Genomic DNA, 139,150 nt, shown 5'->3' with positions numbered 1-139,150 from the left:
CTAAAACCCTCCACTAAGATTGGTTTGAAGGTTGCCAGAACATCGATTCGTTCCTGTTTGCAGCAAATGCTCGAACACTGCAGCAACATCTCTCCCTGTGTTTGTTTTCACAGGTAATGCCCATGCGAGTTTAGAGCATGTATCAATGACCATTAAAATATGCTTGAAACCTTTATTGTCACAGTTGTACAGACCCATATCCACAAGATCCGCTTGCCATATGTCAACCAGTCCTTTAATCATCACATATCCACGAGAGTGTGTTCTGCGTGCTGGTTTGTGCACCTCCTGAACTACTGTTTCCATACTTGCTATTATTGTTCAATGATTCCTCAATCTCTGAGTTCTGAAGTTATTGAGACAACCTCATTCGAATGTGCTGTATTACCCGCTGCAGCTGAAGCTTTCAACAGTCAAAGTCTATCTATTGGTTCATCTGCCTCATCGTAACACATATATACTGGGGGATGGAACTTGCTGTTACTGACACGTGTGCTGATCCTGACAAGCTGGAGGGGGACTCTATGGATACATCTGGTGGAGAGAGAACAATAATCACCAGCGTCATATGTTTCTGCTACAGAAATAATAATAATAATAATAATAATAATAATAATAGAGAAAAGTAGATACTTTTCTGCTGCTTCCCCCACCTGTTCTGCTGGGCTGACTGGCACTTCTTCATCATGGCTGGCTGACTTACTGACTGACGACGATAGATGTTGAGCAGTTGCTGGGCTCTCCTTACATACACCATGCCTACATCATCATGATGCTGTGCTCCTATTGGCTGAACTGCACAATCACATAACCTGTCACAGCGCTGTCTAGTGGTGAACTTGTAGACTAGCTCAGTTCTTTGGTCTGCTGGATCGGAGGCAATTGTCTCTCGTGGAGTGGGAGCTTATAAGTAGGTTTTAGAAATGACAGACAATTCCAGCAGACAGATGTTTCGATGCATTGAGTACTGCATCTTTAATGCATCTCGATGCAAAGCATTTCCTCTTCATATGTTCAAACATTAATGCTTTCTTCCATTCTACATGTAAGAGCTATGGGTGCAGTCCTCGGCTGTATGCTTACAGGCAACATGGCTAATAAACTCCTCCCAGTCAGACACCAATAGCTCTTCGATAGAATACATTCCACACAGCCATGAGGATGGGGATGAGCAGTTGCTCTTCAATGGTATATATCAAGTGTACAAATATGCTTCCACTGAAGTGAATTGACATCAACTGCCTGCCTCTTCCATTCTGGGAGATTGAATGCTTCATGTTGAATATCTCAACAGTTTGTGCATGCGCATGAGCATGTGTTGGTTACATCATGCATCTTGGCTCCATCCCTCTGCATTGTCGCAATTTGCTGAACTGAATTCTTGTGCTTCTTTCTCCTACACTCTGCCATTATCATACTCTTCCATACCTCATGTAGTGAACTGTGGCTACAGTCCTCGTTTGAATGTGTACATGTAATGCAGCTATTGAAAGCTGCTCTATACTTCACATTCATCTTGATGATCGAACATATCACGATGGTTCCATGATGACAGCTCAGCAATGACTGAACATGCGCCACCAATTCTGGTTATGTGAATGGAAAAAAAACCTCCAAATTAGAAATTCCCACCCATTTTCCAAGAGGATGATGCATCATCATGCAAAAAGTCGGAAAGGGGGGACCCATAGAAGCACATAATTCAGTTTCCCTCCAAAAAGCCGGCCTGTGTGGCCGAGTGGTTCTAGGCGCTTCAGTCTGGAACTGCGCGACCGCTACGGTCGCAGGTTCGAATCCTGCCTTGGGCATGGATGTGTGTGATGTCCTTAGGTTAGGTAGGTTTAATTAGTTTCCAAGTTCTAGGGGACTGATGACCTCAGATGTTAAGACCCATAGTGCTCAGAGCCATTTGAACCATTTTTGAACCCACAAAAAATTCAAACTTCCCAACAGGGTGGCGTGGCACTTTCCCGCCAAAAGCCGCCATCTTGGATAATGGTACTCATGTCATCAGCTGACATCACGGCCGCCACCTTGGATAATGGTGCTCGCATCATCAGCTGACATCACGGCCACCATCTTGGATGACATCAGTGGGGTGACACATAGGTTGTCCCACTACTCAGGTCATCCTCCACGATAATGCGCGACCCCATACTGCAGTTCTAACTGTCTCCAAGCTACAGGAAAAGCCTTGGACTATGCTTGATCATCCTCCTTACAGCCCAGAGTTATGGCCCTGTGATTTACATTTATTCAGACCGCTTAAAGAAGCACTAGGAAGGTGACGATTTGAAGACGACAGGAGGGTGGAAGACTTCGTGCGCAACTGGCTGGTGACACAAACCAGTTCTTTTTATGATGAGGGCATCAAGAAGCTGCCCATACATTGAGATAAATGCATTTCCAAAGCAGGAGACTATGTGGAAAAATAAATTATAATTGCCTTGAGTTTTTCAATAAATGAATTTAAATAAAAAATAAAATCCCGTTTATATTTGATTCACCCTCGTATATGGTGACATGTATGTCCAGTAACATCACAAACCTAGCCAGAAACTGAGTTCAAAGCCCTTGGAACTGCAAAAAGCGATCTACCACATAGGTCATCTTTGTTTTATTACTTCAAAACGAATCTTCCGAATTTTTCAAACCTTTTTTACTGGAATTTTGGATACTGAAGTTGGCAGCGCTGGAGGGAAAGGAATGCTTCCCTCTCCACTGCCTCGCCCCTTACACACATTCTAGCTGCCTAGTGCAAATTTGTGGAATTATTTTTCTATGGAAAATATGTAGATTGTAATAGGCTGTTGGAAAGGGTGGCATTTCCGGAAATAAAGGAAAGTAGGGTTTCTCAGGTATTTACTGGCAGTACTGTAGTGCTTCAAGAATTTCTGCGTAAATTCTAGAACCACTGGCCTTCTACCATCTCGAGCATGCGATATTTTAGATGTGAGAGTGAGATGCTAGAAACCTAAATACTGCACGTCACATGTTTGTGTGTGCAGGTGTGAAATTAGTCGCGAGCAGAAGGCAGACAAACGGCACCGATAAGTATTTGTCGGGCGAGCCATGGAAGTTCTAGTGAAAGTATACGGAAGAACTGTGGAACTTCTAGGTTATTGTATGCTAATCGTATCAGTGACCATTGTTATAAATAACAAGAACAATTGAGATTCTGAAGTCTGAAAAAAAATCTCTTATTTCGGACTTGCTGAAGGGAAGACGTATTTTGCGATTTGTTTGTAATAGAGTTATGGCTGTTAAGCCAACTCGTTCCTAAATGTACTTAAATCTGTTTCTAATGTGAGACGATACGAGTGACTTTCAAGAAGTCTAATGTTTATTTGCGAAGTCTGAATTTTGTTCTTTCTGATGCTCAAATATACCGATAGTTGTTGAAAAGTATTCTTTGAGTACCTGATTATTTTGCAAGTAGAGAGAGAGTCTTTAAGGTTCCTGTAACTGGCATCATTCTTCGGAGAAGAAGTTTATAGAGATTCCAGAAGCCAGCTATCCAGAGAAGAAGATCGGCTGTGTACATCAAGTAAGTCGACTGGTGTAAGAGAAGTGGGAAGTTTGCACATACACTTCACACACTCTTAGTCATCAAAATCGTTAGAACGTGGCGACAGGTGTGAAAGGACAGAAGAAACAGGAATTTTGAGACAAAAACTATCTAAGAAGATATCATATGTTACCATAGCAACCGAGCATAATGAGACAAAAGAATTACTCCAAGAAATTGAATTAATCCCAAATTATCAGACGGAGAATATTTGTGAATGTAAGAAAGGAGAAGACATAAGAAAGTCACAACGTTAAAAACCTGAGAGAAGATCTCGATGTATTAATCTAAGAAGAGATCCACCTAGAACGATACGACTAAGACGATCTGGTGCAGGGAGTACAGAGCTCTCACACACATCGCGGGGACGCAGACGTGGAAACCAGCCTACATGTGGCTTCGCCGGCACCAGCTGCTGTTCACCGGTGCTGACCTGCCGTCGCATTCACTCACCTGCTCTGCGAGAATTCTACACCGGGTAACCGCAAAACAATACTTTAGTACCTTAGCAAGAAGTGATACAAAGTATTGTTGTTGTTGTTATGGTCTTCAGTCCTTAGACTGGTTTGATGCAGCTCTCCATGCCACCCTATCCTGTGCAAGGTTCTTCACCTCCCAGTACTTACTGTGACCTACATCCTTCTGAATCTGCTTAGTGTACTCATCTCTTGGTATCCCTCAATGATTTTTACCCTCCACGATACCCTCCAATGCTGAATTTGTGATCCCTTGATGCCTCAGAACATGTCCTACTAACTGGTCCCTTCTTTTTGTCAAGTTGCGCCACAAACTCCTCCCCAATTTTATTCAATACCTCCTCATTAGTTATGTGGTCTACCCATCTAATCTTCAGCATCCTTCTGTAGCACCACATTTCAAAAGCTTCTATTCTCTTCTTGTCCAAACTAGTTATCGTCCATGTTTCACTTCCATACATGGCTACACTCCATACAAATACTTTCAGAAGCGACTTCCTGACACTTAAATAGATGTTAACAAATTTCTCTTCTTGAGAAACGCTTTCCTTGCCATTGCCAGTCTACATTTTATATCTTCTCTGCTTCGACAATCATCAGTTATTTTGCTCCCCAAATAGCAAAACTCCTTTACTACTTTAAGTGTCTCATTTCCTAATCTAATTCCCTCAACATCACCCGACTTAATTCGACTACATTCCATAATCCTAGTTTTGCTTTTGTTGATGACAAAATATTGAGTGAACTTTATTGGTGTGGTTGTACTTGACATTAATTTTTAAATGCTCACCAAGTCTAAAGCTTGTAAAAATATGCATAACGAACAGCAAGTTGGGGAAACTTCAGAACCAGTCATGGCTATGAAAATCGGTAAAGAAGGGCCAGACTGGTCTGAGTTGGTAAAAGTAATCAAAACTCAATTAAATTAAGCCTTAAATGCTCAGAGTCTGCAGTTAAATTCTAAATTAGGTGCACAGAGTACAACCTTAAATGCTAAATTAGATGACGAGAGTAAATTAGATGCTCAGAGTGGAACTTTAAATGTTAAATTGGATGTTCAGAATGAAACTTTAGGACTGTTAAGTGCCAAGGTAGATTCACGAAGTAAAGAATTTAGTAATCTATGTGAAGGCATGGGAGGTTTGAAGACTGAATTCGATGCTTTAAATACTAAAGTAGAGAATTTAAAGATAGATTTAAAGAATGAGTTGACTAGTTTCCCTGTACATTCATGTAAATCAAATGTTCACTGACCTTAGTAGTAAACAGAATAATAATTTCCAGGAATCATCAAAAAAAGTAGAATTTGAGATTGAGGACAGATACAATAATGTAGAATCAGAAACCAATGAAAAATTTGGACCTTTCGAAAATGTGTGTAATGTTAAATTTAATGCTGTAAAGCAGGGACTGAGTGCTTTAAAAGAAACTGTAGATAAGCAGAGCGAGTTATTGCCTATCATTCAATGGCAAATTAAAGATGCAAGTACACGAGTGGATAATGCAGAAAGAAGCTTTAAAGAGAAAATATCAAACTATGATATCATAAATGTATGTAGTTTGGAGGAACCATTTGAACAAATTATAGACCAAGAAGTGACCAAGAGAATAACCTCCGGAAATGTTTTGACTGTTGTTTCTTCCAAACTTAATGAAACCAGCAAAGTTACAGACGAGTTGTGGAAAGAATTCAAACTTGTCCAGGACAGAGTAGAAAATAGAATAACTTCACCCAATGTCGTGTTACCTAGTGAAGTAGTGACTGTTTTGCAGTGGGAGACTTTCAAACTAAATTTGGACTGCACTTAATCAAGTGAAGTAAATATCAGATCCATGGGATCTGGGTGTAGTCATCTAACACCCAGGGACATTAACATTCTGAGTTAACAGGTGGAGTGATGACCGTCCAATCCGGAGTTGTCTTCGGTGTTTCTTCTAAAATAATTTTTCTGCACCGAATTCCTTTAAAATCTTAAACTATTCTGTCAATTATTCCTAAAATCTTAAACTGTCCTGTAATCTTATATCTTAGAAAACCGTATATGACAGTCAAATAAAAAACAATCCTAGAGAATCACAGATAAAAATTGATATTTAGATAAATTGAACTGAATGGAATATTATGTTTGTAGAAAATATAATATTGTGTGACTAGTTGAACAACTAGTATACCGCAGGATATAGATTTTACATTTTGTGTAGGATATTTTATGTCTTTTGTGAGATGTGATATAAATGCGAGTGTTTGTATTAAGTTTGAAAGGGGTGGGTGTTGTAGATAAAAGCATGGTTTACAAGAGCAAATAAATCATGGATAACACGAAACACACATCACACCTCTCAGACAACTCTCTCAAACAAGTGTGCCTGGTTCTTCACGATTTGCCGTTTCCATTTTGCTAAGATTTCCTTTGGGGACCTCAAGGGTGAAGGTGGCGTCTCACTCAAGTACCTGAGAGGTAGGACCCTTGGGAAGGGTGGGGCGAAAGGTATCCTGTCTTTGGGGCTATCTTCTTTCTCTTCTTCGATCTTAGCAACCACATCTAATTTTTTCCTTTCTTACTTCTCATTTGAGGCCCTATCTGTTTTTCCCCTCTTTCCATATTCACAAACTTCTGTTGCTGAAGTCCTTCCTAGTTTCCGTGATGTCTAATAACCTAAATCTTATCTTCAGATAAGAAAGCCAAAGACTACACGAACACACATCCACATACACACAAGAATACCCTTATACACAAACACTGAAAAGAACTTCATATATGTACGTAAGTATATATAACGTAGGACGATTCTACATCGAGTACACATAAGAATGTGGTGAGTGCAAAGAAAAAGAACGCAAACAAGAGTGGAATTAATTGTGATAGTCATTTAAGAAAAGTCAGTATAATAAATACTCTGAAAGTTGATGTACAGTAGGGTAGTAGGACTTGAATTACAGACAAGTTGAGAAGTAGAGGAAGACTCTAGGAACCAAATGGTATATTAAGAAGTGAATGCGAAGTGTAGAGTAGATTTGTAGCTATACCAGAAAATAATTATAGTATACGTAGGAACATATACTGGGGTAATGAACCAAGAGTCCCACTCAGAAAGGATAAGGGGGGCATTCCCGACATTTGCAAGTTTCCTCCAGAAAAAGGAGGACATTGGGATCTCTGTGCAGTATTTCCTCCAAATTTGAGAATTGCAGGTGTTTGTGTCTGACATAGCAGTCAAGTAAGGTGAGCAGTGAAGAAGAAATACTGTCTCTTATTGTATGCATCTGAGATTCTTCACTTTGCATTTGCTCATTTGGTTGACTGAAAATCGATAGCACCAATTCCAAGAACTCTACATACAGCGTATTTTAAGGAGATGAACTCTAAATACAGCTTATTTTAAGGAGATTTCAGTTTCTGAAAAATTGTGTTGCATGTAAGTAACCAAAGAAAGAAAAGAACAAGTGTATCACATTGCTGTAACACTAGAGAAACCACTGTTTGAAGGAACAACCACCTTGTTTGGCTTGGAAGTAACCATTTGTGTGACTTGACTCTCACAAAAACTTGAAACTCCTATAATACAGATCTGTACTTAGTGCTAGTATGAAGTAATTGAATATATCTTAAACCATATCTTCAGGGGCCCTTGGTAGTTTAGTCAAGCATAGTAGAAGCACATATTGAAACAATGGCACGTACATTTCATTATGAACAAACTAGGGAAATCTCTTTTCAAAAGGATAAACTGAGTTTTACTTTCCTATCTTGACACTGGTTCTGTTGGCATTGAAACATTTTAAGTTTTTTTATATGGTCAAAGATGAAGTGTTCAATCAGACTGTTATAAAGAATAACAGCATTGACATCAGTTACTGGAATGAGATCTAAAAATGCATCTCCCATCCTTCAAAGTCCTAGGTCAAATCTAGCAACAACACACAAATGTTGAATTCTAGTGAGATCACTTGTTCATCAACAATTACTGTAAACTTAATTTTGTGAAGCAAGCTACATACCATGTCTTTACTTTCACCACCTGTAATATGTGTCACAATATTAGAGGCCTTCACTGTACTACATGTAATTTTTTTGACTGTTTCTGAATCAGAACATACTAACTCCAGTAATGCAGGCAAATGTTCCATAATGTTGAAACATATTTTGTGCTCAGTCATAATGCACAGAACCTTATTTGCACCTCATTAACTTTGTTGTTCACATTTGAGTCTTGGAATGAAAATGAAGTTGCTTGCACACACTTAACAGTACACAGAATTATCGCTCTTTTAAGATGTAGCCACCATTTAACTAACTTCACTTTCACAATCACTTTTGCAGTTTTGAGTGTACTTTACTTTTTTACGAGCTTCAGGTCTACTAATTTCTGTGTTTAACTTTCATGAGAACAAACTACTGCAATACAAAGCTTTGCACACAAACTGTAGAGTTAGAAATTTGCCACACACAGCTGATAGTGAATTGTGGCATCTTAACCCCTGCAATGAAACGCAAGTCACTAATTGATAGCAGTATGCACCATGATAACTGATTATGTTGTTTATATGTTCAAACCCTTCACTCATACCATTCCGGTAACTCTAGAATGTTGACACAAAGTGCCGCATCTTACAATCTCCATTACTTTATAACGCTTTGACTCTATAGGTATCTGGGAACAGCTTTACTTTTTTGTAATAAATAACGCTGGGGCTACTGCAGATTTATTTTGACACCATAATAGCGAAATAAATCACATATTTTATTTTCAGCTCAGACTATTACGAGAACCTCCTAAGAGTCTAGAGTTAATTTTTCACCCTGCAATGGTCTAATATCAAAACTCCTGACAGATCTGTCCTCACAGATATAAGAGAGTCTGTTTAGCTTCTCACAGTCATATATAGGATGGGTAACATTACCCAGGCACATATTATAAACACAGACTTTAAATAACCTCTGTGTGAGGAATAAACTTAGAGCAACTAGTCAGCACTTAGAGTTAACAAGAGAAAAGTTTCTGAGGTGAGGAATTCTCAGAAGGGATGTCCAAATCTTAATTAGTATATCAAGAAATAAAGAGTTAATCAAGTGGTGTACCAAAATTCTCTAAACTATAAATTACTCTGAAAGAATAGACATGAACATGATAAACAAGAGAGATACTTTTTTGTTTTTTAGCAGTCAGTCCTTTAAAAAGCAGGAAACTGCCTGCAAAAACAGTACATCTGATAACACTGTGGCCGGCTAATGCTCTGTGAAATTTTTCATTGTATATTTCCTTCAGTTGGTGTTGACAAGAATAGGCTCTCCTTCTAACAATACATTAAGTCTTTTGCATATTTGTGATGGGCACAATTTACAGTGCAAGGAAACTGCTAATGGAAATGGTCCTGAAAAAATAAAAATAAAAAAAAGCCTGCCCAGTTGAATAAGTTAGAAAGACACCTGCTGTAAAGTAATGGCTCTGATTTTTTTAATGTAAAAACTCTTAAAACTTTTAAAATAAACCAAACTTTTTAAACATTCTGCATCTTTATACTTCTTATCTACATATTTATTTCTGAACATAGTCATCCGGGTGCTGATCACATTTCTTCCAAGAGACCAGTTTGTTGATACTGTTGCAGTAGAGCTACACTATGGATACAGGAGGACATACCAATAAGTCAGGCAACACAGTTATGAATAGATAACATTTTATTATGAGAGAATACAAAGGTCAAAACCAGACACTGTTTGATCTCTAGTCCCACAGATATCCCACTTTGGAGCTATAGCTCTTTGGTCTCCGACATTGATAGTGTTGTTGTCCCCACAGAGCCCCTCCTTCCCATAGTACACAGCGCTATAAAGAGAGGTGACTGACCCACATTGACTGTGGTGTAGTGCAGATGCATGTACACGTGAGTAGTCGTGCCATTGCTCGCTGCAGGGCAGGGCATGGCTGGATCATTTCTCACTGTCTGTAATGTGGTGGAGGCAGCATGTACTTAAAAGAACCACGTGTGCTGGGGGTCGTAGTGTGCTCCTGAACCATGGCTATGGATCAGTTGGTGGCGGTAGGCATCGCTCAGGCGTTAGAGATGCTGCCGGGGAAAGTGGCATGCTGGTTGCTAGGTGGTGTCAATAGATGCAGTTTAAATACAGGTATGATGATAGGGCCACGCAGTTGTCATGAGAGGGTAACAGCCCCCCCCCACACACACACACACCCCAAAATTGTCACCTGGGGCAGACACCCCACATGCACATGAGCCCACTCACAACTGCTCGAACGAATCTAATGTAAACAGTTGTGATGCCACGCTCAGGGAAGGCAATTTGTTGTTACGAAGCATTGCACAGTCTTCCTAGAACCTTTGATTCATTTTGCTATTTGCAGACGCTTGTATGAGTACTGTGTTTTGTACTTCCTTTGCAATGGAAGTTTTATTTTCGTTTTTTCTCTAGTTCATGTTTTATTGCTGCAGTATTAATCTGCAGTAGTGGGATACAGTAATATCCTTTGTTAGACAACTGGTTCTTGCCAGCCAAAATTACAAAAATTTAACTGAAAACTAAAACAGTGAAAAATTCCCGGAATTCTAAAAACTTCCAGGGTTTTTCCCGTTTTCTCCCGGATGAAAAAATTCTCGGTTAATTGGTAGTGATTGTCTCAGGGCAGCCAAAGTGGGATACCAATGGATTGATGACTGAGAGACACATGGTCGATGACCGCTAATATGTATTTACAGCTTTGTGATTTGGGAAGTGTGACAAACATACCCATACATATGTGCCAGAACAGAGCGACTGAGTGCCATTTGTGCATGACACCCGTTTGAGCTGTATTCACATGACAAACAGGCCTGCACTCATGTACGGCAGTTTCATTTGGTATTAGGGCACATGAATCATTCAGTCATCAGCCATATCATTGGTTGAACACTTGGGTGAGCCAGGTTGTGTATTTGGTTAAATAGTGCATGTAGTATGGTATGAGGGGCCTCACTCTATTTTGTGAGACCTCACACAGTAAGCAAATGTAGATGCGTCATAGCACACTGCTTGATGCATAAGATTAATGTGTTGTCGATGAGTCTGGTGATTAATGAGCTGATCAGTTGGTCATGAACAAGGTAGTGTAGTCTATGCGGAAGAAGATTGTGTTAATGCAAGAGAAGTAATCAGCAACAATATTATCAGCTCTTCGTAAATACCCAACATTGGTAGTATATTGAAAGATTAAGTAAAAGGTGACGGAAGTGACCGGTTGATAACCCCTGATGGGTTGTGTATTGCATCTGCTACTGGTTTATGGCCCATATACATCACTACATCTCTTCCTTCAATGTCCTTGCACAAGAATCATACCGCTTCATACTCCATGTTTTGTTCTTAGTCAAACGCAGACCACTTTGACTATGAGGTTTTAAGTTTCTTTGAGAAAAAATGTATGGGTTGCATCTCGCCATCTATTCCTTCCTGCATAGACTGCACCGATAGCCATTTCAGTTGCATCTATCTTGACCATGAAGGGTGCATCTGGAAGGCATGGGCAAGCACCATTGCTTTTCCGAGGTTGGCTTTTGCTCATTTGAGTGCAGTTTGCTTTTGCAGTGTTCATACCAGTTTCTTCCTGCCATGCATGTTCGGTCTGGTGAGAGCATTGGTGAGTGGGGCTTTAATTTCAGCCACATGTGACTGATGGCAATGGTAAAATTTGAGAAGTCGAAGGAATCATTGTAAATTGTGATATTATTGTGATATTTTTGTGAAGCTGTAGCTGTCAGATGAATTCAGTCCATTGCGGTGTGGGTTTAATGCTCGGCGTTCAGAGTGTGTCTGACAAAAGAACCTCTGATTATTGCAGTTGCATTTTCTTCATTTTTGATGACCCAGTCTCTCAGAGGGTGGTGTGAACTAATTTGAGCTTGCACACATGGTCTTGATTGTTGTAAGAGGAAATCAAGAGATATGCATAAGAATAATCTAATTTAAAGAGAATCCATCAATTAATCTCTACCATGTTTGGGCAGCATTTTTTCAGACTATAAGGCATGAACAGGATTTCGAACAGGGTAATCACCGTTTTATCATCTTTATGCATTTGGTATTTGCAGATATGACATTTTGCAGTCTATCACACTGAAGACTGCACCTGTGTGTGAATACGTGAAGTCCTGTGTGTTGAGAATGGGGGTAACTATCTTATATAGTTCAGAAATTAAGCACTCTGTAGTCACTGCTAAGTCAAAGAAAATTGTTCTTTTTCAGGCCAAGATTAATGGATGACACTCAGGACCTGTCAGAGGGGGAAAACAATCCCTGACTGAAGGAGGTCATTGATTGCTGTCTTGAGTGCTTGCAGGAGCTAATTGGCATGCCTTGTGGTAAGTCCGTGGGCCAGGTTAGTAAGGAAGTGATGCATTGTGCTGTTGCAAATGACGCACTGGTGAGCATTTGTGCACATCATTTAGAGGGTAGAATGTGGAGTCCATGAACTGGAAGGCAAAGCAGAAAGTGATAACTGACCTGTGTTTGCTGTGCAAAGTTGTGTTGCATCACCAGCATGTCTGCTTGGTGGCGATCCAATGAGGTGGGGCCGTCAAGAGGGAGGGCAGCCGCTAGCATCTTATGTTACTCGAGAACGTATGCGAGATCCCATATCATGTTGTGAAGTTGTAGGTTTAGGTTTTCATTTGCGAAGAATCTCTGATTGTTGATGAGTGTTGAGGTATTGGTGCTGTGTCATCATGATTGTGTTGACGACCATAATGCTTTCTTGGATGATAGTCAAGCATTTGTCATTAACATTGTTAATTAACCAGTAGATTCCAAAAAGGAGTGCCCTGCCAGAGGTGAAACCAGGGCAAAAAGCCCAGTGATGAGATGTTGGGTCTCACAGCAGCTGCTTGTTTGAGGTCAGGTGAGAGGCAGAACATTGAAGGAAGTCCACAAATAATATGTCAGCAATGAGAAAAGTCCATTAATAGCACAGATTTCTGCCGAGTTGAAACATGTGATTAATTGATCCACATACTGAGATCATGGAGTTGTCAGCAGCTCATGTCTAGCTCAATATGTGTTAGGTAGCTTATTGTTCATGTGCGGCCCAATGTGTCTACTTCGTTCCACACTTGACATTTTGGAAGTAGATAAGCCAACAGTTGCATGCAGCGAAGCCAACAGTTGCACACAGTTGCACACAGTGCTACCGAATTGCATTTGGTACCAGTACAGTTGTGTAGCACTGGCGGTGGGGTTGAATGTCACTGTGTTGTGAGCTGCAGCATTGATGTAACAAGTAACTGGCAAGATCACAGGTTAACGTAAGTGCGATATAAGCCATTGCCCATGTGAAATACTGATACATTAATAACCAGTGTAACCACCAGAATGTTGAATGCAGACATGGAAATGTGCATTAATTGCATTATACCGGTGCTAGATGTCAGTTTGTGGGATGGAATCCCATGCGTTTTATGCTTGGTAAGTCAGCACAGGGCCCTACAATGGAAAGTTTGTATATACTTTGTAGTTTGAGGGTAAATGTCCCCAGTCCCTCCCCCTTCCCCCAATACTGCAATGCTTTACTATTTCTAATGTTGAAATGTTTGTAGATTCTGGTGGGTGCTAAGGCTTAAAGCCAGTGCTCTTTGCCATCCCCCTCCCCCTCCTGGGCCTGTGCTTTTGTGTGCCTGTTGTGTTTGTGGCATACATGCACCACAACAACAACGAAGTAAACAGCAGAACAAATACCTTAACTTTCCTATCATGCATACAATAATAAGAGTGTGGGAAGGGGATTATGAGAACTAAAAATATGTTTCAGTCTTAAGTTTTGTAATCATAACTATTCTTAAAGGCCACTCAATAACACAGTTAACTGTAGAGTGAAAAGATAATTATTTACGCTCTGATCAGATGGTACCGATGCCAGAACCATCTAGTGGCTCTAGCATGCTATACAAGCGTTACCTTTGCAATACTACCTGACAGTTGTATCTTATACACCATTGAAGGTGGATTTTCAATGTTTACAATATTCCCAGCTTATGTAAACGCGTGAACCATGGACTTTGCCGTTGGTGCGGAAGCTTGAATGCCTCTACGATACAGATAGCCGTACTGTAGGTGCAACCACAACGGAGGGGTATCTGTTGAGAGGCCAGCCAAACGTGTGGTTCCTGAAGAGGGGCAGCAGCCTTTTCAGTAGATGTAGGGACAACAGTCTGGATAATTGATTGATCTGGCCTTGTACCAATAACCAAAATGGCCTTGCTATGCTGGTATTGTGAACGGCTGAAAGCAAGGGGAAATTACAGCCATAATTTTTCCCAAGGACATGCAGTTTTACTGTATGATTAAATGATGATGGCATCCTCTTGGGTAAAATATTCCGGAGGTAAAATAGTCCCCCATTCGGATCTCCGGGCGGGGACTACTCAAGAGGATGTCGTTATCAGGAGAATGAAAACTGTCAATCTACGGATCGGAGAGTGGAATGTCAGATCCCTTAATTGGGCAGGTAGGTTAGAAAATTTAAAAAGGGAAATGGATAGGTTAAAGTTAGATATAATGGGAATTAGTGAAGTTCGGTGGCATGAGGAACAAGATTTCTGGTCAGGTGACTACAGGATTATAAACACAAAATCAAATAGGGGTAATGTAGGAGTAGGTTTAATAATGAATAGGAAAACAGGAATGTGAGTAAGCTACTACAAACAGCATAGTGAACGCATTATTGTGGCCAAGATAGATATGAAGCCCACGACTACTACAGTAGTACAAGTTTATATGCCAACTAGCTCTGCAGATGATGAAGACATTGAATAAATGAATGATCAAATAAAAGAAATAATTCAGGTAGTGAAGGGTGACGAAAATTTAATAGTCATGGGTGACTGGAATTCGGTAGTAGGAAAAGGGAGAGAAGGAAACAGTAGATGAATATGGACTGGAGCAAACAAATGAAAGAGGATGCCGCCTGGTAGAATTTTGCACAGAGCACAACTTAATCATAGCTAACACTTGGTTCAAGAATCATAAAAGAAGGCTGTATACATGGGAGACGCCTGGAGATACTAAAGGGTATCAGATAGATTATATAATGGTAAGACAGAGATTTAGGAACCAGGTTTTAAATCATAAGACATTTCCAGGGGCAGATGTGGACTCTGACCACAATCTATTGGTTATGACCTGTAGATTAAAACTGAAGAAACTGCAAAAAGGTGGGAATTTAAGAAGATGGGGCATGGATAAACTAAAAGAACCAGAGGTGCTACATAGTTTCAGGGAGAGCATAAGGGAGCAATTGACAGGAATGGTGGAAAGAAATACAATAGAAGAAGAATGGGTAGCTTTCAGGGATGAAGTAATGAAGGCAGCAGAGGATCAAGTAGGTAACAGGACGAGGGCTAGTAGAAATCCTTGGGTAACAGAAGAAATATTGAATGTAATTGATGAAAGGAGAAAATATAAAAAAGCAGTAAATGAAGCAGACAAAAAGGAATACAGATGTCTAAAAAATGAGATCGACAGGAAGTGCAAAATGGCTAAGCAGGCATGACTAGAGGACAAATGTAAGGATGTAGAGGCTTATCTCACGAGGGGTAAGACAGATACTGCCTACAGGAAAATTACAGAGACCTTTGGAGATAGAGAACCACTTGTATGAACATCAAGAGCTCAGATGGAAACTCAGTTCTAAGCAAAGAAGGGAAAGCAGAAAGGTGGAAGGAGTATATAGAGGGTCTATAAAAGGGCGATGTACTTGAGGACAATATTATGGAAATGGAAGAGGATGTAGATGAAGATGAAATGGGAGATACAATACTGCGTGAAGAGTTTGACAGAGCACTGAAAGACCTGAGTCAAAACAAGGCCCCGGGAGTAGACAACATTCAATTAGAACTACTGACGGCCTTGGGAGAGCCAGTCCTGAGAAAACTCTACCATCTGGTGAGCAAGATGTATGAGACAGGCGAAATACCCTCAGACTTCAAGAAGAATATAATAATTCCAATCCCAAAGAAAGCAAGTGTTGACAGATGTGAAAATTACCGAACTATCAGTTTAATAAGTCACAGCTGCAAAATACTAACGCGAATTCTTTACAGACGAATGGAAAAACTAGTAGAAGCCGACCTCGGGGAACATCAGTTTGGATTCCGTAGAAATGTTGGAACACGCGAGGCAAAACTGACCCTACGACTTATCTTAGAAGCTAGATTAAGGAAAGACAAACTTACGTTTCTAGCATTTGTAGACTTAGAGAAAGCTTTTGACAATGTTGACTGGAATACTCTCTTTCAAATTCTGAAGGTGGCAGGGGTAAAATACAGGAAGCGAAAGGCTATTTACAATTTGTACAGAAACCAGATGGCAGTTGTAAGAGTCGAGGGGCATGAAAGAGAAGCAGTGGTTGGGAAGGGAGTGAGACAGGGTTGTAGTCTCTCCCCGATGTTATTCAATCTGTATATTGAGCAACCAGTAAAGGAAACCAAGAAAAATTTGGAGTAGGTATTAAAATCCATGGAGAAGAAATAAAAACATTGAGGTTCGCCGATGACATCGTAATTCTGTCAGAGACAGCAAAGGACTTGGAAGAGCAATTGAATGGAATGAATAGTGTCTTGAAAGGAGGATATAAGATGAACATCAACAAAAGCTAAACGAGGATAATGGAATGTAGTCGAATTAAGTCGGGTGATGCTGAGGGAATTAGATTAGGAAACGAGACACTTAAAGTAGTAAAGAAGTTTTGCTATTTGGGGAGCAAAATAACTGATGATGATCAAAGTAGAGAGGATATAAAATGTAGACTGCCAATGGCAAGGAAAGCGTTTCTGAAGAAGAGAAATTTGTTTACATCGAGTATTGATTTAAGTGTCAGGAAGTCATTTCTGAAAGTATCTGTATGCAGTGTAGCCATGTATGGAAATGAAACATGGACAATAAATAGTTTGGACAAGAAGAGAATAGAAGCTTTCGAAATGTGGTGCTACAGAAGAATGCTGAAGATTAGATGGGTAGATCACATAACTAATGAGGAGGTATTGAATAGGATTGGGGAGAAGAGAAGTTTGTGGCACAACTTGACTAGAAGAAGGGATCGGCTGGTAGGACATGTCCTGAGGCATCAAGGGATCACCAATTTACTATTGGAGGGCAGTGTGGAGAGTAAAAATCGTAGAGGGAGGCCAAGAGATGACTACACTAAGCAGATTCAGAAGGATGTAGGTTGCAGTAGGTACTGGGAGATGAAGAAGCTTGCAGAGGATAGATTAGCATGGAGAGCTGCATCAAACCACTCTTAGGACTGAAGACCACAACAACAACATGTAAACAGATGTGCTACTGTGTTTTTGTTATGTAACAATCATCTGATTGGACATGGCTACTTGCCCAAGGTACTTTGTTTTTAAATATTTTAGTTAAGGCAAACCTTTTGTAATGTGCTATTTTTTACCACATGACTACTTGGTGTGACGTCCAACATAAAATGAACACACTTCATAACATAAAGATATTTTGAAGTATGTAAATGAACAGTTTCACTTCCATTTTTGTAATGCCAACCTTATTCCAAATATCACGTCTTATGTTATGAGACATATTCCATGTACAAGCACTTTTTTTTTTTTTTTACAGACCTGAAGATGACAGCAAAGTGTCTTGAAACTGGCTGTTTTAAATAAAGAAATATTCATGCGATCTTGGCTTTAGTTTGTGTTTAGCAGGTAAAACAGATCGCCCCTTCTGTCTTCTCAAAATGAGAAAATTCAAGGCATTGTTTATTTTTTTTTCTCGCAGTTTTCTTACGTAATTTTAGCAACCTCCCATTCTCTATCCCCACGTTCAGTGTCCCTTGACTGGATTTACTGATAAATTTTCTCTGTAATACCTGATAAAATTTATCTTTTTCTTTACCAAAATAAGGTATAAATATTTCCAAAGGATCATGCAGTTACATTTGTAGTTTTGTGTGTGTGTGTGTCTTCAGCTTTGAAATATGAAAATACCACATTTATGTTCAGGCAATTTAACATGTACATGCACGCACATATACATAAAAAAACTGCTAAATTGCTCTGAACTAATAGTGAATTACTGAGACTTTGTTAATATTTACGGATAAACATTGATGTAAAGGAGTAAATGACAAGACAATAAGAAAGTTGATTGAATATATGAAAAAAGCTTATGTTCTGAAGTAAGCACCACAATTTATTTTCCATCTGAATAACAAACTCCACAAAACGTGTTATATTTAAATCTGATTGAAATTCCAACTACAGAACAATGGAATGTTTAGAAAGCTCTAAGGTCTATCTTACAATAGGTATATAGGAATGTAAATACCACATTTGTCAATGCCAACAAGTGTCTCAGCTGCAGAGACAGAAATTATCACACTTCAATTATTGCTTTTTGAAGTGTAACACCACAATACCTTAGTTATGAGTAGAACATATTTGCATGTTCCAGGCTCCTTCCATGCTTTAGGAAATGAGTATAAAACTAATAGCCTTACTTCAACTGATACAGTTTTTAGGGCTGCACTGGTCCATACTCGGTAAACAATCGTATGACTCCATTCTCCTCCTCCTCCTCCTCCTCCTCCTGCATTTGTTTCCAATGTTGTTCTTTATTCCCTTTGGTCCAAGCCTTCCCTGTCTTCAACTTCAGCTATTCCTATAAATCTTTGTACATTCATAATTTTTTCTCAAGCAGATTGTGCTCCTGGATATCTTTAGGAGAAATTTCCAGTTCTCTTGCATCTTTTTCAACTTTTGTGAACCTTGTTCCACTAATTCTGTTATTAATTTTTACATACAGCAGATCATAACATTTTAGTAACATACCATCATCATGATTAGCACCATAATATACTATGTACAGCAGTTAAATCTTGGCGTTGATTTCAGTAATTATCAAAAATTACTTACAGAAAAGAAGGCACTGTGTAACAATAGCCCATTTACAATAAAATGGTTAGAATAGCTGTCTTAAATACTAACAATATGGAAATGATAGATTGCTACTCACCATATACAGGACTCATTGAGTCACAGACAGGCACAATGAAAAGACTGCTATAGTTTTAGCTTTCAGACAGAAAATTCCTCCATCAGAAGCGAGGCACACACGCACGCACGCACACACACACACACACACACACACACACACACACACACACACACACACACACACACACTAAACTACTGTCTAAGGTGGCAAAAGCTTAAGGTCTAAGGTGGCAAAAGCTTAAGTTTAACAGTCTTTCCATTGAGTCTTTCCGTGGCTCAACACCTCCTCTATGTGGTGACTAGCAGTCTACCCTTTTCGTATTATTATTATTATTATTATTATTATTATTATTATTATTATTATTATTATTCCATCCTGGACTTCCCATCATTTTATCTTACAATACTTCAGTGTGTGTAAATTACTGCACATATGTTCTATCATAAATGTGTAGTATTACGAACATAGAACAATATGTTCATCATATACACAAAATTTCACTTGGTACCGTCCTTCAATTGTCTACTTCTTGCATAAATAATGGTGTACCATGTCTCCTTTACTTTCCTGCTGCAATTCTCTTCATATGATTAAGGGCACTCCCTGCCTTGAACCATTCTATGTGCTGCTCGTTCAGTGTGTGATTCAATTGTATCTGTTCTTTCCTGCCATCTGCATGTTTCAGTTCTGCAGTTACAGGCTGAAACAAACAGCAAAAATTACAATACTGCAGCATTAAAATATTGTTAAAAATGTGTTAATACAGAGTGATCAAAATGCCAAATAAATAAGGCTTTCAAATTCTACATTTACAGTCAGCAAACCACCAAAATGTATGTCAAAGGGTACTTCCCACTGAACCACATATTAAAGTTTCCTCAACATATGATCTTTATGAATTCCTTGAATACTTCTATGCACATTGTAATTTAATCTTGTCTTTTCAGTATCTAGGGGATCAGTATGTAGAGAATTCTAGTATATTCTTAGATTCTTCACTTAGTATCGATACTTAAAGCTTCATAAATAGAATTTGATGGTGTAGTTTGTGTGTCTATACCTCCTCTATATACATTCAACATCCACTGTTAGTCCTATTTGGTGAGGTTAAATACACTTAAACAATATTCTAGGATGTGCTGCTTGAAAGCTTTATAAGCAATTTCCTTTCTAGACTTCTTTCACTTCCCCAATATCCTACTGATAAACCAAAGTTAGCCACCTGCTTTACCCATAACTGAGTCGATTCAAGCGTTCCATTTCAAAAAGCGACAAACTATTATACTCGGGTTTTTAGTTAGATAACCGACTATGACTCACTGATGTTGTAGTTCTAGGATACTTAGTTTCTGTGTTTTGTGAAGTGCACAATTTTACATTCCTGGACATTCAAACACATTTCCAATTGCACAACTTTGAAATCTTCATGCGCTGATAAAATATTTCTGCATTTTTTCAGACACTTCACTATAGGTAACTGCATAACATGAAAAAGTCCGATGTTAATCTTAATGTTGTCTTCCAGGCCAAGAAGTATTGCATTAACCTGACAGCCTTGACTAGGATGTCATGTGGGGAAAGTGCAAGTTTGGATTTACATGGCCACGTTTTCAGAATCCATGCCGGTTGGCATGGCAAAGGTCATTCTTCTCAAGATAGCTCCTTCTGCTTGGCCTAGTAATACATTCTAAGATTCTTCAACAGAAAGGTACTGAATGGTAGTTGAGTGGATCACTTCTGCAACACTTCTTGTAAACAGGTGTGATCTATGCTTTCTTGAAACTGCCAGTCACAAATTTTTGTTTGATGGTTCTATAGTATATTCCAGTTAGCCGGGGGCTATTGCAGTCACTGACTGTGTATAGAATCACACAGGTACTGCACTTAAGGTGTTTCTCAACTGTCACAAATATTACTGTTACTCGTCTTTGCAGTGGTGCCAGAATTGTAATGTAGCTGCACTCCTGGAAATTCCTTTAAAAAGGAACATTTGAAAAACGGAATTCAGCATTTCTATTTTTGCTTTTGCTATCCGGTGTAAGCCATGAGTGTATGGGCAATAACCTTGGTATAGCTCACAGGCTTTACATACAACCAGAATTATGGGCTCTGGGAGACATCTTTTCATAAAACTTTCCTCCAGCAGTTAATTATGGCTTTGTACATTGCTGTTTAGACAGTCATGTTTGCCTTACCATTTCTGCACCCACACACTTGTGCTTTGTTTCACAACTTGTATACAGCAATTATTGTTTATATACAAGAGAATGTATATACTGAGACTCCTTCACACCAAGAACTATTCTACCAAGTACACCTGTACCCAATACTTGGTCAACCTCCTAGCCTTTCTACCTGTTGATGGCCAGAGCTAAATATCTGAAGTTACTCTAACAGATATGAACTGACAGTCTCTTTGCACTTTGGTAATCACTGCTGGTAAAACCACCTTATGGTCACCAATACTAGCTTCAGTGTGTAGCTCCTTAGAGGGTCAGGTCTATTTGTTACCATGAAATTTAATGCATTTCCATCACACGCACGGTTCCAACTGTCTGTTCTAGATTGTTTTCAGAGGAGGTGTTCAGTACCATTTCGCAGGATGTCGCATCACATCCCCTTACAATACCACTATCAATTTTTGATGATTGATGAGTCTTTCATGATGACAGTATGATTGTGGAAACTATGTATTAGCAAGCTGAGGTCCTCTCTACAGTTCTCTGTTATATATTAAGATATAATTACCCCAAAAGTTTCACTGTTGCCAACTTCTGCAGCTAGTCATTAGAATTTTAGTAGACTCTATTTTGGATCTTACATAAACATTTCAGTGTGTCCTACATACATCAATATCTGAGCTTGATGGATTGCCACCTCATCCAAAATATCCTTTCATGGAACCCACACAGTGTATGTGGTGTGGGTAGCCACTTCTGATGTGTAGTACACCCCTGGTCCATATAGGGGACCCCCAAAGCTGAGCCACAGCCCAGTTTGCCATACAACATTCAAAGCCCATGGTTCATAAATTCCACTCAAATCAAAACCAGGGGGGCCACAAACAGTTTTGGAAACAATTCTGCATATTTCCGGTCACTAGACTGACCTAAGTTTGGCTTCTGAGCCCACACAACAGCCATCATTTGTTCCAATGTGTACCACAATATGCAGTTGGTTGTACTCTGTTCCACCTGCCAGAAAAGCCTCTTCAATGTGTTTAATGAAGTATCCACACAAACACAGTGCACCGTCTTCCTCCCCACACATTGCTGCCATTTTTATATGAAGAATCATTATTCACTGCACATTCAAACTATCACATTACAGCACTAGCTCCTCACTGATGTGTCACAGCAAGCTTTCCAACAGGCAGAGTGTGTCTCACTGCCCCAGTTGAAAATTTTATTGAGAGACAGCACCAGAAACTTGGGGATGACTGTAATATTCTGATTTTGTTCTGGTCTCTGGTTTCCTTGAACAGTTATCTCTAATGAGCATGCCATCACTGATACATTAAAACCTAATTACTGCTCTGCAAAAACATTTCAAAAGAAAGTGCAACATTATATTCCCCTTTATAAATGAACATAATTCAACAATATCTCAAGTAGCAATATAACTTCAGAGTTCAAGCCATTAAAACAGTCATATTCTTTTTCTCACTGAAATGTATAGACATCAAATGAGAAATGCAGCTGTTCTTTACATGAATATAAGAACAACTCATTCATCAAATTTCATTATTATGTAGGAATCCAAATTAGAGAACTATAGAGTGACAAAACCAACTATCTTAAATCACACTACCTCAATGAAATACTGATGAAAAATAAACTTATGTTGACAACTTACAAAACAATGTTGAAGGAAAGGTAGAATTTATACATGTATGAAATAGCATTCTACCAACAATATTGTGCAGGATAGCAGGAGCAAGTGTGACATGGGCATCTGGATCAGAAACATCAATTGAAATAATAAAGCAATAAATTCCAAAAAAGAATCCAGGAATGTTTATTCATGAAACGAGAAGTACATCTGAGGCATCTGGGGAAGCAATTAACTGCTTGGGAAGGTAGCCACTATGACCAAGTCTAAAGGATGGCATGAGAGGGCAGAAGAGGGACATGTTTGCAGGTCAGGTGTAGGCAGGCAAGAGAGCGAGTCCTGGTCTCACACTCCCATTGGCCAGGGACTGTGAATGAAGTCCGTTCACGGCATCTCACAATCAGCAATCCTTACCATGAGAACAGCAACAGGTCAGCAGTGCCTGCTGAAGCCTTGGGTAGGCTGTGAGCAGTCTATACAGTATCTCAGCTCGGAGCAAAGGAATGGAAATCATCAGTAAGCATTTTTAAAATTTACTGTCCCTCCCCCTCCCAGCATGTGGTTCCTGTACAATCTACAGGCGAAAAGAGGCTAATTTATATTAACAGGCTAGCAATGAGGTCATGAGGCAGAGTGAGTGTTTTAACTATGAGTACCTAGCTATCTTCAATTTTTATCTCATGAAAGATATTCAAGATACCACCTTAACTACGGAGAAGTTGTTGAAAGATAAATAAATTATCAATTCTTACCTTTCCAGGGGCAAGATTTTGAAGTCCAAGAAGTGAGATCTTATCTGAAGCCTGTATTTTGTCATAGTCTGCAGGATTAGCGAAAGTTAGTGGCAGTAGACCCTGCTTCTTCAGGTTGGTCTCGGCAATACGAGCAAATGACTTCACAATGATGGCTCGACCACCCAAATAACGAGGTTCCAGTGCAGCAAGCTCCCTGCTGCTTCCTTCTCCTGAGAAACATTTAGTGTTGAGTCACATAAGGAATCAGAGTCTTTTCTTTCTTTTGTCTTTTTAAAACAGAACACACTCCAGACACTCTCATTAACTCCTTAACTTTTTTCAAATTATGTCCTAAAAAATAATATATTTTTTATTACTGAAAAACATCTTATAATGAATGACATTACATAAAAACATATAAAGATGGCTTTAAAAGCTCAAAACAATGAGTTACAAAATTCTGAAGTCCACCAATAATAAAATCCTGAGTATACTCATACACTGTACTTTGACTAAAATATCCTGAAACTTGAAGTCATTTTTGTTAGTTTCCGTATAGTTATGGAGTCTAACCGTGTATTTTACAGTGGCTTCCCATCAACCTGAATCTTGGAGGAGCTGGCTGGAGCACAGCGGATGTATTTATCTCGTACAACTGGTGAGTGCTTGTCACTCAATTGATGTACTGTCATCACTTTCAGTCTCTAATCAGGGTGTATACGCAGATGTTAAAAATACATTTTCTCATGGGTGAAAATACACTTTTTCCGTGTTAATTATACTTTCCCTCGGAACTGTAAAACTTATCCCTTGAGTGGATACGGTTTTATACAGCAGTGGAGAACTTTCTGGCACTTTAGAAAATGAATCTCATGGGGCAAAAAACACATTTTGTAAAGATCCTGCATCTGTAGTAACATGTACGCTGCATATTTTCGTATTATCATAATTGTTGTTATAACCTTAACCGAGTGGTGCGACTGATAGTGACTGAATCACTACCGGTCACACCACTCAGCTAAGGTTATAACAACAGGGTGTATACGACCCGGGACAACCGAGAGAACTGGGAAAAACCTGGGAATTTTTTGATCCAGGAGAAAACTGGGAAAAACTCAGGAATTGTTTAGAATTCCAGTAATTTTCCAGTGTTTTGGTTTTCAGCAAAATTTTTGTGATTTTGACTGGTAAGAACCAATACTCTAACAAAGGATATTACTGAATCCCACTACTGCAGAATAATACTGCAGCAACAAAACATGAACGAGAGGAAACAAAACGAAAATAAAACGTACGTTGCAAAGGAAATGCACCATATACAACAAAACACAGTGCTCATACAAGCATCTGCCAACAGCATAGTGTGTCGAAGGCTTAGCAAGACTATGCAATGCTTCATAACAACAAATTGCCTCCAATGAGCGTGATGTGACAACTGTTTAAATTAGAGTCGTTTGAGTAGTTGCGGGCGGGCACTTGCACATGCGCAGTTTAGTCACGTAAGAGTACTACGTTGTCCCACTTCTGGTTACAGAAGTGTGGCTGGGCACCATTACCTAATATTGCCCCAGTTCAGAAATATAGTAAATCTGGGGCTGATGCACAGAGTAGTTACAGTTGTGGTGGGGAGCTGGATCGTCTCCACGTGACCCTTGGTTATGTTCAGGGATTTTGTTTCTTGTCTTCCTTTATTGCTCTCACATTAAATGATGATGAAACGGATTTTTGTGGCCAGGAGCTATCAGATGAATTAAAATACGTTCGCTTAGTAACGGAAGGCTAAAATATGTTATTAGTTTCAGAATTTTTTCCAGTTTTCTGACAGTCAACCATTAATCGCCTTGCAGAACAATGAAGTTATTTTTGTCGGTTTGCTAAAGAGATTTGGCTTTTATTAATCTTTTCTGCTGAGGCAGTCAATTTATTTGAAACAAAGTGTTTAATTTAATGATGATGTAAATAAAATAGAAAGAAACTTCCACATGGGAAAAATATATTAAAAACAAAGATTCCAAGACATACCAAGCAGGAAAGCGCTGGTAGATAGGCACAATGAATAAAACACACAAACACACACACAGAATTTCGAGCTTTCGCAACCAGCGGATGCTTCGTCAGGAAAGATGTAAGGAAAATATGTCTGCTTGTGTGTGTGTGTGTGTGTGTGTGTGTGTGTGTGTGTGTGTGTGCGCGCGCGGGAAATTCTACGTCGGTATATAAAACCATTAACATTCAAAGGATTGATGAGTTTTAGAGTGACAAGGAAGAGTATACTGTCACTTAACACGGAAAAAGTGTATTTTCACCTGGGAGAACGTGTATTGTGAACGGGGAAATCCAGGAATTTCGTTTCTTTGTCCACGTATACACCCTGAACAATTACAATATTCTCACAACAAGATTGGTTGAAAGTTATGAACAGGTTGAGTGGTAGAACAGACACATTAATCACTGGAAAAAAGCAAAATCGAAATGACAAAAGAAAATTCTGATCTTCGTTTAAGCTTCCGTTTTTCTTCCCTGGGGAATAAATGGTTTTCCCACCCCCTCTTCTCTGTAGAAAGGCAAAGAATCACTTGTTACAAGTCAATGTGAACGTTTCTGTAGGTCTGTTGTGATAAAGAAAAAAGAAATTATGTTAAGGTAAAATAACTGGAGTAGCTGATACAGTTCTTACTGCAACAACACATATTGCATTGCTGCTTTAACACCAATCCACCACACAGCGTAAACAACAACAACAAATACATAAGGGACAACCAAAAAGTTTCCATTCAAAGACTGTACAGTTCAGAATCCACCCAGGAAAAACTGGCATAAGCACTGAGGCAATCATCCCACTGATGCATCAGTTTGAAGATATCTATTTGGTAAAACAAAATGTCCTCCTGTGTGGAGAAATCCATAACTACTTGCTGCACATTCTCACCCCAAACATACTGTTGACCCTCCAAGGGTTTTTTTTTTTTTTTTTTTAAGGAACTGAAGGTGCAGTAAGAACAGCAAGAGAGAATACGGCAAGTGGGAGGGGTGCCCTAGTGTTTCCCACTTGAATTGGTGTTACTTCTGCATTGCTACATTTGCGATATTATAATGTTTGTTATCATGAAGCAACAATACCCCTAGTCGCAGTTTTCGTGCATGTTTTGCCTTAACTGCAAGCTGTAATTTCTCCAGGGTTGTGCAGCACCATTCCGCAGTGATGGAGACACTGGGTACCTTGAAATCAAAAAGCAATGGGTCCTGGTAATCAAAGAACAGAGTGATGATCACCTTTCCCACAGATGGATGGCTCTTTAACTTCTTGGAATGAGGGGATGGTGGATCACACCTTTAAATCTTCGACACTACCAACTCTGGTTCCCAGTGGTAGCACTATCTTTGGTCAGCTGCAACAGTGCACTCAAGGAATGTGTTCCCTTCAACACTGAAATTCACCATCAGGTGCTTCAAGCAAACAGCCACCCAGATTGTTTTTTTTATTTCGCATCTAATGCCTGGGGTATGGATTAATTAGCTGCAGAACTTGCAGTAGCCTGACTCCTGCCAGATAATGTGTTGCATGCTACAAAAGGTGATGTCGAGACCCTGTGCTAGTGCACAAATAGTTATGTGCTGGCCTGCCCTAATCACATCATCAACCACCCAATTGTTGTTCATAATTGATGAGGCTAGCCTCCCAGACAGTCTGGTGTCTTGTGTTAAATTGTGGCAAGCACAGAATCTGGACACTATTCTAAAATGATGATTTTTGACATACATGCTGCCCCACCCACCTTCTTAATGGATGTCATCTGGTGCTTGCCCTTCAGCAGCCAAGAAAAGAATAACAGCATGTCGGTAAGAACATTGCACAGTTCATGTTTCCACATTTACCGCACACATGTTGGAAAGACACAAATGCCACAATTATCCCTTGCCTACGTGTTGGTGCTAGTGCACTTTCATCAGAGTTGCATTGTGTTGCATACACGCTGCAGCAACATCCTCAAATGGAAACTGTTTATCACTCCTTAGGCCTACAATCACTAGCAACAATGTGGTTGCAACTGACGTGGAAGCAGGTAAGTTTTGTTTATCTCCAGAAATCTGACACACCACCAATTTGTGTTTCAGCATGGAAATGGCTGTCAATTTTCATTGTGCCCACTTACTAATAAACAAGTCTTAGTAATGTGTGAGACACCAGTGAAGCAAACTACTCACCATAATTCTCATCTCCAACAGCTACCCAACGAATACCCTTAGCTTTGTAAGCTCTTGCGACATCTGGGACTGGTCCCCATTCACCAGTAAGTTGATTTTTCACTTTGTTCATTTCACCATTATCAGCATTCACAGCTCTGAAATTCAAGAAATAATCAATCAACCAAACATTCATTCACTTGCTTTGCTACAGTAATGCCAGAAAATTAATGTACCTCAGGTTTCCAAATATGAACCAATCCCTGGGTCTTACAGTGTACACAATGGGAAAAAATTATATATGTATATTAATCCAATACTTCTACTGTTATGATACCACCAGATGAGGAGACATGACAACCATAATTAAATTCAGCTTGCTCAGAAACTGACATCTATGTTACAGGGTGATCCATTACTCATTAACTGACAAGTTTCTACTGTGCCCAAGATTAATACTGACCTTAACATTTTATGTATAAAAATGAAAAATTAATGTCAATTAGCTGCTCCCATCTACTATGGTCCCATTCCCTCCATACACAGTATCATAGATCATGTTACAACATAGCTATCATCGTTTAGTACAACCAGCACTGTTGTCATGCTAAAGGGCACCCACAACAGGTGCTGGAGGGGGGAGTCAGGGGAGGGGGAAAGGAGGAGGAACCCCCCCGCCCCCAACCACCACCTCCAGCTCTCAGGGAAAGAAAAAATAGCGCAGCCAGGTGTTTTCTTTCAAGAAGATTTGAAGGTCAGTATTATGCAAGTTTTTAACAGGGTTGGAACTGGAACTTTTCTACGGATCCTAAAAAGTCCTACTCAACTTCTAAAATTCTAAAAATACTCCATACCCCTAGGTCTAGGCCCACCCCTACAAACTATTGTACGGGCACAGTTTGCCATGCATACTCTGAACTGCAGCACAAGTTACCGCACACACTCACTGTAGTTACTTTTCCCTCTTCATTTTAAGACATTTGATGCATGAGAAGATGTAGTGATTAGCACATATTGCTATTTGATTCATCTTGAAATACTGTTTAGCCAATAACAAAAATGATACACCATTACCAGTTTCAGTATTGCATGACTGTGTCTGTGTGTAGTGTCCAAGGCAACTAACATGAACTGACAATCACTGTTGGTGACAACAAAAATCAGTAATGTTGTAAAGCTACTAGGCAGTCTTCTTGATGAATAAACTAATTTTTTAGGGCAGAACCATCATTTTTCTAATAACCTTTTACCCTATGATTAAGCTAGCATCTTTTCTGAAAGTTTGCTTTAATGTAATATGCTGTGTGATTCTATTTTCCCTCCAGTTCACAAAAGAAAGCGAACTTAATGATTAAAGACTACCTTACCCTATGAACAGGTTGTTCGAAATGTTATCCAGATGGCCTCGATATTTCAGCCACGGTCCTGCTGCAGAGATGTGATCAGTTGTGCACTTGCCCTCTACCTACAGCAATGAAAATTATATTTAATTTTCAATCAATACCTATAGCTGTAATGATATTCAATTCTGTGCTTCGTTACAAAAGCTGAAACCAATGAAGAAAAAATATAGTGTAGCCAGGTGTTTTCTTTCAAGAAGCAATTTCTTTCAAGCACCAATTTATAAATTTGTACTAAAATATTTTCTCAAAAATGCTACACGAACTACCTGACAGAAATTATTCTGGTGAAAAAAAATTACATTTATAATCAAATGCATGAAAGAAGCAGTTTTTAACATTAAACAATACGCTATCAGCAACTAATACTGTCAATAACCAGTCATTTTTTTTAGTAATCATACTGTATGTTCCCATATAATTCATATGGGGATGCAGCATCCTTTGAGTGGAAGTAATGTTTGTACTGAGAGGCCTAATTTGCTCTGTCACAGATATTAAAGTAGAGAAAAAATTCAATATGGAATGTGCAGGGGTGCAAAATACACACAAGAAGTAAAGCTTACATGGGTATACAAAGGGCCAAATTTTCATAAACTACACAGAAAAAGCTCCTGCAGGAATGGGACCAACGACAAGTGAAGAGAATTGTTCAACATGACAGAAGTGCAACCTTTCCACAAGTTGCTGCAGAGTTCAATGCTGGGTCATCAAAATGAAACATCATCAATATGGGGTCACAGAGCCCACTAGTGTACCGTTGATGACTGCACGACACAAAGCATAGGAACATTGGACTGTTGATGACTGGAAACACACCTGGTCGGACAAGCCTCATTTCAAATTGTATGAAGCGGATGGACGTGTATGGGTATGGAGACAACCTCATGAACCCATGGAACCTGCATGTAAGCAGGGAACGGTTCAAGCTGGTGGAGGCTCCGTAACGATGTGGGGAATGTGCAGTTGGAGTGATATGGAATCACTGATACGTCTAGATATGACACTGACAAGTGCCACATAAGCATCCTGTCTGATCACCTGCATCCACTCGTGTCCATTGTGCATTGCGATGGACTTACACAATTCCAGCTCAACAATGCAACACCCCGCACATCCAGAATTGCTACAGAGTGGCTCCAGCAACACTCTTCTGAGTTTAAATGCTTCCTCTGGCCACCAAACTCCCCAGACACGAACGTTATTGAGCATATCTGGGACACCTTGCAACATGCTGCTCAGAAGATATTTCCACCTCCTCGTGCACTTACAGATTTATGGACAGCCCTGCACGATTCATGGTGTCAATTCCCTTCAGCACTATCTCAGACATTAGTCAAGTCCATGACATGCCATGTCGCGTTGCGGCACTTCTGCATGCTCGCTGGGGCCCTCCACGACATAAGGCAGGTCTACCAGTTTCTTTGGCTCTTCAGTGTATTTGCTGATAAGAGTGTAAAACATTCATGATGAAGACACAAAACCCTAATTATGTTGGCTTTATTTTACCCCATTATTCACCCACAGACTAATGAAAAATTTAATTATTCACTCACAGACTAATGAAAAATTTAGAAAAGTCTTGAAGTTATGTGTAAAGTTTGCTGGAAGTTGCTAAGTGCTCTCATTCTCAAATACTGGATGAATATAATCTGTGTAATTTGCATACCATATGTTGCCCTGCCTCAAGACATACACAGTTTCTAACTAGAATAATCGGTTTATTGTGATAAACCTTTATTGCAAGATTATACTGCTTAATGAGTAGATTACATTGGCATTTCAAATTTTTAGAGATGGTCAATAATTATACGACATCCTGAAAATCAATTTTTTCGTTGATCTTGGAAACCATTAAACAGGCAACCAGCAACTTCATCCATGCACAGTTTTAGCTGGTTAGTAATATGAACGACAGCTTATTGCCTTCAGAACTAAAATATACCACCTAATCCTCTATACCATTTTACTTTTTATTATTAGTATTTGCTAAATGTCACTGTAAGAAAATACTGCCTCCAGTGACTACAAAACTACCATTGTTCTTTAAACTCACAATCCCTGTATTTCTACTAGGAATACTGTCATTAACCTCATTTTTGTTAGTTCACTAAACTCTTTGAAGAAACCCCTTTTAGGGAGCAAGTATCAGATGCAGCTTTCAAATTTCTGTGGCAGAAGGTACGAAAAATCAGTTGATAGAAGTGCTAGACAGTCTAGACATGATCAAAAGTAATCAAATGGGATGGAGTCTCATACATCACCTGAGTAATGGTACAACACAAAGGAAAACCCATGTTTACATTTCCCCCAAATCAAAAGCTTCATAAAAATGGTAAAACAGACAAATGGGGCAAAGGACCTAAGAATGCAAGAACATCTAGTAACAAATGAGCTCTAAACTCAATTCTGCAAAAAATCTATACAACAATTTTAGAACTAGGTAGCTGGTTTGGATGACAGACAAATGGAGCCGATAAAGAAATTCAGACCAACTACACTTAAATGGCTTCTGGAATTCTGCAATAACTGCTTAAAAGAGAACAATATTCCACAACCATGGAGGAAAACAAAAGTAATTGCTCTCATGTATGTGGGAAAAGAATGTTATGATCCTCAGAGCTATGAACCATCTCATTATTATGCCATTTCTGTAAGATATGTGAAGACATGCTTTTAACTGTCACCAAAGATTGATAGCTTACATGTACATGAAAATGCCAGTTTCAGACTCTAAGGAAACTGCACAGCACAAATAACTCATCTAGGACAGCACACAGGGGACAGGTTTGACAGGGAGAAGATAAGTGGAATGGCATTTATCATCCTTTCATCAGCTCACTATACAGTTGCATTGCATAATGCTTCACAAAACCTACACTCGGATTGAAGACTATGGTTTTATTAGAATAATTGCCACCTTACTGCACAATCGAAGATTATATGTTGAATTCCAAGGAAGACACAGCTGTTGGAGGAACTGGAGAAATCTTCTACTCGTAAGAGAATGTACTGGCACCTGTGCTCTACAACATTTATACAAATTATCAGTCAAAACCTAATCTGCACAAAAGTTACATATATGCTGACGTCTTTGCTTTGACTGTGCAGACAGATAATTCTTCAGAAACAGAAAAGTTGCTGACCAGAGCTCTGGGGATGTTTTCTGATTACTACAACAAGGACCACCTGAAGCTGCACACAGAATTAGGTTTGCATTTTACACCTGTGAAATAAACAGGCAGGAAGAAAACAAAGTGATTTGGGGAGGCGTTAAGCTAGGACACTGTTTGACGCCACTATACTTTGATTCTAACACTCACTGATGGCACTATCTTAATATCAAATTTAAGGTGTCCGCCCAAAACATCACATGGAAACTTGGTAGCAATTCGGGTCGTTAGCCCCAGCTTGTCCATACATCCACTATGGCACTCTGTTTCTTGGCTACTGGACATTCCTGTCAGGAAGTAGCTGCAAAAGAAGAGTGTCAAAGAAAACTGATTTACACCCACTACATGGACATTCTCCACCAAGACCTACGCTGAAGTATATAAAGAGCTTTTTAGTCAATATCTGCACTAAATATACCAGCCAAGAAAGCTGAATAAGAACTGTGAGCAGCTGAAATAAGCCATGTCCAAGCAGGGATAAAGCCAAAAGAATACTCACCAGTCAGACAAAACTTTGACTGGACACAAGGAGATCACTGAACAGGTTACAAATGGGGGTTCGTTAATCGGACAGCCAAATGTGATGGGGATACTTACAAGTGCTAACTCTGGCGATGTGGAGAAGTACAGACAGTGATACATCTGTGTAATTATTTACGTTGTCCTTGGAATGAGGAAGATTTGTTCAAGATACAAGAAAATGCTGTAACTGTGTTTCCGGGCAAAGACTCATTTCAATCCTACTTGACATTTTTGGAAATTTGGGTGTACCGCTATAGCTTGTTCACGTTTTAACGAACATTGAGATGGGAGAGGGGGAGTGTGGATAGTTGAGAGATGACTGCCGCAGGGATGCTATGGGAGGAAATATTTTGCCAACTTTCTCAGTGTAGAGAACACACACACAGTTTTTGTGTTGTGTCAATCAATTACTAATACTTTGTGAGAGCATCTTTTTTCAATTTTTTTTTGGAGAGGTGTTGATGTTAGCATTTGGTACTGATTCGCAGCAAATAGTATGAAATTAAATTAAGCCTGTTTGGATACAAACGTTCAGTGAGTGAGAGAGAGAGAGAGAGAGAGAGAGAGAGAGAGAGAGAGAGGAATGATATTTAAAATATTTATTTAACTTCTACATCACAAAATAATATAATCCTGTTGGGCAAGAGAGTATAGTAAATTGTTGTTGTTGTGGTCTTCAGTTCTGCGACTGGTTTGATGCAGCTCTCCATGTTAATCTATCCTGTGCAAGCTCCTTCATCTCTCAGTACCTACTGCAACCTACATACTTCTAAGTCTGCTTAGTGTATTCATCTCTTGGTCTCCCTCTATGATCTTTACACTCCACGCTGCCCTCCAATGCTAAATTTGTGATCCCTTGATGCCTCAGGACATGTCCTACCAGCCGATCCCTTCTTCTAGTCAAGTTGTGCTACAAACTTCTCTTCGCCCCAATCCTATTCAATACCTCCTCATTAGTTATGTGATCTACCCACCTAATCTTCAACATTCTTCTGTAGCACCACATTTCGAAAGCTTCTATTCTCTTCTTGTCCAAACTATTTATTGTCCATGTTTCACTTCCATACATGGCTACACTCCATACAAATACTTTCAGAAATGACTTCCTGACACTTAAATCAATACTCGATGTTAACAACTTCCTCTTCTTCAGAAACGCTTTCCTTGCCATTGCCAGTCTACATTTTATATCCTCTTTACTTCGACCATCATCAGTTATTTTACTCCCCAAATAGCAAAACTCCTGTACTATTTTAAGTGTCTCATTTCCTAATCTAATTCCCTCAGCATCACCCGACGTAATTCGACTACATTCCATTATCCTTGTTTTGCTTTTGTTGATGTTCATCTCATATCCTCCTTTCAAGACACTGTCCATTCCATTCAACTGCTCTTCCAAGTCCTTTGCTGTCTCTGACAGAATTACAATGTCGAACCTCAAACTTTTTATTTCTTCTCCATGGATTTTAATACCTACTCTGAATTTTTCTTTTGTTTCCTTAACTGGTTGCTCAATATACAGATCCAATGACATCGGGGAGAGACTACAACCCTGTCTCACTCCCTTCCCAACCACTGTTTCCCTTTCATGCCCCTCGACTCTTACAACTGCCATCTGGTTTCTGTACAAATTGTGAATAGTCTTTCGTCCCCTGTATTTTACACCTGCCACCTTTAGAATTTGAAAGAGTATACCAGTCAACATTGTCAAAAGCTTCTCTAAGTCTACAAATGCTAGAAACGTAGGTTTGTATTTCCTTAATCTAGCTTCTAAGATAAGACGTAGGGTCAGTATTGCCTCACGTGTTCCAACATTTCTACGGAATGTTCCCCGAGGTCGGATTCTACTAGTTTTTCCATTCGTCTGTAAAGAATTCGCGTTAGTATTTTGCAGCTGTGACTTATTAAACTGATAGTTCGGTAATTTTCACATCTGTCAACACCTGCCTTCTTTGGGATTGGAATTATTATATTCTTCTTGAAGTCTGCGGGCATTTTGCCTGTCTCATACATCTTGCTCAGCAGATGGTAGAGTTTTCTCAGGACTGGCTCTGCCAAGGCCATCAGTAGTTTTAATGGAATGTTGTCTACTCCCGGGGCCTTGTTTTGACTCCGGTCTTTCAGTACTCTGTCGAACTCTTCACGCGGCATTGTAGGCTGTATCTGTCTTACCACTAGTGAGATAAGCCTCTACATCCTTACATTTGTCCTGTAGCCATGCCTGCTTAGCCATTTTGCAATTCCTGTCAATCTCATTTTTGAGATGTTTGTATACCTTTTTGCCTGCTTCATTTACTGCATTTTTATATTTTCCCCCTTTCATCAATTAAATTCAATATTTCTTCTGTTACCCAAGGATTTCTACTCACCCTAGTCTTCTTACCTACTTGATCCTCTGCTGCCTTCACTACTTCATCCCTCAAAGCTACTCATTCGTCTTCTACTGTATTTCTTTCCCCCATTCCTGTCAATTGTTCCCTTATGGTCTCCCTGAAACTCTGTACAACCTCTGGTTTAGTCAGTTTATCCAGGTCCCATCTCCTTAAATTCCCACCTTTTTGCAATTTCTTCAGTTTTAATCTACAATTCATAACCAATAGCTTGTGGTCAGAGTCAACATCTGCCCCTGGAAATGTCCTACAATTTAAAACCTGGTTCCTAAGTCTCTGTCTTACCATTATATAATCTATCTCATACCTTTTAGTAGCTCCGGGATTCTTCCATGTATACAACCTCCTTTTATGATTCTTTAACCAAGTGTTAGCTATGATTAAGTTATGCTCTGTGCAAAATTCTAACAGATGGCTTCCTCTTTCATTTCTTAGCCCCAATCCATATTCACCTACTGTTTCCTTCTCTTTCTTTTCCTACTGTCGAATTCCAGTCACCCATGACTATTAATTTTTCCATCTCCCTTCACTACCTGAATAATTTCTTTTATCTCATCATACATTTCTTAGTCATCTGCAGAGCTAGTTGGCATATAAACTTGTACTACTGAAGTAGGCATGGGCTTCAGTCTATCTTGGTCACTTTAATACGTTCACTATGCTGTTTGTAGTAGCTTACCTGCACTCCTATTTTTTTATTCATTATTAAACCTACTCCTGCATTACCCCTATTTGATTTTGTATTTATAACCCTGTATTCACCTGACCAGAAATCTTGTTCCTTCTGCCACCAATTCCCACTATATCTAACTTTAACCTATCCATTTTCCTTTTTAAAGTTTCTAACCTACCTGGCCGATTAAGGGATCTGACATTCCACGCTCCGATCTGTAGAATGCCAGTTTTCTTTCTCCTGATAACGACGTCCTCTTGAGTAGTCCCCGCCCGGAGATCCGAATGGGGGACTATTTTACCTCCGGAATATTTTACCCAAGAGGACGGCATCATTATTTAAACATACAGTAAAGCTGCATGCCCTCGGGAAAAATTACGGCTCTAGTTTCCCCTTGCTTTCAGCTGTTCGCAGTACCAGCACAGCAATGCCGTTTTGGTTATTGTTACAAGGCCAGATCAGTCAATCATCCAGACTGTTGCCCCTGCAACTACTGAAAAGGCTGCTGCCCCTCTTCAGGAACCACACATTTGTCTGGCCTCTCAACAGATACCCCTCCGTTGTGGTTGCACCTACAGTACGGCTATCTGTATCGTTGAGGCACGCAAGCCTCCCCACCAACGGCAAGGTCCATGGTTCATGGGGGGAGGTATAGTAAATTAGAGTCAAAAAAAGCAAAAAAATTCAGGATCAAATCAAACTGTGCCAGGCATCAAAATCACTAATTAGGTTTCAAACTTAGATTTTGATTAAAGAACATCTACATATTTTAGTTGGAAGCATGTTGCAGTTTATCTTTAGGCAGAGCTTCAAAATCTGCCTCGACTGCGCTCAACTTAGTTCTCAAGTTGTCATCAACACTAAGACTGTCACTGTACTTATTTTTAATATAAGAAACACTTTTACTCCTGTAAGTATCAACAAATGACACCAAAAATCAGATTGCTTCTTTTAAAAGACCCTGCTTTTGTTCCTATCAAAAAATAAAGCAGTGTTTTCTTTTAGAAAAGATCTTCTATTGAACTGTTTCTAGCCATGTCGATTGAAGTTTCTTTCATGATTACTTCTTATTGAATCATGTTTTGTGTAATGTTCAAAAAACTGCTTTCCAAAACTTTTTTGAAGGACCTCTACATGTGTAATAATGTCTCTGATGATTAATAATGTCTCTACCTAAACCTCCCATGGGAGATGTAAGAGTAGGGAATGTTAGAAATTTATTCTTCAGTACTTGTGAACCAAAAAGACTCAACTTCCTTTTGAAAGACAATATCCTGTTATCTGCTGTTGTGGAGGGAAAAAAAAAGTTTTGTCACTGACACCCAAACTCCTGATGTCAGAAACTTAGATCAGTACCAAACGTAGTATGTCGATAGAGAACCAACCAAAACTCTGATTTAATTCGTGCTATGTGTTATCGTCTGGCAGAACGGGTGCAAGCACTAATTAAAAGTAACACCAGAACTATGGAGAACATCAGAAGCACAGTTATGAATAACTGACTGACTTTGCTTCCGTGGGGAAGTTAGTAGAGTGTTAGATCCTCATGCTAAGGGTCCTCGGTTCAAAGCCTAATGACAACAATTTTTTTTATTGTATTATGTGTGACAGTATTATATGGGACAACGTGTTTATGACATGTAAAATACCTGTTTCGAGTTTACAGCAATCTTCTCTTGGCAACCTGCTTTCTGTTTGTTTCTTTGAAAGTAGTGAACCTATAGAGAGCATTTGTAGTTTCACAGAATATACAATCAACACAGAAAAATAAAGAAACAACTGTGTCACACGTGCATAACTAAACAGCAACAGTAATAGTAATAATTATAATTAATAATAAACAAAATAATAAGATCAATAATAAGTACATAACATTCAACTAATGAAGCGAAAGCACCGGCCGTGGTGGCCAAGCGATTCTGGGCACTTCAGTCTGGAACCGCGCAACTGCTATAGTCACAGGTTCGACTCTTGCCTCGGGCAAGAATGTGTGTGATGTCCTTAGGTTAGTTAAGTTTAAGTAGTTCTAAGTTCTACGGGACTGATGACCTCAGTGCTCATAGCCATTTGAAACGAAAGCAGACTGCCAAAAGAACATTGCTGCAGACTCTGAAAAGTCCTTTTACATGTCAGGAAAATGCTCTCCCATATAACAGTTTCGCACAAAAATAGTTAAAAAAAGTTGTCATCAGTGGGATTTGAATGTGGAACCTTTGGTACAATGACCAAACACTTTACCTTCTCACCCATGTGAGATCTACAATACAAATGTCTGCTTGTGTCTGTGTATGCACGGATGGATATGTGTGTGTGCGCGAGTGTACACCTGTCCTTTTTTTCCCCCCCCTAAGGTAAGTCTTTCCGCTCCCGGGACTGGAATGACTCCTTACCCTCTCCCTTAAAACCCACATCCTTTCGTCTTTCCCTCTCCTTCCCTCTTTCCTGAAGAAGCAACCGTTGGTTGCGAAAGCTAGAATTTTGTGTGTATGCTTGTGTTTGTTTGTGTGTCTATCGACCTGCCAGCGCTTTTGTTTGGTAAGTCACATCATCTTTGTTTTTAGCTACAATACAATCATTTACATACACATTTTTCCTGTGCTCCGTAGCCCTGGTGATACTTTTAATTACCATTTACACACAGTCTACTGGACGATAACACAGAGCATGAACTAAATTAGTGTTTTGGCACATAATCTATCAACACGAAAACATTTTATACCAATCTGAGTGTCTGAAATCTGGATGTTTGGTTGTGAGAAACATAAAAACCTTAGGCCTAAGTTCAAATACTCAGTTTAAAATCTTGCTTCAGTATGAAGAAGCAAACTTTTTACCATCAGTTCTGAAGTTGTAAACAGTCGTAATTGCATTTGTTAAGAACCAAAGATTAAAGTACCAATAGAAAGCAGTGAAGCCTGAATCATTACAGGTACTGAAAGCTGACTATAGCCCGAGATAAGTTCAGCTGAAATTTTTACAGAGGACCTAACGGTGTTCTGAAAGGATGGTTTAAATACAGTGGTGGCATGTTTGTTGCTGTTAGTAGTAGTTTATCTTTTAGTGAAAATGAAGTAGATTGAAGAAACTGAAGTATGGGTAGCAGCTTACCTGACAACCAGAATCCATTAATAACTGGTTACTTTTACTAACACTTCCCCCAATTCCCAACTCAAATGATGCATTTGCAGAATGGTTCATAGAAAACAAGTGAGTCATTTCAAATGGGTACCCCACTCATACAATTACAGTTGGTGGTGACTTAAATCTATGATGGTCAAAATACCTTTTCAAAGTCAGTGACGGGCACAAAGCACTATCCAAAATCATACTAGATGTTTTTTCTAAACATTATTTTGATCAATTAGTTTAGGAGCCAACCAGGTGCAAATGGTTGTGAAAACACACTTGATTTCTTCGCAAGAAATAAGCCTGAGCAAATTGGGAGCATCACAATGGATATAGGGGCTCATGGCCACCAAGTCATTGTAGGGAGACTGAATAGAGTAACAACCAAATCCACCAAAAATAAATGAAAACTATATCTAAAACAGCAAATAGAAATGCACTTGTTGTCTTTGTAAGAGACAATCTCAGTCCCTTCCAAAGTTACTATGGAAGTGCAGACCAGGTGAGGCCTACATTCAAAGAAATACACACATCAAAAAAGTTTGCATCACCCCGGTTCCCAGAAATCTTGAAGACAGACATTGACTGTGGATATTGTATCACAGACACAGTCCCTTTGACTGTTCAGAGATGTCGCTAAACCCCCCCCCCCCCCCCCCCCCCCCACAGATGTAAACAACCATGCATGCGCAGTGACTATTAGATGGAGTGGGTCCGACAGCCAATCAGTTCCAGTCATTCCACCAGGAAGGAGGCACACAGCTTGTGTTGTCTGTAATTCACCCATGCCTAGATGGTTCAATCGCTTTGTACCAGGAAGGGCTCTCAACAAGGAAAGTGTCCAGGCGTCTTGGAGTGAATCAAAGTGATGTTGTTCAGTTATGGAGGAGATACAGAGAGACAGGAACCGTCGATGACATACCTCGCTCAGGCTGCCTAAGGGCTACTATGAATTATGGCTTGGAAGAACCCTGACAGCAACATCAGCATGTTGAATAATGCTTTTCATGCAACCACAGAACGTCGTATTATGACTCAAACTATGAGCAATAGACTGCATTAAGCGCAACTTTCCTCCCGATATCCATGGCGAGGTCCATCTTTGCAACCACAACACCATGCAACGTGGTACAGATGGGACCAACAACATGCTGAATGGACCACTCAGGATTGGCATCACATTCTCTTCCCTGATGTGTATCGCATATGCCTTCAACCACGCCTTAGACACACCGTCCAGTAAGTGCAGCATGGTGGAGGTTCCCTGCTGTTTTGGGGTGGCATTATGTTGGGTTGACGTACGGTCACGGAAGATGCCATAAGGACTGTATGAAACGTGAATGCCATCCTCCGACTGATAATGCAACAATATCGGCAGCATATTGGTGAGGCATTCATCTTCATGGATGACAATTCGCGCCCCCATCACGCACATCTTGTGAATGACTTCTTTCAGGAAAATGACATCGCTTGACTAGAGTGGACAGCATGTTTTCCAGACATGAATCCTATCGAACATGGCTGGGATAGACTGAAAATGGCTGTTTACGGATGACTTGACCCACCAACCACTCTGAGGGGTCTACGCCGAATCGCCGTTGAGGTGTGAGACAATCTGGTTTTCTAAAATCCCTTCACCAAAGAAGACAAAGTACATGTTCCAGAACTCAAATCAAGAACACCTGCTAAGATGAGTAGCTTACAAGCACATATACTATTTGTAGCAAAGCAGCTTGAATCACTTAATAACGGCAACTCTTCCAGCCCAGAACATACACCACTTAGATTCCTTTCAGATTATGCTGATACAATTGCTCCATGCTTAGCAACTATGTGCAACAACTAACTCAACAAAGGATCCATATCTACAAACTGGAAAGTTGCACAAGTCACACCAACTGAATTACTAACTCTTGTCACTGACATCAATTTTCAGTTGGATTTTAGAACACACACTGTGTTCAGACTTCATGATTTACCTTGAAGAAAACTATCTGTTGAGACAGAGCCAGCACGGATTTGGGAGAAAAAAAATATATTCTTGTGGAACACAACTCGCTCTTTATTATCATGAAGTAATGAAAGCTGTTAATGGGGATCTAAAACTTAATTCCTTTATATATCTAGATTTCCAGAAGGCTTTTGACGCCATTACTCATAAGCAGCTTTTAACCAAATGGCTTGCTTATGGAATAAAGTCAGAGATTCATAACATCCTGTCAGAAAGGTCACAGTTCGTACTAACTGATGGAAAGCCACCAAGTAAAACAGAAGTGATAGCTGGTGATCCTCAAGACAGAGCTGTAAGCTGTCTGTTGTTTCGTAATCTATATAAATGATTTACGAGACAATATGAGCAGCCTTCTTAGATTTTTCGCAGGTAATGCTGTCATTTACCATTTAGTAAAGCCATCAGAAGATGAAAACAATTTGTAAAATCATTTAGACACAATATCTGTATGGTGTGAAAAGTGGTAACTGACTCTCAATAACAAAGTGTGAATTCGTCCATTGTTGTTGTTGTTGTTGTTGTTGTTGTTGTTGTTGTTGTGGTCTTCGGTCCAGAGACTGCTTTGATAAGTACTAAAAGTAATCAGTTAAATTTTGATTACATAATAAATCACACAAATCTAAAAGCTATCACTTTAACTAGGGATCACAGTTACAGATTACTGAAACTGAAGGAAGAACCAAAGAGTGTGTTTTATTAGTGGAAGCCTTAGCATAATAATAGGCCTACTAAAGAGACTGCTTACTTGTACACTTATCTGCCTCTTTGCAATACTGCTGTGCAGTATGGGGTCTGCACCAGATAGGATTGACAGGAAACATGGAAAAAAGTTTGAAGAAGGCAATTCATTTCATATTATCTTGAAATAGGGGAGACAGTGTCACGGATATGGGACATTGGTTGTGGTGGCAATCATTAAAACAACGGCATTTTTCACTGAGACAAGATTTTTTCACAAAGTGTCAGTAACCTACTTTCTCCTCCAAACCCAAAAATATTTTGTTGGCACCAATGTACATACAAAGAAATGATCACTGTAATAAAATAAAAGAAATCAGAGTTCATGTGGAATAATTTAAGTGTTTCGTTTCCCTGCATGCTGTTCGAGAGTGGAACAGTAAAAAAAATAATATGAATGTGCTTTAATGAAACCTTTGAATTTAAGTATGAATTGCAGAGTAGTTGTGCATATGTAGGTACCATTGTGCACATACTTGAGTTACAGTCGATGTACTTGTCTACATCACACAATTTTAGAAACAGAATGTCAGCCTTAGTATTACAGGCACAGCACTATGACCTGGAGTCACAAGGTGTTGTCGTATTAGTTCAGTGCTCCACTTGATTATGCTGTGTAATTATTGTTTTCGTGAACACGTGGTGTTATGCCTATAATTCCATAGCCCAGCCAATACAGCTCAGTTAAAATTGTGTGACTTAGGCAAGTACACCGATTGTAATCCAAGTATAAACATGTCAGATGTCATACGCTACACCTGTGAATGGTTACACAGCCGAAACTAATTAGTAGTGAACAATATGAACAGAAACAATGATTTAACCATAACAATAACAGCCAGTGCAGAAAACTGATATCATTCAAGAAAGGCATGTTCTATTTCTTGCCTATTCTAAAGCCTTACTACTGAGGAATTATACCATGTGTCAATGCTGTGCTGCAATCCTTTAAACAAAAGCTATTCAAATATTTTATCTATAATATTTAGAAGATTAAATGGTCTGTAATATTTGGATACAATGGTATTCTTGTTCTGCCCTTTACTGATAGTCACTAGTCTTCAAAGGCTTGTGTGCCCTTCCTTTTTGAAGGTGCATAACGGGCTGCAGTAGACGATATCTGCATTAGTTCAGCAAGGGCCCCATTTGCTCTCTATGAAATGCCTCTATATTTCCATATTTGGTCTGCAACTATGTTGAAACATTTATCCATGTAGCATTTGAATTCTTTTTTTTCTTTATCACTGCTACAGCTCAACCCCCACCACCCCCCCACCCCCCCCAACCCACCCCAAGCCCCTTGTTTGAATTTATAATTTCTGCACTGCCTCAAATCAAATAAAGGGTGTCTTGTGGTTTTACTATTCTGTTGCTTTGTACATGACCTCTTTCAGTTCTCAAACTTTCTAATTTATTGTTGACCAGCACTGGACATCCCAGTTAGCTTCCTTGATTATCTTGCCAGTAATGGAATGCTTTCAATGCTGTTTCATTTCCTTTCCAGTTATGGTGTAATGTATGATTTTACAAGTCAACTGGTCAATGTTATACCAGTCAATATTCCAGACATTTACATGGCTTACAACTGCGATATTTGCTAGAGTTGTTGACTTCTACTTAGCCTAGTAATTCTGCTACAACATGGACTTTGCATTTGTATTGATGGCAACCACAACAGAGACCTTCCTGTCAAATAATAAAGAAGTGGAAAAGGCCACTGATCAAATTCAAAAAGTACAGCAATATTAAATTCTGAAGCATTTGTTGCGTAATGTCCAGACTAACATTTGCCTGAAAGTGACTGACATCTGATTTCACTGAATCATAGAAAGACTTCAGATACAGATTGTTAGAGTCACATAATGCTGAGACTATAAATGTAGTTTGTACACTAGCTCAAGAAAGGATTAGAAAGTTTTCAGTCTTGTTTGTGAGCCTGTCACCAGCTGAATGCCTCTACTATCCAGTGACTTGTTACATTTACTACTAAATTAATTTTACTAATGTGAGACTTTCTAGGAAAAGCAGCAATGAAACAAAGCCATCACCACCAAAATTTACAGTGTGAGCCTCTTACATAACATGAAATGAGAGGCACGATGATGTTGCCAGCTTCACGATTTATTTTTTGTGCATGGAAAGGGAGGGAGGAAGGTGGAAAGAGCAAGGTCTTTACCACGTTAGTCTGCCCATCAGTAGCTTAAATAATGAAAGAAGTAAAGGTGTTTGCTCAAGGTACAATTACAATTTTATAAACTACATATCTGAAAGCAAACAAGGACAAGAAGTGAGCATCAACAACAAGATGTATATTGTTTGAAGTCTCCTTATGCCATTCCTTGTTGGTTTTGGAATTCCAAAATATATGATTTGGATTGCAAATCAAAACAAGCAGGTTAGTGCATATTACATGGTCAGAGACAAACATTACCCATTTTCAATTTTAGATTACCTAAGTAGTAACAACTAATTGTGTGTGATGTTTTGAGTGTCTACTTCAACAACATTCACTGAAATTATCAATGAGAAAAAGGCAAATTGTATCAAGATTGCATGAGAATACTTTCATACCTTAATGAGTATTGCCATGTCAGTGAGGTCCTTTCCATCCCAAGCATCAAATGGTTCTAGAAGTTGCAGACGTTGGCTCTTAGGATCAACATTAACTTTCAATTTGCCACCATCTGCTGGAGGAGCCTGGTATGTGTCCTCACCTGGATCAAAGCCTTTTGGTGGCAGTTCATCAGCGAAGGGGTCATCCAACTTAAATTCCTTGCCTGAGAAAAGAAATGATCCAAATGGCTCTAAGCACTATGGGACTTAACATCTGAGGTCATCAGTCCCCTAGAACTTAGAACTACTCAAACCTAATCAACCTAAGGACATCATACAAATCCATGCCTGAGGCAGGATTCAAACCTGCGACCGTAGCAGCAGTGCGGTTCCGGACTGAAGCGCCTAGAACCACTCGGCCACAGCGGACAGCTCCTGAGAAAAGTTTTTTCCTTGAGCAATAGCACACTTTTTTAAAAAAAAAATCACATACAAAAACCATTAACAAACAATCATTCACACCAGTGATTTAAATCCAGTATTTAAGAAGTGCTCACAAAGGGGACCAAGACCATCTTCATATAAATAAGATTCCCTCCCACACTGCCCTGCATTCTAGCAATATTATGACTGAATATGTTTTGGCAAACAATGACAAAGAGGAGGTTGTTGTCAGAAGTAACATTTGAGGTGGTGTACAAGAAAACTGGACTTAAAAAGTTGCTGTGGAAGCATTAAAATTCTGATTGGCTCTATTCGGTGAAACACTTATACCCAAGGTACACTGGACAGTTCAGCAAGCTGTATGGAGTTCTGTATGGGGTTTAATAGGGGCAGTTAACTGCTAATAGGCAGGGTCTAGGAAAGAAAGGGGAAAGGAAGAGTACACTATGAATTGTAGTGACATAGGTACACAAAGTCTAGGAGAAGTAATGCAAAATATAACGAGCATAAACATGAAGAGCACACAAGAAGAGATGGGATAGAGAGAGCAGTAGCGCATTATAACATATTTCTAATAAATTATTTAACAAATTCGGTTCAATTTCATGTTTAAGACCACATTTTTCCTCCTTGAAACAGTAACTGAAAAAATAGTCCTGACATTCCCACTGAAAATACAGGCAGAGGAAGAATGCACTTAGATTAACACTACTTGAAGTAGATCAGATGATAATGCTATACATTTCTTTACAAGATCTAGAAAATTAAACTTCCATATGGCAAAAAGTGATTAAAAAAATTACCTCTGAAAAATGCTTATGTATACTCCACAAAACTGACATATTGCAATTTTTTCCACTTTCTGAAGGTAGTAGCAACAGAATTCGCCTTTTCAGTGTGATGAAGCAGTGACAACAATTCTGTATTTGAGCGATCCTCCTTTTTGCCCTCATTTTTTTTTTTTTTAATTAAGACACAAATTATATGGAAGTCTGTCCACCAACATGGTTTGTTAATAACCCAGTAAGAGTTGTCTTTGTGAGCCATCATATACGAGGAGCTGTAACAGTTTATATTTGTTATGACATTAACAGCACTACTAAATCTAAGAAACATACCATCTGCTCCCTTCAGGGTATCCCTCCTGGGGTCAAAGTCAAGGGTGCCTGCAATGGACAGAGCAGTAACGAGCTCAGGTGATGTCACAAAGGCATGTGTTGCAGGATTTGCATCATTTCGTCCAGTGAAGTTACGGTTGTATGAAGAAACAATTGTGTTTTTCTCTCCTTTCTTAATATCTTTTCGATCCCATTGTCCAATACAAGGTCCACAGGCGTTAGCCAAGACTGTGCCTCCGAACTGTCTTAGTGTTTCTGCCTGAAATATTAATTACAGCACTAAAAATGTTGCAGTTCTCAATAGAGGACTATTATTATTATTATTATTATTATTATTATTATTATTATTATTATTATTAATAGTAGTAGTAGTAGTAGTAGTAGTAGTAGTAGTAGCAGTAGCAGCAGTAGCAGAAGTTCCCATTAGAGAAGCGAACAACACATAGCGAATAATTTCTTTCCCTCTTGAACTGATGATTCAGTCCCCATAATGGTCTCGTAAAAAACTATTATCCTAACATACAAATGGGAATTAAAATAACAATGTAAGGCCTTCTTCTTCTCCTCCTCCTCCTCCTCCTCCTCCTCCTCTTCCTCCTCCTCCTCATTACTCGCTCGTGGAAAATCTTGAGTAAAACTGGGACTAAATGAAGAATCAGCCATAACGTCATTTTAGGTCAGTAGTAGTAACTGTGAAAAGTTCAATCTCTTCTTCAAAATACAACTTAAAAGTCTTGTCTGTTATGTGTGGTTCAGTTTTACAAGGTGGCTACTCAAACTTGTAAAAAATTCAGAAGATTCCAGGTATGAGGAGGCGTATGGTGTCAAGATTCTCCTGATAAATTAACAGTGAGAGGGGGGAGCCAGCATATCACAGTAACGATTTTTGTTTCCTCTCAGCTGGACCATATACCAGCCATAAGCACTAGTTTCACCACAGTTCTCAAAAGCAGTAATTTATATAGAATGATATTCAAATAATTAACACATTTTGAAATATTATTTTAAAATTTGTGCTTTATAAAACTCAATAAAATTTAATTTCAATGCTACATTAAAAATTAAGAACTCCTTGAGATTTATGAAATTCCTGGAATTCCCAGAGAAGAATTGCCACCCTCATTTTAGTTCATTAACTGGACCATATTGTAATTATGAAAATAATCTACATTATGAGACAGAATGTAAATTATGAAAGTGAGTACACCTCATAACCGTTCTGTTTTTATGGCCCTACAGAGTTATTCTAAATGATGCACCCATTTTCAAAAATTCATATTTATTCAAGTACAAATCCAAAATAAACAAGCTTTATACCAATGAAAAGATGAAGATTCAAAGTTTTTGGCAGGCAGCAGCGGGCAGGTGGCGATGGTTTCAAAAGTGACCAGTCGAGTTCGCACGGCAATAAGGCCATCGTTCTGTTTCACTGTCAGTTGTGAGCGAGTCGCAAACTGCAGTGCAGCAGGCATTTCATACCAAATTTGGTATTCAACCACCGACTCACAAAAGCATTAGCCATCGGTTTAAGCAATTTAAACAGACTGGGAGTGTGTGCAAAGGAAAAAGCACAAGCTGAGTGTGTGTGTCAGAGGATGATGTCTGATGGATGTACGCAAGTTTTGTGTGCAGTCCCAATAAGTCTACCAACAGAGCCAGTCAAGAACTTGGAAAACACCAGCCATCTGTATGGAAAGTGCTGAGATGGTGTTTGCTGTACAAGCCCTACCAACTACAACTTATGCAGCCTCTCAACCCCAATGACAAAGAGAAGCGTCTCGCATTTTGTGGTTATGTGCTAGCAAAGGAGGAGGATGACGCATTTCTACAGCGTGTAATTTTTAGTGATGAAGCGACATTCCACCTTAGTGAAAAAGTCAGACACAATGTTCGCATATGGGGTTTGGAAAATCCACATTCAACATTGCAACACGAAAGAGACTCACCAAAGATCAATGTGTTCTATGCTGTATCACGTACAAAGGTTTATGGACCATTTCTCTTTGCAGAAAAAATTGTAACAGGAATTATATACCTGGACATGTTGGAATAATGGATGTTCCCTAAAGTTATGGAAGATTCCCACTTCATTTTCCAACAGGATGGAGCACCACGACATTGGCACCATGATGAATGAGGCTTTTTGAATGACTCCTTCCTCAACGTTGGATCGGTCACAGGGGACTTGAGGGCCTGGCTCTGCACTTCTGGCCACCGAGATCTCCTGATCTCACACCATGCGACTATTTATTATGGGGTTATATGAAGGAAGCTGTTTATGTCCTGCCTCTACCAACCACTCTGAATGATCAGCGCAACCGGATCACTGTCGCCAAGCACTCAGTAACAACAGATACAAATTCGCGTGTATGGGACGAGTTTGGCTACCATGTCGATGTTTGCCATGGAGCCAATGGTGGCCACATTGAACATTTATGATTGAAACTTCCTCTCTTCATTGCTATCAAGCTTGTTAACTTTGGATTTGTACTTGAATGGGTCCATCATTTAGAATAACCCTGTGTTTATGGATTTCAATCTGCATATGAATGATTTAATTTGAACATTGTCACAAAACAAGTCTTTATAATTTAACACTCAGCTGCACTCACAATTCCATCCCTCTCAATTGTTGCTCGCACTTGTTCAGATCCTGGTGTTACATTGAATGGAATCTTCGATTTGAGTCCATGTTTTAGGGCTTGTTTGACAATGCTTGCACATCGGCCCATGTCCTCATAACTAGAATTTGTGCAACTACCAATGAGACCTAGAAAAAAGAATAGTGATGCTTCAATAACAAAACGGCACATGAATGAATGTAGTTCACCATACAACATTTTACAAGTGAAAGTTCAATACTGTCTACTTTTTAATATTTGTTACAGTTTGTCTATGACAACCATAAGTAAATAATTTTAATCATCATGCAAATCATTATGGTAGGAGAATGTATGGAATGGAATTGCTGAGCAGCCAAACATAATCACAAGCTGGGGATTTATTTTGTGCTAATTTGATGTATTGTGATGACATGCAGTATCCATAAGCACTGAGGAAAAAGTAGTACCTGGCCTGAACTGTGTGTGCAGTGACAGCAGCACAATAATACTCTGGCAGCCATGGAGCATCAGGACGCCATTGTTGCTAAACAAGAAATACGAAATTAAATTATGTACTGTCAGTCACTGGAATGTATTCATGATTCACTGACGACATGCCTTACATTGAGCCTGCCAGGATTTTGTTCTGTTTAATATCGAATTAGAGTTTAACTGAAATATTTAAAAAAATTTCAGGGAATGTATGAAGCATTGCAAGTGACATTTGTTGGAAGAATGCATGTGAAATCCTTTGTAATCTTTATCCTCTCTATGATCTGCAGCTTGAACTTAGTTGTGCGACAATAAAGAACTGTAATTTCCGAATTGAAGTCCAACAAATTAAACAGTTTTATTTCACTGTGGAAAAAATTTACTCTCTGGAATTTCTTAAAGAACTGAAACTTTTAAGCCAGGGTCGCACTCACAACTAAAGTGACGCAACAGCTAGCAGCATACTGCTGTGGCACAACAGTTTTTAGTAGTGTTTCTCAAGAGATGAAACTTCTGTCATGCCAAAAAAGTTCAACTAAGTTGTGCTTTGTGACACCAATATCCTTCCCCCACCATTGAGCAGCATCATCCAACTGGTCCATAGTAGCTGTATTTCAAAACACCAACAGTCTGTTGTAGTTACTGTGAAATAATAGCTGCTGTGCTCCATTTGCTTCCAATGTGTTTTCATATAAATGGTGGTCTGCTGTGTGCGCGCACGCGCGCGCATGCATGCGCAAAGTATTTGCAAATGAATGACGTATCTCGATGAATAACTACGCACCATAACTAAAAAAGTAAAGTGCTTAAAACCCTTAATTTGAGAGAGCAAGTACTGTATAAATTGTGGATTGTATGTAGGAAAGAGCCCCCAAGTGTTATGTGGCTGCAGCAAAACTAAACATTAGAGGTACCATATTCAAAATAGCCACATTAACAAATACAATAAAATTCCAAAATCTTATTTAGAAACCAGCTGTTGGTTGGTTTGTTAGACTGCATTTTCACCTTCTAGTATCATTTCTTTTATAAATGTGTTTCTTGCCCCTTCTCTGTTTGCATGAAATATATTTTTGGATCCGACACTTGCATTTCCCCCCTTGTATTTAAATCTAGTCAAAACTCGTAATGACCTGACCTGCACTACAACAATAATATCTGCCCATATTATTTCATTTGATACCATACTGAAAAGTGTGCACGTACATTGAATTTGTTGCATCCTGTACAATTGGTAGCTCATGGAATGCTGTGAGCTGTGGTATCACTTAAGCTGTGTGTGTGTGAATCTCAATTCACATTTTGTCCAAAGGGAGAACTTTAACTGCAACACAGTCATATCATTTTATTTCAAGCTGTCGATATAATAAACCATAGTACATGGCTATGGAGATGTAATATTTGGCCCCTCCTGCAGGATATCTCAATTGGACAGAAATTAAAATTTTCTGAACAACCAGCATTGGGAGTGCAGAAGCAGATAGACAGTCTCAAAAAGCATTCTTAATCACTTCATGATAGAACACAACTCTGGCAACTACACACAACTCACAACAGGTACAGTGCCACACACTTTTAGACCACTTCATCTGAAAGGTACAAAAAGTAGTTAAATTTTGCAGGACAGTCTATTCTGAGAAAACACTGTCAAGCTAAATAGTACTCCAGCCAAATGATGTATAATCCTATGTCTACCTAGCCAATAAATGACTGACATAATTGTAGTCCTGTATAATGATTTAGTAATTAAGAATATGAGGCTTTTTGGAGGTTTTGTTGTCTGGTTTTGCGTGTAATGAGTGTATGGACGGCTGTCATTTGTCTTCAGAGTGGGGCAGCGATCACAGTATTATCATAAGTATCAACTATGTGGGCTTTATATATGTTCCTTGAGTCATCCTACATTGGAGTAACATGGTGGACCACTGCGTAAATGCACAAAACCTAAAAATATAGCGTTATGTCTATATGAGACACAAGAAGAATGTTGAGATGTAACTAATGTCATTCTAATGTCTGAGCTCATGATATATACTCCAGTGGTATTCCCTGTCTCGACAAGTTTGAAATACAAGAAGTTATTGTATTTTGTGTGATAATGTACTAGCTTCATTTCAGAAGAAATGCTTTGTATGAATCTATAGAATTTCTGTGTTTGTTGAAACTCTTCAATTACAGCATAAGAGAGACTGCAGCAATGAAGAAGTCCAGCACAATTGCACTAGTATGGTCCAAAGAAAATTTAATTTTATTTGTAGATGCTGATGTCTCCAAATATTAACAAGCTCAAATTTGAAAACTCATGTGTAAACAGGGGAACCTTACAACATATACATACCAAATGAAGCCTATGAACATACATCCAGATAGAAGCATAGTATGGACACAAAAGCTGACATAGGGTTTTAACAGTAGTAGGTAAATCACTACTGACAGGTCACACTGAACTTACTTTTTTAATTTTATTTAATATTTGTTTTAGTGTAGCCACTGTGCACCCCTGACAATTGATAGGTGCAGGAAAAATTCTTTTAAATGATAAAGTAATTAATGACACAAAATCTTGAGTTTTTAGTGACTAAACTCCGATTAAATGACATAACACAAAACTGGCAGTACAAAATGAAAAATGTGAAATCTAAAGAAGTCAGTGGCAACTGGTAGCCATTTAATGTTGAAATTACATACTGACTTTTTCATCCTGGTTGATTATGGCACACTGCCAATGTTAGCAAGTCAACAAAGTAGTGTACAATAGTAATATGGTTGTCATAGCCGAATATGGTGTTTCACTACCACTAATGTGTATTTTTGTAGCAAAAGTACCATTATTGAGCATGTAAATATACTACACGATTTAAAGTTCGATTAGACATCAAATTTCAACATTCCATGTATGGGTAAAAGCATGAGATCCTCTGGGTCTATCACACGGCAAAATCAGCTTATAATACATATTAACTTATAAAAATATTATTTAATATTGCCGTAATTGTTTGGGTATCAATTTCAAGGTCATTTGGAGCATTTCTGCATTCAGAGAAGAAATGTGTATAACTATTTATTGAGTTGCAATTCATCTCATTGGTCTTTTTTTCTTACATAGCAGTTTTACATGAATTTTCAAAGTTTGCGGCAACGCAGCACTATCCATATTTTCTCCAAAATTCTCATTAAATCTTAAGTGAGAATACATTTGTCTCTATTCACTGTATCAAACTCTGTGAAGGATACATGCTAAAGTAATTCACAAATGAAAATGTCATAGGCTGCAGTGTGTGCTGATGCCAGGGCATGGGAATTATCACTGCTGAACAGTGCTACCATATGTCTATACTTTATGTTGTGTTTTTGGGTGCAACTACTGAGCTTGTTTTGCAAAAAATTGAATGGATCAGGCAACAAACTGTGGGTTTAGTGTTTTGCATCAGGTGGAGGAAGGCCTGTGTAATGTTTGAAGTAAGGAGTATAAGAATACAAGATTCACTGCAGAAAATTGCTGCTATTCCCAGCACCATCACCAACTGCACAGAGAAAAAAAATTCAATCACTTATGGTGCAATACCAACTGGTTATGTAGAACTGGTGAACAACCAAAGATTGGGCAGTGGTTTATACAAACCTACATGGCATGTCTAATGATCAGATGGATGTAGAATCTGAGCCCCTAACTTTAATGAAGAACGTAATCCAAAGACTGAAATTATGTAAACTTTTCATATTTATAGTAAACTGTTGTTACTTTCAAAGTCTGATTTAGTATTAGGCTGCAAATGTAATTAATATCAAATACAACAACTTTAGGTATCAAAATAATTATTACTTTCTGTAAAACCACATTGTAGAACATACCAGAAAATAAATTAACTTAAAAATACTTATGAAATTTTGATGGTACTAATTTGTTAAACTTTACCAAAGACTCAAGGATACTGTTAGTATCAACCACTATGACAAAATTAAAACATAAATCACCATTATTTTGTACTAATTGTTTACAAAATCTACTTTTCAGCCTAAAAATATAGTGCTATCTCATTCTGCTTGTATAAAATTTGTAATCATATTTTGTAGTAAGTAATCCTCTATGTAGATTATCAAAGATGTACAACTTCCAAATGTAATTCCAACTATGCTCTCATTTAAACAATGCTATGCAAAACGCTGTGATTGTTGTATATTAATAAAGGGTGGGTCCACTGTCACATTTATGGCTCTGGTAGCCATAATATTCTATCCCAAGCTTCACTTCATGGTTGAAAAGGTATGCATTAGTTGATTTATGACATACGCAGGGGAGCAAAGTTGAGAGAACAGATGGTTCAACATTATCTTTTAAAATATAATTCAGATTTAATCAACAGTCATAGTAGCTACCCTCTCGATACTAGCTGTCATACATTCCACTGTGATTTTATTTTACAGTCATTAGAATTACACTACACAGATGAATGACTTCATGCCAGAAACGCACACCGAGCAAAGTGTTCTGGGCTGACCAATTCAGTTCAACAGGAAGGGCCATATAAGACGCTTCTAAGCAAGAGGCAACACAATTGAGGTTTAAGTTGCATGCCCTAGATATAACGAGTTTAAGAAATCACAACTATGCGAGCAATGAAGAACACGAATGTACGATTGTAACTTAGCTGTAATTTCTACGATGTACTTAATGCACCTGGTTTATAGCTCTTACACACTTGAACAGTTTTACATGTAATGTTGTAGGCAAACATTTGTTAAATTCCTTTTTAGCGGTTTATGAATCCCTGCTGTGTGTTGTGTCATTAATAAAAGGAAAATCACTGGCATTCCAGGTGACCTTGAACCTTCATTTAATAGCTTAGTAAGCCATAGCCAACTCGCTAGAGACTTTCTTACAGCTGCCCATGATGAATATAAAGCCTGTGCGCTACTTCTATGCAGGGCAAGGAGACCCTTAAAAGATGCCAGGTGGGTGGACAATTTCAGAATCTGTCTTTCACCTGGATGTGGCAGATAAAAATTAGGCCCCTCACATGTACCTTATTCCCAGTACAAATGGGAAGCCATGTGCAATCTGCAGTAAACAAATGAGAGAACATGCAGAGCACATTTGGTTTGGAGATTGCATCTCCATATGTATTTGTCACGAACATTTTTATACTTGTTAGGCGAATGGAAAAAATGATAGAAGCCGACCTCGGGGAAGATCAGTTTGGATTCCGTAGAAATGTTGGAACACGTGAGGCAATACTGACCTTACGACTTACCTTAGAAGAAAGATTAAGGAAAGGCAAACCTACATTTCTAGCATTTGTAGACTTAGAGAAAGCTTTTGACAATGTTGACTGGAATACTCTCTTTCAAATTCTAAAGATGGCAGGGGTAAAATACAGGGAGCGAAAGCTATTTACAATTTGTACAGAAACCAGATGGCAGTTGTAAGAGTCGAGGGACATGAAAGGGAAGCAGTGGTTGGGATGGGAGTGAGACAGGGTTGTAGCCTATTTCCGATGTTATTCAATCTGTATATTGAGCAATAAGTAAAGGAAAAAAAAGAAAATTCGGAGTAGGTATTAAAATCCATGGAGAAGAAATAAAAACATTGAGGTTCGCCGATGACATTGTAATTCTGTCAGAGACAGCAAAGGACTTGGAAGAGCAGAACGGAATGGACAGTGTCTTGAAAGGAGGGTATAAGATGAACGTCAACAAAAGCAAAACGAGGATAATGGAATGTAGTCGATTTTAGTCGTGTGATGCTGAGGGAATTAGATTAGGAAATGAGAGACTTAAAGTAGTAAAGGAGTTTTGCTATTTGGGGAGCAAAATAACTGATGATGGTCGAAGTAGAGAGGATATAAAATGTAGACTGGCAATGGCAAGGAAAGCGTTTCTCAAGAAGAGAAATTTGTTAATATCGAGTATTGATTTAAGTGTCAGGAAGTTGTTTCTGAAAGTATTTGTATGGAGTGTAGCCATGTATGGAAGTGAAACATGGACAATAAATAGTCTGGACAAGAAGAGAATAGAAGCTTTCGAAATGTGGTGCTACAGAAGATTGTTGAAGATTAGGTGAGTAGATCACATAACTAATGAGGGGGTATTGAATAGGATTGGTGAGAAGAGAAGTTTGTGGCACAACTTGACTGGAAGAAGGGATCGGCTGGTAGGACATGTGTTGAGGCCTCAAGGGATCACAAATTTAGCATTGGAGGGCACTGTGGAGGGTAAAAATCGTAGAGGGAGACCGAGAGATGAATACACTAAGCAGATTCAGAAGGATGTAGGTTGCAGTAAGTACTGGGAAATGAAGAAGCTTGCACAGGATAGATTAGCATGGAGAGCTGCATCAAACCAGTCTCTGGACTGAAGACCACAACAACATGATTTAATGAATTGAGAGACTTTAATAAAAGTAAGTCCATATAATGTAGTAACTAGTGATAAAGGAAATCAATGACCATGGAATATAAGATTGTTAATTCTACAAAATGTTACTAATGAGAAAACCAATAACAATATAGACTTGATATAATGTGCGACAAAACAGTATATTTATATCTGTGAGTCCTACAATTTAGTATATACATAAAAGTTCCACTGTAATAGTCTCTCTCTCTCTCTCTCTCTCTCTCTCTCTCTCTCTCTCTCTCTCTCTCTATCTATCTCTCTCTGACCCTGTCATTGTTATAGGATCACTCTGTGTCTTCCATGTCTGCAAGACTATATAATGTGTTATTAATGATGAAATAATGTATGGACAGTTATGGTTGAAAATCATGAATTATTTAGGAATGAAGGAGACGACTCACCACAAGGCAGAAGCGCTGCATCGTAGATAGGCACAAAAACAAAAGGCAAGAAGCTTGACTAGCTTTTGGAATGCACTTCCTTTTTCTAGCTGTAGGAAAAACATGCACAGAAACGCACACATATTCACTCACTCACGTGCACACACCTTTTGCCCTACACTGTGCTCAGCCAACTGCCAGTTCTTTAATGACCCACAGTGAGTGACCTAGGATGAGGAAGGGGGTTTGGGATTGGGTGGGGTGAGGGATGGAGGGAGGTGAGAGACAGGGAGGGGGTGGGGGGAGCGTCTAACAGTTTGTGAGAGAGTTGTGACCAGCTGTGGGCTAGCTGGGGTGCTTTGTGTGTGTGTGTGTGTGTGTGTGTGTGTGTGTGTGTGTGTGTGTGTGTGTGTGTGTGTCCGTCCTACAGCTGGAAAGAGGAAGTGCATTCCAAAAGCTAGCCAAGCTCCATACCTTTCATTTGTGTGCCTATCAACGGTGCAGCACTTCTGCCTTTCGGTGAGGTATCTTCTTTATTCCTAAATAATTCATAATTGTGAAGTAGTACTTTAGCTTGAACTGTTATTTAATCCTTAATTTCACGCATAGCTGGCTGAGCAGTCAAGACAACGTAGAATCGCAGGAGCTACATTACATGGCAAATTTGATTTTAATACTTTTCTTTACACTCACGCAACTGCTCGTGCAGCTGGTATAACATTTCTATTTCACAGGAGCCTGCAGACTTTGAGGAGATTTTATTTACACTGAAACAATTAGGTGCACAACAAAGGATTTTTCAGCTGGCTTGTCTGCAAACCAATAAAAGCATAGTTTCATCATGTTACAAAGGAAAGGTGTGGGACCATGCACTGTTTAACCATTAGAGTGAGAATATTTGCAATTATAGTCCTTTACAGTGGCATAGTTGATTATGTGGTGTGTAAATAGGTATTTTACATAGACATAGTTACAAACTCTTATCATCATGAGATTTCTTTTTCCTTGGTCATTGCTTATAACACCACTTACACCACATAATCACGATAATTAGATGCAAGGCTCACAATTCATGATTATTGAAGTACATGTGGCTAAGAATTGTCCTGTAATTTATGTTGCAAATGAAAGTGCTGGGCTCAGAACCCATGCAATATTTTATGATCTAATTTCCAAACAATATCTGCCATTTATTTAAATAATAATAATAATAATTTTCAAACACTAGACTCCACACTGACACAGACTGGCGTCACATTCACTTGCAAGTTAACAAGTGTTTCAGTAGCATTTTTATCATTGTATCACGCCTATACTGAGTACTCACTGTTATAATTGCAGTTAAGGAAGGTAGTCTGTGTTAGCTGTTGCTAGATCATTTTTACAAAAAAAACTGAGTGAACATCTGTTTAATTTTGTCCAAATAAATTGGATACAATAAATGAAGAAATTTGGAACAGCTGTCTCATTATTAACATAGTTACAAAAAAATCCAGGCAAATGACTTAATTCCAGTTCCCACAGCTAAGTATATTTTTAATACTTTTCTAAGTTATATGTGTATCATTTGAAATTGCAACTCACAGTGATGTACATTGGCAATTGTACCAATAAAAATTGTCTGTATATTTTAAAGTGTATTTTTTGGTACCGGTAATGATAGTTATATTTTTTTATTTCACAAATTTCCGAATGGTGAATGTCACATTTGGTTATCCACTCTTGCAGTTTCTCAATAATGTTCATGTGCCAAACGAACCTACAGACAGAGGTACAAACAATTATGCTTGCTTGCTTTATTTGTATTTTTAAACTGTACAGTAACATACACTCACAGTTACTTTCCGTGGGACACTTCCTTGTGGGCTAAGAAAATATTTTGCACACTCATCAGTAATGTATTCATTTCAGTTAGAAGCTTTATGTAGTATGAGTTGGAGTGCAGTAAAATTCAATGTAATGTCATCTTGTCTCCATGTGCCTGGGATCATCTCACCTATTGGTAAACCATACAAAATTAAGCTTCCTTGTAGGGTATACTGGTTCCTTGCCTCAGCAAGTCCCTTAAAAAAAATTATGTAGACACAAATCTGTACGCATGACAATTTCTGCTTTCTCATCTTGCAACAACACAGGTTTTTGAAAGATATGAAAAACTAAAGCCATAGTACCAACTATGTTCTCTACAACCTTTCTAGCCCTAGACAATCAGTAATTAAAAATTTGTTCATTTGAACCTTGGATATACACTGCTGGGTATAGTTCCATGTTTTTGTTTAATGGGAAAGTAGTGTCTGCTATGAAAATGTATCTTAGGGTCAGTTAGCTTGTGTCAAGTTCAGCAGTTTTCTGAGAACTTGTTCATTTACGATTATGTTCTTCAATACACCTCCATTTCTCTCATGGCAACCAATATCTGGATCATAGCAGACATCAATGACTGCAAGCACCACAATGCTATAGGACCCTTTTTAATTGTAAAATTTGCTCCCACTAGTAGCAGGGCACTGTATGACTATGTACTTCCCATAAACTGTTCCCATACAATGGGAGAAGTGTTGTAGCTGAGAACAGGCATGTTGTTCCACACCAGTCTTTTTCAGTCAGAAATAAATAAATCTTATTTCAGGTTTCAGGAGATTTTATACTGGAAAGAGGTAATGAACAAGTTCCTGGCTCTTCTACATCATCATCATCATCATCATCATCATCATCTCTTACACACAAGAAATTAAAATGAATGGGTGGCAAGATATGTACAATGTCTCTTCCCAACTACTTCTAGAAGTACTGTTGAATCAGGAAAAATGAGGATACTGGTGAACTCTGCATCTGTGACCTATAAATGGCACAGTCACTAAGAAAATTGCCATAAGTATAGAGGGCAGTCACAAAACAAAACCTGAATGGCATCTTGCTTCAGCCAGAGTTAAGCCTTCTACACAAGTATGGAGTCAGTGTGTATGGGTGTGTCGTGTGCATCAACATGCAGTGTTAATTTCCCAGTTATATTTGCAAACAACACAACTGAGGAAGTATTGGTTTTTGATTGTGGGTGTCCAGTTGTTGAAAAGAAAAAAAAAAAAGAGACTAAAAAATGGACAAAATACATACTTAACAAGCTTATACGTTTAGTTACCTTTGTATAACCCTTCGAGACTTCCAACAGTGGTCTACAACTTCAGGTATATTTAAGATAATGCTTGCTTTGAAGTGTGAAATAAAAACGAAAGGCTTTGAATGAATCTCCTGTTGTCAAAAAAACATGGAGAGTAGCCAGAAAGCCTTTCATTGACTGGAAGCGCTCCCTGATATCTAGGTCCTTTTTTGAAACACCCGATGCTATAAAACCTACCAGAATTTACATATCTGTTAATGACATCGAAGAGATGTTACAGAAATCAGAGCTGTCTTCCATATTCAGCTTCTGTAGCAAGCTATTCTCACATGTTGTTCTGCAGCAGTCCTTCATCCACTAATGATGTGTGTTCTTTCATTTGCATGTACCTTTAAGTATTAATAGTGCTGCAAGTGTGTACAGCAACCTGAACACTAAGCAGTTTCAAACTTGTTGTGGAGCACTGTTGGAAACACAACTGCAACAAAAAAATATATCCAGCAGCAGTGCGTACATGGCTTTCAGCCAACGAGTGTAGTCACAGATGAGGCCATTGTGTTTCTGCTGTGCTGTTGAGGCCTGCTGAAGTGTGAAACCAGCAGAAACTTTGGTTGCAAGTATACAGGTTCTCTAGACAGCAAACTCAAAGTAATAAACTTGGGCAATTTTGGGGGTCTTGAGAAATACTATACATAGAAAGATAACACAGAAGCAGTAGCGAGTGACACTTCTAGACACATTAAGAAATGTGTTGCCTCCTCGATAATAATAATAGGTAATAACTTACCACGTACAGTGCAGGGCACATAAACTGCATCTGACTGTAAACATTTTTTCAAAGGAACTTAGTAAGTTGTACACTATTAGCAGCAATTCAAAGCATGCTTTCTTGAACACCAAGAAAAGGAAACAATTGTATTTGCAGTTTCTGAAGGAAAATAATGGAGACAAAAAGTTTTTTGCTCTTCCAGTTTTAACATGCCAGGACTCACTCCTCTTCACAGCAATTTTGAAGAAATGATTGAATTCTTTTGCAGTGATAAGTTCAGGTGCCTTCCAACGTGGGCAGAGTGCTGACTGCACACTTTTACTAGAGCCCTCTGTGATCAGCGAAAGTCAGCTGACTTTGTGCCACTCTGGAGTGTTTACGCTCGTTGCCAACCACAGCTACCTAACAATATTGTAGTTTGTAACAATAAATAGCCATTGTGAATAGAGTGTTGATCTGTGTGTACTGTTGTGCATAATGATTGTTTATATTATTTACAAAAATGAGCGAAGAGGCTGTACCTGGTCCTTCTAGTGATTCACCATAAACTTTCATATCATTTCTGCAACACAATAATCATTGCATGTTCATTTCTTTTGTAAGCTATAAGGTGGGTGACATGGGAAAAGAAGGAAGGGCTTGTATCCGCAGCCAATTGCTATGAGCCAATCACAGGCTTCTGCTCCCAGCATCCTCCACTCAGGGGTCAAGTAAAAGTGTGCAATCAGAATGTAAATTTGCTGTCAGATGATGAAGTGAATTGGACTCTTGCAGATGCCAATTTCATGAAACATGCCAGTGACTTAATATAAATATTTCCTTTGGGACTTCGAAATATCTGTCATCACATGAGCTCTACTTAAAGAATGTTTCAGTATTTTGTGCAACAAACAAATAACATTTAAAAAAAGGTAAAGTGCAAGTGCTTCATGCAGAAGTATAGGAGGGATTGAAGCATACTGGGTTGCACTTTTATATTAGGATAACTCTCAAGGCCACAGATCCAAACAAATCAGTCTTCAAGGCTTTAGATTTAGGTTTCAACCCAAGGGCAACAAGCTGGGACATTCTTTTGTGTAGACATGGCAAAGATCCTGCAGTCTTAGCTGGAATGACTGGTCTCAGTAGTACGGACACTGTGGAATGGTGCAGGAAAGAAAATGTCCATGCGATCAGCATATACCGACATAGTCAATGTTTAAAGGCAACAGCAGTTGACAATCAGCAGTCTGGAGTTGTGGGACTGAAGGTTATTTGGATTTCCTCTTCCAATACTGACAGTGAGAGATGGTTTTCTAACTACAGTGGAGTCTGTCTGATGGTAATCTAGACATAATGACAAGGTATTTGAAAAACTGTCTGCAGTGTTTGTCTGAAAGCGTATATTTTTTCTTTAATTATCAAGCATAACAAATTACTTTTTCCTTTCAAGTCAGTGTAATGTAAATAATGGTGATATGTGTAGTGTAATACATTAATTTAAATGATCAGTATAACTTTGTTTTCAGCACAACATCTAGTTTGAGATCTATCACTATAAGGGTTGTATCATCAGTAAATATTAACAGACTTGTTGGACGATGAAGATCACATATATTTAAAAAAAGTTAAAGTGCTAGAGCAAAATGTTGTGGGACTCCTGTAGCAATTGGAAGGGCATTCAACCTTCAATTACTTACTATGACAACTTGTTTCCCATCTAATATATACAATTTGATTAATTATAGTACACTGTCATATACATAATGTTGTTCACATGTAGGTACTACAGTATCATGTGATACAGTCAACTGCTTTGTCTAAATTAAGGAGCATAACACGGGAAAGAAATTGCTTTCAAAACATTGGAAAACATCTGAGAACATCACAGTGTTAACGGTAGACAGACTAAGCCTAAAACCATACAATTAAGACGAGGTTATGAACATGATTGATACTGTTCAATAGCGGTCAAGACATTTTATCTTCCTTATAACTTGAAACAATTAAGGATTTCAAAACATCAGGGAAGTTTCCGGCATAGCACTTGCATTTTACAAGGTAAGTCAAGAGGAGTTGTTATAATATGAACGATATGGTTTAGTGTGTAATTTCAAGACACTATGGATATATTTATTATGTTAGTTACTTCATTTACATGCAATTTGGTAAACAGTCTGGCAACTAACATGTGTCTACTCCATACAATCTTTTACCATTTGCTTTTTGATTAAGATGAGTAACACAGAATGTGAGTCTTCATGCAGCTTAGCTTCATTTTTCAACATTTTCAAAGTAAAAATACTTACCCACTCTAATGTCCACAGGCCATCCTTTCTCCTTAGCTGTTTGACCAACTTTTGAAACAGGGTGACATAAATCTGGAGTGAAAGGTCCATTGATGTGTGGTTCTAATGTGTCCAAGTTCAGCTCTATTATCTATATAAAAAAAGAAGAGAACCGAAATTAATTGTGTATCAGATGTCATTTGTTATACAGATAAATAAATGGCAAACTCAACTTGAACAACACACAATGGAATTATAATGGCAATTTTTATGCCTGTGGTGTTGACTGACTGAAAAATTAAATACACATCAAAACTGGAACAGAAGGTAAGAAACTGGACAGACAATAAATGACACACTGCACAGTAGTTGTTAAACAATTCTTTCACTTTCTTTATTTAAAATGCCAAGAAAAATGCTTTCATTTCAGAATTTCATTTTACATCATATCACATTACAATAACAGTGACATTTCTACATTGTTTAAACTGAAACATCCATGTAACTGATTAGTTTTAAACAATATAAAGTAATCAGACTGATAAAAATCTACTCGGCAGCAGGAGAACACACATACAGGGTGGCGCATGATAAGTCACCTGATTTGTTTCATGAACAACACATTTGTTGTTGACAACGTTTGTAAGAAGTAAAGAATACAGCTTGGAAATACAACTCAATGAATCACGTTCAATATGACTGCTGTCCCCCCCATGAACCATGGACCTTGCCGTTGGTGGGGAGGCTTGCATGCCTCAGCGATACAGATGGCCGTACCGTAGGTGCAACCACACACGGAGGGGTATCTGTTGAGAGGCCAGACAAACGTGTGGTTCCTGAAGAGGGGCAGCAGCCTTTTCAGTAGTTGCAGGGGCAACAGTCTGGATGATTGATTGATCTGGCCTTGCAACATTAACCAAAACGGCCTTGCTGTGCTGGTACTGCGAACAGCTGAAAGCAAGGGGAAACTACAGCCGTAATTTTTCCCGAGGACATGCAGCTTTACTGTATGTTTAAATAATGATGCCGTCCTCTTGGGTAAAATATTCCGGAGGTAAAATAGTCCCCCATTCGGATCTCCGGGTGGGGACTACTCAGGAGGATGTCGTTATCAGGAGAAAGAAAACTGGCATTCTACAGATCGGAGCGTGGAATGTCAGATCCCTTAATCGGCCAGGTAGGTTAGAAAATTTAAAAAGGGAAATGGATAGGTTAAAGTTAGATATAGTGGGAATTAGTGAAGTTCGGTGGCAGGAGGAACAAGACTTCTGGTCAGGTGACTACAGGGTTATAAACACAAAATCAAATAGGGGTAATGCAGGAGTAGGTTTTAATAATGAATAGAAAATAGGAATGCGGGTAAGCTACTACAAACAGCATAGTGAACGCATTATTGTGGCCAAGATAGATACGAAGCCCACACCTACTACAGTAGTACAAGTTTATATGCCAACTAGCTCTGCAAATGACGAAGAAATTGAAGAAATGTACGATGAAATAAAAGAAATTATTCAGATAGTGAAGGGAGACGAAAATTTAATAGTAATGGGTGACTGGAATTCGAGTGTAGGAAAAGGGAGAGAAGGAAACATAGTAGGTGAATATGGATTGGGGCTAAGAAATGAAAGAGGAAGCCGCCTAGTAGATTTTTGTACAGAGCACAACTTAATCATAGGTAACACTTGGTTTAAGAAGCATGAAAGGAAGTTGTATACATGGAAGAACCCTGGATATACTAAAAGGTATCAGATAGATTATATAATGGTAAGACAGAGATTTAGGAACCAGGTTTTAATTTGTAAGACATTTCCAGGGGCAGATGTGGACTCTGACCACAATCTATTGGTTATGACCTGTAGATTAAAACTGAAGAAACTGCAAAAATGTGGGAAATTAAGGAGATGGGACATGGATAAACTGAAAGAACCAGAGGTTGTACAGAGTTTCAGGGAGAGCATAAGGGAACAATTGACAGGAATAGAGGAAAGAAATACAGTAGAAGAAGAATGGGTAGCTCTGAGGGATGAAGTAGTGAAGGCAGCAGAGGATAAAGTAGGTAAAAAGACGAGGGCTGCTAGAAATCCTTGGGTAACAGAAGAAATATTGAATTTAATTGATGAAAGGAGAAAATATAAAAATGCAGTAAATGAAGCAGGCAAAAAGAAATACAAACGTCTCAAAAATGAGATCGACAGGAAGTGCAAAATGGCTGAACAGGGATGGCTAGAGGACAAATGTAAGGATGTAGAAGCTTATCTCACTAGGGGTAAGATAGATACTGCCTACAGGAAAATTAAAGAGACCTTTGGAGAGAAGAGAACCACGTGTATGAATATCAAGAGCTCAGATGGCAGCGAGGTTCTAAGCAAAGAAGGGAAGGCAGAAAGGTGGAAGGAGTATATAGAAGGTTTATACAAGGGTGATGTACTTGAGGACAATATTATGGAAATGGAAGAGGATGTAGATGAAGACGAAATGGGAGATACAATACTGCGTGAAGAGTTTGACAGAGCACTGAAAGACCTGAGTCGAAACAAGGCCCCCGGAGTAGACAACATTCCATTAGAACTACTGACGGCCTTGGGAGAGCAAGTCCTGAGAAAACTCTACCATCTGGTGAGCAAGATGTATGAGACAGGCGAAATACCCTCAGACTTCAAGAAGAATATAATAATTCCAATCCCAAAGAAAGCAAGTGTTGACAGATGTGAAAATTACCAAACTATCAGTTTAATAAGTCACAGCTGCAAAATACTAACGCGAATTCTTTACAGACGAATGGAAAAACTAGTAGAAGCCGATCTCGGGGAACATCAGTTTGGATTCTGTAGAAATGTTGGAACACGCGAGGCAATACTGACCCTACGACTTATCTTAGAAGCTAGATTAAGGAAAGACAAACTTACGTTTCTAGCATTTGTAGACTTAGAGAAAGCTTTTGACAATGTTGACTGGAATACTCTCTTTCAAATTCTGAAGGTGGCAGGGGTAAAATACAGGGAGCGAAAGGCTATTTACAATTTGTACAGAAACCAGATGGCAGTCATAAGAGTCGAGGGGCATGAAAGGGAAGCAGTGGTTGGGAAAGGAGTGAGACAGGGTTGTAGCCTCTCCCCGATGTTATTCAATCTGTATATTGAGCAAGCAGTCAAGGAAACAAAAGAAAAATTTGGAGTAGGTATTAAAATTCATGGAGACAAAGTAAAAACTTTGAGGTTCGCCGATGACATTGTAATTCTGTCAGAGACGGCAAAGGACTTAGAAGAGCAGTTGAACGGAATGGACAGTGTCTTGAAAGGAGGATATAAGATGAACATCAACAAAAGCAAAACGAGGATAATGGAATGTAGTCCAATTAAATCGGGTGATGCTGAGGGAATTAGATTAGGAAGTGAGACAATTAAAGTAGTAAAGGAGTTTTGCTATTTAGGAAGTAAAATAACTGATGATGGTCGAAGTAGAGAGGATATAAAATGTAGACTGGCAATGGCAAGGAAAGCGTTTCTGAAGAAGAGAAATTTGTTAACATCGAATATAGATTTAAGTGTCAGGAAGTCATTTCTGAAAATATTTGTTTGGAGTGTAGCCATGTATGGAAGTGAAACATGGACGATAACTAGTTTGGACAAGAAGAGAATAGAAGCTTTCGAAATGTGGTGCTACAGAAGAATACTGAAGATAAGGTGGATAGATCACGTAACTAATGAGGAGGTATTGAATAGGATTGGTGAGAAGAGAAGTTTGTGGCACAACTTGACTAGAAGAAGGGATCGGTTGGTAAGACATGTTTTGAGGCATCAAGGGATCACAAATTTAGCATTGGAGGGCAGTGTGGAGGGTAAAAATCGTAGAGGGAGACCGAGAGATGAGTACACTAAGCAGATTCAGAAGGATGTAGGTTGCAGTAGGTACTGGGAGATGAAGAAGCTTGCACAGGATAGAGTAGCATGGAGAGCTGCATCAAACCAGTCTCAGGACTGAAGACCACAACAACAACAACAATGACTGCTGTTTTGGTTTACAACATCTTCAAGTTGCACACTTGCATTTGTGATGGCTCTCCAACACAAATCTTCTGGAATGGTGCGGCATACTCCACAATGATGGCCCTAAATTGCACTGCATTTTGGGGTTATCTGTAGTACACATTCTCGTTAAGGAACCCCCAAGGGAAGAAGTCACTTGGGTTAATGTCCAGGCTGTGTGGCAGCCACATTCCTCCTCCTGCATAACATTCTGGAAATCTGTTTGAAAATACACTAAGGCCAAGTCTTTTGTGTAGGAAATTAAGCCCAACGTTGGCAGTAAGCACGCGTGCTCCATCCTGCATGAACCATTGTGTCTGCAATGGAAGACATGAGGCCATGAGCTGAGAAAAGAACTGGTTTCGCAGTATGTATAAATAGCATTCAGCAGTTGCTGTATCATCAAAGAAAAATGGACCGATGATTCCACACGCACACTTTCTACCCATAGGTGTCTTTCGTGTGGATTATTCACAGAGGTTCACATGCCCAGAATAGAACGTTCTGTTTGTTCACAAAACTGTTCACGTAAAAATAAGCTTCATCAGAAAACCATGTGTTGCATAGCATTGCCTCTTGCCACCTTGCAAACTGCAGTCTCTGCTCCTCATCTCTCGCAGTAAGCTTATGCGCCACACTCATCTTGCATGGATACAAGCGAACATCACATTGAATAATTCTTTGTACAGATTGGCGTGAAATTCCAAATTTGGCACTGGCTCTTCTTGTTGATTTACTTGGACTACAAGTCAAAGCCTCTCGAACTGCTTCAATGTTTTGCAGCGAACATCCGGTACGTACACGTGGCTGCTGACACTATGAAACAGTTCCAGTACCTTCAAATTTTTTATGTAATCTGGGTATTGTCTGTGGGCTGGGAGCCCACCATGTGCTGAAGTGAGCACAAAACCTTCTCTGCGTCAATGTAACACAGTTTGTCACCGTGTATAGTAACACAATCTTTGTCTTTTGCTCGACGGTCAACCGTCCTTCGTCCACCATTGTGGAAAACTGAAAATGGTGGTCTCACAATGGAAGCGATGAACTTGTTACGACATCTGGTGTGATTTCCATGAACTGCATGAAGTTGAGCGCACAATTTGAAAGCTATTGCCATAATAGTATACTTGTAGGATCAAAATTCAATAAGGTGACTTATCATACTCCATCCTCTATAAAGAAAGGTTTTAGATATGCAAGCTTTCAGAGCCAATAGCTTCTTCTTCCAGCACAAGGGTTGTAGGGTAAGGAAGAGCAGTGAAGGAAAAGAACTGGAGAGGGTTAGGAAAAGGGGTAGTGTTTGGAAAAGTCTCCCAGAACCCTGGGTCAGGGGACAATTACTGGACAGGATAAGAAGGAAAGACCGATTGTTGAGGACAGCACTGGACGAGATTTGGAAACCCGAGAGCTTAAAGGTAGAAGACAGGGTAATATGACAGACAGATTAGTGCTAAAACATTATGAATGAGTTAATATGAGTGAAAAGCTAAGTGCATTGTAAGTAATACACATACAATGCTCTTAGCTTTGTATGTAATACACATACAATATCAACAAAAGATGTAGTGAAGCAATGTAGCAGATACATATGACTTTAATGTCATCCATCATCCTGATTTGTGCATTAGCATATTAGATTGCCACAGTGACACAGACTCTGGAGGTGCAACAAAACATCTAGTGTCCTTATTACACTTAAAGATGGAGCTATCTCCTAACAGTCAAAGAAAGGCAATGACTGCCAATCTATAACCAAAACAGAGATGGTAAGTGCAACAAAAGTTGATAACAAAATAATTTATCTGTGTAGACTTTTTAGGGGGAATGAGATAACTGACTGACGTTCTAGTTGTCAAGGTTGATAATATGGTAATATTGAGACTCAAAAACTGAAATCCGTTGTTACACAAAATACATAAAGACAAGGCACTTTTTTTACTAAAAAAAGTTATTGAAGGACAGTTAAAACATTCAGCATATTTCAACTGAAGATCATATAGCAGATGAAGCACTTGGGAAAACCAAAACTGTCAGTTTTATGTCATAAAATGGGTATTTTATGCTGAGATGTGTGGTTTCTTATTTTTTGTTGCTCTCTTTCTTAAATATTTGAAAATGTGATGTATTTGTATTTAATTAAGTGTCAAGCAAGGTTGGCAGTACCAACTGCTAAGAAAAGCATTTCCATTTACAGTAAAACCCACTTTTAATGAGTCTCTGGGACCAAATTTTTTCCCCTTAAGTAGGTGTGCAGCTCCATACACCAAAGAAGTGATAGTATGATGCAGGTATATATAAAAAATAGAAAGAAACTTCCACATGGGAAAAATATATTAAAAACAAAGATTCCAAGACTTACCAAGCGGGAAAGCACCGGCAGACAGGCACAATGAACAAAACACACACACAGAATTACTAGCTTTCGCAACCGATGGTTGCTTCTTCAGGAAAGAGGGAAGGAGAGGGAAAGACGAAAGGATGTAGGTATTAAGGGAGAGAGTAAGGAGTCATTCCAATCCCGGAAGCAGAAAGACTTCCCTTAGGGGGAAAAAAGGACAGGTGTACACTCTCTCTCGCGCGCGCGCGCGCGCGCCCGCTCACACACACACACACACACACACACACACACACACACACACACACACACACACACACACACACACACACACACACACACACACACATCCATCCGCACATACACAGACACAAGCAGACATATTTAAAGGAAAAGAGTATGGGCAGAGATGTCAGTCGAGGCGGAAGTACAGAGGCAAAGAAGTTGTTGAAAGACAGGTGCGGTATGAGCGGCGGCAACTTGAAATTAGCGGAGGTTGAGGCCTGGCGGATATCGAGAAGAGAGGATATACTGAAGGGCGAGTTCCCATCTCCGGAGTTCGGATATGTTGGTGTTGGTGGGAAGTATCCAGATAACTCGGACGGTGTAACACTGTGCCAAGATGTGTTGGCCGTGCACCAAGGCATGTTTAGTCACAGGGTGATCCTCATTACCAACAAACACTGTCTGCCTGTGTCCATTCATGCGAATGGACAGTTTGTTGCTGGTCATTCCCACATAGAAACCATCACAGTGCAGGCAGGTCAGTTGGTAAATCACATGGGTGCTTTCACATGTGGCTCTCCCTTTGATCGTGTACACCTTCCGGGTTACAGGACTGGAGAAGGTGGTGGTGGGAGGGTGCATAGGACAGGTTTTACACCGGGGGGCGGTTGCAAGGGTAGGAGCCAGAGGGTAGGGAAGGTGGTTTGGGGATTTCATAGGGATGAACCAAGAGGTTACGAAGGTTAGGTGGACGGCGGAAAGACACTCTTGGTGGAGTGGGGAGGATTTCATGAAGGATGGATCTCATTTCGGGGCATCCTTTCGTCTTTCCCTCTCCTTCCCTCTTTCCTGAAGAAGCAACCATCGGTTGCAAAAGCTAGTAATTCTGTGTGTGTGTTTGTGTGCTTTATTTATTGTGCCTACCTACCGGCGCTTTCCCGCTTGGTAAGTCTTGGAATCTTTGTTTGTAATATATTTTTCCCATGTGGAAGTTTCTTTCCATTTTATTTACATCATCATTAATTTGAACCCAACAATTACGTTTGTTATTGTCTCTGTTGCATTTCGAAATCTTCTCTATCATCTTACTTTCTCTTTTTGTTTGTACAAGTAGTTTCACTTTGCATTCATCTTCCCTTTTTCCGTAATCTACCATACATTTTATCCTGCCTAATTATACTCAATAATATGTAATTTACTTCCAAACCATAACCTAAAAATTTTTACCGCTTTCAACATAACCGCTGCTATAAAATCCACTGTTCCAAGTTTACAAACATTTCGTGTAAACTCGTGAATACTATTTCACAGCTTCAGTTCCTTTCACCCATTAAACAACCATCTCAGTTATTTCCAACAACTTTCGTTTTATTTCCATTCCCATTTTTCCCACATAACCGATCATTTTTAGCAGCTTCCCACAGGCTTACACATTATTATTTCTTCATCAAACAATTGTTAACCTCATTCTCATAACCTGCCAGTACACAACCAGTCCTTTGAATACATTTACATACATATTTTTCGAGATTTTATTCGAAAATTTTTTTCGAATTTTATTTTTTCGGAAATTTTTTTTTCGAAACTTCTTTCGATTTTTTTTTTCTTTTGAAACTTTTTTCGAGAAATTTTTTTCGAAATTTTCTTGTATTTCCCCACCCTTTAACGTGATCTGGAGACAACATAACTACCTAACCTTTGCACCCATTGTTGTTCACCAACCTAAGTTCAGCACAGGATCAACATAGCTCATCTCAAACCAACACTTTTTCGACTTTTTTCACACCTTTATCCCTCCCTATATAAATTTCTATTTACTTTCACTTTAACCTCATATTACCCTTTCCACCTTCTAATACCATGTCAACCTCACACCATCCCTACAACGACCCCATTAAATTTTATTTACATTCCCTCCGCAAACATGCCTTCACCCTAGCCAGATTACGCTCCCATATTTTATTTACTCAGGCTTGTCTGACATTTGGCATTACCCCCAAAGGCCTCACACTTAAAGTTCCCATTTCTGGCTGCAATCCTTCTTTCCATCAGTCCTTATACCAGTACCAAACAGCACAATCCACAGCCCCACCCGCCTAATCCTTCACCTATACATCGACTCGGCCAATGAACACACCCGTCAACTCCTATCCCAAATCAAAGTCCTCAATCTTTCCTCTCCCACATCCACACCAGCTGTACATAGCATCCTCCTACAGGCCAACCGCAAATTAGAACAGCACGCCACCCTCCACCTCAAAAAACTATCCAATCTCCTGGTTTCCCACCTCGGGAAAGGCAACTCACTCACCCTCCACATCCTTTCCAACAAACCTCAACCTCCTCTCATTGCACACAGACCCAGTCTCTCCCATCTACTCAATCTCCCACTTCCAGATCCACTCCCCCCAACACCTCAAAATTCTAGTAACACACTCTAGAACCACAACACCCCAATTCAGTAGTTAACCTTTCCTCCAAACCCCTCTCCCAATCTGAAACCTCTGTCCTATCCAAAGGCCTCACCTTCAGCCCCACTACCAGGTTCAACCAAACTGCCCTTGTCAAAGATTTACTGTCCTACACTCGTAGTCTCTGCTGGAAATATCACTTTGCCACAAAGAAAAATAATACTGATCCCACTCCTAATGATCCAACTCCCCAAGACACTATCCAAATTGAACTCTGCCTGCAACAGTTCCGTCCTCCATCACAGCGGGACCCACCTCCTCTTCCTCAAAATCACCCTCTCCAAACCTTCCAGGAATTTCTCACTTCCAGCCTTGCCTCTCAATCTTTCTTGAAAAACCTTAATCCTACTCCCAACATCACCACAGCCGAAGCCCAGGCTATCCGTGATCTGAAAGCTGACCGATCCACCATCATTCTTCCGGCTGACAAGGGTTCCACGACCGTGGTACTTGATCGTCGGGAGTATGTGGCTGAGGGACTGCGTCAGCTTTCAGACGACTCTACATACAAAGTTTGCCAAGGTAATCCCATTCCTGATGTCCAGGCGGAGCTTCAAGGAATCCTCAGAACCTTAAGCCCCCTACAAAACCTTTCACCTGACTCCATCAAACTCCTGACCCCACCGACACCTCGCACTCCTACCTTCTACCTACTTCCTAAAATTCACAAACCCAAACATCCTGGCCGCCCCATTGTAGCTGGTTACCAAGCCCCCACAGAACGTATCTCTGCCTATGTAGATCAACACTTACAACCCATTACATGCAGTCTCCCATCCTTCATCAAAGACAAAAACCACTTTCTCGAACGTCTGGAATCCGTACCCAGTATGTTACCCTCAGAAACCATCCTTGTAACCATTGATGCCACTTCCTTATACATAAATATCCCGTACGTCCAGGGCCTCGCTGCAATGAAACACTTCCTTTCACGCCGATCACCTGCCACCCTACCTAAAACCTCTTTCCTCGTCACCTTAGCCAGCTTCATCCTGACCCACAACTTCTTCACTTTTGAAGGCCACACATACCAACAATTAAAGGGAACAGCCATGGGTACCAGGATGGCCCCCCTCGTATGCCAACCTATTAATGTGTCGCTTAGAGGAAGCCTTCTTGGTTACCCAAGCCTGCCAACCCAAAATTTGGTACAGGTTTATTGATGACATCTTCATGATCTGGACTCACAGTGAAGAACAACTCCAGAATTTCCTCTCCAACCTCAACTCCTTTGGTTCCATCAGATTCACCTGGTCCTACTCCAAATCCCATGCCACTTTCCTAGACGTTGACCTCCATCTGTCCAATGGCCAGCTTCACACATCCGTCCACATCAAACCCACCAACAAGTAACAGTACCTCCATTATGACAGCTGCCACCCATTCCATATCAAACGGTCCCTTCCCTACAGCCTAAGCCTTCGTGGCAAACGAATATGCTCCAGTCCTGAATCCCTCTACCATTACACCAACAACCTGAAAACAGCTTTCGCATCCCGCAACTACCCTCCCGACCTGGTTTAGAAGCAGATAACCAGAGCCACTTCCTCATCCCCTCAAACCCCGAACCTCTCACAGAAGAACCCCAAAAGTGCCCCACTTGTGACAGGATACTTCCCGGGACTGGATCAGACTGTGAATGTGGCTCTCCAGCAGGGATACGACTTCCTAAAATCCTGCCCCGAAATGAGATCCATCCTTCATGAAATCCTCCCCACTCCACCAAGAGTGTCTTTCCGCCGTCCACCTAACCTTCGTAACCTCTTGGTTCATCCCTATGAAATCCCCAAACCACCTTCCCTACCCTCTGGCTCCTACCCTTGCAACCGCCCCCCGGTGTAAAACCTGTCCTATGCACCCTCCCACCACCACCTTCTCCAGTCCTGTAACCCGGAAGGTGTACACGATCAAAGGGAGAGCCACATGTGAAAGCACCCATGTGATTTACCAACTGACCTGCCTGCACTGTGATGGTTTCTATGTGGGAATGACCAGCAACAAACTGTCCATTCGCATGAATGGACACAGGCAGACAGTGTTTGTTGGTAATGAGGATCACCCTGTGACTAAACATGCCTTGGTGCACGGCCAACACATCTTGGCACAGTGTTACACCGTCCGAGTTATCTGGATACTTCCCACCAACACCAACATATCCGAACTCCGGAGATGGGAACTCGCCCTTCAGTATATCCTCTCTTCTCGATATCCGCCAGGCCTCAACCTCCGCTAATTTCAAGTTGCCGCCGCTCATACCGCACCTGTCTTTCAACAACTTCTTTGCCTCTGTACTTCCGCCTCGACTGACATCTCTGCCCATACTCTTTTCCTTTAAATATGTCTGCTTGTGTCTGTGTATGTGCGGATGGATATGTGTGTGTGTGTGTGTGTGTGTGTGTGTGTGTGTGTGTGTGTGTGTGTGCGCGCGCGCGCGAGTGTACACCTGTCCTGTTTTCCCCCTAAGGGAAGTCTTTGTCTTTCTGCTCCCGGGATTGGAATGACTCCTTACTCTCTCCCTTAAAACCCACATCCTTAATTCTGTGTGTGTGTTTTGTTCATTGTGCCTGTCTGCCGGCGCTTTCCCGCTTGGTAAGTCTTGGAATCTTTGTTTTTTATATATATATATATATATATATATATATATATATATATATATATATATATATATATATATATATTGAAAAGTTGTTTTATTCAACTGATGACAAAGACAATAACAGAGAAAAGAAAAATCCTTAAATATTATCCTTTATTTCTTTATGAGAGAAAAAAAAGAAGAAGAATGTGATCAAAGAGTAGTTTGCTTTTTCCACATAACGGGCTGACATTATTTCTCTAGCTGTCCGCCCCCGGTAGCTGAGTGGTCAGCACGACAGACTGTCAATCCAAAGGGCCCGGGTTCGATTCCCGGCTGGGTCGGAGATATTCTCCGCACAGGGACTGGGTGTTGTGTTGTCCTAATCATCATCATTTCATCCCAATCGATGCGCAAGTCGCCGAAGTGGCGTCAAATCGAAAGCCTTGCACCAGGCGAACGGTCTACCTGATGGGAGGCCCTCGTCACACGACATTTCATTTTCATTTCTCTAGCTACTTGATACACGGCAGAACCACCTCATATACACTGAATGAGGAAATAATAGTTTCCAACACCTGCAGCAAAACTTAATTCAGTTGAACCACACCGCCGCTGCCGCCGCCACCACCATCACCACAGATTATCATATAATTGCCTTTGTGGATAAACACATGAGTAATTTAAATTTATGTAACTGTTGTGTTGGATAGACAGCACTCTATTGCAGTGGTTAGCAGGTTAGTGAAGCGTGCCGTATCACAGGTGTCATCATCTTACACTGACAGTCACTACAATCAAGCAAAATATGGGTGAGAAGTGTGACAAATATATCTGATTACCACCAGATCATGGATGCTCAGTGCATGTAACACAATCTACAAGGTTATGAAGGCACTGAGCTTTTCACATGTTGTCATGTGAAGTGTGTACCATGAGTAATTAGATTACAGGAGAAGCACCACTACCAGATTCCACTCATGGAAACAGATAGACTGCCCACAATTCACTACACCAATCTGAAATTTATGTTCAACAACTAAACAACAACCACAACAAAAACAAATGGCAAGCAGTCAGGAGGCAATGCAGCTTGTTTGCCAACAGGGCACCACTCACTATCAACACACTAAATTAACTGAAACATCAGGTAAAAAATTAGCTGTGCTGCTCAAATAAGAATAAATAATGTATCAAATTTCAAGTGGGCGAGAGTAGCTGCAGGCCACGGTGAAATTCTAAGGAGTATAAAGGCACTGATTATATGAACATCTCGTGTAAAAAGATGCAAATAAAAGAAAAAGCATATCTCCACCACTGAAAATATTAATGTTTCAATATTCATTTCATTTCACATTGGTTGGTTACAATGAGTACACTTTTTTTTATTTGTGTTTTAGATATGTTCTTGTCACAAGCATATCTGTAAATATGTGGAAGTGGAGTATTTGCCTCACATGCGAACTTTCACTACAGTTACATGCAACACAACCCACTTAAGTCACCGACATAGATGGAAGCCGCTGTAGAACAGTGTTGTAACCACAGGAGCAAACTGTTTTGTTACACTCAAGGCATGAAAATAATGTATCTGACCCAGCATTGCAGCACCACCTTCCAAAGCCAACTGCACCACCCTGCAGCCAAGTGAGCCAGCAGGCTGCCTTCCAAATTCCACTGCCAGAGACAGAAATTTGCTAGCTGGCATGGTGACAACTTCTCCTCTGGGACTGTGGCAGTCAGGGTTACCACATGCTAAGAAGCTCTGACACTTGCTCTCTGGGCCCCTTATGTGACTGGAACCGATGCTCTGGCAAAATAAGACCGTGATGAGTGAGTACAAATAGTAGCCACTTCTGCCATACAGTGGCTGTTTAGTACTGTCCACATCCAGAACGCCATCAAGCCAGCCATCAACCCAACGTGCTTTATCCGGCCTAATCTACAAGTAGCCTTGCCTCTGCTAATCACTGATCTACAGAGAGCCATACCTAGTCCTGATGCTTTTGGGTGCTGAACTGGCACCTACTAACTGCTAATCAGTGCACGCTGATACTGAATAACTCCTGGGTACCTCCAAGAGGTCCTCCTGCACCTGATTCCTGGTGAGCTGCTGTCTGGATGCCGCATTCACACCTAATGGCATGGCTGGTCTGTACACACAAGTGTGCTGCCACTGCATGTCTGATGCCTACAGTCCCGACACGGCTGTGTGCCAGCCAGCTGAAGTGTTGACACCACTCCTTTGCTGTGGCCACCTTTCCAGCCTGTCATCCTCACACGCATCTCATATTGTCACGTACTTCTATGGGCAAGTGGCACTGCCCAGTGTTATCACAAGCCACTACAACACTGACTACACTGATTATATGAAGTCTGCTAAATAAGCAAGCTGTTCTTACTATTGCCTTTACGATTCCATAGTGGCCGAGGAACTGGTTCTTCATACTGCTCCCAAGCCAAAAAACCTGCACCATCATCTTGACATGTAACAGGGTCAACAATGCTCGGACAACCCTGACCCCTCACATCTGATGAAAAGTAGCAAGGCAGGGAAGCTCAAAGTAGTGATGAAGGTCTGCTAATTTCTTAGTTTAATACAATTTATAAACACAAACTTCATTGTTGGAAGCCCTCCACAACACCACCGACAGGCAATGCTGTAAGAGAGTGTGTGTGTGTGTGTGTGTGTGTGTGTGTGTGTGTGTTTTGAGAGAGAGAGGAGAAAGAAGGGAAAGGACACGTTAGGAAGGTTAGGAAGAGGTCGTTGTTGTTGTTGTCTTCAGTCCTGAGACTGGTTTGATGCAGCTCTCCATGCTATTCTATCCTGTGCAAGCTGCTTCATCTCCCAGTACCTACTGCAACCTATATCCTTCTCAATTTGCTTAGTGTACTCATCTCTCGGTCTCCCTCTACGATTTTTACCCTCCACGCTGCCCTCTAATTCTAAATTTGTGATCCCTTGATGCCTCAAAACATGTCCTACCAACCGATCCCTTCTTCTAGTCAAGTTGTGCCACAAACTTCTCTTCTCCCCAATCCTATTCAATACCTCCTCATTAGTTACGTGATCTATCCACCTTATCTTCAGTATTCTTCTGTAGCACCACATTTCGAAAGCTTCTATTCTCTTCTTGTCCAAACTAGTTATCGTCCATGTTTCACTTCCATACATGGCTACACTCCAAACAAATACTTTCAGAAACGACTTCCTGATACATAAATCTATATTCCATGTTAACAAATTTCTCTTCTTCAGAAACGCTTTCCTTGCCATTGCCAGTCTACATTTTATATCCTCTCTACTTCAACCATCATCAGTGATTTTACTTCCTAAATAGCAAAACTCCTTTACTACTTTAAGTGTCTCATTTCCTAATCTAATTCCCTCAGCATCACACAATTTAATTTGACTACATTCCATTATCCTCGTTTTGCTTTTGTTAATGTTCATCTTATATCCTCCTTTCAAGACACTGTCCATTCCGTTCAACTGCTCTTCCAAGTCCTTTGTCGTCTCTGACAGGGCGTTATACCTGATCATAAGTTGCTCCTGGATCTGCTGAGAAAAGTGACTCAACATGTTTGTCTGCCTCCTCAGCAATTTCCTCTCTGTTTGTGGCTACCAAATAGTTTCTCATACGCCGATTGTATGGGAAAATTGAAGTGGTTGCACCAATCTCAGCACCCATGTTACAAATAGTGGCCATACCTGAAACAATGTAATACTTGTAATTAGTGTATCAAGATTTACAAGTGAAAAAAATTCTTGAACAGTTAGCCTAGAGAGGAGGTGAGGAAGAAGGGCCGATGGGACACTGGTAACATGCCAAACTGTAACAGAGAAATGAAAATATTTTTCAAACCCAATATTCTTTGAATAGTGCGAAAAATTGCAAAGAGAGATGACATGATGGAAGCTGTAGGTGAATAATGGAGCTGAACTACATATCAATACTCAGTCAATAGCACAGTTTTGAAGTTTAGGATACTAGGGACCAAATTTTTGTATTCATACCATTTAGCCAAAAAAAAAAAATTTCTTGTCCATGCTTTTTAAAAGGAAAAAAAACTTAGTACATATGGGAATAATCAATGATCAATAAGGCAAGGCAAAAAGAAATACCAATGCAGTCAATTAAAAAGAGAATGCTAGATCCAAAACAGCAGAGATCAATGCCAAGAAGAGAACCTGAATTTCTCTATGAGCAGATGTCCAGAATTACCTCTTTCACTCTATCTTTACTTGTTTCTTAGTGCTGCTAGTCACAAGCTTGCCACCACATTTGTGTACATAACTATTTCCACTAATTTCTCATAGTGTGAAGTGACATTAAGCAGTGCAACAGTCAATGCAGGAACTGGAAATCCTTCCCTAAGAGCCATGTAATAGCAGTCACGAGCTATGATTGATATTTAAGAGTAATACCTTATTCTTGGTGGGCAACAACAACAAGAAGATACACTCTTGATTGTAGTAACAAATATAAGTTGGTAACATAAGTAATAATTGTATAGCTTCATATTTATGGCAGCAGTCAAGAGTCCAGAGAAATCTTACTTTGGATTTTTTTTTTTTTTTAAATTCATTTGCTCATGATAAAATTGTCCTCTTATTACCTAAGCTACACATTACGCTATACCCAGAACTGACTGCTACCAAAATTATAGTATTGTATTTAGTACAACACCAGGGAGAGCATAAGGGAGCAATTGACAGGAATAGGGGAAAGAAATACAGTAGAAGAAGAATGGGTAGCTTTGAGGAATGAAATAGTGAAGGCAGCAGAGGATCAAGTAGGTAAAAAGACGAGGGCTAGTAGAAATCCTTGGGTAACAGAAGAGATACTGAATTCAATTGATGAAAGGAGAAAATACAAAAATGCAGCAAGCTGGCAAAAAGGAATACAAACGTCTCAAAAATGAGATCGACAGGTGGTGGTGGTTAGTGTTTAACGTCCCGTCAACAACGAGGTCATTAGAGACTGAGCGCAAGCTCGAGTTAGGGAAGGATTGGGAAGGAAATTGGCCGTGCCCTTTCAAATGAACCATCCCGGCATTTGCATGAAGCAATTTAGGGAAATCACGGAAAACCTAAATAAGGATGGCCGGAGTCAGAATTGAACCGTCGTCCTCCCGAATGCGAGTCCAGTGTGCTAACCACTGCGCTAACTCGCTCGGTAGATCGACCAGAAGAGCAAAATGGCTAAGCAGGGAAGGCTAGAGGACAAATGTAAGGATGTAGAGGCTTATCTCATGAGAGGTAAGATAGATACTGCCTACATGAAAATTAAAGAGACCTATGGAGAAAAGAGAACCACTTGCATGAATATCAAGAGCAAAGATGGAAACCCAGTTCTAAGCAAAGAAGGGAAAGCAGAAAGGTGGAAGGAGTATATAGAGGGTCTATACAAGGGCGATGTACTTGAGGACAATATTATGGAAATGGAAGAGGATGTAGATGAAGATGAAATGGGAGATACGATACTGCGTGAAGAGTTTGACAGAGCACTGAAAGATCTAAGTCGAAACAAGGCCCCCGGAGTAGACAACATTCCATTGGAACTATTGACAGCCTTGGGAGAGCCAGTCCTGACAAAACTCTACCATCAGGGAGCAAGATTTATGAGACAGGCAAAATTCCCTTGGACTTGAAGAAGAATATAATAATTCCAATCCCAAAGAAAGCAGGTGTTGACAGATGTGACAACTACCGAATTATCAGTTTAATAAGTCACAGCTGCAAAATACTAATGCGAATTTTTTACAGGCGAATAGAAAAATATGGTAGGAACCGACCTTGGGGAAGATCAGTTTGGATTCGGTAGAAATGTTGGAACACATGAGGCAATACTGACCCTACGACTTATCTTAGAAGCTAGATTAAGGAAAGACAAACTTACGTTTCTAGCATTTGTAGACTTAGAGAAAGCTTTTGACAATGTTGACTGGAATACTCTCTTTCAAATTCTGAAGGTGGCAGGGGTAAAATACAGGGAGCGAAAGGCTATTTACAATTTGTACAGAAAGCAGATGGCAGTTATAAGAGTCAAGGGGCATGAAAGGGAAGGAGTGGTTGGGAAAGGAGTGAGACAGGGTTGTGGCCTCTCCCCGATGTTATTAAATCTGTATATTGAGCAAGCAGTAAAGAAAACAAAAGAAAAATTCAGAGTAGGTATTAAAATCCATCGAAAAGAAATAAAAACTTTGAGGTTCGCCGATGACATTGTAATTCTGTCAGAGACAGCAAAGGACTTAGAAGAGCAGTTGAATGGAATGGATAGTGCCTTGAAAGGAGAATATAAGATGAACATCAACAAAAGCAAAACGAGGATAATGGAATGTAGTCGAATTAAGTCAGGTGATGCTGCGGGAATTAGATACTTAAAGCAGTAAAGGAGTTTTGCTATTTGGGGAGCAAAATAACTGATGATGGTCGAAGTAGAGAGGATATAAAATGTAGACTGGCAATGGCAAGGAAAGCATTTCTGAAGAAGAGAAATTTGTTAACATCGAGTATTGATTTAAGTGTCAGGAAGTTGTTTCTGAAAGTATTTGTATGGAGTGTAGCCATGTATGGAAGTGAAACATGGACGATAAATAGTTTAGACAAGAAGAGAACAGAACCTTTCGAAATGTGGTGTTACAGAAAAATGCTGAAGATTAGATGGGTAGATCACATAACTAATGAGGAGGTATTGAAAAGAATTGGGGAGTAGAGGAGTTTGTGGCACAACTTGACTAGAAGAAGGGATCGGTTGGTAGGACATGTTCTGTGGCATCAAGGCATCACCAATTTTGTACTGGAGGGCAGCGTTGAAGGTAAAAATCGTAGGGGGAGACCAAGAGATGAATACACTAAGCTGATTCAGAAGGATGTAGGCTGCAGTTGGTACTGGGAGATGAAGAGGCTTGCACAGGATAGAGTAGCATGGAGAGCTGCATCAAACCAATCTCAGAACTGAAGATCACAACAATGCAAAGAAATGCCATACATATTTTAACATTTATAATACACTCTGGTGGCCACATTAATTCTTACTCTAAATTTAACAACTGTGTTGCTGACGAACACAACAAAAATACATTAGTCAACTCAAAGAGAAACTAGATCATCATACCTTAATTGACAACATACTATTGGACATAATGCACCGTTACAGTAAGCAGCAGTTTATGGGGCAGTGTGACACTATGATCTATCTGCCAGTACTGTGACCTCGGAAAACCAGTTGCATTTACCTAATCTGTCAAATTCACCTGACATTATCTCCAGTGCATGTGAATTATGCCTAACTATGTTTTCTGCCACACAGAACATATCACAACTCACCAGCATAGTTAGGAAGAGCCAGATATAATTCATCAGAGATTGTCCAAATCAACAAACTTTGACTAAATTACCAATCACGACCAAAAGGTCATCAGTGATGACAATATCACAACACTTGAGTAGAAAGCAGCTCAATAGTACACCACATCTAACTTATCTTCACACTCTGGAGTAATGCGCCAAACATGACATTCAACTATACTCATAACCACTTGCGTTTAGGCCTCAGCAGGTTGTCACCAGCACAAATATACTTAAAACACTTCATAAAGTTCAATGCTTGTGTTGCCTTACCTAGAAAACATTATTAGCCCAGTATTAGCATTAGCAAAGCTTACTGTGCAATTAAAGCAGAAGACACTTCACGCACATTCGCCCATTTCAACCTCTGAGGCATGTCTCTCTTAACAATGGCATATTGCCCCCATTGCTCAGGATTCTTGGTGGCAGTGACATCAGACACAACAGCCTACCAAATATTAATTGCAACTGCAACTATATCACTCTCTCTGATTGACTTACATGGAGACAAACTCTAAATGTTACTTTAATGAAAGTTGCAGATTCTCTACTGTCCACAACAACAAAATTGAGGGACACTATTTTTCTCTTTGACTGAGTCCACTTATGGGCTTATTCACAGGATTCAAGGTGAAGAGGTGTCCAACCCTGGAAACCACCTATTAACTTTTACTTGGGGTTGCTTTTCAGCATCACTCTGCCTGCTCCTCCACTTTCCAGACCATGCTGGATTGGTCTGCTCTGTTGACTCATAATATTGGACGGAGGAGATTTGGGAGGGGGGGGGGGGGGGTTGCACTCGTCCTATCTACCCCTGAAAGCTATATCTTGCCTCCTTGCATTTCACCCTCCAATGAATAAATTCTGATAGGCTCACTTCATTAAAACACAAGTATGTCAAATATACACAATCTGATACTTAATTTTCATCCTTCTTATTGCAATAAAATACTGCATCAATTAACAATTACTTTTCTTAATTATTATCATTAATTGTATAAAATTATTAAGCTGAGTGGGCAGAATGTTATGACAGCACAATGCCATGTCTTAATCTGCTGAAGAGCTCATTATTGGCTGCCCCATACTTCACACAATGACTCATGTCAAGAAACCAATATCTTGCACAAGTGTAGTGTGTAAATTGTTTTTAGTAAAATGTGTGTCCCTACTTGACATCTACCCATGAATGCTCAACTTTCATGACTGCTCACCAAGAGCAATTTTTGAAAGATCAGTAGTTTCAATCTAACCTATCAATGACACTACTCAAATGCAAACATACTGTGTTCCATCTAATGTTCTCTCGAACTAAGCCACAAATGTGCCATTGGTAGAGGAGTAATAGTGTTCGCAGTTACTATTTGTGGCAAGTAAGGCTCCCATATATAGATACATTTAGATGTGTTATCTGTTGCGGAATACACACTACTCACCAGTGCACGAAATTGAGTCCACTCCAGGACCATGGTACTCCACAATAGCACCAGTGCCTCCTTTCACAGTGAGTATTCCAGCAACTTTCAAAATGATATCTTTGGGTGACGTCCATCCCTTCAACTTGCCGGTCAGCTTTACTCCAATTACCTGCAAATGACATACCAATGTAGAATTCTGCAACATCTGGCAGCATATAAAATGACTCAATACAGAAAATTTTCCAATAGAAAGGCCCAATCCTAGTACAAAGTTAACTCAGAGAACTAACATAAAAGGTTCAATGAGCAAAGGAACTGAAGATACAGTAAATCATAAGTGTCAACCTACTTTCCATTATAAACTGCAAAATCAACTTCTGCAGTTACCGCAGGGCTTATGCTCTTCAAAAGCCTTGGGAAACTACTTTCTGTCCAGAAAGTCTCAGAATGTAAATCATTAAAATAATTTCTGTTCAGTACTCTCGACCAGTCCTTAGAGTAATTTCACATTTTACTTGTCATGATTCACTGAACAGTATGTTCAGTGTCTCACCTCTCTCTGCATAGAACTTATCAGTATGTTGTGCTGAAGAACCTCTGAAAATAAATTCTTCTCCCACAGGTATTACACTTACTTACTAAACTCCGATTGGATTCTTTATTAAATTTCCAAGTGAGATGTCTCCAGTTTTAACCACAATATACTACAAATCCTCTAACAATAAATGTGGCCAGTAGTTAGAAGAAAGCAAAGGTCACTCCCACCTACTCTAAGGGTGCCAGAAGGGTACAACATAACTTTAATCCAATCTTATCATTGATCCACCTACTATGGAATCTTAAAATATCTTGCCTCTAACAGAATTACTTCCTCCATGCCAGTCGGCATAGAACAAGGCAATCTGTAGTACTTCGATTTCTGAAGAGCACTTTTCTTGTACCACAGTAATGCATATTAATGGAAGTATTATCATAAGTGGAATCAATTTGTGTGTCTAGTGTAAGGATTTCTTGGCAAGTAGAATGTAACATGTTATCTTGAATGTGTGTTTTGGGATCACTGCTGTATATATGTTATATTACCATCTTGGTAGTGAATATAACAAAAATGTGAATAAAGGTCGGAGATGGGGATACACTTATAAGGATGGCCTGCACCTGAATAGGATGGGGGTGGGGGGGAGGAGGAAAGATTTGCTGAGCATCTTGCAAAAAGTGTAAGGGGGGCCACAAGCACACATGACAAAATCCCTGGGTTAATGGAGTCAAAGTGGCACATTTAGAGTCAGTTTACGGACATTGAGAAGCATGTGCTTTTGAATCCTTACTGCAGGATATTTCTCCAATGATGGTAAAAGTCTACAAATCCCCTCTAAGAAACTTTCAGCTATTTATCAGAACTATAGATGCATTGCTAAGTTACATTCCAGAAAAGAAGAAAAGGTTTGTTACTTTTGGAGATACTGGTAGGAGAAATGAACTAGAATTATTATTTGGGTATCCCAATCTAATTTCAGTGGTCTATTTTTCAACGCACCAAGATAGTAAGACATAAATTTTTATAGACAGTGCTCAGGCTAAAACAAAGTGTACACAATCATCAATGGAATACCTGATCATGAGGCACAATTAATGGAAAAAAACACTATGGGACCTTACAACCCTCAGACAGGATCATACAAAGCTGTGAGGCATATTCGTGAGAAAAGGATACAAATGTTTCAATGGTAAGTTAAAGGGCGGTATGGAATGAAGTACTATATATGTAAAAGAGATGCCGATATCAAATTCAATTTGTTCCAGAGTAAATTTGTGTCAACAATTGAAAGTTTCTTTTCTAAAAAAAGATCCAGAAAATCAATTAAAAAAGAAAAGGGTAAGATGTCAAGCACTTGGGGAATTAAAATTTCATGTAAGAGGAAGAGAGAAATTTGTATAAATGCCAGAGCAAGTCAAGTCCCGGGCCCCCCTACATTCAAACCAACACGCATATAACACAGGTAAATAATATGACACAGCTCTCCACCAACTCATCGGGAAGGTGGAAAAAGAACTTCACTTTCAAGAAAAAGCCCTCTGCATCTCCTTAGATATTGAGGTGGCCTTCAGTAACACAACCTTCAATTCCATGGTAAGGGCAGCAGAGGTGCATGACCTGGGGACCACTATATGCAGGTGGACCAGGGCCATGCTTAGTGGAAGGAAGATAGAGGCTACCATGATAAATGAAAAGATGGTAATTAACACCACTAGAGACACCCCACAAGGAGGAGTTTTGTCCTCTCTATTGTGGAATCTAGTGGTGAACGAACTCATTGAGGAATTAAATTCCAGACAATGCTTCTGCCAAGGATATGCAGATGACCTTGTCATAGTTAAACTTGGCAAATTTACTGACACAAGGAGGTTTGGACACTGTGCAAAATTGGTGCATTAAACAGGATCTGAGGGTTAATCCTAAGAAGACTATTGTGGTGCCATTTACGAAGAGACATATTCAACACTCAAGTTGGAATCTAAAAGCTCTTTGATGAAACTACTTGTGAAGGGACAGTGAAATATCTAGTGGCAACATTAGATGAGAAGCTAACGTGGACCTCTCGAATTAAGAGTATCTGCTCTCAGCCAAAAAGTACTGTAGTGAGTACTAGAACGGCTTGTGGCAAAAACTGAGGCCTAAGCCCCAGGGGTATGCACTGGATATATACCACAGTGGTCAGACCTAGGATTTCCTACGTGGGCCGTAGTGTGATGGAAGGAGGTTGAACAGTGGGTTGCAGCTAAGGAACTTGCTAAGGTGCAGAGATTGGCCTGCTTAGCCATAGCTGGAATGGAAGCCATGCTGGGCATGCCTCCACTACACCTTTGGGTCAAGGTGGAGGCAGCAGCTGCGGCACACAGACTTAAAACTGGCAAAAACTGGGATTCATTCGGATATCCAGAATCACACACCAAGATAGTGAGTGAGGTAAATATAGGAATGGCTGGAGAAACTACTGCTTTGACAAACCTTACAATATAATAATTGGAAGCAGGGAGCAGTGGGAAAAAACAGTTTAACACTGTACGGGAGACATTGTTGGTTCACTGATGGGTTGAAAATAAACCAAGGCATTGGGGCAGGGGTGTAAGGGGTTCAGCCAAGACTAGGGGGCATAATCTCTCTAAGAAACCTGGCCTTCGTACTCCAAGCTGAAATTACTGCAATCAGGACTTGTGTGGAGGAGAAGATGCATAGGTGCTAAAAGGATCGCAACATCTACGTCTATTCAGACAGCCAGGCAGCCCTGAAATCATTGGCAGCTCCTTCAACAAGATCTAAGATTATTGCAGAATGCCGCACGGCTCTGGTGGAGCTAGGGGGAAGCAATAAGGTAAACCTAGTGTGGGTCCCTGGCCACTCAGGGATTTGTCGCAATGAACAAGCTGACAGACTGGCTAGGATGGGGGCAACAACTCCATTTATTGGACCGGAACTTATCCTGACAATCACCAAAGCTATGATCACAGGAACTACAGAACAGACTTAAAAAAAACATAGGATATAGGACCAAGGTCCATAAACAAAAACATGATAAGGTAATGGTGCCCAAGCCGTGTTTTAAAAGAAGCTCTGTAATCTTGGGATTGAACAGGAAAGAGAGCAAACTCATGACTGGATTGATGACCGGCCATGGGAATTTCAAAAAACACCTACACAAAATGGGTACAATGGGGTGAGGACCCTAAATGTAGGATCTGTGATGAGGGTGAAGAAACTTCATCACACCTAATCTTTGAATGCATGGCGTTGGAGAGTAAAAGATACAGAATCTTCAGGACATTAGACCTGAAGAAATTGTGTCTAACAAAAAACTGGTAGAGGGACTCACTCTTGCACTATTTAAGGGCACTGGCTGGCTTTACTAGATATATAGCAAGGGATACTGCACAATAAACTTAGTTTCGGTGTGGGCAGTGGTGGGTTAGACCAAAGCTGTTTTAGCTTCCCTGTTAAAATCAAATCGAGCCAAGATCCGACATAACATGAATACTACAAAAAAATAAAGTAATATTTTAAAGAAAGGCAAATGTTCAGAAGTATGCAGGTCCCAACAGAAATAAACAATGAGATAATAAGATTAAAACTATATGGGATATTGTCAAATGGGAGACAGGACAGACAGTCAGTGTACAAGATAACATAACAGTTAAACTAAATGGCAATGTTGTGACTGATATTTCACAAGCTGCAGGTACTCTTAACAATCAATTTATAATTGTGGCAGCAAAAACAGGATTAAATGGTTCCATTTAAGAAGCAAGAGCATATATTAAAATGCCATTCCACATAACTGTAAGCAACTATAAGTAGCACCAACAGCCTTTACTAAAATTAACAAAATTATAAAAAGCAAAAGCTCCAGTGCTGTTGATGGAATTTCAGACAGAATTCTAAAAAGTTGTTCTAACTTAATAAGTAATGGCCTTAGTATGCTTCACTGGTGCAGGGAATTTTTCCAGACAGTTTAAAATATTCAACTGTTAAACCTCTTCATAAGGTGACAAGGCAGACTTAAACAACTATCATCCAATTTCCTTACTGACATCTCTTTTACAAAATATTCAAAAAAGTAATGTACTCAAGTGTACCCTCACACTTAAGTGGAAACAATTTACTTAAGATATCAAAGTCTGGATTTGAGAAGGGTTGCTCTACCGAAATTGTTATTTATACTAGATGGTTATACTTAAAGTTTCCCTATTTACTGCATTATAACATGGAAACTGATTACCGTACCAGTACCAAACTCGGTAGCATTAACATCCAGAGTAGGGGGTGCATGATTTACATGCATCACAGCGCCACCATTCACTTCTAACTATGGCCACTAGGTGGCATGATCAGTCATCATCATGCTGCTGCTGCTGCTGCACTTCAAGAATATTGCTGCCTGAAAGGATTATGGAAGGGTCCTCTTTCTCCACCTGCTGTGCATAGCATGATGAAGTTCAAATCAACTGGAGAACTATGTGTCAGTCTGTGAAGAGGCTGATGACCGGTTGCACCACAGGTGGTTGATGAAGTCGCTATTGCTATGGCAGACGATGCTACGCACAATTCACAATCATCAGGCAGTGCACATACTGTGTCACGATTGTTGAATATCCTACAGTCCACTGTACAAAAGGTGCTTCAAGCCATTCTCAAGTAGTATCCTTACAAGAACCTATGATACAGTAGCTTGCACCACAGGACACACAATGACGTGTTGACTTTGCCCTCCACTTTCTGGGAAGGATTGAAGATGATGAGGGCTGGCCCTAGACCATCCTATGGACAGATGAAGCTCATTTTTCTCTGACTGGTGAGGTGAACACACAGAATTGCCAGGTGTAGGGAACTTCACCTCCAGTCACTGTGCATGAAGTTCCTCTGTATGGTGAATGTGTCCCCATATGGTGTGGCTTCAATGCTACATTCATCATTGGCCCATTCTTTTTTTAATAGGTTGGCACTCAAGGCACAAACACGTGCAGTGTGGCTGGAAAGCATTACTGCAGTATGCTTTGCCAGCATGTCAACTCACCCTACAGGACAGATGCATTGAAGTTAACAGTTTTCTTGCAAGATGGCATCCTCTGCACATCACTCATAAATTTTACCTGCTTCTCTGAAACACATTTGGAAATGATTGAATTATCGGCTGGTTGTTTCCAAATGCTTGGCCACCACGATCACCTGATCTCACTACCTGTGATTTCTGGTTGTGGGGCTACCTGAAGGACAGGGTTTGCCAGGAGAACAAACACACACGTGCTAATCTGAAGCGCAGCTTATCAAGAGAGGTAGCCAGCATACCTACTGGCATGTATCATGCCCTTTTTGTAGCAGTAATTGTACTGGTATGTAATGGTATTATGTACCGTAACAGCACATTAAAAGTGTTTCTACTGAATTTATTCTGCATTATTTCATCATGTCATTGACATTAATACTACCAAGTTTGGTCCTCATATAGTAATTAGTTTCCTTGTTATAATGTGTTAAATTGGGATGTTTAATTATAATGTCCGGTACATTAACTCAGAACAGTACAAGCACCGAGCGAAGTGGCGCAGTGGTTAGACACTGGACTCGCATTCCTGAGGACGACGGTTCAATCCCGCGTCCGGCCATCCTGATTTAGGTTTTCCGTGATTTCCCTAAATCACTCCAGGCAAATGCCGGGATGGTTCCTCTGAAAGGGCACGGCCGACTTCCTTCCCCATCCTTCCCTAATCTGATGAGACCGATGACCACGCTGTTTGGTCCCCTTCACCCAACCAACCAACAGTACAAGCTTTAAATAAAAAAAAAAATATCTCCAGCTGGTATTCTTTTTATCTTTCCAGTGCATTTTGTTGTGTAGATCATGTTACTCTCTTAGAAAAACTTGAGTTTTACAGAACTGATGGCTCTACACACAGCTAATTTAAATCATGTTCAGCAAACAGACCACAAAAGCTTGTGCTGTATAGTATGAACTATGCTGAGAAGTTGAAAATTTTAGTGATGAGAAAAAAAAAATCACAAAAGGAGTCTCATAGTGTTCAATTTTGGGGTCATGTTGTCATGTTGCTTCTGGAGTGAAAGGATCAGCCGGTATACAACCGCCCAGGGGACGCCCGAGTATGTGTATTGCATTCACATACTCTTCGTGGAGGCTCCTTTCTTGTCCCCAACTGCCCTGAATGTCCTTCACACTGCACTTTAGAGGATCTGATGTTGGCAACCCCAAATGCTGTCGACGTAGCCCGCTTATGGGCCAAATGCCTGTAACATTTTGTTTCTGTGCACACATATTTGTATATATATTTATATATATTTTCATATGCCTCTAATTATTTTTTTTCTGTGTGCTATCCATTTTTTTATATTCCTGTATCCATGGTGCTTCTGATGCGAATTTAAAAAAATAAAATTTGGGGTCCAACCCTATGCTTTAACATTCAACAAGTAGAATTGGTATCTTTTGCAGACAATCTTAGTGTTATAATAAATCCCATTAGAAAGAAAACATCAGAGGATATGGTAAATGATATTTTTCAAAGAATTAGGAAGTGGTCCTCAGAAAATGGAATCTCCTCAATTTTGAAAGAAAAAAAACCACACACAATATTCAATTATGTACTGCAAGTAGAGTCATACAAACAATTGAGGTACCATATGAACAGGAATCAGTAAATAGAGTAGAACACTTCAGATTTTTGGGTGTACATATGGACAAAAACTTGAAGTGGAAGAAGAATATTACTGAGCTTCTCATGCAATCAAGTTCAGCTGTTTTTGCTCTTCATATAATTGCTTATCTTGGAAACAAACGAATCAACCTCCTGACATATTTTTCATATTTCCACTTAATAATGTCTTTTGAAATTATTTTCTGTGGTAACTCATCAGTTAGGAACAAAGAATTGTTTGCACAAAAATGATCAGTATGAATAATGTGTGATGTTCACCCACAGACTTCATGTAGGTATCTCTTCAAGAAGCCGGGCATTTTAACTGTGCCGTCACAATACATATATTGGCTTAGGAAATTTGTCATAAAGAATCCATCACAATCTTAGAAGAACAGTGATGTCCATACCTAAAACACCAGAAGGAAAAAAGACCTTTATTAGCCATTCTTAAAGCTCTCAGTGGCTCAGTAAAAAAAGAAAAAAAAAGAAAAAGAAAAAAAAAGAAAAAGAAAAGGTAGCCAGAAACAAAAAACTGTTTTAAGTGTAACTGCACAATTAGGACTAAAATAATAATGTATTCATTAAGATTAATGCTAATCATTTATGCATACCCTATAAACTGACTTGTTCCACATCATTTTGATAAAAACTGTTCATGTGATCTATCAAACATGTAACTAACTACCACAACGGAAGTGTTATCACACGAGGAATCAATTTTTGTGACTAGAGTGAGGATTTCTTAGTAGACAGGACATAACATATTATCTTGAATGGAGAATAACTTCAAACGTGCCACAGGAGTGTGTTCTGAGATGACTGCTGTGGATGTTTTATATTAATGACCTGATACTCAATTATAACAGTAATCTCAGGATTTTCACATAATGTGGTTACCTATAATGAAATACACTATGAAACAAAGTGTATAAATATTCAGTTGGTTGTTATGATTTGAAAGTGGTTGACAACTTGCTTTAAATGTTCAGAAATGTAAAATTTTGCACTACACAAATCTCAAAAACAGTGTGCTACGACTACAATATCAGTAAGTCAGAACTGGAATCAACAGTCATACAAATACCAGTGAGGAACAATTTGTATTTACAAAAAATGGAATTACCATCAAGTGCAGTAAACCACTTGGCAGACGTAACTGGGAAAATGAAGTCACCCTATCAAAGGAACTTGCCTACATAACACCAGTGCACCCATCCTAGAATACTTCTGAAGTTTGTGAGACACATGGCAAGTAAGTACAGCAGGGATATTAAATATATGCAAAGAAGGGCTGTATGAATGATCACAGGTTTGTTTGACTCGTGGAACGATGTCATAAAAATGCTGAAAAACCTGAACTGGCAAATATTTGAAGACAAATGTATACTATCCCACAACAGCCTACACACATAGTTTTTTAAAAGAGAAATCTTTCTGAAGAAAGTTCCCTGTATAAATACAATGAGGACTACATGGAAAATAACATATTTCTGAAGCTGTAAACTTACCTTTGGGCATCTGAGTTCCCATGGAATATCTGCCATAACATCAACAGCATCAGCTCCACCAACTCCAATACACAGACCACCAAGCCCTCCACCATTTGGTGTGTGAGAGTCAGTACCAATCATTAACAGTCCTGGGAATGCATAATTCTCGAGGATGATCTAGAACACAAGGTAATTAACTGTCAAAAGACTATTCAATATGTCTCGATAACAACCCATAACCAACATGTTTGCCATGAGCTATAAGTCTTTGACAAGCACATTGTAAATCAGACAAACACACTTCTCTTAATAAAAGCTCTTTGTATGCATTGTCAGTTAATGAAGTACATAGCAACCTGTCAACAAATATAAGGGAAAGGTGCAAACAAATTAACTGTTTAATGTTTTTCCCTATCTGTACTTGTGCAATGTAACACTTCCCAACTTTTTATAATAAAATAAGGAGGAAGAAAATGGACTACTTCCAGCTCACATTTTCTCTAGGAAAGTACGCCAAAATATTTCATAATTAAATATGAAAAATCTACTTAAGCATTATAAGAATGAAGAGCAAAACTATAAAAAATCTCTTGCTTGTGAGAACAGGAAGTAAAATATATGACACTAGCTAATCAGCATATCTGCAATCTTTTCAGCTTATATTGTCAGAGTTTGGCAATCTCAAAGTTCTGTTTCAGTTTTGTGTGAAACTTGTGTGGCCAATATGAGAATATGCTAAACTTAACCCTCGCAATACCAAACCATTTTCAGTAACATTTATTTCCAAGAGGAGGGGGGGGGGGGTTACTTTGTGCCCAACATAAAAAAATTTAAGAAACAAATAAAATTCATTAATTGTTCTTGAATTACATCAATGACATACTTTTGAAAGATCTGTTGATACATGGTCAGGACCCAGAACCTGAATATTTCTTTTAAAACTGTTTTCAAAAATGCATTTTATATCTTTCACTTACTTTGTCATTTAAGTTTACCAAGTCTAATTATCTTGAGGACAATTAGTAGTAAAACTCGTTATAGTGCTACTGAAGTGCACTTTACTATAATTAAAAAATATTACAAAAATTTGAGGTAATATAAATAGCTTAGGTACCTAACATAGTTTTGAGAGAAGACTTATTCATCACTTTCTTCAGAATCTATTTCACACTTGGGACATATAACAGTCTTTTGCTGTGTTTACCACATGTGTATCTCTTACAATTTTTTCAGATTACTGTTATTTTGTTCACTTTGTTGTACTTTTCTCCTTTTTTTGGCTTTCACTAACACACAAATGACATCTACCTTTACCTCCATGAGACTCCTTTTCACCAAAGTTCTGCTTGATTTTCCATACCCGAAACTACAGACTTTGACAGTCTTGCAATATTTGTAGCCCTTTCTTTAATGTATGGTTTCGTGACCTGTAGTCCCAGTTCTTGAAGAAGAAGTTGTCGCTTATTAGGGTTTTTCTTATTCCAATACGGGAAGTTCAACAAAAATAGTGTGTAACTATTTACTGCTGCTATGTTGACAAGAGTATACAAAACAGACAGTGGCCACCTCCCTGTAGCCCTCTCAGTTTAATATTTCCTCACCATTTGATCTATCGTGTCAACGCCACGTTTAGTCTCATTATAATATAAATTTGTAACTGTTTTCTCATCTTATAGTGCATAACGAATTAGTTGTGACTTGACAGCTCAGTATGGGCAAGTGGTGTGTAGCGTAGATGCCAGAGCATGCTGAATGGGAAACCTGTCAACCTCTCTTGACCACGTGAACAGCAAGCCACGCAAGCCGGCCAATCTGCTGTCTTTCTCAAACAATTTTAAAGAAACTGTTTGGTACTAAACTCTGATTCTCGCCCTTCTCATAGCTTCATGGTGAACTGCCTATCATTCCGTTAATGGTCATTATTTTTGTGATACTACGATATTAGGTAAACTACTGCTCAAAATTCTTAAAAGTTTGCAATGAAAAACATGGGACTCTATTAATTTGCATTTGGTATGTATTAGGTTATATGTAGCTGCATGCAATTTAGATGATATATTGAATTATCCTTTAACTTGGAAGGATGTCACTGTCTCCAATGTCATGGATATGGAAAGTATATAAAGGGCTCTGTCAAGAACGCACGCACCAGTTAAAAAGACAGAATGAAATATTCATAAATCCCTCATATCTCATAAAAGGTCTGTGATATGGAAACAAATTTTTAGCAAATGATGGCACACAAAGCGAAGAGTATTTTTCAATATGAGTGATATGCAAAAATACATATCTACTGCGATATTCAAACAATCCACATTTTTAGATGAAATAATGTGACATTTAAGGACCACCAATAGCTGGTGAAATGAGATTTTCTGTGGGTTTTGCAGCAATGTAAGTGAAGTTACACATTTATTTTTAAACTGAGAATAGGCTTTTTCGTAACTATTGACCAGTCTTACCTTCAGTTGCTAGTTCAATAATACGCTGTTTAAGAATTTTGTCACAATTTCAGCTGCATTAAAATGCTAGTGGGATGAATATTTGTAAATTCTTCCTTGTTTAAGAATGGCACAAGAGAAGTTATGCATTACTCAAAACTCATGACAGTCTTTCATGAATACTTGTTTCCTCAGCAACCTTCTTGATATCGCTTTGATACGGCTGCGGTGCAACATTTGCAATGGCTTCTTTTATCAACATTTACCCTGACTGAGAATAATTTTTTTTTAGCCCATATATTCCCAGTAGAATTTAAATGAGCATGATAAGGAGGACGCCTAGTTAAAATATACCCTTTAGTGTTAGCCAGTTCATCGAGCTAGTAGCATGGAGTTTTTGGCTTGTACAAAAGTTCCATTAACTCTGCCTTACACAATCTACGTTCACCTTTAGCCAATGGAACATTTATTTGTACCAGAGCACAATATAAGATTTCCTCCAAGCATTGTGATTTCCCTAAGTCACTTCAGGCAAAGACAGGGACAGTTCCTTTGAAAGGGCATGTCGACTTCCCTACCCATCATTCCCTAATCCGATGGGACTGATGACTCACTGTTTGGTCCCCTCCCCCAAATCAATGAACCTCCATGCATTGTTGGAGCTTTATACATCACAATTGAGTGATATGACACATTGTCCATTACTATTGTCATATTTGGAGGAATATTCTGCAGGCACAACATTATCTTCACAGCCGCTAAACATGTTCGGACGACCACTTTTATTGCAAATCTCGTGCTCAGACGTGCTACACTGTTGTTATTAATGTGAAGCCAACGCAAAACACTTCTTCACAATATGTGATTTCTGCAGAATACTTCAAGATCAGAAAAAAATACCTACAAAGAGAGCTAAGGAACTTAGTTGCATCTAATGCGTGACACTACGTGATGCTGTTTAACCACATAGTGGCAACAGGGGTGCCTTACCACTTGAACTGCCGGCAGCGCGATATGGAGAGATGGCTCGCCATTGATGTTATCAGGGTGATGGCGTCATGTCCCCTCAGGTGAGCTAAACATCAGAAGTCACAACTAATTTTAAAGGCACTATAGTGTCAGTAGGTGAACTCTCTGCAGCGTCATAATATTGAGATGATAGAAACAGCAGATTTCTTTTGGGTTTTTCATGGGGGATATAAGGAACAATTGTGATTGGAGTATTTCCAGTACTAGTATCACTGAAAGCAAGTTTACTAGAATATAATTCCCATCTTGAGGTATCTTTCAGTTCTTCAGGTGTATGTTTCCTATCAGGCTGTATTGTTCCCACAAGAGTTAGCTTGTGATTCCTCCATAGATCTTCAGCTAAATCAGTTGAAGTGTAATACCTGTCTGTAGTGACATTTCGCCCTGAATTATGTATAGGAACCACCAGGCATTTCACCACAGCTGCAGTGGAATTTGATGGTTGTGTACCATCATTTCTTTTCCCAGCAAAAGGTTCCATGCTAACAACATATCTGATTTTAGCGTCTGTGAGCATGTGTACATGTATACCGTATTTAACAGGCTTTTCCTTCATGAAGACCTTGAGGGGACACCTGCCACGGTACAATGACAACATTTCATCAGTAACAGTGTGCACCCCAACAGAATAATATTTTGCAGTCATTCATTCACTTTATCAAAAACTTCTCATAATGCAGCAAACTTATCATGTTTCCTGTGATTGCTTCGTGACTCTCTGTCATCAAATCTCACTATTTTAGTAAACTGTTAGAATCTAGTTCAGCTCATGGTGGCAGTATAAACAAACCTTCCTGAAGTGTAAGACTATAAATCTGTAACAGATAATGTCATTTTCCTTACCCATAATAATAAGTAGCCCTATGTATGCCATGAATTCAAGCCTGCCTGTCTTTGATATTTGCTGCCTCAGTACCCAAGTAGGTTTCAATATTTTCGAAAAACATTGCGAGGGTTAATCTTAGGTTTTCTGCTGCATGAAGACAATGTCCTGGGTGTGTTCATCTCATGTTGCCACTCATAAAATATAAGAAAACTACATTTTAATACTATTAAAATCCCCAATGAAATCCAGTAAAGTGTGTTTGGAATTTAACCCACAGAAACAGGGAATTTTGTAGTTACAAAATGTTGCACATCACCTTCAATAATTAGTAAAATACAATGCATATTGTTCACAAAATTGATCTTTTCCAGATCCACAGAACACTGGCTATGGACCTTAAATTCCATGTAATTTGTGCACTGGATACAGTGAAAAGCTCTAAGATGATTAACGCAAGAAGTAGAATCTTTTCGTCTGAAGAAATATTGAAACTGTGGTGATTTTACTGTTTAACCCTATCAGTGACATTCTCGGAGGCATTGGAACTACGTAACAATCAATTTCAGCACAGCTTCTACTTGTGGAGAATGTGTGTGTAATCTTTTATACCAAATATACTTAGTAGAACTGTAAACTATTTGTCTCACACACAAAAAGGTCTAAATCAAATCAATGATCTTAATTTACATGTTATTCACCTTTGGCAATTTCAAACTATTTGAAGGTTACGTTTTTATCTTCCCTCCAGTCTTGTATCAGAGCATCATAATTTCTTGTTTCCAGCAGATTGAGTCCATCTCTCAATGTACATACTCTTCAGCTATTTCAAAACACTCCCAAATCACTACACAGTTACTCATGACCCTTTTCCCTGTACGGAATGTGCTGGTGTCAGCTATGTGAGAGATAAGTTCAGACAGAAGTAAGAGAAGAATTCCTGCCTCTTCTTCAGTGGTTATTGCTACTTTTTCAAACTATATCAGAGACAAACCACTTTGCAGCTAAAATTTTTTTGTAAGTCACACAACAGACACTTCCCTTGGTGTGAAGAAAATCTGTCATTCTTTACTTTGTAACAAAGAATCAATGTCTTGTGCAAGGTATAGTCATCTTGAAATACCAACTATTTGTTCTTTAATATGTTTCAATTAAGTAAAAATATACCCATGTTTTATTACCATTAAAAGTTATTCATGTGGCAGGATGTACCATACATAATTAAGAAGAGATCTTTCACCACAACAGTGGCATACATAGTTTTTCATAAAGTGCACCATAAACAGTTAATGTTATAATTAGGGCCCGGATCTTAATTACCTAAAAAACAGTGAAATATGCAAGAAATTATGACCTAAAATTTACATAAATATGACCTTAAAAATAAAATATGACTTAACAGAAGTTTATTTAAAGCACTCTTGTTTGTTTATTTAATTTTTTTATTCACCATAAAGTCATACAAAATTAACTCCTCAAAATATTGTAAGTATAGTTCTTTCTTTCTGTAGGGTTTGTGGCTAATTTGCACCTATTTTTGAATGTCTGAATGTTTTATTTTCTAAACACAAAGTACAGTGAAAAGATCATCTATTGAAACAGTAGAACAATGTTTTTATTTCTACATAGTATTTAAAGCATTTCACATTATTTAATACCGTATGTCAATCTTCAGTATTTGCAAAGTTGCACTGGATAACAAGGTGCAATTTCAGGTTTTCCATTGTCAAAGATCCACGGTTGTTGCTGAGGATAGTTTTGTACCGGGAAAAGCTCCTCTCCACTTCACAAGACATCACTGGAGTGTATGTGAAGGCAGCCAGGTCACTGGAGTTCAGCTCTGTTTCAGTATCTTCAAATGTTGCAGCATTCCCTGAAAGACTGTCACTAATTTTGCACAGTGTAGAATATCCAGGATTCCATTGGAGAACACTTTGCAAATTTGGTTTTCACTTTGTCAGCCACATGACCACGAGCTCGACCCACTCACTCTCCACATGTCACACAACACTCAGGGCCTCACATAGCTGAGTGTCAACAGCTTCCAGTCGTTTGATGGCTTTTGATATCACTGAAAAATTGGCGTTGACGTATGCCAAGCTTCGAGACAAAGTATCTATAAAAAACTTCTTTCAAAATTTTGATAGCACTTGATTCATCGCTATCAAACTCACAGAAGATTGTCTTTTTTTGGATGATGTTGGTGCAGTAATACTCAGCAGCATTACGCCAAGAACCCCATTGTGTAAGAACAGGTTTAGGTGGGAGGAGCATTGAAGGTGCTTGTTCCTTGAATTTTTGCACCGCAGCGGAGCCTTCACATAGATTTTCTTGCCACAGGAAATTAATTTCTCCATGACAGGGTAATTTAATCGCACCTCTTTGGCAACTCTGTGCAACACATGTGCAAGGCAAGTGGTGTACACCATATTGGGGTAGAGAATCTGAAGCCCTTTGGCTGCTTTAGCCATACATGAAGCACCATATGTTACAAGCAGCAAAACGTTGTCTCTTTCCACACCATCTGGCCACAGTAGCTTCAGAGAGTTGTCAAACAAAATAGCAATCGGCGAATTGTTTACTCTATCGAGAGCTTCATACGTTAGTAGGAACATATCCCCAGGGCCCTCAATTTTTAGAACACCAACAACATCATTTGCAATATATTGCTCACTAATATCCATAGTTTCATCTATCAACAGCCAGATTTTTTGCTCAGCAATAGTAATACATATTTGGTTGAGCACATCATTGTAGCATATGGATAAATAGTTCTTTCTCAGTGTAGATTTATCTGGAACTGGATGTGTTGTGTACTTCTCCAAGAACCGTCTAAAGCATAGATTCTTGAGCTTTTCCAGTGGGATGTTGTAGGACACCATCATCTCACACAAATCCTTGCAGAATGATTGCACGGTTGACAATTGACCTGACTGTTCAAATAACAGCGTTTGCCTGCTGTTATTTTCAGCACTTTGTTTCACACAGCTGCTGTGTTTAGCGGTATTACAGTGTTGTTGCACATTAAAGAGCTTTTCCACACTAACTTTAACTTCACACAGTTTACAAAATAATATTTTCCCATCAGTACTAAAGAACTTTTCTTCAAATTCTCGAACATATCCTCGCAGCTTCTTGCTGTTGGAGCACTTTGATTTAGGCATGTTGAACAAGGCAAAGGCTGTATTCAAACTGGTTACTGAGAACATCTGTGCAACTGCAATGATGTAGAAGCCGCCTTTATTGTCTCTGAGAGCGTATTGTCGACTATGCGAAACAATGTTTTATGTTCGCAAAACGACTTTTGTGGTACACCAATTTTCTTCTACAATCCTGAGAAATAAAGCTGTGTACTAATTTATCTGTTTACCTTTCATAATAACATGTTAAATATTGTCTCGTGAGCAACATATTCATTTTCTTATTCATGTGTCCCATAAGATACGAGAAAAACGGTATAGGCATTTTTGGCAAAAGTTGACGGAAATATGACCTATTATATTAAAAGTTAGCCACAATATGACCTATTACTAAAATTTGTTGAAATATGACTTCATATGCACAATCAAAATACTTTTGACACTAAAATGTCTAGATTTGTGATTAAATTGTTCTAAAATTCACCATATAGTTCAGAAAAACAATATGACTTGTCATTAAAATCCAGGCCCTAGTTATAATATACTCTAATGTAAAAAATGATGTTATTCAAGTTGTTTTGTGCTAAGGACATATGATTTCATTCATGTGACTGGAGATAAATGCAAAGGTCATGAAGCATTGACCTCTTTACATGTTGGAGCATGGGGAATGTTCTTGTGATTACATAGCATTTAGATTTGTACTAATATTAATTAAAAGTTAGTTATTTCACCCTGCAGATGTAACTTTTTGTATAACTGCTCATCCATGCAGTTCTGTATGTGCGAGTGAGCGTGGAGTATTCAGTGGGTGAACATCTAGAGAATGAAGAACTCCAATTTTAATGAATAATATTGTTCTCTCTTTGTCCTAAACCTCATCACATTGTCAACTCATGCAGGTTCCAGTAACTTCCTTATGAAGCCTGCAATATCTCTTCAACAAAATGGTCAAGCAAACTGTCCAAAGAACAAAGTCACCAAAAAAAGCTATCAGACCACACAACTTCTGCAGATACAGACATGGTCGAGACATCACAGTAGTAGACAAGTATGTTTCTTTAGTAAAGAAATGCCATTTTTTTTTTTGCTGCATGAGACTAATGTGCTGATAAATTTTGTGGCTACAATGTGAAGCAAACATGTTCAGCATCTATTTCGCTGGAAAAGCTAAACTTTACATGGAAGTAATGCCATTTAAGCTAAAATACACAGAAAATACAGTACCAAGGAGGTTTGTTCAAAAAATTCCGGAATGTTCGGAATTTCACACCAATGATGTGTTGGAGCGAAATGCAGTCGACATCCCTAAACACGCCTGTGTTTAATGTCTAACTCCCGGGAGTTTCATTGTTTATGTCTGCCAGTTGTCGTACAGTGCTATATTGAGTAGAATGTTGTGTAGCACACAGTTTGCGAATTTTGAGATGGCAGAGTTAGGGGAGAGCAACACTTCTGCATTAAATTTTTTGTGAATCTCAAGGAAACCTTTACAGAGTCACAACAAGTGATGCAGGAAATCTACGGTGATGGCTGCCTGAGTTGTACTTGGTGTTACAAATGGTTCACACAGTTTAAAAATGGCTGGGCAGAAGTTAAAAATGACTTCATTAAGGGCACACTTCAACGTCTACTGATGACATTCATGTCAGGAATGTCAGCGAAATTGTGTGTGTCAATTGAAGACTGACTTTCAGAGAATTTGCAGAAGAAAGTCACATTTAAGTTCGCTCTTGTCATGAAATCCTGAAACACATTAGTTGCCACCAAGTTTGACCCACGGCTCACAAGTCAAGACCAGTACACCTTCACCTCACAATCTGTGAAGAGCTTTTGGATCACGTAAATGAGGGTGGGACGTTCCTTAAGAAAATCATAACTGCTGATCGATATGGGTCTACAGTTCTGATGTTGAGATCAAGGTTCAATCTTCACAATGGGTCGGGAAAGGTTTTCCCAAGACCAAAAAAGTGCAACAGATCAGGTCATATGTCAAAACCGTGTTTATAGTTTTCCCCGACTTTGATGGATTAGTTCATCATGGATTCCTACGATAGGGACAAACTGTTAATTGATGATACTATTGGAACGTGGGGTTACATTTCCACGAAAATGTGAGAAGAAAATGACCCGAAACGTGGCGAGACAATTCATGGCTCTTACATCACAATAATACAGTCGCACTTTCATTCCTGTGGTTGCATGACTACTGCAGAAAAACCAATATCACTGTGCTGCCTTATCCTCCATATTCCCCAGGACTGGCCCCATTGAAAGGACAAAGATTTGCAATGACACATGTCAAACAAAATTCGCACACAGAGCTTCACACGATCCAGTGAGGGGCATACCAAGACTGCTTTTGGACGTTGAAATGCCACTGAAAGGTGTATCAATCGCAAAGGAGAGTACTTCAAAAAATACCAAGCACAATAAATATAGGGTAAGTGTCAAAAGATTTTGTCGACAAAGTTCCGTGTTATTTTTTGAACAGACCTCATATAAATTAAACAGTGACTAAACAATGACCTTCAAATAATAAGATAACAAAAACATATTCAAGTGCTACACTTTTTTTTCAGAACTTACATTACAAGTCTACTTCAATTTATCACAAAAATTACTACTATATGAACATCATAACATTTCCAGCGTCCACCCTCCTCAACCTGAATGGCAAAATAACCTCTCCTGTGTTCAGTACTTTTGATATTGAATCTCTATTCACTGCATCACTACATGCAAAGATAATTCAATATTAAAAGCTGTGCATTTCTCAGGCATATGTGACAACTTAAATATCATCACAAACCAACACAAAAAGAAAAAACAGTAAGTGCTAAAAGAGCAAACCAACCTGATGAATGATCCCAGAACCAGGTTTCCAGAAACCAATTCCATACTTGGCACAAGCTGAACTCAGGAAGTCATACACTTCTTGGTTGAGATTTTTGGCTCTTGCAAGATCTTTTTCACCACCAACCTAAACATCATACAGTCTTAATTACTCATTCATAATCAATGTGAAAGAGGAACCTTTCTAATGGCTCTCAAATTATAACATGACAAGTTAAAAAATATATTTTCTGAATTTAAAAGTTCCGTTAATGAGGTGACACACAGATCGCACTGTGGAATGGTGGCTGATACCTGAGACACATGTGAAAGCAATGTGGCACCAGTCAGCTCACTCTGACAAGCACAGCGCAAAATGACGTTCAGGAAGAGATTAGGAGTGGAAGGCAAAACACATGAAAAAGGAGACTGGGGGAAAGAGGTTGCGCATAAAATGCTGCGCAGGAATTGCAGCAGAGCTGATATATGATACGACTGCTTTCTTTGGTGGCCCAGTCTCAGATGGATCAAATAAGCATGTGACAGGACTGGAGTATGATGTGTTGGGTGAGTGCATTGTCCATGTCTTGCATATGGGACTTCCACAGAGATATGATCAACTTTGCAAAGGGTTGACATCCTCGTTACTTCTTGAACTCCAGGCAAAGTGATACCTCAAAACCACGCATCATCACATTCAGTGGCCCATATTAAAATCGAATAACTAATGTCCGAGTGGTTTTTAAGATATCCACCCTAAACAATTATGATGCAACTGTTACACTATTTGTCAGCATATTTTCAGTTTATTCTGTACTGTCAAATAGTCTTCACAGAACAGATACATACCTGAGCCTCAATAAGATGATCACAGTGTATTGTTGAAGGGACAGCAACCCTTGGCAGACCTGATGAGATAAACTGCAGCATTGCCATCTGCGCAGTTACATCTTGCATTGCAACACGGTCTGGTCTCAATCTGAGGTAACTTGTGCCACGTTCAATATCCTGCTTCTCTGGTTCATCCAAATGAGAATAAAGAACCTTTTCAGCCAATGTCAGAGGACGAGCCAGTCTATTACGAAACGGAAGTATAATCATATTATTCATTATTTTACCAACTTAAGCACCTAAACAGAATACAACCTCCATGCACTCAACCTTAATGCAACATTTCTAAGCAACTGCAATTTAAACTACAGATGTGTCATGAACATAAATGTATTTCACGTTAAGTGTGTACAACATTGGAAATTTCAAGCAAAAAAGGTAGGCTTTGTATTTTCACCAAACATTAACAAAAGCCAAACAATCCAGGTAGATACCTACCTCTTCTTAACTATACCCAGGTTCTTTTCAAGTTTCTCGTAGGGCAAGTAACTGTCTTTGTCGAACCTGCTCATGGCGACTTTCCGAGCTGCGGCAGCAAGCGGTGAAACATGAAAGCATCGCCGTTGAATTTCTTGTGCAGCAATCAGCCATGGTGTTCCCTAAGTAACCAAAAGTAGCAATTGCTAACAAACACTAACTGTTCATGTTACACAGAAAAAGTTATTTCATAGCACACACACAAATACAAAATATTGTGCAAACAACATCCAAACTCAAGATGGAAACTACTTGCAACTACAATAATTATAGTAATCAGACTTGTTTATCACAAACTTTTCACTAGTAAATAACTAATGGCATCAAGTAACGGGCATTTTGAAATTAAAGCATTAGCAGGAGTGACATAGCTGCAAACTTTGATGTGAAAGACACAAAATGAGCTTGTAGGAAACATTTGAAATGCAATATCACCTTGATCTGTGAACACCAGTAAAAACATTTATGCTCTAGTGTGGCACTGCAAACCCCCCCCCCCCCCCCCCTCCTTTTCCCCTCTTGAATTCCTGGTTGTGGCAACGGATCTGTAGTGTAGCCTAAGGTCTAGGTCAGGTTGAAATGTAATAATTTGGTTGGTTGATTGGTGAAAGTGGGTAAGGGGCTAAATGGAGAGGTCATCAATCCCTCTATCAAGTGGTCATTCATCTGGAGGTAGTGATGTCTACTATGAATATGCCATGAAGAGGAAAGTGCACAGGACCGGTAAAAGCAAGACACTGAAGGCAATACTAAAGCTAGACCTGAACAATGAATTATGCACAAGTAAAAGTATGTGGATTGAATCAATATGTTGGTTAGAGCAGATAAGTGGTCTCCCTCGGCTCAGCTCCCATGTTATCAGTGGGGCCCAACCGAAGGATACATGACAACTACATATTAGATTGGCTATTGTGTCCACTTTGAAGTTTATACAAGGTGTTACAAAAAGGTATGGCCAAACTTTCAGGAAACATTCTTCACACATAAAGAAAGAAAATATGTTATGTGGACATGTGTCCAGAAACGCTTACTTTCCATGTTAGAGCTCATTTTATTACTTCTCTTCAAATCACATTAATCATGGAATGGAAACACACAGCAACAGAACATTTGCATTGAAATGAGGATCGACACACTGTTGGATGAACCATTTGCAGAAGTGTACCCGTGGAGGCCAATCAGCTGCTAATAGTGCCTGCACATGCTGTACATGTTACGGAGACAACTGATTCTCCCGTAGCACTCACCATACAGTGACGTGGTCAACGTTACCTTGTACAGCAACTTCTCTTACGCTGACATTAGGGTTTTCGTCAACTGCACGAGGAATTGCCTCGTCCATTGCAGGTATCCTCGTCGTTCTAGGTCTTCCCCAGTCGCGAGTCATAGACTGGAATGTTCCATGCTCCCTAAGACGCCAATCAATTACTTCGAACATCTTCCTGTCGGGACACCTTCGTTCTGGAAATCTGTCTCGATACAAATGTACCGCACCACAGCTATTGCCCCGTGCTAATCCGTACATCAAATGGGCATCTGCCAACTCCGCATTTGTAAACATTGCACTGACTGCAAAACCACGTTCGTGATGAACACTAACCTGTTGATGCTACGTACTGATGTGCTTCATGCTAGTACTGTAGAGCAATGAGTCGCATGTCAACACAAGCACCGAAGTCAACATTACCTTCCTTCAATTGGGCCAACTGGCGGTGAATCGAGGAAGTACAGTACATACTGACGAAACTAAAATGAACTCTAACATGGAATTTAAGCGTTTCCAGATAAATGTCCACATAACATCTTTTCTTTATTTGTGTGTGAGGAATGTTTCCTGACAGTTTGGCCATACCTTTTTGTAACACCCTGTAGATTTTAAAAATCTCACCCTGACAACTTCTGATTCTTCTCCGTCTGCTCTTGGCAGGTGCCGTGAACACTTCACACAGTAGGTGCTATTTAAGATATTCTTCACAAATCCATCCACACAACGGAAAAAAAAACTGAAAATCGTGAAACCCAGAAGGGGTCCAAAAATTACTTCAGCCAGTTGGTGATGTAAAAAAAAGGCAGAACCTAGTAAATAACCAGGTCGAACAGGAAAGGCTATCTTCACAACAGATAGTCAGAAAAGGAAGGATAGTCAGATATGAGCAATTGCAGGAAGTAGGTTCTGCAATAGTGCACTCGCCACATGCATAAACAGCAAAGTGTCGTGACCCCTGAGGGGGCGATAATTTGGTTGAGTGTTGGTGAAGCAAACAAATGTGAATGTAAAATGAAGGTTGTGGTAACAGATCAACCTGTAGTGTAGTGTAATTTTTATGTTGACACAATATTTAAGTGCACTTTGCCATACTTAACACACTTCTTGTCATAAAAACAAACCACAAGGTAAATTCAAAAAATATATATTAGATAATGTGGATTCTGATGCACATCACATACATAATCCATGAAAAACACAATGGAGGGGTCCACTACGAAACTTTTACCCAGGCTTTACTAGGCACTGTCCTATTAGAGGCTGGATATCACATCATTATCAACTATTGTTGCAACTTTGAGACTCAACAAATACACACTTAACTTTGAACAAATTGTAAGACAAGCAAGGGGCTGAACCTTGAGCATGAAATAAATGTTCAAGATTGATATGCAACATTCTAATTTCTATATGATTACAAGGACAATTTTACTGTTCACAGAATTTGACAGCACTGTGGTTCAAAAAATGGTTCAAATGGCTCTGAGCACTATGGGACTTAACTTATGAGGACATCAGACCCCTAGAACTTAGAACTACTTAAACCTAACTAATCTAAGGGCATCACACACATCCATGCACGAGGCAGGATTCGAACCTGTGACCGTAGCAGTCGCGCGGTTCCAGATTGTAGCGTCTAGAACCGCTCGGCCACCCCAGCCGCCAGCACTGTGGTCTGCACTGTAATATGCCGCTAAAATGTCAATTTTACATCATTGCAGATACAATGTAATCAAAACACAACCCTCCCCCCCCATGGCTGGTCTATGATCTACCTTTTGAAAAGCATAATTAAATAGAAATTTATATTACTTATTGCAAAATATGCTAGCTATTACAGTAGGGCTACAACAAATGCAGTTTTCAGTATGCAACCAAAACATGGCAGCCCCCCCCCCCCCCCCCAAGGGCTAGTTTAAGGTCCAATTGACAAGTGGCAACTTCAAGAGCCAATGCAAGAGGGACACCAAAGATTTACTTTTCAGGTGTTAACAAGAGCCAAAGGAAAGGCAACAAATGATGGGGAAGGGAGGGGGGGGTAAACGATATGACACTTACGTGGACTAATGTGACATGGACCAGAATGTCTCATTGATGAAGGTAATATTGTGTTGTACGGTAGAGTATTTTAATGCTCATATGTACACAGTATGGTATGTTTCAAAGTTTCACACAGTGAACTACAGTATCAGTTCTTGATGTTATATTACTTGTAGGATCACACTTCCTCCAGACGCCACATAGTAAAACATATCTTATGACCACTGAAACGCTAAATTCTCTTTGATTAAAAAAAATGATAATCGTCAATTTAATTCATGGCGTCGGTTTGGCATATTGTGAAGATGAATTGTGAAATACGATAGATGGAACACCGCACAATTCCTACGCATCTACTTAAAAATATTGCAACAGATCTGGCGTGTTACGGTACGCACTCGCCTTGGTAGAAAACACACCGGTAGACGTGTCAGTGAACTGGCCGTGATCCAAAATCGCGGGCTGTCATTTATCATTCCCAATTGTAAGCTAGAGATTAAGTTCAAGTAATATCACTTTTTTATTCCATATCCGAAATACTAAAGCGATTCCAATGCGAGTTGTTACACCAACGATTTTACTCTGATCTGCTATTCAAAGCTGCAAAGTCGGCTTATGCTGTCTTTTAAGTCATAACACCGTTATTACCTTAGCTAGTTGTTTCCAGTACGTAGGATTTACATGCCTCGATGTAGTTTCACAACTGATCACTATACAGTATAGTACTTCACATTTTCTAACAAATCATAATACATCAAAACCAATCAGGTATTTTTACCTGGCTGTGAAGAGCCCGAACGCAGTACATCATAGCAGTAGCAGACGCCGGCAGGAATATCTGCAACTGTATCTGATAGCACTTCACCTCTGCGTTCAGCCTTAAATACCGGGGAACTTAATCTCTGGGGCATGTTACGATAGGACGCCGATTGAACGAAATTTTATCAAGTGCTACATTGCGACACTGCTTCTGTTACGACACTTTATCAACAGTCTAGCAAAATGTCATTCATCCATATTCTTTCGAACTACAAGTAAATCTCTAAGAGGCTTACCGTAGAGCATTTACTTTTGTTTTTTATTGCTACGCGCTGTCATAACTTAATTCACTAGCAAATCGCACAATGAAATCTGCTGACAGCTATTCCGTCTCTACAGAAATCCATATTAACCTTTAAATATTACCCTGGGGTCCATCGGACCCTACCCTTTCCAAGTTATTTCTCTTTGAAAAAAGAAGGTAGGGATATTTCACTACTATGTAAATTCTGTTGGCATCCATGTGCTGATTTTGCACTATCGCCCGCTAGCTGTCAGTCTGCTCCTGGCTGCCTGCAGAGCAGACAACCTGCTGTGGAGTCTACTGGACCCTAGTGTTATATTAACGCGTGCGTTTATTGAGTTGTAAGTTTTTGTTTACATTTGAGTTTCATCAGTTTGTACTAACAAAATGGCAGAAAATTTACGTGATAGGCCAGACTTAATTCTAGATTTGTTAGAAGCAAGTGAGGAAGAAGACAGAAAGCCTATTTGGTGATGATACTGATTCTGATCCTGATGTTCTTGAAGATGAGGATTTAGATGATGAACTGGTTGCTAATCAACCTAATGATGCGCTGAATAGTGGTGAGTCTCGTGAAATAGAAAATGAAGATGGTGAAGAAGATGATAGCAGTGAAAATGAGGAACACCAGCGAAATAGACACCTAATTTGGGGGAGGAACAAAACGACGCCATATATTTGGTCCACCAAAGAGCCAGTACACTGCAGAAGAGCTGCAGATAGAAACCTGGTAACTCATTTACCTGGTCCTAAGGGAGCTGCCAAAGAGGTAGGAACACCTGAAAATGCTTGGAAGCTTCTAATCGATGATGTGATGCTAGAAGAGATAACTGTGCGAATTAATGAAGAAATAGACAGTCAAGCATGCAACATAGTAAGGCAGTCGTATCAGTGGAATACATGTAAAAACGAAATGATTGCGTACATTGGGCTTTTGTACTTGGCTGGTGTGCACAAAGATTCAAAAAGGAATTTAGAAGAACTTTGGTCAACTGAGTTAGGATTTTCTATTTACAGAGCTACTATGTCCATACCTAGATTTCCCTTTATAAGTACTTGCTTGCACTTTGATGACAAAGCCACTAGGCAAGAGAGAATAAGAGATGATCGTTTGGCTGCGATACGATATTTGTGGGACACTTTTGTGGAATATTGTCATGCTTATTACACACCATTACACCACTGCACCACTGATGAACAACTTCTAGGCTTTCGTGGCCAATGTGGATTCAGGGAATACATGAAATCAAAACCAGGCAGGTATGTTTTGAAAATAGTTATGCCAAATGATTGTAAGACCAGTTACATGTTAAATGCAATTCCTTACATTGGAAAAATAAAAACCCTGAACAGTGAACCTATATCCACGTATTATGTGAGGAAGCTATCTGAGCCAATATATATGGGACAAATCATAATATTACGACAAACAACTGGTTCACATCCATCCCATTATTCAACAAAATGCTAGCCGACCACAAACTAACAATGGTTGGAACAATAAGGGCTAACAAAACTGAGATACCTGCAAAGTTTTTGCAATCTAAACCTGCAGGAGAATCGTTATTCGCTGTCGACCATAAGAAAACCTTAGTTTCCTATAGCCTAAAAGAGAAAAATGTTATTTTTCTCTCGACAATGCACCACAGCGCGAATGTAGATGCGGAGACCAAGAAGCCCGAAATAGTTCTTATCTATAACTCAACAAAAGGAGGGACTGATATTTTTGACAAATTGTGCATGGTTACAGTGTCAGCTGGAGAACGAAACATTGGCTGGTAAGATTCTTCTTCGGGATGTTGGATCAATGTGGCATCAACTCTATGGTTTGTACCTTTTGAATGCAAAAAATCCTAAACTCAGCTGAGGAAAGTATTTGCATATCTTGGCAAAGAACTTGATAAAACCATGGCTCTATGACGTCTGGAAATTCCAACGATTCAGAGAGTAATCAAACTTGCTATTCGAGAAATACTGCAGATTCCAGCAGAAGGTCAAGTTGCAAATGACGTCGAGCCACCTAGAAAACAATGCTGCTGCTCCTGCCCTTGAGCAAGAGATTAGAAAACAAAACTCCTCTGTTCATCATGTCGATCTGCTATGTGTGAGAAACATCATGCAATGGTTTGCAGAGATTGTACAGTGTAGAAAAAGGACATAGACAACTTCAAGGCAAATAATAAATTTTTCTTACATTTTACACTTAATGGTTAATTAATTTTGTTAGAATTCAGTTATCTAACATTTATTTAACATTATGCAAAATAAATGTAGTTTATAGTGTGTAAATAAAAGTCCTGGTAACAGATTTAATTAGTTTTCAAATTATACCTATTTTATAAGAGCCTATAAATATGATGTAAGAGGATTTGGGTAATTTTCGTAGTAAAAAGTATCTTTTTGGTGTGGTATTATAAGAAAATCTTTAAATGCTTTCACTTCTCCAAAAGCACTGAATTATTCTACTTTTTGTGTACTTTCTGAAAATATCAGTAGATTCAATCCAGTTTTTAAAATTTCAAATTTTATTTATTTTTTTGAAAATAAATGCGTTTTAGTAAATAAGAATGTAAAATCTTTTGAAAATTGTTACTGAAATTCGATAACACAAGTTTTGCAACCAAAAATTGTTTCAGCATGATTAAATGTACATGAGGAATATGTAAATAAAATATTTACAAAAATTTCAAAAAACTGTTGTAGAAGAAATACATTGGGGTCCATGAGACCCCAAGGCTATATTTGTGTATATTCTAATAAGTGTTATATTTAAAGACTAATTGTTTCTTTGGTTTATATCAGCCAACAATTAGCTACGAGGCAAATAGAATTTCATGTTTGGAATAAAACGAAGAAAACAACCAATAATTTGGTTGATATATCGACTGCAACATACCGATGAAACCCACTAAATAAAATAGGTGTTTGACAAAATAAAAAAACCAACGTCTATTGTCAATATACAGATACCAGACACTCAAAAGATCGACAGATCGCAGTGATCTGTGCCTGTGATTACACGTGTGGACAAATCAAATGAGCAAATCGCAATGATCAGTTGTAGATTGCATGAAAATCCCATGGTATCTGGTGAATCACAAGCGATTCTTGTATGCAGTACGTCTGCATGGGTAGGTAACTGTGATCGGTTTGTTTACACATAAAACAGTTTTATCATCAGACCCATCCAAAATAGTGTTGAAAATGAAAGAGGTTAATAATAACTGACAATTCCTGATAATCCATCATCATGCTAGGAATTTACATAAATTGTTAACTAATTGAGGCCATTTTTGAAACACACTAAAATACTTTTTACGAAAATAGACCAGCAGGAGTAATAGCAGTTGGAGTTTTATTCATCTGCATTCATTCATCCATTCATTAATTCATTATTTATTGATCCACAGAATCATTTTGTGTACAGAGAGTACTGCATGATATGGCACAAGTCATTGAAGGATGTAAAAATTTAAAAATATGTAACACTTAATTAAATACATCTAGACTTACACAACTGTTTGATAATTATAGATTACAAGATAGAGCATTAGTATAAACATAAGTTGTTCAAAATTAAGGTCAAAAAGGCCTAGTTAAAATTAAAAATTGTGGATACATTTAAAATCAAATTAAGTTCAGATAAGCATTACGTAACTCATACAATAGTTAAGATTTACTACATATATACTAAGTACATACAATTAGATCAATTTTTAACAGTCAGTAAAGCCTTATTGAAAATTAAATTTTGAAGATAAATTATATTACAGAAAGATAATTGTGCAAATATATTACATACAAAAATCACATTCAGAATATTCATATAATGTATAAAAGGAGCACTTTAATAATATAGATTTAAGCCTTCTTTTAAAAAGCACTGGATTATTGATGTTTTTATGTTTAGTGGTAGATGATTGTAAAGTTTAATCCCTATGGATTTTACACTATCAGCATATAAGTTGGTGGAATGGGGAAACTGTGTCAACAAGTATTTCCCTCTAGTGTCGTGCTGGTGATAGTCCTGATTCTGCTTCAGGCTGCCAATATTTAGCTTAGTAACACTTATTATCTCAAATATGTACTGGCATGAAGTGGAAGAATACCTATCTTCTGGAATAGTTGTTTACACGTGTCTCTCTGCTTTTTTAATAAGATTATCCTGACAGCTTTCTTTTGGAGTTCAAATATTTTATTGGACTCAGAACTGTGCTCCCACGATATGAGGCCATATGTTAGGACTGAATGAAAAAGAGCATGGCACACTTATGTTAGTATATTTATAGTCGGCACTTCCCTGATTGACAGAAGCATAATACATACTTTACTTAGCCTGGTAGCTAAGCCTTCAATGTGCCTTTTCCAGCTTAGAGTGTCAGAGATAGATATTTCAAGAAACTTAGTTACATTTTCCATTTCAATACTATTTCCACCTATTTGCATAGTTGGGACAGTGGGGTCTCTGTTCTGGACTGTATGAAATGTTAGGCCTTTTTTGCATTAAGAAGTAGCCTATTAGCTGTAAGCCATGTATCTAGCAGAGCTGTACATTGGTTAACTGCAGCTTCAATGCAATCGTCTGAGTCAGACATCAGAATATTGGTGTCATCAGCAAAAAGGAAGGTATTGCAATTCAGTAGGTGAAGAGGACGACATTAATGAACAGGAGGAATAGGATTGGGCCTAAAACTGATCCTTGAGAGATACCATGTTGTACAGTTTGCATATCAGAACATGAAACTATGGATTTTCCTGAAGGTGTGACCTCACATAACTTTATGATGGATACTATTTACGAACAAAAAAATAACGTAATTCGTGCACACAGGCATTTACATAATGATAGATCTAGTCTGAAAAGGAATGCAACAGGTAGTCAACTGTGCCTGAAGTAATTTACTACAGAAAACCGAAATCAGGGTGGCTGGGTGAAGATTAAACCCTCCTGAATAAACAGCCAGCCTGTTTAAAGCAATGCTATGTCGTTCGGTATAGGGAGTGTGTGAATGTAGCATTTGTGGCTCTGAGCGTCTCTAGCAGCATCACTACAGCGGAAAATTTTATGAATGAGAGATCGAGAGGTCAGCTATATTACGGCGCACGTCTTGGGTATAGCATCCGCCACTACAAGCCTAAATTCATGTTGACCTCCAGAATGTACAATGGGACTCGTCGTATTTCAAGTCTTCCTCAATATAGAAAAGCATAGACCTTTAAAACAGTACCGTATCATGGTTTTAGAGCTCATAAAATATTCAGGGAGGTAGTGTCCGGCAAGTGTTTAAGAGAAACTAGTGTCAATCAGAAACGTTATGCACCTGAACTCGCAGTTAGTCACTAACTTTATTGTAATTGTGTGATATGAGAACGTTATAACGTTATTGAGAGGCATGTGCTTTGTGCAGTGCGTCTTTTTTTTTTTTTTCAAAATGATCGAAAATGAATACGAGTGTTAAACAGACACGCCAGAGAGCTATAAACGTATTGCTACATTTTGCTGCTTCATTAATAGTGATCGACATTTTTCTAAAACACTCATATTGAAACATTTGAAAAATTTTAATTGATCTTGCTGCAACTTGTGCTAACAAGAAATAAATGACTGGAAAAATGTTCCACGCCGTGAAACACACACATTCTGTTAAATATACAGCAGTGGATCGGCAATCTCTTAAAAAGAAGAAACATTTGAAAAGGTTAAAGAGGTTGGTGTACCTTTTGTCATATATTATGAGGAAAATGTGAAAGTGAAGCTGAGGTTACGATTGTTAGGGAAGTTTGTTGCGTGCCAAAGGCAAAATAAAACCAAGTCATTTGTCTTGTACTATTATTGTTTCAAAGCGACATTTTCCATTTTTCGAATCTGAAATGTATATGTATGTGTATGTTCGTACTGGACATGTGCCCAGGTTTATTTCGCAACGAAACGTGTTCTCGGAGTAAAGCTCCCATATTCAAGTCCAAGAAACACAAAAATTAAGACACAAACAAACTAAATAGACTTGTAAACATAACAAGAAAATGTTGTCTGGTAGAATATTAAATGGTCGAATTTATCTGCACTGGACAAGGTATACGATAATTTTAAAGATCTGTGGGATGCAATACCATCGTAAAACCAGAATTTGAATCTATTTACTGAAAATTTTTTGCCATAGAATTGCGCAAACAGAGTACAATGGAAGCAACTGCATTTGTCATTTCCAACACCTGAAATAAGATAAGAAAGTAACAGTGATATCAATACGTCAAAATAGGGAGCAAAGGTAAAACCGTCTTATAATAAATGTATAGAATTTTTGCGTTCACGAAGCAAACAGACATTACTCTGATTAAGTAGACATGATCTCTGAATACACGTGCATATTTTGTTTTACTTTACACCATTCTAAAACTCGTCACAACAAGCAAAAGCTCGTGATAAACAAGCAAGTACAGAGAGCACAATATCGGAAAAATGTCCCACACAATATGCCTTTTCTTTGTACGTGACTGATCAGTCGATCCTGAGGCCACTACATTAGATCCCTTGCCTTGTTTTGACCATGGAGCACCGGAGATGACGGGAAATTGGTGTTTTACTGCTCTGCCCGCTCTTGTTAGCACTGTTGGTAGCAGTGGCAGAAGTTGGAGGTTGCTGGGCGCCAGCGAGTCTTTCGCCATGTCATTCAAAGTCCTCGTCATTTGCAATGATAGAGACGGGCTGAACTTAGAGCCAAATGGAGTAGGAGTTGTAGCCTATGGCCTCTGCTCCACTTTATCCTCTTCCACATGGGCTGACTTCAGTCGTTCTATAGAGACTGTTTCTTCTCAATCATCCCACGCTATGTTGAACGTGTTTACTCCATGGTGGATGACTTTACAAGGTCATGTGCAAGGAGGTCTTAAAGGTGGTTGTATCATATCATAGTGCAATCAAACATGTTTTTTTGTAGGTTCTTGTGGACGAAGATATGTTAGGTTCTTGTGGACGAAGTATGTTTAGTACAATGCCTCTTTGGAGAAGTTGTCCTTCGGTTGTGGCTTCTTCCATAGACAGATGTCTTCGTTTGGCAGAGATGATTTTGGCCAGATGTCTAAGATACTCTCCATACACCAGGCGAGCTGTGGTGTAACCTAAATCTTCCCTCAATACCTTCCGTAATCCTAATAGCACTGGAGGTAACGCCTAGTTCACTGATCTTCACAGCAGATAATGATCACCTATGTGCTCTACCATCCAGTTGCTAGTGGGATGGTAACTGGTTATTGCAATATGCGAGCAACTACATAGTCATAGGAGCTGGTGGAACAGTAACGATTCGAACTGCCTTCTTCAGTCTGTTGTTATCATCAAGGGTACACCAAATCCTGCAATCCAGCCATTTACAAAAGTTCTGTTCACCATTTCTGTGGCCATATCAGTGATTGAAAATGCCTTGGGCAAGCACGTATATCTGTCAACCACCATTAATAAGTAACTAAACTGTCCCGTACACGGCAAACGTCTCACCACGTCTACACGAACATGCATGAAGTGCGCCATAGGTGTGATTATGTTGCCAAGGGACGCCAATATGTGTCTGACAATCTTGTACTATTGGCATCTGGAGCATGCTCCAGCCCGTTTTCGGCAGTCGTTCTTAATGCCCAGCCAAACCATCTTTTTCGTTACCCACTTGCCAGTTGATCTAACTCCCAGATGTGCTAAATTGTGGAAGGCCTCAAAAACTGGGCATCAGATTTTCTGGATACAAAAATGTGCAGAAGGTTCTGTGATATGTCACACCACAATGAAGCTTGCAGTGGGGGCACATGTCTCTGTGACACGTTGAGGCTTGACTGCAACTCAAAGTGTGAGATGTAGGTCATTGTCAATCTGTTGATGTTCTGCTGTGCTGTCCGATGCGATGAAATTCACACTTGAACAAAACCTTGATTTAAAAAACCAGCAAACACATTTATACATCTGCTGATGAGTTTTACATCTGTAATGAATTGAGAAATGTATTCAGGCTGTCTACAGTGACTCATTGAGCCGTGTGTAGAGACTTTAGAAAAGAAGTTGGTAAATGGAGCATTGTTGGTCTAGATGATGAAGTGTTTGCCTTCCACTGAGCCAGGGAAATGTTGCATTGCGGCATATACAGCGTACAATTCTCTGTCTATTGTGCTCCAATTTTGCTGTTTTGTCTAATATCATTTGCGAGAAAAATGGTAGTGGCTGCCAGACTCCATGTACAAGTTGCTACAAGGCAGATCGACGGCATGGCTAATGTCCACCATTAATGCCATCAATGCATTCTGCTGTGGGTGTGCAAGGAGCACTACCTGAACTGCATATTCTTTAACTGAGTTAAATGCTATCAGTAGTTCTTGACGTCACTTCACTTTTCTCCAACAGGCCATATATTTTCCTTTCAATCACTCCATGAGAGGTACCTGCAGTTCTGCTGCTTTCGGTACGTGCCCTCTGTAATAATTAAGCTTTCTGAGGGAGCGGCACAGGTCTTTGTATGTCTGTTGTATCGGCACTTTGCGAATGTTTTTAACTCTCTCAGACATAGGAGCTGATACGTTAAAACCGAGAAAGTTTACATTGGTTTTCCCCAAGAAGCACTTGACTTTTTTACGACAGTCCCATATTGGCCTAAGTGTTGGGAAAGATGTCTTAGATGGTTCTCGTGTTGCCCTAGAGACTCTGAAAACATTAGAATATCATCCATGTAACAAAATACAAAATCAATGCCTGGTTTCGCTACCATGTTTATGCCACATTTTGCAAACTGTACGACATGACGTGATAATGCGTTAGTGATGGCTGCCTTTCTTATCATTTGTGGCTGTTGAGAGCACGCTGCTTAGAATGCGTGGCCCAAAGCCAGTGTGTGTAGTTTGAAGCCATCCGCCCTACAGTATTTTGCTTCTGGACTGCCAATGTTGTACTATAAACAACTTGCAATGGCTTGTACCTCATCCGCTAGCACACCAAACGGAACTCTGTGTCTGCTGCCAAAACAATCCAAATGTTTTGAGGAAACCATTTTAGTCACAACCTCTGTAAGAAATTTGTTGTTGTTGTTGTCTTCAGTCCTGAGACTGGTTTGATGCAGCTCTCCATGCTACTCTATCCTGTGCAAGCTGCTTCATCTCCCAGTACCTACTGCAACCTACATCCTTCTGAATCTGCTTAGTGTACTCATCTCTCGGTCTCCCTCTACGATTTTTACCCTCCACGCTGCCCTCCAATGCTAAATTTGTGATCCCTTGATGCCTCAAAACATGTCCTACCAACCGATCCCTTCTTCTAGTCAAGTTGTGCCACAAACTTCTCTTCTCCCCAATCCTATTCAATACCTCCTCATTAGTTATGTGATCTATCCACCTTATCTTCAGTATTCTTCTGTAGCACCACATTTCGAAAGCTTCTATTCTCTTCTTGTCCAAACTAGTAATCGTCCATGTTTCACTTCCATACATGGCTACACTCCAAACAAATACTTTCAGAAACGACTTCCTGATGCATAAATCTATATTCGATGTTAACAAATTTCTCTTCTTCAGAAACGCTTTCCTTGCCATTGCCAGTCTACATTTTATATCCTCTCTACTTCGACCATCATCAGTTATTTTACTTCCTAAATAGCAAAACTCCTTTACTACTTTAAGTGTCTCATTTCCTAATCTAATTCCCTCAGCATCACCCGATTTAATTTGACTACATTCCATTATCCTCGTTTTGCTTTTGTTAATGTTCATCTTATATCCTCCTTTCAAGACACTGTCCATTCCGTTCAACTGCTCTTCTAAGTCCTTTGCCGTCTCTGACAGAATTACAATGTCATCGGCGAACCTCAAAGTTTTTATTTCGTCTCCATGAATTTTAATACCTACTCCAAATTTTTCTTTTGTTTCCTTTACTGCTTGCTCAATATACAGATTGAATAACATCAGGGAGAGGCTACAACCCTGTCTCACTCCTTTCCCAACCACTGCTTCCCTTTCATGCCCCTCGACTCTTATTACTGCCATCTGGTTTCTGTACAAATTATAAATAGCCTTTCGCTCCCTTTATTTTACCCCTGCCACCTTTAGAATTTGAAAAAGAGTATTCCAGTCAACATTGTCAAAAGCTTTCTCTAAGTCTACAAATGCTAGAAACGTAGGTTTGCCTTTTCTTAATCTTTCTTCTAAGATAAGTCGTAAGGTCAGTATTGCCTCACGTGTTCCAACATTTCGACGGAATCCAAACTGATCCTCCCCGAGGTCTGCATCTACCAGTTTTTCCATTCGTCTGTAAAGAATTCGCGTTAGTATTTTGCAGCCGTGGCTTATTAAACTGATAGTTCGGTAATTTTCACATCTGTCAGCACCTGCTTTCTTTGGGATTGGAATTATTATATTCTTCTTGAAGTCTGAGGGTATTTCGCCTGTCTCATACATCTTGCTCACCAGCTGGTAGAGTTTTGTCATGACTGGCTCTCCCAAGGCCGTCAGTAGTTCTAATGGAATGTTGTCTACTCCGGGGGCCTTGTTTCTACTCAGGTCTTTCAGTGCTCTGTCAAACTCTTCACGCAGTATCGTATCTCCCATTTCGTCTTCATCTACATCCTCTTCTATTTCCATAATATTGTCCTCAAGTACATCGCCCTTGTATAACCCTTCTATATACTCCTTCCACCTTTCTGCCTTCCCTTCTTTGCTTAGAACTGGGCTGCCATCTGAGCTCTTGATATTCATACACGTGGTTCTCTTCTCTCCAAAGGTCTCTTTAATTTTCCTGTAGGCAGTATCTATCTTACCCCTAGTGAGATAAGCTTCTACATCCTTACATTTGTCCTCTAGCCATCCCTGTTTAGCCATTTTGCACTTCCTGTCGATCTCATTTTTGAGACGTTTGTATTCCTTTTTGCCTGCTTCATTTACTGCATTTTTATATTTTCTCCTTTCATCAATTAAATTCAATATTTCTTCTGTTACCCAAGGATTTCTAGCAGCCCTTGTCTTTGTACCTACTTTATCCTCTGCTGCCTTCACTACTACATCCCTCAGAGCTACCCATTCTTCTTCTACTGTATTTCTTTCCCCTATTCCTGTCAATTGTTCCCTTATGCTCTCTCTGAAACTCTGTACAACCTCTGGTTCTTTCAGTTTATCCAGGTCCCATCTCCTTAATTTCTCACATTTTTGCAGTTTCTTCAGTTTTAATCTACAGGTCATAACCAATAGATTGTGGTCAGAGTCCACATCTGCCCCTGGAAATGTCTTACAACTTAAAACCTGGTTCCTAAATCTCTGTCTTACCATTATATAATCTATCTGATACCTTTTAGTATCTCCAGGGTTCTTCCACGTATACAACCTTCTTTCATGATTCTTAAACCAAGTGTTAGCTATGATTAAGTTGTGCTCTGTGCAAAATTCTACTAGGCGGCTTCCTCTTTCAGTTCTTAGCCCCAATCCATATTCACCTACTATGTTTCCTTCTCTCCCTTTTCCTACACTCGAATTCCAGTCACCCATTACTATTAAATTTTCGTCTCCCTTCACTATCTGAATAATTTCTTTTATTTCATCGTACATTTCTTCAATTTCTTCATCATCTGCAGAGCTAGTTGGCATATAAACTTGTACTACTGTAGTAGGTGTGGGCTTCGTGTCTATTTTGGCCACAATAATGCGTTCACTATGCTGTTTGTAGTAGCTTACACACATTCCTATTTTCCTACTCATTATTAAACCTACTCCTGCATTACCCCTATTTGATTTTGTGTTTATAACCCTGTAGTCACCTGACCAGAAGTCTTGTTCCTCCTGCCACCGAACTTCACTAATTCCCACTATATCTAACTTTAACCTATCCATTTCCCTTTTTAAATTTTCTAACCTACCTGCCCGATTAATTATATACTGTAATAATCTGTTCTCACTAGCGACCTAAGCTCTTTGTGGCCCCTACTCCTTTTTATATCTTTCCTGAGTGCTAAATTTTAGTTTATTAAATTGGAGAGTGACAACATCTTCGACCTCCAGTCTACTTTTATTTAAATATAGGAGGACGAGTCACACACTTCCATTAAAAGCTCTTGAAAGAATGATAGCAGACGTAAAGCCGGGTTCACACAGGCAACAAAAGTATCGCCACTGTTAATGGCGAACGCAGTTACTTTGTAGCTGCATGTGTGAACTCCTAGTTTTCGGTGGTGCCATTTAAGAAGCGCAACTTTTGTCACGCCACAAAAAGTTGAACTTGGTTCTACTTTGTTGCGCCATTTTGCCTTCTCCACAATCGAATAACGTCATTCCATTGCTACCTCGCGGCTGGATTCAGACCTTGCTAGTGCATATTCGTTCGCAGATAGTGCTTTTGTTTGTGCGTTTGTTATTAATATATCGAAAAAGTGGTCAACAGAGACAATTATGAGATTCTTGGAGGTGTATCAAGAACGAGAATGCCTTTGGAGCCACAAAAGCGAATCATACAACGACAGAACTATGAGAGATGCTGCAGTAATTGAAATAGTAAACAGTATGCGTGAATATGTACCTGGAATTGATGTAGCTACAACAAAATTAAAAATTCGAAGCATTCGAAATGCTTACATGAATGAACATAAAAAAGTACTGAAATCACTTAAGAGTTGTGCGTCTACAGACGGTATCTATAAACCCAGCCTTGCTTGGTTTGAAGCTGCAGACCGGTTCTTAAAACATGTAGTTGAGACAAGAGAGACGAGAAACACTTTGGTAAGTAATATTTAACATTTATTATGTTTCCAAAACATCTTATTTAGTAATATGTACAGCTGTTTAATTAGCTGAGACAGGTGACGCCATTTTGCAAACTACGCAATACACAGAATTTGTGGCGCCCTGTGTGAACGGTAGCTCACAGCGCCACTCCAGAAATACTTGACTTGTGGCGATACTTTTTTGCGTCTGTGAACCCGGCTTAACACAGCTTGACATCGTCGCAAAATATTTATTCACAAGCCCTGTTATTAAGCAAGCTCAGTTAATTTGTATGGAGAGCTGCATCCAACCAGTCTCAAGACTGAAGACCATAACAACAACAACAGTTAATTTGGTGAACAAGCACTATTTGTTTTTAATTAGAATTAGTTTCAAACACATAGAATTGAAAATACACCTTTTATTCGTCGTAATTAAGTTTTCACATCAGATTACACGCTGAAAGTCAGAGAGTTTGCTGCAATGTAGTCGGTGAAATTCTTCAAATTCATGACAGTGAGCCGATCCGTCTGTGCTGCAATCGGAAGTTACCTTTTTCATGAAAATTATTTAACTGCTGTTGAATTGAGACTGATTTCAAAATTATAGTATATATGAGAGGCTGTAATATGTTAGAAGGAGCGGGACAGAACTCACCTTTCAATTCCCCTTTTGTCAGAGTATCACATACCCGCCATATTCTCGTGAATCTTCCAGTCTTCCATATATAACATTTGAGTCCACGTGGTTTTGATGAGTAAGAGATATTCCCCGCCAGTTGACAGACCCCTGCTAATTCTCTCAATATCCCATCACATTTCGTACCATTAGTCAGAAATTTGTCTACTTCCCCATCCGTTACTGACTAGGCAGAGAGCTGTCATAACAAGAAAAATAGCACATAAAACTTTTTTTATGCAGTGACATCGACGTTGCTGCCCTGTTTTTCCTATTTATCTCCTTCCTAAGGTATTTATGTGGCCGTATTACCTTCTTTCCGTTAACACTTCGCGATACTTACGTGGGAGGAAGTAATATGTTTGCTCACTATGATTAGAAGAAGCCATAAAGAGATCACCTCTCAGCCTCCCTTTGCCAGAATATCGCTTACCGCCCCCCCCCCCCCCCCCCATCCCCGTCCACCCCCACCCCCCACATTCGTACGAATCTTCCAGTCTTACATATACAGTGATATTTACCCCCAGCCAAGTCACAGACCCCTGCTAATTCTCTCGAAACCCCATCATATTACGACAGCGCTGACCCATTAGTCAGAAGGCTGTTTAGCCCTCTATCCATCACTGTCTATGTAAAAAGCTGCCACAACGAGAAAAATGGTCAAATGGCTCTGAGCACTATGGGACTTAACTGCTATGGTCATCAGTCCCCTAGAACTTAGAACTACTTGTACCTAACTAACGTAAGGGCATCACACACGTCCATGCCCGAGACAGGATTCGAATCTGAGACAGTAGCGGTCGCGCGGCTCCGGACTGTAGCGCCTAGAACCACTTGGCCACATCGGTCGGTCAACGAGAAAAAATAGCACACTAACGTCCAGAGAAATTCACCACCATGTGGCTGCTTGTGTTCAGATTTTTTTTTACGACTGGACCTGCTTATTGGGATTTGTAGTCGGTGAAGTAATAGAATAGCAGCAGGTCTCTTCAGTAGCTTCAATCAATAATTACATTTATCTACATTCAGCTCCAACGCCCACCAGTCCTCAATCCTTTGCAATTCGATATAGCTTACTGGTGTTGCAACCCAGCTATAAAAAGAAGCCTACATCTAAATACGTATTTGGGAAACCACTGCATGCTGTCGACTATGTAGTAGCAGTATTATAGATTTCTTAGTTCCTCTTCCAGTCACGTTCGTAATGATAGAGTGAAACTGAATGTCTGTGTGCCTTTGTGTATAATTTCAATCTCTTCTATGATCGCTATTCCAGATATAAGCTTTTTAACAGCTAATGTAGCCTTACTGCTGCACCTTTACTATATGAATACCGCATAAAGAAAATCTGATATACCGTATCGACAATTCTTCAGTATGTAATGATTGTCTTTAAAAATGTCCCTGTACATGTCCTAATCTCTCTTACTGTATTTCATTGATCATTACGCTAGGTATGCGACGGCATAATGGTGTCAGAGTCTTCGTTGACAGCATAGTGTTTCAGAATAATACGTCACTAGTTTTCCAATTGGGCTGTACTTCCATACTACAATCCGAACAGTGTCAGAGAGCTTCCAACACGCACGCTCCCCACTGCACCAGCCTCGTACCTCCACACACAATTCAGAACCACTGCAAGAGTGAAGAAAGATTCGGAGTTTAATCATTGCATTGTTCATTTTTCTCCCTGTGTGCTCTTCGGGAGTGAACTGACATGATACCATATTCTGTCTAGAACAGTGAATATCCATTTGATGGTACAAATATGTAAGCTTAATTATTTATTTTGAAAGAAACCTAGTACTTACGCACTTATCCGACAGTCATACATTAAGAACTGATTGACCAATGAGTAGAAACCAGACGAAATTAGTGTCGATGTTTCCTCCAGCAACAGTGCCCCTTGCATCTCAATATGAATTGTAGTGCCATAGTCTCTAGTTGACATGCCAATGGAAATTGCAGCCACTTGCCTCCTACACTGTCACTTCTTAGTGGGTGGATTATGCCCCTTTAATAATCCATGCACATAGATTTGAGCCTGACATATTCTTCTACCTTAGCTCACTGAACTGTCAGCCTTCAGCCTCTGGGTTGCTTCCCTTAAGATTCCAGTCAATAAATCCGACTCAACATGTGTGTTCTTCTTCAGCTCCCTCCAGATGCTTACTGCTGAGCATTTTACTGCAGTTAATGCTTCCAATGATCGTGTAAGGGATTTATAGTTCTATTACTGTGCAATAGATTTTGTTATGATTAGATCGCCTGCCAACTCCACAACAGATCTTACTGTCTACTAGCAGATGACTCCATCACCTACGAACATCCCACATCCAGAACAAATACACAATGAGCCACTGTACAGTGCATGCAGACTTCCCCCTATTAAGGTACTGATGTATGGCATCATGCTTCCATCCAACAAAAACTGCATAGATCAAGAAACCAATGCAATACACTTCCGTGCAGAATGCAGTCGCTACTAGCTTAGTGGGGTATACACGTCACAAAGGCTTTTGTTACTGGGTCATATAGGACTGTGTGGCACAGACCTTATCATTGGGGCCGAAATTCTGTTGGCTTTTTTTCTTTTAACCCCATGGAAGACTGCCTACATTGATAAAACTGTGGTATTCTATGTCAGTTCCATGCTTCGAGACTAAACAAATCACTGTTCTTCAACACAGGTCAGGAGGAGTTAAGATCACAATCTTACAGAGCTTCCATACTGAGCAGACTTAAGTGTGATTGGTGTAGGCAAAAACAATTACTCTTCACAATGAGCGTTAACAAAGTATCCAGAGTATTTCATAAGAAAATGATAGTTCATACAACATCGTTACAGACTGACCTTCTCTCAGAGCTTCCTTTATACACTATGTGATCAAAAGTATCCGGATAATTGGCTGAAAATGACTTACAAGATCGTGGCGCCCTCCATCGGTAATGCTGGAATTCAGTATGGTGTTGGCCCACCCTTACCTTTGATGACAGCTTCCACTCTTGCAGGCACAAATTCAGTCAGGTGCTGGAAGGTTTCTTGGGGAATGACAACCCATTCTTCATGGAGAGCTGCACTGAGGAGAGGTATCGACGGTCGGCGAGGCCTGGTTCCAAGTCAGAGTGCCAAAACATCCCAAAGGTGTTCTGTAGGATTCAGGTCAGGACTCTGTGCAGGCCAGTCGATTACAGGGATGTTATTTTGTATAACCACTCTGCCACAGGCCGTGCATTATGAACAGGTGCTCGATCGCGTTAGAAGATGCAATCGCTATCCCCAAATTGCTCTTCAACAGTGAGAAGCAAGAAGGTTCTTAAAACATCAATGTAGGCCTGTGCTGTGACAGTACCACGCGAAACATCAAGGGGTGCAAGCCCTCTCCATGAGAAACACGACCACAACATAACACCACTGCCTCTGAATTTTACTGTTGGCACTATACACGCTGGCAGAAGACGTTCACTGGGCATTCGGCATACCTACACCCTGCCATCGGATCGCAACATTGTGTACCGTGATTCTTCACTCCGCACAACGTCTTTCCACTGTTCAATCGTCCAATGTTAATACTTCTCACACCAACCGACGCGTCGTTTGGCATTTACTAGTGTGATGTGTGGCATATGAGTAGCAGCTCGACCATGAAATCCAAGTTTTCTCACCTCCCACTGTCATAGTACTTGTAGTGGATCCTGATGCAGTTTGGAATTCCTATGTAATGGTCTGGATAGATGCATGTCTATTACACATTATGACCCTCTTCAATTGTCAGCGGTCTCTGTCAGTCAACAGATAAGGTCGGCCTCTATGCTTTTATGCTAAACATCTCCCTTCACCTTTCCACTTCACATCACATCGGAAACAGCGGACCTTGGGATGTTTAGGAGTGTGGAAATTTCGCGTACAGGCGTCTGAGACATCCAATCATCTGACTACTTTCAAAGTCTGTGAGGTCTGCAGAGGACACTATTCTGGTCTCTCACTATGTCTAATGACTACTGAGGTCGCTGATATGGAGTACCTGGCATCAGGTGGCAGCACAACGCACCTATTATGAAAAACGTATGTTTTTGGGGGTGTCCGGATTCTTTTGATCACATAGGGTATATAGCCTACTCTTAAGGTCCAAGATGCTGATACTTCTGCTCACATGATCATGACGTCACTTCTGGCCACATATTCTAAATTTGTTTGTAAATGAAGTACCATTGCAAACATCTAACACAACTGTGCTATTTTTCTGTGTGTGTGCGTGTGTTTTGGTTTCGCATGGGGCTCACCAGACCCTATTCCAGACTTACTGCTGGTGAATCCACCTTCAAACAATACCCCAGACGTATCGCAGGTGTATTCACATTCGAAATCTACTTTGGACCTACTGAATCCACCTTAGGACTCCGTCCTGGATATATCATGGATAGATTCACCTTCAAATCCTATCCCGTGCATAATGCTTGGTTTATTCACCTCTGGACCTTACCCCAACCAAACGCATGATGGATCCACCTTCAGACCTCATCCTAGATGAAATGCATGGTGGATCCACCTAGAACCTCTATTCTTGTCCTATCCCCAACTGACACTGTACCAGAGCACCCCATGTAAAACCAAGACACATATACATAGAAAAGTATCGCAGTTGTGCTAAGTGTTTACAACTGTGCTACATATACTAGCAAATTTGGAATCGTGGCCAGAAGTGACGTCATGATCACGTGAGCAGATGTGTCAACATATTGGATCTTTAGACTAGGCTATATAGAAAGGGAGCTTTGAAAGCGGAGTGCTCTGTGACATTGTCGATGTCTGAGGGTGTTGGGTAGGTATATCGGCGTGTTGAACTGTTTGTTTTGTATGATACTTGTAACGTGTGCAGAATGGAGATACTCCCTCATTCATCTACTGAGGCAGCATCGTTATGCAGTACAGTGTGTGATGTGCAGTTGATTAGGTTAACTCACCCTAAATATAGAACATACAATGCAAAGGCTGGCGTCTTTTAAAGGTTGTCTTCAGCTATTAAGCAACGTCTTAAGAAAGTAACTGAAGCTGGATTCCTTGATACTGGCAGCCAAGATGAAACCTCGTGTTTCCATTGTTTGCAACTAATGTTAAACCTTAAACCTCCATTAAACCTTCTCAAAGCAGCAACAGAACACCATGTGACTGTGTGAACTTCTGACAATGCACACCTGCGTAGGGAGGGAAGAGAAGGGGAGGGGAGGGAGAAGAAGGAAGTGGAGGGGAGGAGGTGAGATGGGACATGAGGGGAGCGGAGGGGAAGGGATGCTTGTGCTGGTGCTGGTTGCATGCTTGTGCTTGAGGTATGGTTACCCCTGAGTTAGGCAAACTGCACCATGTTGCGCACATTTTCTTTGTCTTACAACTGTCAGTGCTAATAGGCAAACAACATTGCATGACGTAACTGCTGCTGTTGGCTCCATGATGGTGTGGACTGTGTTTACATGCAACGGACTGTGTCCTCTGGTGCAACTGAACAGATCATTGACTGGAAACGGTTATTTTTGGCTACTTGGAGGTCAAAGAATAATGGAACTTTTATTGATGATGATGCGCTATGTCACGGGGGCACAATTGTTTAAAATTGGTTTGAAGAACATTCTGGACAGTTTGAGCAGATGATTTGGCCATCCACATCGCCAAACATGACTCCCTTCGAAAATAATCGAGAGGTCAGTTCGTGAACAAAATCTTGAACTGGCAACACTTTCGCAGTTATAGGCGGCTATAAAGGCAGCATGGTTCCATATATCTACAGGGGACTTCCAACGACTTGTTGAGTCCATGGCACATCCAGTTGCTGCACTAAGCTGGGCAAAAGGAGGTCTGACACGATATTAGGAGGTACCCATGACTTTTGTTACCTCAGTGCACATAGGCACAGATCGCTGGGGAGAAACGGTACCATTACATAGAGGTCACATGCAGCATGGCAGGAGCCTATCCCGCCATCCTGCCACCACTGTTGCCACCACAGTTGGGCAATAATCAGTCAATTAGGCAATGATTGCCATCAGAAAACACTTCCCAGATTGTTTTTGACAGAGATAAATCACCACTACCCAACTACACATATCTTAGAGAGGGAGTTCTTGTAGTCATCATAGGACAGTGGGTATGGTGTTTTATTCATAAACAGACAATAATCCCACCAACTTGCTAAGATTCAGTGACTACATACATTTAAAAAAAATTAGGAAAAATAATGCATTTCTTATTTGTCGGTCCTCACAGTGTAGTTGTAATAGGTGGTAGTTGTATTTAGCAAAGATGATATAAATTAATTTTTTAAAGTTGCATACACTGCTGCTAATATAATATATATTTACAGTGGCTGATAAACCATTCATTCAGTCATGTGGGAACTCTTGAAGGTAAACATTTCGATATGCATCTCAACACTCCCCACTGCAAGACAGCCCTCATATGTGGAGATGTCACCCGATGCGAAATTAACACTATTTAACATTACTTATACGTTTCACAGTAATGCTTACTCTCCATCAGTGATACTCAGTGATCATACAAATGCTGTGTGAGACTTCATAAGAATAGTGAAACTGTACAGTGAGAGAGAGAGAGAGACTTCATCCTTCTACAAGGACACGTGTTTAAGAATCTCATGTATACCAGTTATATGATCCTATATGTTCTAGACCAGTAGCAGTCAGCCTGGTCTCTACCACCCACTAGTCATCGTTCAAGCTTTCATGGTGGGCAGTAACTGGAAAGGTTTTAAAACATTTTCATTGTGTTTTCATAACATTCCCCACCATGGTTTAAATTTCAGTAAACATGTCCAATTGCATAGCAACTCTCTCCACTAAAAAACAGCCCTCTTGTGAGCAGGTGTCACTCAACGTGAAGTTAACACTATTTAACATGACTTACAGCCCCAATATCAGTGGCAGTATAAGCATCAGTGTGGGAATGATGTCAGATCATAGGTTCTGTCTGGTGGTAGTTAAAAAAAATGATATGGTGATACCAAAGTCATATTATGCCTGGATGAATGAATTCATCTGTGTGACACATCAGTGCAAATTGTGGTTGTTTCACAGAACTGATCATTCTCTCTCAGTGATACTTGTTGGTTATAAGATCTCTGCAAGGAACTTCACATTAAGAGTTAAACCATACAATGAGAGAGAGAGGGAATGAAAGAGAGAGAGTACACCCTTCCACAAGAACACGTACTTAAAAATCTCATGTACATCAGTTATATGATCCAACACGCTATAGACCAGTGGTAGTCAACCTAGTCCCTACCACACATTAGTCAGTACTCCAGCTTTCATTGTGGCGGTAGGTGGTAAGGGGTTTGAAAACAATTTTCATTAGGTTTTTACAAAATTCCCCATGGCTAAAAAGTCTATGCTGTTAGTAGTGCCTCCGGTTAAGTTCAGTTCACATTATGTTATGTGAAATTAAATGGTGCTGCGGTGTGACTGCGAGCAAAGGAGACTTGCTCAGAATAGCTCGTGAATTTCCCCACAAACCACCAAGGTGCAATAGATAAGCAGAGATGATACCTGATGCTGCTCCCAACTCAGCCCCAATCCACAATGCACGATAGGCATCTACAGACAATGATATATAGCGCAGGTTCTTTTGTTTGGAGTCAGTGTTAGTGCTGGTATTGAGCAGGCCACGACCTGTTCAAGTAGTAGATGCCACAGGTCGAGAAATTTGGGCTTTGTTTGAGCTTTCGATCGACACACGATCTATCGATTTCTGTTGGTGCTATCTTCAATTGATTTTAGTGGGTTTTAATCATAAAAACAACCGTGAAACACATTCTGCAGTGCTTTATAGAGCACAGGTCGTAGTTAAACACAGCCACTAATAAATAAATAAATGATCACAGTCACAATTCATTCTAATTCTCGAGCTCTGCAAGGGCTCTCAATCGATATTAGCTCGTCCTGCTATACAGTGAGGTCTGTAGATACTATGGGTCTTATCACTGTTATTACTTTGTTCTCGCGATGGCAATTACAGTCAGTTTAATGAGATCCATTTTCGTTTACTGGGTATTCAGTTCTCTATTAATTTCTCTCTTGTTTGATCTGAATGTTAGTAGCTTGCAGAATGAAATTTTCACTCTGCAATGGAGTTTCAGAGGAGAACGTCTTTGAAGTTTGAAAGACAGGAGATGATGTACTGGCTGAAGTGGAACTGTGAGGAGGGGTTATGCATTGTCCTTTGTTAGCTCAGGATGTAGAGCACTCGCTGGCAAAAGACAAAGGACCCAAGTTTATCTGCCAGGAAGTTTCTGTTGAACCCTGTTTTAAACACTCTTAAAAACAGTGACGTTTTTACTCATTATTCTAATATCTTAACAGAATTCTAAATGCTCATTTGCAGTTCACTTGGTAAATTATTATAGTCTCTAATAAATAAATAAAAGATTCATGAAGTCAGAGTTGAATAATATTTTAGAAAGACATTGCCTTCACCTTCGTTATCTATGCATAGAAAATCACCATACTTTTTTCTGTTAACACTGTATGAGAATTGTTATTGGAAATAATTTCAAATTCAACAAGAGTTTGCACGACAGATGGAGTAGCATTTTATACTGTATCGAGCTCTGTGGTGTATCAGGAAATTTCAAGCTTATTTGAATGTTTCTTTAGTCAGTACCGCCATTAGACTGTTGTTTATTTACAGTGTTACATTTACACTTACACACTCATGATTTTGACTTTAAAATGCCATTATCGAGTGTTTTAAGTGTTATAAATTGCCTAAGACGGCACACTGTCGTATTAGGCAATTTATAACACTTAAAACACTTGATAATGGCACTTTGAAGCCGAAATCATGATTGTGTAAGTGTAAATGTAGCACTGTAAATAAAGAACAGTCTAATGGCAGTACTGACTTTAAAGAAATATATTATGACTGTGGCCGTGCATTATAAAAAAAATTATTGCTTGAATGTATCATATGCCCAGCAGTAACTGTATTGTATTGTATTGTATTTTTATTGAGCCAGGCAATCATAGTATTGTACAGCTGTACATATGATATTGGATATGTCAAGAGAGCTATTTATAAGTAATTTTTACAAATTGATTTTTACATTATTTTTTAGCAAGGAAATTATCTATCTTAAACAAAACAGTTAATACAAATCATAGAATTGTAAGGTTGTACATACAATATTGGACAGGTCAAGAGAACATACTTGCAAGTAATTTTTAATAAATTGATTTTACATTATTTTGCAATGAGGAAGTTAGCTATCTTTAACGAAACAGTAAATACAAATGTTGTGTGGTAAAATACAAACAGCCAATACAAATGTAATAGCAAAGTAATCCATTGTGTTTCATAGACATGCACAGTATATAATAATCCAGTATATTTCATAGTCATACACAGTATATAATTTTCAGACCTAATTGAACATTTATCATATTGTTTACATTTTAACCCCTTTCAAAAAATGATTAACTGCATAAAAGCAATGGTCCAAGAGATATTTGTTAACTCATGTGTGAAGGCTCTTGGGTTCTTTGTTGCTTTGATTTCATTGGGTAAATTATTACACATTTGTATCCCAACATTTAAAACACTTTTTTGGTTGCAGGTAGTTCTGGACTGAATCATATGTAGGTCAGATTGCTGCCTTGTTGCATAGTTATGAATATCTCCATTGAATTTTAGTGTGCAGTCATTGTTTAACAGGTATGACTTGACAAATGAGACGATATTATAAATGTAAGCAGAGGGCAGTGTCATAATGCCATTTGTTTAGAAATGTTGTCTGCATGATTCGTTGTGCCTTAGATTACATATTATGCATATTGCTTTTTTTTATTATGAAAATATATCTACCTCCAGGTGAGTTCCGCCAAAATATGATTCCATACTGTAATGTAGAATGGAAGTAAGCATAATATACATCTATGAGAACAGATTTTGTGACTGATTTTTTGAGTATCCTTAAAATGTAAAACAGAGTTAAGAGCTTTTTAGAGATGTAATTTGTGTGAGTCTCCCACTTAAGATTTTCTTCAAGCCATATGCCAAGAAACTTGACAGAGTCCACACATAAGCTCTTGGTTATTTAGAATCACATCAATCATTTCTTGTTTTTGGGATGAGAGTCTGAAGTTGATGTATGTTGTTTTCTGTATGTTTATAATCAGTTTGTTCCCATTGAACCATTTGCCGAGTGACGACATAAGCAGTTTAATTTTTTGGTTCTGGTCCTCTGTATCAGTACCTGTTATTAGTATACTTGTGTCATCGACAAATAGTGTGTTATGTCCTGTAGCAAACTTCGTGCTTATATCATCAATGTATAGCAGAAACAGTATGGGTCCCAGGATTGAGCCTTGTGGCAAACCATATCTAATAGGCATTGTGTCAGAGGAGTGGACAGTAGACTGATGGGTGGTTGTATTCTTTTTTTCAAAATTAATTTCAACTTTTTGAAATCTGTTTGACGGGTAAGATTCTAACCATTTGTTTGCAATTCCTCTTATACCTTTATTTGCTAACTTCTTAAGGAGTATGGTATGGCCAATTATATAAAAGGCTTTGGGTAAATCTAAAAAGATACCAGTAGTGATTTCCTTATTATCCAGTGCTTTTAAGGTTTTGTTGAGATACTCATAAATAGCTGTGGTAGTAGTCTTTTGCTTTCTAAAACCATGCTGGTGTTTTGTTAATAAGGATAGTTTATTAGTAAAGTCTTCCAATCTGATGTAAAATAATTTTTCAAATATTTTTGAGAATGAACTGAGTTGTGCTATGGGCCTGTAATTGGCTACGTCATTTTTAGAGCCCTTTTTGTGAAGTGGGGTAATTTTAGAAGTCTTTAGTAGGTCAGGGAAAACTCCATTAGTAAAGGATGCATTTATTATGTGGGTTAGGGGTTTATAACGCTATCATCTGCTGCAATTTGCTACTGCTGTTGTACCATAACCTTAAAGCAGGTTGTGAAATAAAACAATCTTATTAAAGTAATTATGGTATAACGCAACAGAGCAGTGTTATCCTCTGAGAGGAATTTTGTTGTGTTGACCGTGTTGTACCTAACGGAGGTGGCTTATCGGAAGTGAAAGTCAGAATTATGGAAATATTTGAACAGTAACAAACAAAATTTTGCTTATCTGTACTGTTTAACGGGTAAAGAAAACGGTCGCCAGCCTACCTAGGCACGAGAATGATTAACATTCTCGTTCAAGAAAATAGTTATTAGTAACTTTAATGGATAAACACAACCTATACTTTGTCACACGCAAGTGCAGTGAACTCTTGACACATACGTATGTTTTAAGATTGAAGCTAACAACTGGAGCAGCACAAACTATTTGCAGATTTATAACAGATACCGAAACACACTTTTACTTTAAGGGCTTACACAAACTGGATGGTCTTTATAACATTACTATTACTATTCACTGCAGAATCATTAATTGGATGTAGGTTAAGTCTCTCTCAGTTAAAAACTTTACTATTTAAAATGAAAGTTAATTAGAATCCAATAACAGGCTGCTTCTCACTATCATTTCAATAAAGAAATTATGGTTCTCATAATTAATGGTCTTTCCGTTACTTGTTACTGAGCATTAACACAATAGACAGACTGTGGATCCTGGTATACTATTCATATGCACTTCTAATACACAAGAGAGTCAAACACTTAGCAAACATGAGTATATAACGTTTCGTACTGCAGTTTTCCACTCTTTCTACATTTAGAGACAAAATTAACATATATGTAAGATACTGACTCACCTTCTGTGATTTACAACAGGCAGTAATGAGATCATTTACGAAGCAAAACTTTAGAAGACTCAGTCTTACGATCTCTTAATTTGAAGATGGCAACAATACATTAATAAGCAGTTTTATTAGGAAAATTACTTCCATTAACTATCTTTTTTTATGTTCAAGAGGCATTAATTAGCAAAAACACTGGTCTTTAATGTTCTTTCAGTAGGGACACTCGGAAATCACTTTAGTTCAAACGGAGAGGAACCTGAGAGGTGTTATGATAAGGAGAAAAATCAAGGTAGGTACATAAACTCAGTTATAAATTACCTTATATTTGAGCACACTAACACATCCATTTAGCTGATCTTTCACTGTACATCGTTATAGTGCTCCATTACAGTGATTGCGCAATGTGTTGGCGATTGCATGTCGGTAGGTGGAATTGCAGGTAGAATTGCTGGACTCTGTCATTTCTTCGTGGCGATGATAGATACAAATTCCAGAATGGTTCCAGCTATTTATCCATCCATCCGAGGCATTGGAAAGTAGCAGAAAAAACCTCTCTCGGAACCAGCACAGTACGCAGCATTTACATGGCAGTGCACAATTTGGTAGCTCGTCCACGACTGGTGGCTTGCCCCCGACTGACTCTCAGTTCCACCGTTTCTACCTAGGCCAACCACAATTTGCACGCGCTACACAGTTCCGTCCCTGAGGGGAACCACAACAACTTTTACATACAGAATAACAAAGAATCCTAAGTGAGGACCAGCAGTTTACATAACAGTAAAGAAATACATTAAATAAAACAGAGCATTTGCACATATTGACATTTCTACAAAAAAAATTATTCACACAGAAATTACAATTATATACAGTAAGTTTTGTTCCCTCCAAATTGGACAAAGAATTTAAATGACAGATACACTACATTGCATAGAATCATATCATGACATCGAAGTTCTTACAAAGAAATGAGTATACAATTTTATGTTATCGATTCAAACAAACACATTTACAGAAGCTCAATGATGTAACATTAAATAAAACACAAGCAAACTAAATCAGTACAGCATTACAGCTATGGTGTTACAGGTTCTACAATGGATTCTGCACATTTCCTTACAATTAAATCATGAATGTTGTCACTACCACTGGAGAATTATTCTTTAGTTCTTTTATAGCTGTAAGTACTGCAGTATTGGAGACTTTGTGAAGAAACATTGATGCCTGTACTGGTATGGTATCTATTAGTGTTTGGTGTTGAGTATTTGGTCTGTGGCAGTTGTTCTTTATCAGGTTTTCTGCTATTTTGCTAAAATAGTCATTAAAACCATTTACTATTTTTTGAGGTCTGATGTGACTTAATCATTTAGGTTTAGTTTTAATGTTTTGTTTATAACATGCTGCTTATTGTTTGTTTCATTTTTTACAACTGTCCACAAGCCTTTCATTTTATTGTTAGATTCCTTTATAAATTTATCATTATATATATTTTTTTGCTTGTTGGATAACTTTTCTGTAGATTGCAAAATAGGTCTTACAATATGACCTAAACTGATCATCGACATCATGGTGATTTTTTAAGTCACGCTTTTTTGGCTGGAAATCCTTATCCCTTGTGTTACCCATGAGTTTGTGTGTTTGTTTCCGACTTTCCAGGATTTAAGTGGAAATGCAGTATCGAAGTGGTGGAGAAATGTCAGTATACAGTTAAGTTTATAAGAATGAATACATACCTACAACTTTAAACAAAATATTGTGAGTGCATGTCTCAAAAAAGAGATACTTTAGTACCATTGGTCAGAGAAACTGAAGATGGATTTCGTAGAACCTGTTTTAAATAAACAACTCCCAATGTGTTTATTGTGTTATATAACATTATCAAAAGAGGCAATGAAACCACGTCAATTGTGAGAACATCTTTCCACAAAGCATCCAAATGATAATGGCAACCTCACTGAAGAAACAACCCCATTTAAGAAACGACAGGCAGCAAATGAAGATAGATAAATTGCCACTTATCATATTTAATAATTAGCTGCAAAAAGTGGTAAAAGCTATAATATTCCAGAAACTATAAAAATACCCTCTATAAAAGAATCTATCTCAGCAGCAGTGCATCAGAATATATTCGAAATTTTGAAATCGTTGCCCCTAAGTGACAGCAGAGGAAAGTGATGAATTGTAGAAATGGTAGTTAATGTTGAAAAAACTTGTAAGTATTCTTGAAAACTCTTCATTTTTCATGCTGCTGAATGAGTCCATCATTGCAGATAATAATGCTCTATTGATTGCATATGTATGATATTTTGATGAAAACAAAACATTACCATAAGAAATGCTATTTGCAGTAAATATCATTATGACACAACAGGACTGTCTATGTTTAATACTACGAAATCATATTTTATCCAAGATAATATTCCTCTGAATAATATTGTTGCATATGCTACTGACAGAGCACCACCAACAGTAGGTTGCTATCATGAATTTGTTGCTTAATTGAAGAAACAAGTGCCAAATGTTTTATGTATTCATGGTGTGGTGCACAGACAACGTCTTGTAGGAAGGCATATAGGTACACATCCCCATTCATCAGTAACTATAATAATCTGAGCCATAAACAAGATCAAATCCAACTCGAAAAATAACAGACCATTTCAGTCAGAACAGTAATGAAAATTTTATTAGGTTAAGTTTGCTGTGAAAGCGTACCTCTGTGGTTCGTGTTGTAGCTTTATCTGATAGGGTCACACAGTATTTTGAAAATAATAGTGATACTGATCTGCTTCAACAATTAAAACAATAAAGAATGGTGCCTTTCATTTCGCAGATATTTTCAAGAGATTTAGTTACATCAATTTACAGCTTCAAGGGACTGATAAAACTATTTTATTTTGCCAAAGTAGAGTGTCATTTTATGTGGACCACGTTTAACTACTTCATTATAATCTATTAAATAAATAATTTTATAACCGTCCTGAATTAGCTTCTACAAAAGATGATGTAACTCTAGAGGATAGTTACAGATTCAGAAGCCATCTAAATGAACTGAAATTGGACATGGAAAAACGATTTGAAGATATTCTGAACTGGTAGGTGTATGACAGGATGAAAAATTCCTTTACTGGAGTTACTACTGAGGCTGAAAAACCTAGCCTAGAAGAACTGTTAGAAATGAAATAAGACAGAGAAAGTAAACATACATTTGATAGTGATGGGTATGAAAACCTAAGGTACTACAAACAAATGTCTGTCTTATATCCAAATATCTATGAAATGATGTTCGGTTTATGCATACCTTTCCCTATTTCATATCTTGTTGACTCAGGCTTCAGTCCTGTCAGTCATATTGTGGCCGAAGAAAGAAAGCACCTGAATTCACTCTCAGACAAAAAAAGAAAAAGGCTTACCGCAAAGGAATTGCCCGAATGAGGCGTACATCGGTAGATGTGATGTACATGCACAGACAAAACGAATGATTTATTCAAGAAAGAGAGCTTTACAAACTGAGCAAGTCAGGTAATGCATTGGTCCATCTGTGGCACTTATGCAAGCAGTTATTTGGCTTGGCATTGATAGACAGAAATGTTGGATCTCCTCCTGAGGGATACTGTGCCAAATTTTTTTCCAATCTGCGAGTTAGACAAGCAAAATTTCGACCTGGTTGGAGGGCCCTGCCCATAATGCTCCAAACGTTCACTGTTGGGGGAAGGTCTGGCACTGTTGCTGGCCAAGGTATGGTTTGGCAAGCACGAAAACAACAGTAGAAACTTTCTCCATGTGTGAGCTGACATTATGATGCTGAAATGTAAGCTCAGGATGACTTCCCATGAAGGGCATCAAAACGGGACATCGAATATCGTCGACATATCGCAGTGCTGTAACGGCGCCACGACTGACCATGAAGGAGGTCGTGCTACAAAAAGAAATGGCGCTGTAGATCATCATTTCTGGGAGCACAGGCATGCGATGGAAAAAAGAAATGGCGTTGTAGACCATCATTTCTGGGTGCACAGACATGCGATGGATGCCAGTCAAATTGATATCCTGCTATTGTCCAGGCCATATATCGATAGACGTCTTTGCTGGTCATCGGGGCTCAGTATGAATCAGGACTCCTCACTGAAGGCAACCCTACTCCAGTCAATGAGATTCAGGGCAGAATACTTGTCTGTAGGTGCCTGGACACAGGTGGGATACATACCTGAGGGTTGTATGCCATATGATATGACAACCAGGAGTAATAGTCTGCAGTGCCATTTATTTTTATAGCCGGACCCGTTTTGGTTGTCATCAGTGCCACCCTCGCAGCACAGCTGTACGTTGACGATATTTTATGCCCCATTTTGTTGCCCTTCATGGCAAGCCATCCTAGGCTAACATTTCAGCAAGATAATGCCAGCCCACACACGACAAGAGTTTCTACTGCTTGGCTTGCCTTTATGCTTGCCAAACTCTGCCTTGGCTACCAAGCTCGCCCAATCCCTCTCTAACTGAGAACATTTGAAGCATTATGGCAGGGCCCCAACCAGCTCGGGAATTTGACGATCTAACGTCCCACTTGGACGGAATTTGGCACGCTAACCCCAGGGGGAGATCCAACAACTCTGTCAACCAGTGCCAAGCCGAATAACAGCTTGCATAAGGGCCACATGGGAACCAATGCGTTGAAGACTTGCTCAATTTGTAAAGCTCTCTCTCTCTTGAATAAATTATCCTATTTTCCTGAAAGTGTAATCATTTGTTTGTCTGTGCATGTACATCACATCTACCGATTTTCATCCCTTTCAGATAATTCCTGCGTGATAGGTCGCTTTCTTTTTCTCTTTCTTTCTTTTTTGTCGTATAGTGATTTTCTGCAGGAGGAGACCTTCGTTTATTCATAAAAAAAGCGAGTAAGATATTTAGTGTTACTGTCTCAGTATCAGCCTCAAGGATCTTATTAATAATGTAACTACCTAAATTCAATTTCATAAGAATCCATGCTTCTATATGTGCAAAATATAAGTAAAAATATAGACTTTACTGGTGTAAGTCGTTCTATAATGATTTACTCTACCAAAATTAGAGAAAATTTGACATAAATTACTTGGTAAGTTATTATTACTGTACGTTTAACTTGCTGTAATTCTGCTTTGTAAATTGAGAAAATTAAGGTTATTTCCCTACATAATGAATCTGTAGCGATAAGAAAATTTACTGCTGTCAGAGATAGAAAAGAGGACGGTAAGTATAAAAAGGTTGACTACCCCTGATCTAGAGCCACCTGATGGCGCTTGTTTATCTCATACCGGTTTTGTCCGAGACGTAACAGGGAAAATATCTCTTCACTCTTTCCAAGTGCACTGGCTCCGTTCAGTCTGAATCCCCTTCATTCCTGGACGACATTTGGTCAACTTTCGCTGCCAGAGTGTCTACAAGGGCAACTATTTTTTAGGCTACCTCATAAGCCTCAGCCCTGTGTTTTTGCAACATAGTCTCTTATTGGATGACTTGTTGGCACATTCGTTCGAGAGTCTCGTGGTGTTGGCCATAAACCTTTCGATAACCCCTCTTATGTTATCGATATCTGTACTCGTCCCAACTCCTGTTGGTTCCCTTGAACCTAATCAGTTTTCATTATTCTTTCGTCTGTCCATTGGGTGACCACACTAAGCTTCTCCGTTATTCCAGCCATTTCTTGGTGCATGAATTCTGCAACAGCGTTAGTCTCTGCAACTGCCAATTCCTAACTCTCCAAGCTTTTTATCCGGGGTCTGTCGTCTCTCTTTGAACGTCTTCTTTTGATCGGCAATTTTTTGTCTACGCTCGTTTTTGATCATCTAGTTATTAATTTAACTCTTGTTGATCATCAAGTTTTTTATCTAGCACCTGTTGTCTCTCATTAACAGTCTTCTCTAATTCCCACTGTTCCTGTAACGACAGTGCGAGGATTTCTGTTAGGTAGTGTCCCGAGGTTGCCATTGTGATGTGCCTGGCCCCTCTATCTAGATAGATTCAGCTCTTGAGGTAAAAATTGTCTCTTCGCTTTGTTGTTCACTTGCAGTCTCCGATGTGCCGATTTCGGAATCTTTTCTACTGTCCTGGTATATAGCCAGTCGCGTCTCTGTCTGTAACTCCACGATACTTACCTTATTTTGGCCAGAGTCGCCTGCCTTGGTTTCTGCACCCTCACAACGTGACTATTCACCGTCTATTGTGTTGATTATTTAAACCTTCATTCTTGTATTAACTTTCATTCCTACTACTGCTGTAATATGACCTTCAATTCTTTTCCATACTCCATCAAAAATAGGGAATAACAAACCACAAAATAAAATAGTCTACTGTTACAAAAATCAACCTGAGCACTTATTAAAGAAATTTCATATGAACATACTCTCTTAAACAAACAAATCCATAAAAGGAAACACTTATAACTCCGTTAACAATGCTACTATGCAACTGCGGATTTTTAAGACAAGCAGAAAATTACAAGTTATTAATCATCCTAATCCACATTTGTTACAAAAAAGGAATATGAATACGACATCTATCGTAGGAATTCACCGAATAAAAATTATCTATTATGTTCATCATCTCGACGGAAGGTCGTAAAATGAAAGTTGTGCGTCAAGCTGTTACTACCATCCCGCAAGGAAATTGCCGAACAGAGCACTTATGTCTACTTCGAACTATCTCTTTACCTTTGATTTACTCCTTCATGTTGGATTCGTTACCTGTTGCTTTAGAAACTCGGATAAAGCAACTAAATCATGATCCAGTGAAAACGGTAATCTACAATGAAGTGCCAAAGAAACCGGTGTAGGTATGGACATTCAAGTACAGAGATATGTAAACATGCAGAATACGGTGTTGCGGTCGGCAACGGCTATATAAGACAACAAGTGTCTGACGCAGTTGTTAGATCGCTTACT

General features: G+C 39.2%; 1 protein-coding gene across 1 annotated transcript; it reads right to left on the bottom strand.

Annotated features, from left to right (window-relative positions):
- Positions 1-18,216: 18,216 nt before the first annotated feature.
- On the bottom strand, positions 18,217-107,230 carry LOC126334595 (probable aconitate hydratase, mitochondrial). Its single transcript, XM_049996987.1, has 15 exons — positions 106,790-107,230; positions 102,666-102,826; positions 102,186-102,411; positions 101,359-101,484; positions 91,087-91,245; positions 82,391-82,541; positions 77,137-77,312; positions 61,991-62,120; positions 48,557-48,714; positions 45,945-46,203; positions 44,401-44,606; positions 29,164-29,261; positions 27,818-27,954; positions 23,630-23,841; positions 18,217-19,746 (listed from the first exon to the last, which is right to left on the bottom strand). Exons 1-15 carry the CDS (start codon positions 106,820-106,822, stop codon positions 19,606-19,608), a joined length of 2,373 nt encoding a protein of 790 aa, XP_049852944.1. The 5' UTR covers positions 106,823-107,230; the 3' UTR covers positions 18,217-19,605.
- Positions 107,231-139,150: the final 31,920 nt, after the last annotated feature.

This window comes from Schistocerca gregaria, chromosome 2 (genome assembly GCF_023897955.1).
Source record: "Schistocerca gregaria isolate iqSchGreg1 chromosome 2, iqSchGreg1.2, whole genome shotgun sequence".
Taxonomy (NCBI): Eukaryota; Metazoa; Arthropoda; class Insecta; order Orthoptera; family Acrididae; genus Schistocerca; species Schistocerca gregaria.
The sequence above is the reverse complement of the archived record's forward strand: the minus strand, read 5'-3'. Positions and strand labels throughout refer to the sequence as shown.

Coding starts and splice junctions, on each gene's coding strand:
- LOC126334595 (XM_049996987.1), bottom strand. CDS start 106,822: ATGATGTACTGCGTTCGGGCTCTTCACAGCCAG. Junction 102,827..106,789: donor TTCGGGCTCTTCACAGCCAG/GTAAAAATACCT, acceptor TTGGTTACTTAG/GGAACACCATGGCTGATTGC. Junction 44,607..45,944: donor TACCCTGAAGGGAGCAGATG/GTATGTTTCTTA, acceptor TTCTTTTCTCAG/GCAAGGAATTTAAGTTGGAT.